Source organism: Sinohyriopsis cumingii, chromosome 3, assembly GCF_028554795.1.
Source record: "Sinohyriopsis cumingii isolate HCF-2022 chromosome 3, ASM2855479v2, whole genome shotgun sequence".
In the NCBI taxonomy this organism is placed as follows: domain Eukaryota; kingdom Metazoa; phylum Mollusca; class Bivalvia; order Unionida; family Unionidae; genus Sinohyriopsis; species Sinohyriopsis cumingii.
Window position 1 is genome coordinate 148006096 of NC_142963.1, and position 140338 is coordinate 148146433.

The 140338-nt window shown below is 35.5% G+C and overlaps 1 protein-coding gene across 1 annotated transcript; it reads left to right on the forward strand.

Moving 5' to 3' along the window:
• Positions 1-1238: 1238 nt before the first annotated feature.
• LOC149804111 (phospholipid-transporting ATPase ABCA3-like) lies at positions 1239-99643 on the forward strand. Its single transcript, XM_089954076.1, has 20 exons — positions 1239-1863; positions 3154-3366; positions 15728-15981; positions 19968-20205; positions 24099-24272; positions 32802-32983; positions 33527-33658; positions 37508-37637; positions 40481-40635; positions 43256-43411; positions 45922-46132; positions 48601-48850; positions 59534-59745; positions 67921-68955; positions 75239-75424; positions 77685-77992; positions 80568-80765; positions 88342-88529; positions 90643-90813; positions 98122-99643. The coding sequence occupies exons 1-20, from the start codon at positions 1569-1571 to the stop codon at positions 98558-98560; spliced, it is 5127 nt and encodes a 1708-aa protein (XP_089810202.1). The 5' UTR covers positions 1239-1568; the 3' UTR covers positions 98561-99643.
• The last annotated feature ends 40695 nt before the right edge of the window (positions 99644-140338 follow it).

A 140338-nucleotide genomic window follows, 5' to 3' on the forward strand; every position in this document is an offset into this window, starting at 1 on the left:
ACTTTCTACTGCCCTGTTCTGCTTTCCAATTATTCTTCTTCCAGGTCCCGCGGGTCCACAGACCGATACAGCTGTCCACATCATAATGGTACTGTTCTTCATATGGGTTTACTGAAGAGCATATCACTTCACATGGGTTCATTGAAGGTGTGGCCATCTTGAAAAATATTCTTCCAGTGGAGTTCTGCGACATGTAATACACTGTTTTCGCGATATGGGGTGCACAATTGGCATTATCTACATACTTGTACGTATGATATATATATATATATATATATATATATATATATATATATATATATATATATATATATTCTTTTATGTTTACAATGTTTTTACTTTATATTTTAATCTAGATGTATGGACTATGTAGTCTGAAATAAAGAATATTTATCTTATTACGCTTTCTTTTCCTTCCATGATTGTTTCCTTCGCTTGATTACTGCAGGTATTTCCCCATTTTTCATTTTGGGCTATATATAGAGAGAGCGCTAGATGTGTCTTGCCCTTACTGTGTGGTGGCGGTCGTAGCCTAAAGCACTTGAGCTTCATTATGTGTGTAAAGTAAAGCTAAGAATGTATGAAGTGTGCATGGAGAAGCTATGCCATTATAGCAGTAACTTGGATATGCATTTGCATACCTTTTGAATTGAATTGTGTTTTATTTCTATATATAATCTATACTGAAGTCACTAAAAGTTGCCTGCAGCAACAATCATGGACCACGTTATTATTTCTTCCCTGATGCTGATCTCTAACAACGCTCACCTTGCAGCGTCTTTCTTGATTCCATTATCTGTCTCCTCAGTCTTGCTGTCCATCAGTCTATAAACAAACACCTAACTATAAAGTACACTATCGTGTCAGTTTATCACCCACTTAAGAAGAACGCATAAGCCTTACTATCTAAAATGCAATCACTCATGTAAACATTATGTAACAAATTGACTTGGGCCGTACGTCATGCTGATGTTCAGAGTTGTGGTTTATCAATTTCCCTATATTGTGTAAGAATATTGATTGGTAACAACACAAATATTTTATATGTAGTGCACCAGGAAGCCGGTGTATAGCTTCAAATTATCTATATTTGCAGACCTGGAACAGTTTATGCTCCATTTATTTATAGATATACATTTTCTGAGTCACATTCTAGTTCCGTTTTGAAGAATAAAAACTAGCATGATGTATTGTATCCGATACCATTGTATAATATGACTCAGGGAACACGTGATGAGGCTGCGCTGTAGACTTACGCTGCAAATTTATTCAAGATTAAACAGGAAGTGGAACAGTGAACTTTAATGTCAGGCAATCAGTGTTGCTAGTTGTATCAACATTTAACAAATTAAGAACTGTATTATGCTGAGTAGATGGGAGCTAAGTGGACACACCTAGGCCCTGGCCAGTAATTAGAAAGGTTGATTCAGATTCATTCAGCGTTAGTGACTAGTCCTACAATGTAAGACATAACACGTGTTGTTTTTGTTTTAGTGCTCCTACAACACAAATATCAGCGTCGAGGTCTTACATGCAGGACTACGTTAGTGACTAAAACATAATATAGCATGGCATCACTTGGAAGACAGTTCATTTTACTTCTGTGGAAGAATTTTGTTTTACAAAAGAAAAAAGTCTGTGTATCTGTGTTTGAAATCCTTATTCCTCTTTTCTTCGCTGCATTGTTGGTTTTGATTCGTCTGGCAGGAGAAAGTACTAACATTACAAACAGTACTACTTACTCTGATACTAGTTTTCAGCCTCCATATGACAGTCATAAAAGACTGGTATTTACGCCGAACACTACTCTGACGAGAAAGCTGTGTCAGTCGGTTATTAATTCCATGAACAGGGAATATACAGGTAAGAATAACTGAATTGTTTAATGTTTAAACGGGAACAACAATGCGTCGAATTAGGTTGTCGGGAAAACAAAACTGTGAGTAAATGAAAGTATTTGTGAGAAAATATGGGAAGCGTGTAAATAGTCAAGAAACAAATAAAACAAAAATTAATTACTTTTGCGTCCTACCAAGGCAAATCCCCGTGAGTTTTATAACAGTGCACCGGGCCGTGTACAAAGTTTAATTGGTCAAGTAATATTAAAAGATGTCATTATATACACGAAACGTATGTGCATTTAATATACGATTCCCTCCTTTAAATCCCAAAGGTAGGTCCCGTCGTAACTACTCTTGCTGATGATCATCGCAAGGGCAACATATGTAAGAAGTTTGGAGAATTTCCGCCAGTGGTTTAAAGGATGTGGCTATGTGTATCTCAATATTATTTGGCCCATTGATTGCATTTAATGAGAACATACGTTAGCGTTTCCACTCTCTACCTAACATCTTGTGGGTGACTATATATAGAGATATATACTTCCTTGCTGTGTGGAATGTTACTGTATATAACTCAAACATTCTATGATTTTTGTCCCTTTTATACGTTCATGTTTATATGAAATGGTTTATCTTCCAAGATATAAAAAAAACACTTTTACTTTTAAAAAGCACCATATAGACAGGATTGTGCTTACCCGCCTTTAAACCTAATACATACATACATACATGCATACATACATACATACGCACGCACGCACACATATACGTACGTACGTAGCAATATATGTATGTACGCACGTACACACAAACATACATACCCACATACATACCCACGCGCATGTACGTACGCACACATACATACATGCATACATACATACATACAGACATACAGACATATATACACACATATAGACATACATACATACATACATACATACAAAACTCATCCCATTCCAGCTAAAAAGACGGGCATACATGACATGATTAGGGGGGATGGGGTTTGGTGTTTGAGAATCGAGACCTGCTATTGTTATTATTTATTATGATTATTATTATTACTATTATCAACATCATCATCAATAATAATAATAATAATAATGATAATAATAATAGCAACAACAAAAACATCAATACTAATGAATATTCACTGCTTTTATCACTTCAAAAAACGAAAAAATATTATGACCATATCCCTGCTTTACACTGATAACATGACTCATGGTAAATCAAGACTTGACAGTCCGAGTTTGTCCTTGGCGCTAGACAAGTAGATTTTTATATTTATAATTATATCATATATTTATTCCAGTGACAGGTTTTAGAACTGAAGATGACCTGTTAGCAGAATATCAGAGAGATAAAAATGTAACAATCGCAGTGGTTTTCTATGGCGACAACTACGACGGCCCTCAGTTACCTCAAAATATACAATACTCGCTTCGGATAGACAGCTACAACGAGTGGAACACTGCAGAAACTTATGGACTATCCCAGGTACCAGGACCCAGACGTGAATCTTATCGTAAGTTTCCTTTACAGGTCTGGATTCACACATGTAAAACACCTGCCCTACTATATGAGAAAGAGTGTGTGTGATGTGATGTGATTTGGATTTGTAACGTAGCTTTAACAATTTTTCAGTCATATCGCTACGATGTCTGCAATGTGGCAGTTTATAGTGATGTCTGGCACTGGGGCATCATGCCGCATACATGTAGCATGATGTCCCACCCAATCACATTATCCTGATACCAGGCCGACCAGTCCTAACACTAACCTCTTAATGATGAGCGCCAAGCGAGATAGCTGTTAGTTCCATTTTTGTAAGTCTTTGGTATGACTCGGCCGGGATCGAACCAACGACCTCCTGCATCCCAGGCGGACGCTCTAACTACTAGGCCACCGGAGCTGTGTGTGTGTGTGTGTGTGTGTGTGTTTGAGAGAGAGAGAGAGAGAGAGGCACAACTAGAGTATGCTTGATAATACTAGCTGGATATTAATAAATAATATTGTCATACAGGTCAGGTAATTTTTAATACGTTCTCCACCGAGATTCTTCTTTACAGGAACAGTGAAAATATAATGTTAAAAGTTTTAGATACTATCGCACACTTGCTTTTTCAGTATTATTCATCATTCACTTTTTGAAAACTACCAAACACGTTTTACCAAATATTGTTGAAATGCCTACTACTTGAATACTGACCAACACACGTTGTTGATTACTATCCAGCACCCCTTATATATATATATATATATATATATATATATATATATATATATATATATATATATATATATATATATATATATATATATATATATATATATATATGTATATATATATATACTATCCAACATACCGTATTTAGTAACTGAAAGCCCCACACCAACTGCCCAACGAAACTGGTAGGATTGCTTGCAGTCTTGATAACTACAAACACAAAAATATAGAATTATATAAGAGAGGTGGAGTAGAATGCTGTAGAAGGGGATGAAATATACAAACGCTATCACACCCAAACAAGTAAGGATATGAGTGTTTATGCCCACAAATGTACTAACACACACGGGAAGGAGACTGTATGACTTAGTGTGGTTGTGAACATAAACATTGAGATCCGTGGTCAGCTTTTTCCTAACGTTGCCGTCTTAGCACTAGAAATTTAAAAATACAGGATCTGTGCTTATGACGGTAGGGTTAGCTTAGTTGAAACGAGAAAAAGGACACATTGAGTATCGGGTCACGCTCAAGACACGCAAATGGAAAACATACTTGTAGTTTGAATATTAACTCTCTTTTCTATAGATCTGGGTAACCCGAAAAATGGCAGTTGGATTTTGTCCTGGATGGCTGATGTATATATATATCCAGAACAATTGCATAGCCAGGGCTGGTACTTGCAACAGGTGCAATGCTTGTCCAGCTCGTCCAAGTACTCTGTCATACAGCTGACGGAAAGAATCGAGGCTAAATTTTGGCTGGTAACTTCGTCTACCAATCATATGCTGTATAGGATGACTTCCATCAATTTTCTATTTCATTCAGAAATGGCTAACGGGACCTTCCTTATGAATTAGTCAACGACGAATGACAGTACTTGTCCTGTTGAATGACAATACTTGTCTTTTTGAATGACAATATGAAACATTATGCTATTCCATGTACTTTATTATGATTTTTTTCCCTAATCGTGAACGGGCATTTATTTGATTTAGGGTGATGAGGGGCATTCATTTGATTTAGGGGGATAAGGGGCATTCATTCGATTTAAGGTGATGAGGGGCATTCATTTGATTTAGGGTGATGAGGGGCATTCATTTGATTTAGGGTGATGAGGGGCATTTATTTGATTTAGGGTGATGAGGGGCATTCATTTGATTCAGGGTGATGAGGGGCATTCATTTGATTTAGGGTGATGAGGAGCATTCATTTGATGTAGGGTGATGAGGGGCATTCATTTGATTTAGTGGGATGAGGGATATTCATTTGGTTTAGTGTAAGGAGGGGTTTTCATTTGATTTAGGGTGATGAGGGGCATTCATTTGATTTAGGGTGAAGAGAGCAATCATTTGAATTAGGGTGATGAGAGAATTCATTTGATTTAGGGTGAGGAGTGGCATTCATTTGATTTAGGATGAGGAGGGGAATTCATTTGATTTAGGGGATGAGGACATTCATTTCATTAGGGCGATTAGGGCATTCATTTGGTTTAGGTTGATGAGGGCTCCTACAGTTATCTCATTTCTGCGCTACTTAGTTGCACTTCCCTACATGTGATCCCCCACATTGATCACATCCGAGTCTTAGGTTTTGTCAGGAGGAAAAGTGCCTCCATCCTTTGTAATTTGTTTGAAACAACCGACTTTGTATTATTTTTTTGTCTTCATATTCTTGGATTCTGTCGCGGACGTTGACTTTTCCAGGTAGGGATAATGTCGGACGGTTTTGCTTAAACTCCAGGAATACTGCAGTTGATTTCCCCACCCCCACCCCTTGTTTTATGAGCCGGTTTACCCTTTGTATCTCTATCCCCATTTCTCCTTAATTATTTATTGAGTGTCCATGTGTGTCCTTATTTTGATAAGATTTTTGTTAATTAGTGTTGTGCGTGTTTATGTTGTTCTAGTTGTGTTTTGAGTGAATGTGGAGTTACGTCGAGAGGAAGTCACTCTATATAGTCTACGTATATTTGGCACACTGTTTGGTGGTAGCACACCTAAAATCAAGAATACTGTTTTTGGTATGGATACGGTGTAAGTCTCCCCCCTGGACTTTGAGAAGCTCGTTATTGATGCTTCTGTCTCCAATTAATTTAATATTAGTTTATTTTCTTGTTTTGCTATGAAAATGAACAATTACTTAGGGCTGAATTTGTTTTGGTTTCGTGGTTTGTGTTTGAACTGGTTGGTCTTTTGACCTATTTGTATCGTTATTGTTTATAATCTCTGGGCTACTACCTTGATATTGTTGGATCTGTTGTTGTGGTTTAAATCATTTTGATCAGGGGTTTCATTGTCACCGTTTGATTGTGGCTAGTTTCATTTACCTTACTGTTTATAGTTGTGTTTTTTTTTTCGCTTTCGGTAGGCTTATTTTACAAGTGTTTTCACCTTAAGTTGATAAACCATCCATTCAACCGTGATGATATTGATGGGCCGTTTTAGGAAATGATATCACCTATTTGTTAAAACATGCACAAATGTGCGGAAAATGTAGGCTGGACACATTGGTGAACATTTTATACACTTACATGTATTACTCGCGGCTGTTAAGCTATCGTCGGTTGAATGGATCTTTTGGTGGCATCTACATTATATTTCCGGAGCAAATCCTTTGTTTGGTGACTTGTAAATCCACGTCGAATAGCACAAACCTCTGGTATGAGGCCATTTTGAATTTCGCGCTAAGTGTGGCTGTTGCCAGTTACCGGTATGTGTCTAAAGTGTACGCAGGTTTGTTCCGGAAAGATTTGCACGCATCAAAATTGTACATTTTAATGAAGAGGCGACATCATGCCAACATATCGTCCATCAGTATCTACACAGATTTGTGGGGTTGATTTATCGGACTAGTTTCACCCTATCTGCTGTGATATGGGATGTTTTAATTGGGGCGGGTGGGTTGTTTTGAGTTGTTCTACATTTTTATTGAATTACTTTGACTGGGTTTGTCTCCTTGTTTTAATGTCCAGGCCTTGGCTGCTGTGCACCTTAGTGCACTAAGTTTTGGGGATACGTTTGTGGGCGGACTTGGGGTTTTCTATCTTATTCGTTTTTAATTTGCTGCACTTTTTTAGTCTGTTCATGGATGGTCCAGGTGTTTTGTTGTCGTACGCCTTAGTGGGCAGAGGTTTCGGGTAATTATTTTTGGGGTGTTATCTTGATACTTCCAGATTTTGTGGGTTGTAAAGGATTATTTTATTGAAATGGTCCTATTTTCATGTCATCTCGGCAACATTGTTTTACTTTCTTAAATTAAAGACGTGTTCGGCCCCTCCGTAATATGTCTAGTTAAAACGTTTTGATTATTTTATCCTTATGGTTGTATTCCTCTGGTGGCAACAGAGGCAAGGAGCCCGGCAAAGGTTGCAAAGCCGTGCAGGGGTCTCCATCAGGTCCAGAATATATAATTTGGTTGGCGTGCCGAAAGGTATGAAATGGTCTTGTAGCTTGGCAAAATATAAAAGGTTGAAATATCACTATATTGACGGCTAAATTTAAGGTCAATGTTGATTATTATGTGGGCATAGCTTTTGGAGCGGTATTTGTCGGTATTGCGAGTTTTCTTTTTGTTTGGCATCAAGTTACTGCACTGTGCAGCTGGCCATGATATTATGACCACTTCTTATGTTTAATCGGGTGTGGGACAGTATTCAGTGTTCATTTCTAATGTTGCGCCTTGTGCGGCCGGCCCTGACAGTCTGGCCTTAGGACCACCTTATATTTCTTAATATTATGGAGGTGAAGTTTTACAGGTCGCCTACAAGGTTTCTAACTCCTTACATCAGCTGCATTGTTAGTAGAGTGACCCATCACGAAAAGGTATTGTAGAGACAATGAAAACAGTTTTTATCAAATGCGAGGATGCTATATAATGTTGTTAGTATGAATTCCGATGAGTGCTTAGTGATGGATTACGATGATTACTTAGTGAAGTGTAGAGCCATGGTATATTTTGTTTTATTTTTAGAGTGTAATTAGTAGATTGTGGTTGTGTTTGGGCATCTTCGCGTGTGTAAATAGTAGATTGGTGTTTAGTTTTTGCTTCTTCCCGTATGTGGATGGTAGATTTGGGTTTGTTGTTTGCTTCTTCCCGTGTGTGGATAGCAGATTGTGGTTATGTTTTTGCTTCTTGGCGTGTGTGGATAGTATAATTAGGGTTTAATTTGGCTTCTTGGCTTGTGGATAGTATATTTTGTGTTTGATTTTGCTTCTTCGCGTGTGTGGATAGTAGAATTTGGGTTTAACTTTGCTTCTTCGCGTGTGCGGATAATAGATTATGGTTATGCTTGTGCTGCTTCGCGTGTGTGGATAGTAGATTTTGTGTTTGATTTTGCTTCTTCGCGTGTGTGGATAGTAGAGTTTGGGTTTAAGTTTGCTTCTTCGCGTGTGTGGATAATAGATTACGGTTATGATTGTGCTGCTTCGCGTGAGTGGATAGTAGAGTTTTGGTCTATGTTTGTTTCTTCGCGTGTATGGATTAGTAGATTATGGTTATGCTTCTTCGTGTATGTGAATGGTAGATTATGGTTATGATTTTGCGTCTCGGCGTGTGTGAATATTATATAATAGGTGAAGTGAATGTAAGGGTCATTCATAGGCCTCGAAAAGAAATGGCTTTCTTGCCTCAAATTTGTTTTCTTTCATGTTGTATCAGTGTTAATAATCCACGATATATTCCCATGTTAATTTTCCCTTGACGCTAGACAGTCCCACGATATGTTCCCATGTTAAATTCCCGTTGACGCTAGACAGTCCCACGATATATTCCCATGTTAAATTCCCCTTGACGCCAGGGTATCCCAATCCTTGTCGATATGTTCCATTCCCCATTCACTCCACGTTAAATTTTCCCATGTTAAATTCCCCTTGACGCCAGGGTACAACCCCCCAGTTTAACATTAAAGTCCCTTTGACGCTAAGGTATCCACATACACTACTATGATTGCTCAGTGATGGATTACGATGATTACTTAGTGATGGATTACGATGATTGCTTAGTGAAGTTTAGATCCGTGATATATTTTTTTTTATTTTGAGAGTGTAATTTATGTTTCTATATATAAATCCTTTTAGGTATACTTCTGCTTGGTTCCTTTTAGGGGGTGGAATTTCTCGCATTGTTGAGTAGACGATTGGCTCTCACCCTGAGTACCACACACCTGAGTGGGGCTGATATAACCTTACCCGCTCTCACTGTAACTGGCCTTTCCTCCCCAGTATGAGGTCTCCCTAATACCTCTTTACTATAGTTTTAATCTATTAATTGTTACGATATGAATTCTTTATCTTATTTGGTTTTCGTCCATATCTGGGTTGTATGTGTTGGGCGTAAGTGGTTTTGGCCCTTGTATTTAGGTTTTCCATTTCTTCCATAGGTTACATCTTATTTCTAAAAGTCAGTGATCACTTCTCTCATTACTGATTTCCACATTATTGTTGAATTTGACACAAAATGATGTCCACTGTGTTCGGTAGAGCTAGTGCAAAGGGAAGTCCCACACGTAGTTTCCTCGATTTTGTAGGGTTGAAATATTTCCTTTTGATGCCTTGGTCTGGAGTGAAATCTCAATCCAGAAAGCATATCCTTTTGCATATTCATCGTACGAAATATCGTGGCAAATGTTAGTTCCTTATTATCTTATGGTTTTAAACAATGTCAATTAAAATTTCAAGTAAACAATCTAGGCAAAATTGGGTTTAAAGGGTATGGTAGAAAACATAAGGCCATCTTAAATGACTTCTCTCTTGGATATGTTGAATCAGTGGAACTAGAAAGGATTTTGATCGATTGTTCTGTTGCGGGCCTCTGACGATGCCGATGAGCAAACGATTTGGTAGATGACCTGCAAAAACATAATCCTTGATTTTAGATCGCAGTCCACAGGCAACGATAAAGGTTTTCATTTCCATTCACCTAAATGAAACCTGACAGTCGTTCTGCTTAGAGTTTTTCGGATGTCCTTTCCCACTTTAGGTAAGACTTCAACGCGTTGCACGTTGAGTCTGACTGCCTTGACAATCTGATATAGTTTTTCCAAGCGTCGACTAATAATATGAGTATCTTGCAAATGCACAATTTTGTCTTGATCTTGTCCTGAGAGTGTCGGTCCTTTCATTTTGTAGTTGCTATGACGATGTCCTTATTTGTCTCAATACTGTAGCCATCAGTTTTAGATCCAGCACTAGCAAAGATTAAAAGCATGCTTTCAAGAGTTTTATCGTTCCAAGCTGTTAAAGGTTTGTCTTAGATGCGTGGATGATAGCTTGCAGTGCGAACAATATATATGCAACTATCCTTATTAAAGTAAATTACTCCATGTGCTAAAGGTTCCAAGACTATTTACAATTTTAAACGGGAATTGGCTGATAGGTAAGCAGAAATGATAACATTACCACGTTCACCGGGTGGTGAAAACTCTGCGTCTTCTGCGCACTTCATAAAGATCAAATCTTAATGCATGATTTTCTTTAACGTTGAGCCAATGCACCGATAAATACTTTAGCTTGTAGTTTGTAAACGATCTTCTTTTTTATTCCGTTCGAATTGTTCTTTTCTCATGCCTTTGGAAGCCTCTTGGTCTCACGAGGTATGACACCAAGAAGAATTTCCGCTAACCTTCTTCTTTGATATCGAAGTTCACTGACGCAGTTTGATAAAAATCCCTTCATTCTAGGGATCGTTATCTTGTTGGTATTCTTCTGTGATAGAAAAGAGCAAATTGTGTATACTTGTAACCATTGGTATCCAGTATCGAATGTATGAAACATTTTGCCGCTCACAAAGGTTTCTATCAAGACTCGTTCTTGCAAATCGTGGTAACATGGTTGACCTAGATTAGACGTTTCAATGCAATGATGTGGATTAAACATGATGGTTCAAGTTGGTTGATTGTAACACTATTTATTTATCAACCCGTTGTATTGGCGAATTTGTTCTACGTCGATGTGTTCTGTCACCATTACAAGATCACCACTGGAAAATAGAGGATATTGACATACACAAGGATACAAGTAACACACATCTATGTATTTTATTTGCTGTCCTTGAGACACGTACACTTAGTATAGCAAGCGTGTACCAATTACCCGTCATGCAACTAAACTATAGTGTGCATTTAAATGTTTGATGGCCATCACGTCATACAGTTTGGCAATAAGTCTAAATTCTGGATCTGTTTTGAAGCGTCGATCGTAGTCTTGTTCCCACAATTCTGTCACTTGATATCATTTACATTTTTAATTCCAGCATGCTTTCACGGTGAGGTCAGAGATAGGATTCTTCCGGTCTGGTTGAGTTCAATAAAAAATTAATCACATAAATATCCCTGAAAATTCGTAAACGATTGGGGTTTACAACGATCTATTCAATTTTCTTTTCTCTACTGTTTCTACCATTGCCATATCCAATTGTCTGAATTTTACACAATATAGTCAGAACAAAGTCTTGGTGAAGTAGGAGAGTCGACGAAATATGATTGACTTGATATGATACCTAGTTTATTCTGAAGTGTGTCATCTATTCTTAAGACTAACTGACACGATTTGGTGAAGCGTGGAGTCGTCGACTAGTGTTTAAGCATGCCTTTCAACCCAGACCTCTTTGGTTAGCAACTATAATTGGTCATCAGGGTCTCTAGAAACGTAGGATACTATTCAAGTACTGTCAAAAATGTATTTCATGTATATAGGTCTTTGTCTATGTTCGCAACCAAATTCAATCGTAAAACTGGTGTGTGAAAATAACATTGGGGGTATAGTGTGTCTATAAACACTCCGACCATCGCTTCCTTGTGTGTGAGATATTTCATCCCAGTTTTACAGTGTATACCCCTCTCTTATGTTTTATTATGATTGTATGTTTGGATGTATAATGTTTGTAAGCATTCCTATCTTGATCATTATATATGGCGTGATGGATAGGATGCATGGGGTTCTGGATAGTCCTCAAAGAATGGATGTTATAGTGTTCTCCAAACGTGGGAGTGGAGTAGTATCTAACAATTTTAACATTACATGTCCAATGGTCCTTTTGATTGCTTTGCTTTTCTTTCGTTTAACATGAAGGCTTAGTGTTAAATTCCTGATTGCCCCTTGATACTTCCAGAATGTAAAATGTATACGGACAAACGGCGGGAAATCTCATGATATATATTAACATTATATTTCACGTTTGGGAACATACCAGCCACCAATGTAAATCTACGACCAAACTTTAACTTTAAGTATGTACCCCAGTTCGAAGTCAACCACTTCTAACAATGTACAAATATAGCCTCAGCGTTAAATTCTAGTTAGGGCATATATGGTAATTCCCGTGTGTCACCCAGACGATAAGCCTCCTCAAAAAGGTATGTGACTTTGAATGTTTTCTACTGCAATTGACAAACAATAACTATTTGAAGTTCGAGATACGTACATTGTGTACTCACAGTTGTGACATTAATCTTGATAGTGAAATGGTAATTTGTTTGCTTCACTGTTATTTTGTCCTAGTTTTATCCCCTGTACAGCATGTGCATGAGTTTTTAACACCCTATCCAATGTTGATTATTTCCTCGAGACCCCACTTTCTCAGAACAGGACAACTAAACTCGCATAGATCCGCTACCTATGAGATCTACTTTCCCACGGGGCTTGTTGATTCTGTGCGAGGGTATATCAGTTCGGCACTGTAAGTAAATCTTAGAATGGGGCAATTCATTCTTGAAATTTAAATGACGTTCCCCTTACGTGTATATGAAACGAAACTGGAGCAGTTTATCTCCGATTTATATTTTGAAATATATTTTCTGTTGCTAGTTTACATAAGTAAATTTTTTTAGCAACTTAATGGATCGCACCTTTGGCACAAGATTTTAAATTCTTAAGAAAGAGTTTAACATTACCTCTGTAAATAAAACTTAAGATTGATTAATTGTTGAAATATTATTTATCCTTATTTGAAGAATAAAACAAATATACCCAGGTGTACAATTTAAAATGAATTTATCTATGTTTCATCTTTTCTGCTGTACCTGAAAGGCACATAAAGACAGAGGTATTCTAAACACACTAATGTAAAATGCTGAATTGATCAGGCATTTGGAAAATGTAATTACTCTGAGGCCTGTTTCTCGAGTTTCCTAAAGGATTTATTGTTGTGTGCGTGTGTGTGTGTGTGTGTGTGTGTGTGTGTGTGTGTGTGTCCAAGACACACGGTTAATAAATAGTTTAGTTGGGCTGAGACCCATTTTATGGTATTTGTTTCCTACAAGGGTTTTTGTCATTTATGTTACTAAAAAAATAACGAAATAATTCATTGCGAAGAGATATCATAAGGATATGCTGCGCATTTGTAGACAATGCTTTGTAACCTGGCAACGCGTCAATGGCTGACTTAAAAAAAAAATCAATGGATATTGTTTGGTCCTAATATGGTTTTCTTTTCATTCCATTGCCTTTTCGCTTTCAGTTTGTAAAGTAGCTATCTCACAATTATTGCTAAAAAATCGAAACATAAGAAATGTTTATTTGTGCACTAATTAAGCCGTGTTAGTATCGTCATTAAGGGACATAACTCTAGACATTGGCTAGTCTACCTTGCAGAGTTGTATGTTTTAATAATCTACATTTAGTCGATATATAAAGTTTTATTTTGCTCAATATTGTAATTTTGTTGCACTGGGTTTCACAATGCTACCAAGACACATTTAAATCACAATAATTGAATTATACACCAAATGAGAAAATATCTGATTTTCAGATAGCTTGAAAAAAATGTGGATATTATTTACAGAAAATGAACATATTATATTTATTATATTAGTGGAGAATAAACTTAATTATCTCGATAACAAAGAGAGAAAAAATATCCATTGTCTAACAAAAATCTGAGCACACTATATATTAAATCATTTGTTATTACATGAGTAGTTTGATCTCTAATACGAAATTTGTTTTCTTTTATAAGTTTGAGTGGGTTTTGGACTAATTATATTATATACAGAGTGTATTATATTATGATGTCTATCCATCAATCTCATACCATTTTGGCTTGTACACAATAACGTTTCCTGTCCAGTTTTACAGTTACCAAACTCTGTAAATGGTTTGTGCTTGGGGTAAAGAAAAATTAATTTGATTGTGGGTTCACAGGCACAAAGGCACGGTCATTGTGACTGTTAGTAGGAGAACGTTTCCTGCATAATAGTTCACGTTTTCTACCATCTTCGGTTACCAAGACCTTGTCAATAACTTGGACTTGAAGAAGGACATTCCATATTGATTTTGGTTTCAAAAGAGCATTGAGCAAGGTTAAGTGACTAAAATAATTACTTTAAAGCACACTAACTTGAGTTCTCCATCATTTAGGTTTACCAAACTTTGCTGATGAGTAGAACTTAGAAGTAAGAAAGGATCATGTTGATTTGGAAGTCAAAGGGTCATAGTTCAAGGTCACTGTGACTTGAAGAATAAACAATAGCTTGTGACTTGAAGAATAAACAATGGTTTCCACACCATAACATTATCCATACATAACATTCCTCAAACTTTGTGCATAGGTTCAGGAAGAAAGCTTTTAAGTCAAAAGTTAAGGTCACTGACGGAGAGAAGAAACATGATTTTTAAACAATAACATTCGATTTTATTGTGTCACAGATTTGGCACACACATTGTAGATGACATTCATTTTGGGGAAGGAAGCAGCCTATTGATTTCGGGTGAAAAGAGCAAATGGTGATGGTCACTCTATTTAAAAGAAGACACAAAACTTTTGCGCAAATATTCTGCTTTCTACATCGGGGGCGTTACATATGGGTCTGTCGTATTTGGTGCCATTCATGGCACTCTTGTTAATATTTCAGAACAAAATGTAATTTGTGCAGTAACTAACTCGAGGTGATTTTGTCATTATTAATGGACGTAACTGTACATAGTGTGTCGTGAATAATTAAAATACATGTTAGTCTTTACGTGCACCATACGTCAGGCATTTGTGATGTAGCACTGGATCTAAATAGAATATGAAGTTTACCAAGTTTTATGACTATGAAAAAGTTATTATATAGAGGTAGCAATTTATTAGTAAATTAAAATGTTTACTAGTTTCTTTTTTCTTTCCACTGGGACATGCGGAAGGTTTGATAATGTTAACAAGACACATTATGATTTCAGTATATAAATGGATGAACAAAATGAGAAGACATAACACTTCATGGAGAGTAAATTAGATAGATTCGTATCAAGTTTAAGGACAGGCACATAATTAAGTTTATGAATCTATAACGACTCGTTTGCATAATTGGGAACCTTCACATAATCCAAGATATGGACCCAGCTTATCAACCTTGATTATTTTAAAGACACATGTTGATATATTGCCAGATTTTGAAACATGGACCCAAGTTAGCAGTTTATCCCCTGTAGGAAACTAGAGAGACTGGCTTAGTTGCACTAAATTTTCATAATGTCTTCTCAGATGAGAATTTTACAATACATTGCTTTCAATACCTCTTACACTAGGTGTATTTCAGACTTAGCAGATAGGATGAAATATATCAGTAAATTCTTTAGAATTCTACACGTGGTAGAAAATACATTTCCTACACCACTAGCAACCTATCACTGCAGTACAGAGTAGCTTGTAATAAAAAACATATTTCAATATTTTATTCCAGAATACACGTATGATGGGTTCCTGTTCATCCAGTACATCCTTGACAAGACCATCATAGAGCAGTTAAATCGTTCGGTGAACTTTACAAAAGACTTTGACATGAAGTTGAAGAGAATGCCCTACCCACCATATATTGAAAATCCACTTGTGTCGATACTACAGTCTAATTTGCCCCTGTTCATTGTCCTTAGCGTCCTGCTGAATGCACTTCAAATATCCAAAAACATTGCCTATGAAAAGGAAAAAATGTTGAAGGTACGAGTATATTGAAAACATTGTGCATCTGAGGTTGTGATGACATTACTGTTGGCTTTACTGTTACTCTGATGTCATTGGGGCCAGTAAAGGAGACATGTTACAATGTTTTAACTATCCTTATCCAATGCAAATGTGTTATCCCCATTATGACACATTTAGACCATTTTATGACGATATTTCAAACAATGCACTCTTGCTATCGTTTAATCTGAAGGAGCATAATTATATATCATGGTTCATGCCATCAAATTTAAAATTCCCTCATATTCGTATACATATTAAATTACTACTTTCCTGTCGGCAGTCAATGGTACACAAAAGTATGCATAGTAGACACAAGGTACATATGTCACACTGTCATGCTGTTGAGCTCATGAGACCATGAATGAGTTTGATTTATAAGTATCCACAACATCATTTACTTTGTACATGATTTACTGTGCATACTTGGCAGTCACTATTTAATAGCATTTCTCATTCAACTTGGAATCCACTACTTAAATTTTGGATGGCTCACTAAACTTGGAATCCACTATTTAAATTTAGTACACTCATTCAATTTGGAATCCACTACTTAAATTTAGTATGCTCATTCAACTTGGAATCCACTACTAAAATTTAGTATGCTCATTCAACTTGGAATCCACTATGTAAACTTGTATGGCTCTTTCAACTTGGAATCCACTATGTAAATTTGTATGGCTCATTCAACTTGGAATGCACTATGTAAATTTGTATGCCTCATTCAATTTGGAATCCACTACTTAAATTTAGCATTGCTCATTCAACCTGGAATCCACTATGTAAATTAGTGTGGTTCATTCAACTTGGAATCCACTATGTAAATTAGTATGGCTCACTCAACTTGGAATCCACTACTTAAATTGAGTACGCTCATTCAACTTGGAATCCACTACTTAAATTTAGTATGGCTCATTCAACTTGCAATCCACTATGTAAATTAGTATGGCTCATTCAGCTTGGAATCCCTATGTAAATTAGTATGACTCATTCAACTTGAAATCCACTACTTAAATTTAGCATGGCTCATCAAACCTGGAATCCACTACTTAAATTTAGTATGCTCATTCAGCTTGGTATCCACTACTTAAATTTAGTACGTTCATTCAACATGGAATCCACTATGTAAACTTATATGGCTCATTCAACTTGGAATCCACTATGCAAATTTAGTATTGCTCATTCAACTTGGAATCCACTACTTAAATTTAGTATGGCTCACTCAACATGGAATCCACTATGCAAATTTGTGTGGCTCATTCAACTTGGAATCTGCTTCTTAAATTTAGTATTGCTCATTCAACTTGGAATCCACTATGTAAATTAGTATGGCTCACTCAACTTGGAATCCACTATGTAAATTAGTTTGGCTCATTAAACTTGGAATCCACTATGTAAATTAGTATGGCTCACTCAACTTGGAATCCACTATGTAAGTTAGTTTGGCTCATACAACTTGGAATCCACTACTTAAATTTAGTATGGCTCATTCAACTTGCAATCCACTATGTAAATTAGTATGGTTCATTCAACTTGGAATCCCTATGTAAATTAGTATGACTCATTCAGCTTGAAATCCACTACTTAAATTTAGTATGCTCATTCAACTTGGAACCCACTATGCAAATTTAGTATTGCTCATTCAACTTGGAATCCACTACTTAAATTTAGTATGGCTCACTCAACATGGAATCCACTATGTAAATTTGTGTGGCTCATTCAACTTGGAATCTGCTTCTTAAATTTAGTATTGCTCATTCAACTTGGAATCCACTATGTAAATTAGTATGGCTCACTCAACTTGGAATCCACTATGTAAATTAGTTTGGCTCATTAAACTTGGAATCCACTATGTAAATTAGTATGGCTCACTCAACTTGGAATCCACTACTTAAATTTAGTATGGCTCATTCAACTTGCAATCCACTATGTAAATTAGTATGGCTCATTCAACTTGGAATCCCTGTGTAAATTAGTATGACTCATTCAACTTGAAATCCACTACTTAAATTTAGTATGCTCATTCAACTTGGAATCCACTACTTAAATTTAGTATGGCTCATTCAACTTGGAATCCACTAATTAAATTTAGTACACTCATTCAACTTGGTATCCACAACTTAAATTTAGTATGCTCATTCAACTTGGAATCCACTACTTAAATTTAGTATGGCTCACTCAACTTGGAATCCACTACTTAAATTTAGTACGCTCATTCAACTTGGAATCCACTATGTAAACTTTAGGGCTTATTCAACTTGGAATCCACTACTTAAATTTAGTATGCTCATTCAGCTTTGAATCCACTACTTAAATTTAGTATGGCTCACTCAATGTGGAATCCACTACTATGTAAATTTGTATGGCCCACTCAACATGGAATTCACTATGTAAATTTGTATGGCTCACTTAACATTGAATCCACTAAGTCAGTTTGTGTGGTTCACTCAACGTGTCTATCTGGATTGCATGTGCTCCATATTCGGATTGAAATGGCACATCACCTCGATTAGCGAGGATTTCGGACAGATTTTGTGTACATTTTTAAATTCTTAGAATCTTGCATAAGTTGATTGTAACTGCTTAAACATTGACATTTTTATAATTCACCTTTATTGCTGAGGATATTCTGTTTTCTTTATACATTGTTTTCCTCTTGTTGGCCATGCTGAGCATAATAAAGCAGCTTAGGAGCAATTGGTGATGCTGCTATTTCTAATAGTTACATTTAAGAATTATTAGGATGTATTGTGAATTGTATTTGTGATCCATCACAGTTATTCAAGTTGTAAAATTGTTGGAGTACAACCTTTATATTCCGATTGTAAGTAATCAAGAAATGTGAACTTGCAGTCCATACTGAAACTATTTACTAAATCTGGTTACTTGGTCAAGCTTGCAGATTATAAACATTTCATCATGCACATCAAGACAGCCACATTTACCAGTATAAATGCCAAACCATAATCAAAAATGTTGATCACACTGCTCCAGTGGCCTAGTGGTTAGAGCATCTGCCACAGAAGTGAGAGGTTGTGGGTTCAAACCCTAGCAGAGGCATATCAAAGACTTTTAAAAATGGTACTAACAGCTGCCTCGATAGGCACTCAGCATTAAGCGGTTAGTGTTAGGACTGGTCAGCCTGGTGTCAGGATAATGTGACTGGGTGGAAATGACATGCTACATGTCTGTGGCATGATGCCCCAGTGCTAGACATCATAATAAACTGCCACACTGCAGACATCATAGCGATATGACTGAAAAGTTGTTCATCCAAATACTGGTACGGTATGATGCTTAAGAAAATCAATTTAAGCATTGCTCTCTTAAAATAAAATAAAAAATACAATTAACAAGTTATACTCTCACATGTCAGTATTTTATCAGACATCATATATGAATCATTGCTTGGAACAGTTAGACAAGTATTATTCATGTAAATGTACTAAAGGTGACTCTTGTTCAGTGAATAAAGGAATAAGTTTTCCACGGATATCGAAAACTCTCTACCTATAATGAATGCTTAGAAATTATTTAATTTATGCAAGTCGTGTTTCTTTTCATTTTTCTCCTTCTCATCATTATGAATTTGTGTCTCTTGACAGAAAATTATGTATGCATATTATACATATTGTGACATTAATTGTTCGTCACTGTATGATGAAAGATAAAACATGTAGAGTTAGAGATAGAGAGTTTTCAGATCGTATCATTTAATCAAGCATAAACTGACATTATATACTACAGTCACATTGTATGCGATAAAGTATATCATTCTATCAAATGTGCATTTGAATTGTAACACAATGTTTTCTTAGTTACTAGTGGAATAATGACTATCACTGTTCCCATATCAACATATGTGTTTCTTATTCATGTTTGATTGCAATATATTTCTACAAATTATAGTGGTTTTTAAGAAAAATTTGTAACACCTCTAATCGTTTGTTTTACAAAAACAGGAATCAATGAAAATGATGGGTCTAAGCAATGCTATCTACTGGCTGTCATGGTTTGTGAAGTGTCTCATCTACCTGGGTGTTGCCATGCTTTTCTATACATTGCTGCTTTCCATCAAGTTCACCGCGAAAGGGAAGGTTCTTTCATTTACAGATCCTACATTGTCCTACGTGTTTCTCTTCTGCTACAGCCTGTCTGTCATTGCCTTCAGTTTTATGGTTAGCACCTTTTTCAAGAAAGGTGAGTCTTATTTATCTTGCATATTGGCTGACAATTTTAATATGTTATTATTACCTTTTGAACACAATGTCCCATTGTCCCGTTCATGTATGTGTGCTCTTTCATTATTTATGGAAATAAACTAATAATGTAGATATGCAGTTGTATCACTATGGATTTATTTCTGCTCTTGCTTTGCCACAGGTTCAATTTATGGTTTATGTATGAAAGGTTGCTGGGATCAAATGTGGGCAACTAACATGTATATATTTTTACTCTTTATTTGGAATCAATATATAAAATGGCAGGTATCAAACATATGAACTTTTTTATTTTGAGCACTAAATTATTACAATATATGGCAAACTATCTCTGGTGGTTTTGAAACTTAGATTTAATAACTAAATTGTAAAATTGAATACATGCAAAAAAGGTGAAAGAGGATTGGCATTATGTGTGTTCCTTGACCTCCCAATATGCCAAACAAATGAACAGATAGACCAAGTGCAGCTAACAGTTTTGAAACTTAGATTTTATAACGAAATTGTAAAATTGAATACATGCAAAACATGTATTTAATAACTAAATTGTAAAATTTAATACATGCAAAAAAGGTGAAAGAGGATTGGCATTTATGTGTGTTCCTTGACCTCCCAATATGCCAAACAAATGAACAGATAGACCAAGTGCAGCTAACAGTTTTGAAACTTAGATTTTATAAAGAAATTGTAAAATTGAATACATGCAAAACATGTGAAAGAGGACTGACATAGCTCGTGTTCCATGAATCCCTAACCTAAATGCCAAGGCTTAAAGAATATCTTGCACAGTTGTAAATCAATATTGATATGATAGCACAGATATGCCGATGTACATTTTATTACATATTATTTCATAATGAGATAATTAATTGTGTCAGTGTGAGAAAAATTTGTCACCATCCAAAATGCCTAAAACATTAAACTCTGAACAATAACAAATAGTTTCAGATATTAACCTGTTCAAATAGTTTTCTACAATGAATTTTGAAAATCACTGTGACTAAAATCAAATGACCTATTTCTATTTTGCAAATCATTGTGACTAAAATTACATTACCTATTTCTATTTTGATGCTCAGTATATCATACATACAGAGCCTTAGTACACTCTACAACAAACAGATAGAGGTTAAAGACAAACCTCTTGATTCAATATAAGGATTGTACATTTTTTCAATAGCAGTTTTATCTCTCATCACATTCATCATCATCTTTGAAAATGGTAGAGAACATGCAGACATACTAGCACTGGTAGAAAACCGAAAGAACGTGGCTTTTGAAGTTTCGGAGTTCAGAAATCAACATAAAATCATGATAGCTAAAGACACAATGATCCATTTGTTTAGAATATTCACATACAATAGTATTCTCTGGAGTTGTTCAGATACGACAAACTAAGTAATGATCTACAATAATCCACAAGAGCCCGGAATTAGATAGTGCATATCTTTTCTGTATTGACTACCATCTGTGTGAAGCCCATGCACAGACTATAACTAACATCAAGTTTATGTGCGCACTCCTACTTCCATGATATTGACTGTATCAATCTCGCCAGTCATGTCACGACTAAGTTTCCACCTAACTCATGAAATAGTCTATATATACACTAAAAGCGCAGATAAGGAAGAAATTGTATGGATACACACATCAGAACACACTACTGTTCTTGGTGTGCTGCGTTTTGGTGGATATGTCATGGTCAGCGGTCCCAGGTACTCCATTATAATAAGGGATAGCTATATTTATAACAGCTGTCTCAGGTACTCCATTATAATGAGGGATAACTATATTTATAATAACAGTCCCAGGTACTCCATTATAATGAGGGATAAATATATTTATAATAGCTGTCCCACTTACTCCATTATAATGAGGGATAACTATATTTATAATAGCAGTCCCAGGTACTCCATTATAATGAGGGATAACTATAATAGACTGTTTCACACTAAAAAATAGTGTGTATCTAAGCTTTGTTGTTGTTGTAGGGTTTAACGCCATTTTTCAGCACACAATAGGGTATACATGGCAGCCAGTATTAATGGTGGAGGAAGAAACCGGGAAAACCCTAGAAAGAACCATTGACCCACGAGAAGCTACTGGCAAGTGTTCTCATGTACCCACATTGGCCGAATCCGAGACTCGAACCCACGCAGAGGTGAGATGACAGTGATCTGCAACGGAAAGCACTTTAGACCACTTGATCACCTGGGGCCCTCAAGCTTCGTATTTAGTAATCAAATACAGATGACAATAGGTACATACTATAAGGACAGCAACTTGAGCAAGAGGAATTTGTTTCCAAACAGTATTATGCAGACTTAGAATAATTATGATTACATCTCACTCTACAAAGGATCACATTAGTTCTTTGTAAAGATCTATTTCCATTACAACATTTTGCAATAAGCCTTGTATTGAGAAAACAAATCCAAATATTAAATAGCACAATTCATAAATATTTTGTCTTAAAAGTCAGTGGCCATCTAATATAAATTTTGCATTGTCAGGAAATAGAATCTTGGAATATTTAATAGTAACAGGTGTATAAGTGAATCATCATTATTATCATCATCATCAATTATAGGTTTGTAAGAATGTATGAAATCTTAATCATCATACATTTGTTTGCTTGTCTTTTTATGACATGGCAATTAAATAGCAAGAAGCAATGGATTAAATGATAAATGGGCTTCATATTCAGGCAGTTCTACCCACTACCTTTGTTTAAATAAATATAAACATTTTGGGAGAATGCATATACATAATTGGCTCATTTATTTGTCTTAATTGAAAATGTTTGGATCGTGTTCACCAATTTTCAATTTTGACTAAATGTAGTTAAGCAAATAATAATATGGGTTTACAAAACTTCTAGATTTGGATTCCAATTTCATTAAATAAATGTATCTGTGACCAAAACTGTAAATACATTGTGTAATACATATGTAATACACATGGAAATTATTTGGAATGCACATGGAATATAAGTGGAATACATGTGGAATACACATGGACTACACATGGAATATATATGAAATACACATGGAATACACATGGAATATGTGTGGAATACACATGGAATACACAGGGAATACATTTGGAACGCACATGGAATACACATGAAATACACAAGGAATACATATGTAATGCACGTGGAATACATATGGAACACAATCATTAAATATTAACTTCATTAACTTTAATATTTCATATCTACTCTTGACTGAAAATGAGAAATCCTATGGAAACTATTCTGTATTCTGTGAAAATGTTATTATTTTGTGAAACATTTGTTCTCAAAATAATGGCAGTAAATATAGATGTGAGACAAAATCGATATAATGATTTGTTATCTAAATTTTTATAGGTCGAAACATGTTCATTACATTATTGTGATGCATTGCTTTTGCCAAACGTAATGCATTACCTTGGAAAAAAGCAGGCATTGTTTGTGTAAAAGAAAGCGTTCAGTACCAGAATGACAATGAAAAACCTTATACTAATTTCAAATGTGGTACCTTTCAAAAGTAATGCATTACTTTTTATAAAATACAGAGAAGATATGCAATTTTTTATTTCTTTCATTTGAATGCCTTGTACTTACCTTATTTTAATTAAAGGCCACTGATAACCTGTGGTTAAGTTTTGAGTTAAATTAGATTAGTTTTCAGTTTTCATGAAAGGCAGAGATGCAGTAGATTCATGATTGGCCTTTCTCTGAGTATTTAGACATTGTGTTATTATCCTTGATTTATGTCACGGAAAAACTTTTGCACTACTTTGATTTTCACAAATAACACAGGTTTATTTTACATTAATATACTACTCACTTGATATAATGCTGAATCATTTATTTTTTTGTTACAGCTAACACTGCTGCCTTCTCTGCTGGTATTTTGTTCTTTTTGACTTTCTGTGTGTTCTACATTCTGGATGAATACTATAGTACAATGACCCAAAGTCAGAAATTAGCTGCTTGCCTGTTGTCCAATATTGCCATGGCATTTGGGGTCAAGGCCATCACCATCTATGAAGGAATAGGTAAATATTGCAGTGTTCTATTTCACATCTTGGTAAATAGATTTTCATTCAAGTTAAGGCATAATGTAAACTAGTTTGTCAGTTTCTATTCCATACCCTGTAGCATGTGACACAAATTATGTTATTTGTCCTCAGTATCGTTTTACTGAAATTGCTTTAAATGAATTCTTACATAAATGGGTGTGTAGAATTGTTGGAGGAACTGCTTGAACTATCCATGTGTCAACATTGGAGTTCATGAATTGTCAGAGTGCACGTCTCATAAAGTTATCATCTTTCATGTTCATATGTTTTATATTTATCCAATGTGCACAAATAAAAATGAATCTGGATATATATCTCGTGCATAATGGCTGAAAGCATGAACTGATATTATATCCAGTACTGTTGCACAGAAAGTGGACAATCTATGAAGGAAAATCAAACAAAGCACTTCTCATTGCATCTTGTTCATCTAAATGCACAAGTATTTTATATCTTTATTTTGTATTAGTCAAATTACTGTTCAGAATCTGAGTAACACCATATAGTTGTCTGAAAAATACTATATAGTTGTTTGAGTAATATCATATAGTTGTCTGAGTAATGCCATATAGTTGTCTGAGTAATACCATATAGTTGTCTGAATGATACCATATAGTTGTCTGAGTAATACCATATAGTTTTCTGAGTAATACCATATAGTTGTCTGAGTAATACCATATTGTTGTCTGAGTAATACCATATAGTTGTCTGAGTAATATCATATAGTTGTCTGAGTAATGCCATATAGTTGTCTGAGTAATACCATATAGTTGTCTGAATGATACCATATAGTTGTCTGAGTAATACCATATAGTTGTCTGAGTAATACCATCTAGTTGTCTGAGTAATACCATATTGTTGTCTGAGTAATACCATATAGTTGTCTGAGTAATATCATATAGTTGTCTGAGTAATGCCATATAGTTGTCTGAGTAATACCATATAGTTGTCTGAATGATACCATATAGTTGTCTGAGTAATACCATATAGTTGTCTGAGTAATACCATATTGTTGTCTGAGTAATATCATATAGTTGTCTGAGTAATACCATATAGTTGTCTGAGTAAAAGCATTAGTTGTCTGAGTAATACCATATAGTTGTCTGAGTAATACCATATAGTTGTCTGAGTAACACCATATTGTTGTCTGATTAATGCCATATAGTTGTCTGAGTAATACCATATAGTTGTCTGAGTAATATCATAGTTGTCTGAGTAATACCTTACTGTTGTCTGAGTAATGCCATATAGTTGTCTGAGTAATATCATAGTTGTCTGAGTAATACCTTACTGTTGTCTGAGTAATGCCATATAGTTGTCTGAGTAATACCATATTGTTGTCTGAGTAATACCATATAGTTGACTGAGTAAAAGCATATAGTTGTCTGAGTAATACTATACAGTTGTCTGAGTAATACCATATAGTTGTCTGAGTAACACCATATTGTTGTCTGAGTAAAACCATATAATTTTCTGAGTAATACCATACAGTTATCTGAGTAATACCATCTAGTTGTCTGAATAATAGCATATAGTTGTGTGAGTAATACCATGTAGTTGTCTCAGTAATACCATATAGTTATCTGAGTAATACCATATAGTTGTCTGAGTAGTATCATATAGTTGTCTGAAAAAAACCATATTGTTGTCTGAGTAATACCATATAGTTTTCTGAGTAATACCATATAGTTGTCTGATTAATGCCATATAGTTGTCTGAATGATACCATATAGTTGTCTGTGTAATACCATATAGTTGTCTGAGTAATAGCATACATTAGTCTGAGTAATAGCATCTAGTTGTCTGAGTAATACCATATAGTTGTCTGAGTAATACCATATAGTTGTCTGAGTAATATCATAAAGTTGTCTGAGTAATACCATATAGTTGTCTGAGTAATACCATTTGGTTGTCTGAGTAATATCATATAGTTGTCTGAGTAATACCATATAGTTGTCTGAGTAATACCATATTGTTGTCTGAGTAATACCATATTGTTGTCTGAGTAAAATCATATAGTTGTCTGAGTAACACCATATTGTTGTCTGAGTAATAACATATTGTTTTCTGAGTAATACCATATTGTTGTCTGAGTAATACCATATAGTTGTCTGAATGATACCATATAGTTGTGTGTAATACCATATAGTTGTCTGAGTAATAGCATGCAGTTGTCTGAGTAATAGCATATAGTTGTCTGACTAATACCATATAGTTGTCTGAGTAATACCATATAGTTGTCTGAGTAACACCATATTGTTGTCTGTGTAATACCATATAGTTGTCTGAATGATACCATATAGTTGTCTCAGTAATACAATATTGTTGTCTGAGTAATACCATATAGTTGTCTGAGTAATACCATATAGTTGTCTGAATGATACCATATAGTTGTCTGTGTAATACCATATAGTTGTCTGAGTAATAGCGTACAGTTGTCTGAGTAATAGGATATAGTTGTCTGAGTAATACAATATAGTTGTCTGAGTAATGCCATATATTTGTCTGAGTAATATCATAAAGTTGTCTGGGTAATACCTTATAGTTGTCTGAGTAATACCATTTAGGTGTCTGAGGAATATCATATAGTTGTCTGAGCAATGCCATATAGTTGTCTGAGTAATACCCTATTGTTGTCTGAGTAATAGCATATAGTTGTCTGAGTAATACCATATAGTTGTCTGAGTAATACCATATACTTGTCTGAGTAACACCATATTGTTGTCTGAGTAATACCATATAGTTGTCTGGGTAATACCATATAGTTGTCTGAATTGATACCATATAGTTGTCTGAGTAATACCATATAGTTGTCTGTGTAATACCATATAGTTGTCTGAGTAATACCATATAGTTGCCTGAGTAATAGCATATAGTTGTCTGAGTAATAGAATATAGTTGTCTGAATAATAGAATATAGTTGTCTGAGTAATAGAATATAGGTGTCTGAGTAATATAATATAGTTGTCTGAGTAATACCATATTGTTGTCTGAGTAATACCATATAGTTGTCTAGGTAATAGCATATAGTTGTCTGAGTAATACCATATAGTTGTCTGAGTAATACCATATACTTGTCTGAGTAACACCATATTGTTGTCTGAGTAATACCATATAGTTGTCTGAGTAATACCATATAGTTGTCTGTGTAATACCATATAGTTGTCTGAGTAATACCATATGGTTGCCTGAGTAATAGCATATAGTTGTCTGAGTAATAGAATATAGTTGTCTGAGTAACACCGTATTGTAGTCTGAGTAATACCATATAGTTGTCTGAGTAATACCATATAGTTGTCTGAGTAATACCAAATAGTTGCCTGAGTAATAGCATATAGTTGTGTGAGTAATGCCATATAGTTGTCTGAGTAATAGAATATAGTTGTCTGAGTAACACTGTATTGTTGTCTGAGTAATACCATATAGTTGTCTGAGTAATACCATATAGTTATCTGAGTAATACCATATAGTTGTCTGAGTAATATCATATAGTTGTCTGAATAACACCATATTGTTGTCTGAGTAATACCATATAGTTTTCTGAGTAATACCATATAGTTGTCTGATTAATGCCATATAGTTGTCTGAATGATACCATATAGTTGTCTGTGTAATACCATATAGTTGTCTGAGTAATAGCATACATTAGTCTGAGTAATAGCATATAGTTGTCTGAGTAATACCATATAGTTGTCTGAGTAATACCATATAGTTGTCTGAGTAATATCATAAAGTTGTCTGAGTAATACCATATAGTTGTCTGAGTAATACCATATTGTTGTCTGAGTAATACCATATAGTTGTCTGAGTAATAGCATATAGTTGTCTGAGTAATACCATATAGTTGTCTGAGTAATACCATATACTTGTCTGAGTAAGACCATATTGTTGTCTGAGTAATACCATATAGTTGTCTGAGTAATACCATATAGTTGTCTGAGTAATACCATATATTTGTCTGTGTAATACCATATAGTTGTCTGAGTAATACCATATAGTTGCCTGATTAATAGCATATAGTTGTCTGAGTAATAGAATATTGTTGTCTGAGTAACACCGTATTGTTGTCTGAGTAATACCATATAGTTGTCTGAGTAATACCATATAGTTGTCTGAGTAATACCAAATAGTTGCCTGAGTAATAGCATATAGTTGTCTGAGTAATACCATATAGTTGTCTGAGTAATAGAATATAGTTGTCTGAGTAACACCGTATTGTTGTCTGAGTAATACCATGTAGTTGTCTGAGTAATACCAAATAGTTGCCTGAGTAATAGCATATAGTTGTCTGAGTAATACCACATATTTGTCCGAGTAATACCATATAGTTGTCTGAGTAACACCATATTGTTGTCTGTGTAATATCATATAGTTTTCTGAGTAATACCATATAGTTGTCTGATTAATGCCATATAGTTGTCTGAATGATACCATATAGTTGTCTGTGTAATACCATATAGTTGTCTGAGTAATACCATCAGTTGTCTGAGTAATACCATCTAGTTGTCTGAATAATTGCATATAGTTGTCTGAGTAATACCATATAGTTGTCTGAATAATACCATATAGTTGCCTGAGTAATACCATATAGTTGCCTGAGTAATACCATATAGTTGTCTGAATAATGCCATATAGTTGCCTGAGTAATACCATATAGTTGTCTGAGTAATACCATATAGTTTTCTGAGTAATGCCATATAGTTGTCTGAGTAATACCTTATAGTTATCCCTCATAGGTAACAAATAAACCGTTTCATGCTAAACATGTTGCTAAAGTGTTCCTCCACTGATCCTTGTATCTGGTTCTTGTGTAACATGCTTTTGTAAATCTAATGTGCTCAGAAACAGAACAAAAAAGTAAAGACGTAATTGCATTCGGTTTCTTTGACTAGACCTCATAAGATAGGACATGATTGTAATCTGAACAGATTTCTTGTTTATTTTGTGTCAGACACAAATGAATTTGAAATATTTTTCAGGCCTTTCTTGTTTCTTCAGCTTCAACCCAAAAGTGACTTGTACATTTGAGTGTGACGAGACGCATGCATTTTCATGAAATGGATCAGTCAGGAAAAAACATTTCCATTCTCATCTTTAAAACCAATCTTGAAAAGGATTGTCTCATCCTCACTAAACACAGATGTATCGACTTGACTGCGTTTAGGTTCATTCGTGAGTAAAGATCAGACGTTTGTTTGGCAGACGGAAACTGAATTAGTATTTCATATATTCTCTCAAACCTGATAGATATTAATAAATTTGCTTTGTTTTTCATCTTCCATTTTCATTTAATTTGTATGTTTTTGTTTTATCATTGAAATTTTCAATTTGGAGACAAATTTATTTATGTTAAACTGTTAAACATCTTATACTATGACGTTTATTCATAATTTTACCTCACGATCATGCCAGTGTCGTAGAAGCCTCGCATGCAACTTGCATGGTATATGGGTCATAAATTGAACCTAGATGACTTTTAGGCTGCACTTTTAAACACTGACTTTAACCCTTTACCTCATAGAGTGTATGGCATTTTAGCCCTACGATACACATGAAGCAAAGTTCCCCAGTGCAGTTTGCTATAAATAGAACACCTGTTACCTATTCGACTCCATACACATAGGCCTGCCTGTTAACTGTTAAGCAGTGTAGTGTATGTTACGTTTAACAGCAATTTTAACCATTTTACATTTTTGGTACACATTTATTATGTGTGAAAAAATTTAAGAGTAAAGTCCAATCGTTATAGCTGTGTAATTATTTTTCACTAAGAATTTTGTATGTGCTTTAAAATCTTGAGAGAACTTGTTCACCATCAAGTCACTGAAGCCGCGTGACCAACCCTAGCTGCCATTTCTCATACTCGAAATTTACAAGTTCTTCATCTGCGTCTACATCACTAAGTCATCTGAATTAGATAATTTATAAAAACTAATTGCTACCTACATCAATATCAGAGCCATTACCTAAGTTATTGAAGCTTTCATAGTTGTGATTCTAATCCTGAAAAGTACTGAACGAAATCTGCCACCTCTGTTTTGGAGAGTGGAGAATGGTACTTGTTCTTAATCTACCTTATGCTAAAAATAGACCATAACATCATTGTGCCCGGCTGCCGCCATACTGTTTTTGGACAAAGCACCGAGAGATGCTTAGTAACACATATTAAATCCCTCACTATGGAATGTTTTCATATATTGAGTGTGTACAGTAATAATTTTGTACATTTTCTTTATTTGTCATCCATTTGTATCGTTTTCCAATGTTCGTTTAGTAAAACTCTCATATGTGCATATTATGTATGTATGTATGTATGTATGTGTGTGTGTGTGTATGATTTAGATTTTTTAACGTAGCTTTTAAACAATGTCAGTCATATTGCTACGATGTCTGCAGTGTGGCAGTTTATATTGATGCCTAGCACTGGATCATCATGCCACGGACATGTAGCATGATGTCCCACCCTATCACATTATCCTGACACTGGGGCCGACCAGTCCTAACACTAACCTCTTAATGCTGAGCGCCTGTTATGTAACATTTTAATAAGTCTTTTGTATGACTCGGCCGGGGATCGAACCCACGACCTCCCGCATCTGACGCGGACGCTCTAACCACTAGGCCACCTGAGCGGTATGTATGTATGTATGTGTCCCAAATGAATGTGTTGAAACCAATAATATTTATTTATATCTACTTTGTTTTCTTTTCAGTTAGTGTTTGTGTGTAAAATATGTATTATTTTAAGTTTAGCTGTTGTCATTAGGGACAGGAGTTTTTGTGTTGTTGTTTCCATGAATACATGCAGAAAATTATACCTCCCGACAAAATTTAATTGTATATATCTTTTGATTAAGGAAATATATTACCCACGTAGTATAAATATAATCAACCAGTCCTGTTCTTTTCTACACCATAACTCTGACGAACATAATGCATTCTTATTTGTTCTAAACTGTCATTCAAAATTAAGATTTGTTTGTAAAACAGTTAACATAAATTTACTCTCTTCTTTTCTTAACTTTGTTACAGATTAACACATCGGAATTAGAAAAGGTTAATAAAATCACTAATGCATAATACAAACCCCCCTCCCCCACAAAACCCAAAGAAAACATCGATACATTGTTTTTAAACTTATAGAATACATATTAAACATTTCTAGATTCTACATGCATAATTCACATCAACTAAGCAGAGTGTAATTTTGTGCGCTAAACAAAATATAAGAAATAGTCACTTTCCTACATACATCCCTCTCTGTGTGTATGTTAAAACATGAATGAAATATAGGAATACTTCATCGGCTTTATTTAATGGGGTGGGGGTGGGGTAAGCAGTTCCCTTGGAATTTTCATCTCAAAATATTCAGGGTATATCTATCTTTGATGAAATGCAAGCAATTTGTGTATTATAGTGTTTTGGAAAGATTCATCAAATTTGATTATATGATTTATACAGTCTGCAGGTTTAAGCACCACTGTAACAAAATATTGAAATGCATGCGCACGCCACATCTGTATTCAGATGAACCAATTTAACGTCAGGTACATGGTTTTCAGTAAGAACAATAATACGAACAATATCACGGAAAAGAACACTGAATGCCATTACACCGGTTTGCCTTGTCCGAATGGCTATTTTTAGAAACTATTTCACTGCGTGTGATGTTTCACAGGGGTGAAAAGTACAAGCACCATACGACCCAGTTACTTTATATAGCAGATTTCGACCAGAGCATAAATAGTGACCACGTGATCTGACGTAATGGTCATTCACAGCAATGAATGAGGTATCTAATAGGGAGTTTTCCCCATGGCTGGCACTATGAAAACCCACTAAAAATGGCCGATGTTTACAGCAGACATCACAAAGCACTTCAATGCAAATGGAGTAAAAGCGTCAAAAGGCGCTTCCATGCGAACGGAGTAGAGGCGTCAAAAGGCGAAGAACTGGACAGCAAGTATTATTTGATAAGGCCTTTAATAATAAAATGACTGCTTGCAGAATAAAACACTTCCCAGAGGAAGCAATATTTTGACCTTAGACCACACATTATTCTTGTGAGTACTGTATGTACTCACTTGTAAATCGGGTCAAACTGCAAACTACACATTATTCTTGTGAGTACTATATGTACTCACTTGTAAATTGGGTCGAACTGCAAAGTACACATTATTCTTGTGAGTACTGTATGTACTCACTTGTAAATCAGGTTGAACTGCAAACTACACATTATTCTTGTGAGTACTATATGTACTCATATGTAAATTGGGTCAAACTGCAAACTGTGTAGACTCAGATCTGCTGTCGCATAATGCTCCGTCTTATATGGATTTGTGCAGTTTGTTAGGAGTAATTGGTTGAACAAACAACATTGACCCTGATCTTATGGTGCAGCTTGCAATAGTATATTAGGGTTGTATTCTTTGCAGTTGGATCTATCTTAGAAGCAAATAATTATAGTAGTTGTAATGGTTGATCTATTAAAGTATTTTTCACCAGGATCAGGAGCGCAATGGAGCAATTTCAGCGAGCCAGGGGTAGTGGACGACAACTTCACCCTACTGTTAGCCATTATCATGTTGCTTGTGGACACATCAATCTACATGACTGTTGCAATGTATGTGGACAATGTCCACCCAGGGGATTTTGGTGTAGCGCAGCCTTTCTATTTCCCTTTCCTGGTAAGACTATATTTGATGTGTTTAATTTATTGGGAGAACGAATGATGAAACACATAAAACCCCATAGCAGCAACAAGAACAACAAACAATCAAAATAAATAAAACAACATTCCATTACATACATATTTTATTCATTAATGCAAATATAATTTCATAAGTATTTTATGTACATGAGTTTAAAACTAAGAAATAAAAAACATCATCAAAATGCACTTATATTGTAATGAGAATAATTCGTTTTTGCTTAAAATTATTAGTCAGGTATGTATTTATTACATGGCAACACATTGTTGGTATAATGTTGTGGTTATTAGGCTCTTCTTTTATTTATTTTATACTTAACATAAATTTATACTAATGAGGCAAACTATAGCATTAGAAATCAATGCATCAGATCGTCCAGAGTTGAAAAGTAAAGAATACAAAAAACTTTTTAATATGTCAGAGCAAAGAAAAAGTCTTCCTTTAACATCTGTCTCCACCACTGGCTGAAATGAACTATCGTAATGAACGTTGGATGAAGAAAAGTGTTTTATTTTGTAGCCATCCTACTGGTGCAGTAGAAAGATAGACCAGAGAGTTTTCAGTAACAATGACATGGGTCATGACCCTGAGTATTTTGAAAGAGAGCGAACAGATATGAAGTGTGGAATATCTATCAAGAACCTCAAAAAGGTCAGTTGCATAAATAATCTTTCATGAGTATATTGAATAACATTATATGCCATGACCCATTTGCAGCAATCTTGTGTATTACTCAACTAGTTGCATAACTTTTATATCACATTAGGAATTCAAATTATGAATGTGCTGATCTGCCAATAAACTGTATCATACTTTTCAAGTGAAAATAAAAAAGACACCTGCTTATAAGCTTTCTATTTCTTAAATATAGAGTTTTGTCTGAGGCTCTTGGTTAAATTATTGTAAATTAGGGAATGGTTTTTGATTAACACGGAGACAGTTGTCATCCACCTAAATATTGCCGTCTCTTTTTGAGGCAATAAAAAAATCAAGCTGGCACTTTATTTCACTTTAAAGTTGAATCATATATCCAGTGTTTCCCTTTACCCTCATTTGTGCTTCAGAGACCCCCAAAGTTTTAATTTGACCCCCAGTTCTGATACCAAAGTTTGGTTTTTACTTAGTCTGACCCCCAGTTTTGACAACAAGGAGAGTTTTGACTCTCAATCTTGCACCCCTAGGGGATACACTGATTATAATACCTCTTACAATTAAAAATTTGATTTATAGCTGGTTATGAAATGTTGTTATGTATATTTAGTTTGTATTTTGTGTTGGCTTTTCTTCCTGAATTTATGTCATATTGTATGATTGACCTTTGTTAGTAACTTAGTTTGGGGCCTATCTGACTAATGTCTTGTTGCTTACAAAATAAGCATATATTACATAGCTAATATTTCTCTATGATTTTCAATTACATATTAAGATCATTATTACTTAGAGGTAAACATGTTTGCAGATGTTGAGTTCAAGGTCTAGTTTTCTTTTTTTTGAAATTAAGAATGTTCTAGAAGCAAGTTGTTTACCAATGCAATAAGAAAATGACCCTTATCCTGGTTCCATTATTGTTGCAAACATTTTTTATTCATTTTGTTTACTTCAAAATTACTTATTCTTATTTCAACATCCAAAGTGGAATCATTCGTATTGATGTGTTTAGTTTTTAATTTGAGAGGATTTACTTATTTAAAGTATTCAGTGGACAAAGTGGTCAATATTTTCGGACTAAAACACTATTTTGGGATTATTGTGAATTCATTCAAGAACATTTTGGATTATATCATTGTGATACATCAAGACTTTTGACTCATTAGCATATGAGGCTGTTAGCATTTTCAAAATTTGAATTCACTCAGAACACCACTGGAAGCCCTTAGGAACTCTGTACATTTGGACTTGTGATTTAACTTTTTTGGACTATGTGATTGAAATTTTTTACTATCAGGGGTTCTAAGTTCTGTTTAAATTTTCACTTTCGATTATGGGAACATATATTATTTATTATATTTACAAATCTTGCATGTTTTCACTAATTTTTGTTTTTTTTAGTTTAAGTCCATAGATTGGTAACAAAAGTGAAAACAATCCAGTTAAAAAGATTTAATGTTTGAATTTAGCAGAAGTTACATAAATATGGGATCTGCCACTAAGCTATGAAACCCTTTCCCATTTAAGATTAAAACTGTTATCATATTTGTACAGGAATTTACCCTTTGCATAGAAATCCAAGAGAAAACAATCCAAATATATTGATAATTCATTGAAACAAAGGTACTTTATCAGATAAAATGGTAATTTCCCATTATTCCTTGAGTATGGTTGCTAACAAAATGTGAGCAGAAAATGTTTGGAACTTTCTCCTGTAAATTTTACTCTTATGGATATTTATTATACAAGTTAGTGCACAGTAAGTCCGTGATTAATTACTGGAGCTAATAAGTCATATGCTGAACTTGAAAATAAGCATTTTGTTAAAGTAATGTAGTGACAATACTTGTTACAGAAACAAATGGAAAACTGTGAAGTGTTTTATATTTTATCGTATGAAACAAGATATATATATATTGTTTTACAAAATGAATGATGTTAGATAGTGTGAATGAGTTGTTTTTAAAGACAAAATACCCTCTGTACCTTTGAAAGCCACCTGCATTCTGGTAACTGCATCGATTTGAACAAAGAATATATTGAATGTTCACAGCAGTGATTTCTGAGAGCATTGGGGTTAGCATGTGTTTAGTGTGAGCAAATATTTTAAAATGTGAGAACTATCATCATAACAGTTTTAAAAAAATTGTATCAATGTTATATCAGAGAAGTTCGTGTATTTAAATAGAATTCTTTATTTCCCTTAGCTATAACATGTTTTCATGTCATACTCATTTGTCCTTGATTTTACATAATAATATCCTTCATTTCTTCAATGTTATTGTTCAAAAAAGGCATTTTGTTCAATTTACTTTCTAAAGGGCATTGGTTCATTGATATGCACCAAGAGCTGTCTTAACACGTGCCATTTTACCTTCACATAGTCACATTTTACACTCACCTGAAAGTGGCCAGTCAAGGTCTGAACCCTGTTAAAAGAAATGAAACCACCAAATGTATAATGTAATACATTCCTATTGCAAACTTACATTGTCTTTCATTCAATGTTGAAACCACCAAATGTATCATGCGATACATTCCTATTGCAAACTTACATTGTCTTTCATTCACTGTTGAAACCACCAAATGTATAATGTAATACATTCCTATTACAAACATACATTGTCTTTCATTCAGTGTTGAAACCACCAAATGTATATGTAATACATTCTTATTGCAAACATACATTGTCTTTCATTCAGTGTTGGGCCATGTCCATTGTTTCACGAGCTCTTTATTTGGGTAAATCATGATATCTTAATTAGAAATCACTGTTTAAGCAACCGATTTCAAATCTTTAGAATCAGTCCAACATCAGGCTAGTAATTTAGGTTATTTCTGAAGGCTGTGCTTTCACAAGAATTAACTTAACTTAAAACATAATATGCATAACCTTTCGATGGAATGAATACCTATTGATCACACACCACCAGCACACTCCAACATCAGTGAGTGATCGCAGACTATGTCAGTGTAAAGAAAGATTCAGAATAAAGGCTGCTTACTTGCAATCTTTTCAGCAAGGAACAAAAGAAAATGGCTAAGAAAATGGCTAAGTGAATGAGTGACTATCCTGGTTTGTCTTAATTAAATATCCAAGAACTGGTGTTATTAGAATTAACAGTCTTTTTATGTAGGTGACATGACATTCATTTAACATATTGATGCTATTTTGATAGCAAGGAACATTAAAGTGTAACGGCACAAGAGGATAGCATTGCGGCAAGTTCTAAATGTTAACTGTCCAATCAGACAGTGTAGCAGTGAGCTCTGAAGCATAACTGCAGAAGCAGATAGCATAGCAATGAGTTATAATGTGTATCAGCACAAAACACCAGTTTTGCAGGACTGTTAAGGGAATAGGCCGTAGGGAGAACACTGGCATGTATAAACATACTGCAATTAATAGAAGATGGTTAATATTTTCTATGAATTTCTTTGCCAACATATTAATATATTTTAGCCACATTATTACAGACACAAAGATGATGGAGGTGTTCCTCAATAAGTCCACACAAATGTACATGTTTTCAATGATGTATTATATCATCTAATCTCAATGGCCAATAAAATAACTATTCAAAATCATAACAACCTTCTTCTGGTTTTTTCCAAGACAAAATTTAGATTAAGTTTATCAGACCCTCATATGGTTGATATTCCACAATGCAATGTTAGAAATCTGTAGAATTTAGACATCTGTGGAATGTTAGACATCTGTGGAATAAGACCTCTGCACCTGCTACCCAGACTTTGCAAGTTTTTATTAATTTAGCCCTCTAATTACTTTACATCACTATTTCATAAAAAGAAGCCATTATGCAAAGATATTTTATGAAACATAATTTGCAGGAATTTGGATCTGTAGAAAACAGGACTGTGGCTGTTAATGATTTGTCCTTGAACATGTATGAAGGTCAAATAACATCACTTTTGGGTCATAATGGAGCTGGAAAAACCACCACTATGAGCATGTTAACAGGTCAGTGCTTAATTTGTGATCTGTGGATAATTGCAGAATGTTTATGTATTCTAATTTAGTTGATCATAACTGTATTTTGAGATGTGATTTCCATCATTAGAATTAGTTAAAGCACATCAAACTTATAATGTTATATCTTTTGTATCAAATCAAGTAAATTGGATAGAATGAAAAAAGTTAAAAGGCATGCATGTCCCACTAATGTGAGCTGGCAGTCACATTAAGGTGTAACTCGACACATTTCAATTGGCCAGTTTTAAATAGCATTACTTGTGTAACATAATTAAATCATTTCACATTAATTAGAGGATTATCCTAATCATTTGGAAACATGACCATGGATAGCAAGGGAACCAAGTGAAGGGCATTCTAGCTGCAAGAATAGGTCAATTTCATAAATAGGACATCATTACAGAGATGCTAAATTAAAAGTTTATAGGGATCTTGTAATTCCCTAATTGGCATTTCAGTTTTTATTTTCAAAGATTATAGGATCCTTCTGGAATTGATTCCACAAATGACTACAAAAATACATTACTACTTGAACAACAAAAGTAAAGTGTCAACCATTTTATTTCTCAAAATAAATGATCATCTTTTGTTGTTAATTGTTTTTAAAAAAAAAGATAATTCTGTTCTGAAACAATGGTAACACTGCAGCATGCTAAAAGCAGTTGCATAATATGTAAAGACTTTGTTGGTAGGCAGGTAACGATCAATTAAACCATATGGGATTTTTATTTTAGCAATTTTTCAAAGATTTGTCATTTTGAAAGTAAATGTAATTCACACAGACAAGGAAACAACTAGGAGGAATCTATTTATTCACAGTTATTCTAACCATGATTATAAGACAAGCATTCAGCCATTTATTCCTGTTCTCTCTCTATCTCACTCTCTTTCTAAACATGATTATAAGACAAGCATTCAGCCATTTATTCCTGTTCTCTCTCTATCTCACTCTCTTTCTAAACATGATTATAAGACAAGCATTCAGCCATTTATTCCTGTTCTCTCTCTATCTCACTCTCTTTCTAAACATGATTATAAGACAAGCATTCAGCCATTTATTCCTGTTCTCTCTCTATCTCACTCTCTTTCTAAACATGATTATAAGACAAGCATTCAGCCATTTATTCCTGTTCTCTCTCTATCTCACTCTCTTTCTAAACATGATTATAAGACAAGCATTCAGCCATTTATTCCTGTTCTCTCTCTATCTCACTCTCTTTCTAAACATGATTATAAGACAAGCATTCAGCCATCTATTCCTGTTCTCTCTCTATCTCACTCTCTTTCTAAACATGATTATAAGACAAGCATTCAGCCATTTATTCCTGTTCTCTCTCTCCCTATCTGTCTCTGAACGTTCCCATTTCACAGCTGGTAAACACCAGATTTTAAATTTTTCAGGAATACTGCAGCAACTTGAGTTCTCTACCTCCTGTATATTTTGACATTGTTGTACACACATTACTGTGAACAGGTGTATTCATCTGTCTTGTGTTATTTTATGTGCAAGACTCGGTTTGGATAATACTGTATCATCAAATGATGTACAAAATTATCAAGCCATCAAAATTTGTGATGATACATTTGCTACTCTTTTTCCATTAGGAAATGCAGGTGCCTTTAGATGCAACAATATAGTAGAGTATGCAGTTAAAGTGGCTTTCAAAAAACTAGTTAGGATTGCTAATTTTGTCCCTCATCTCGTTATATTGTCACAATTTGTTCACAGGGGCATAAGCATTTTTGTATCAGATTCAGTCAAAACATGTGAAATCATGATTTCAGCAACTTATATGTGCACATTTTATTGTTGCTAGTGGTTGCAAATGTAGAAACATTTACCAGCCATGGGTAACAAATGATGGTGAAATCTGTATTTAAAGAAACTTGTTATAAAGGCTAATTACGGTATACAAAGGATACATTCAAACATCCCATGGAACATCATATAGAGGTGACATATATAATAAGAAAGCATGTCAGTGGAGAGCACCTTGCTAGTAGAGTTTCTGACTGAAGCTATTATGAAGACATTCCATATTTAAAATTTGCACTTTGTGAGTAACAGAATCACAGAATAACTATGCAAATATTTACAGTTGTATCAGGAATTTCATTGTTGGCCTACCACTCCGGTGGCCTAGTGGTTAGAGCGTCCATCTCGGATGCGGGAGGTCGTGGGTTCGATTCCCGGTCGAGTCATACCAGAGACTTAAAAAATGGTACTAACAGCTGCCTCGCTTGGCGTTCAGCATTAAGAGGTTAGTGTTAGGACTGGTCGGCCTGGTGTCAGGATAATGTGACTGAGTGGGACATCATGCTACATATCTGTGGCATGATGCCCCAGTGCTAGACATCACTATAAACTGCCACATTGCAGACATCGTAGCAATATGACTGAAAAATTGTTAAAGCTATGTTAAAAATCAAAATCACATCACATCATTGTTGGCCAGAACAACATCACATCACAAGCTGGGTGGGTGCCAAAAGTCTATGATATTTTTTATTCTGCCATTCATTGTATGTAATAACGCAAATGATAAACAGTCACATAATCATAATGTTAATGAAGAAAATATATAATTTTGCAGCTATTGTTTCTACATTGTTTCTATACATTATTGCACCAGTAGAAATGTTGATGTTTTGACTATGTTTCTCTTGCCCAAATTGTTGAAGTTTCGATATAACGGCATCTAACTTCATTATATAGAAACCATTTGTGGTAGTGGGCTTAGAGAGACACATATTTGACAAAAGAGTCTATGCACATCAGCACTCAAAGTGTCATTTAAAAATAAGTATGTTTCTTTGTATTCCCCACCCAGGTTTCATTTCCCCAACAAGTGGCACAGCTATAGTCAACGGTTACGATATAAGAACTAACATTTCCAAGGTTCGTGAAAATCTGGGTATGTGTCCACAGCATAACATCCTTTTTGACTCCATGACAGTTGAGGAACATCTCAAATTCTTTGCTCTGGTAAGATAATAATTATCTGTAAATTTGTTGATGCTATCATTACTTTTATTTTGTGGCAATGTCTGTTTTGCTAGAGTTGTTGTCTACATTTGGACAGTAGTGTTCTGTTTCAGAGGCATATTTCAAGAGAGGCCACCGTTATTAAGAAATTACATAAAGGTATGAATGTCTATTAATTTATTCCTATGAAAGAGGGAATCCCTTTTGAAAAGCCAGTTTTCCATTGCAGAGAAGGTAGCTTCATAATAGGGAGAACTTAATCAGAATTGTATTTAACTCTGTTTAATACAGCAATCCTTCTCTACAGTGTCCCATTTTATACTCTGTTTAACACAGCAGTCCCTCTCTACAGAGTGTCCCAATTTTTAGTCTGTTTAATACAGCAGTCCCTCTCTACAAAGTGTCCCATTTTTTACTCTGTTTAATACAGCAGTCCCTCTCTACAAAGTGTCCTGTTTTTTTTACTCTGTTTAATAGTCAGCAGTCCCTTTCTACAGAGTGTCCCATTTTTTACTATGTTTAATACAGCAGTCCCTCTCTACAGAGTGTTCTTTTTTTAACTCTGTTTAATACAGCAGTCCCTCTCTACAGAGTGTCCTGTTTTTTATGCAGTTCCTCATATAAATATGGGTATAGACATTGATCACCTTTTTGGGATGAATGCAGTTTTGATATTAAAGTGACCTCAGTATACAGTACACTTTCATGGTTCCACACAACATAGCTATAGCAAGGGAATACTATATCTTATGTACACTTGTATGGTTCCGGTCAACATACCTGTAGGACAGAACCAAATATTTTATCTGCCATGTATGCAATATGCAAAATCTTTCATTTATACGTAAACCCACACAAGAATTCAACATAATCATAGGAAGGGACTCTTATATCATGTGTCCACTTTTAAGTTTTATTTGTTAAAGGATCTATCTGACCAGAGCAAAGTCAACGTGACCTGCGTTGCAAAATCCATTAATCATGTTTTTTTTTACTGTAATCTACTTCACTGACACAGTCACATGCATAACCTTGAACCTTTGATAAGTGAATTTATGTTTGGGAGTATTTTGTACAATATCCAAAGCATGTTGCAGTTTTTCATACTACATTTAATGTTGTAAATTTGTGCATTGAACCTTAATTATCAGACTTGCACAATGTGAAAGATCAATAATTAACTCCCTGAATCCATTCATCTTCAGGCAAGATGTCCAAATTGCTGCTAACATTATGTGATGCTGAACTGTTTTTCACATTCAGTGACTTTTTCAGGTTTTTAAAAAATAAAAAGATGGCAAAGCATTTAGATATAACTCTAATGAATACTTGATTTACTGTACTGCATTTTACTAGTAATTGAATTATGGGAAAAGAGGAATAAGTTTCTAACATTTTGTGGGGTATCTGGCTAATGGTGAGTAAAAGTATAGCTATGAATACACAAATTATATGATTTAAAAGTATTTAATAATGGTAAATCTTCATCCTATTATGAATAGATCACACGCTTCTTGTCTGTTTTCTTCCAACTACTAAAGTTTATCAGATGCCACTAGATCACTGACTTGATGTTGAGATATTGTAAAAATCACACAAACAGCATAATGTGATTCAATTTTAATACCTTCAGATCTGTGTAAGGTTTACATGTATAATGGAATTGTACATTTGCAATATTTCCTATAGAACATGGAACCATATTCTACATTTACTGTGCATCTTTATTGGCTCCATCAGTGGGGAAGTTTGATCTTAGTACACATTCATTTCTGGTTATCCTGCTTTTTCAGATCCATAATGGGTACAGTTTCTTTGTGTCAGGTCATTGAATGTCTTATAAATGTGTTTAACAATCAGATTTAGTTAATATATACTTAAAGAAAACTAGTGATGGAATAACATGACTAAACTGCATTAATACTCATGCTGGAAACATGTTATATTGCTCAGATCAGAGAAATGGAGAATCATGTAATTTTCTACATAAATCTTCTATAAAGATTATAATTTTGTTTGACCTGTTATGAATGCAGAACTCAAAGGTTTCCTAGCAAGTCTGTTTGATTATGTTTTGCATTCATAGATGATTGTAAAAGGATTGTTGCATTCCATCAACACATATCTAGTTTCTGTTGTTCTATTTGGCAATAATTTAATCAACATACACAGAAAAGTAAATTGGTTATTACCAGTCAGCTTCCTTAAATGATGCACTGGATGCACTGGTGTTGACAAAGAGATAAAGCACATGTCAACAATTTTTTTTCTTGAGGTTTAGTTGAAATACTTCAATAGGAATTCTAGTCCAAGATGTGATGCAGAAAGTAATTTTCTACTTTAACCCGATGAGTCAAATGGCTACTCATAACGTGATCGTTGATGAAACACATGTAAGCCAGAAATATATTTTCATTTAAAGTTGGAAGGATACCTGTGGATGATTTACACCACCTTTTGTAATTATGTTCTTGCAGCATAGTTGTGGTAATAATAGGCCTTTTCCTCATCAGTAAATTTAAGTGCTGATGAAAATTTAATATTTAAAGCAAAATTACAGAAATTAATTCTAATAGAAATTTAAAAACATATTTGTTATATATGTTTCCTTGAATTTCAGTTGAAGGGCTGTTCATGGGGCGATGTAAACAAAGAGGTGAAAAAGATGCTAAAGATTCTTGGACTCCAGGCTAAGCGAGATGCCCAGTCACATACACTCTCTGGGGGGCAAAAGCGAAAATTGTCGGTGGGGATATCTCTTATTGCTGGTTCAAAGGTGGGATTTTGTTCTATTGTACTTCTCACAAAATTACAGACACTGATATCTACAACAAAAATGTTTATTTACAGTAGAAATTAGAAACAATACTAAGTCATTTCAATTTTGATCCTGTATTTGCAATATGTACCAGACAATCAAACTATTCTTTTATGAATCTAGAGATGAATGTTTGGCAATATTATACATTTTGGATGTAACTGTGATCATTAGTTTCCGTTTAAGAAGGACATTGTTTTTAAAAATTCTCCTAGAAACTTTTTTGTATGCATGCATATGAAGGTTCACAACCATTTAACTGATTTCATAAATTTCATCTGAAATGAGCACTGAATCAAAAATCCTATTTACCTCACCTATGGTCGTCAAAGATGCACGATGCATGTATTTTGGTATGTAGTGTTTATTACACCTAAACAATGATGATTACTTTTTTCTGGGCATTTTAGCAGCTTCCCCACATATGACTGGGATTGTTTTTCTTGACTTCAAGAAAGCCTTTGATCTTGTTGATCATGAAATTCTGCTGCAAAAGTTGAACTGTTACAGGTTTGACAATTCTTCTTTAAACTGGTTTAGATCATACCTAAACCAAAGGTCTCAACAAGTAAGCATTGGCAATATTAGCTCTCAAACTCGCACTATTCATTCAGGAGTCCCTCAAGGCTGTTTTGGGTCCTCTCCTCTTCCTTATCTATGTCAATGATCTACCATTAAATAATGAATCCACAAACACAGATTTGTTTGCAGATGATGCAATCTTGTATACATCTAGTTCTGATACTGAAGTTATCCAAATGAGATTAAACTCAGACCTTATCAGAGTCCAAAACAGGGCACAACAAAATAGGATGGTAATTAATGAAGGTAAAACAAAATGTATGATTTTGGGGGACATCACAAAAGCTACACAAGTCAGGGAACCCAAAACTATCTCTTGCAATAAATAATCATCCATTAGAAAATGTCAAACATGAAAAGCTTGTAGGTGTATCTGTAGATAATAATTTATTATGGAATGACCATATTGATAAGCTTTGTAAAACAATGTCATCCAAAATTGCCATTCTCAGCAGAATCAAGAAATATTTACCCACGGAAACTCGCAATCTATACTACAAGTCATATATTCTTCCAACAATGGATTATTGTTCTAATGTATGAGGAAACTGTGCTAAATCTGAGCTTGACAGGATTTAGAAACTTCAGAAACGAGCAGCACGTGTAATTTTAGATGCATCTGTTGATCATCCCTCAAAAGCATAATATTTACAGAACACAAATGATTCACAATATATGACAGGATAGATTTTCGCAAGGCAGTTCTTTTATATAAATGTCTACATGGAACTGCACTAGAGTATCTTCAGGACTTATTCAGGCCTTTTTCAACACAATACCAGTTGAGATCAATATCACATGGAAACCTTCTAAGACCAAAAACCAAGAACAGAACAATTTAAAAAGAGTTTTAAATACTCTGGTAAACTGTTCTGTGGAATAAGCTTCCACTACATGTAAAATCTGCTGAAAATATTAGAGTATTTAAGTAAAGATATCATGAGCATGTATCTGTTTCTAATTGATAACGGAATTTAGTATTTTAATACTAAACATGTTAAAATAAACAGTAATTATTGCTATTTTCACATGTTACACTCTCCTTAAGAGGGCCTCAAGGGAGAATAGTCCTTGACTAATGTCACCCTCTATAAATAAAGCATTATTATTATTATTATTATTATACTGTTCAGGTTGTATTGTCAATGCATTTACTACTATGGGACACCAGACATACACTGAGGGACCATTCAGGAGATTAACATGTGTCATAAATCAAAACTGGTCATTTTGACCTATTTTCCGGTATTTATTTAACATTGTTAAAGAAAATCATGCTTGGCCCAATTTCTATGCTTTTTGCACCAAGCCATTACTCTGTTTGTGTATGGTGATAAAATGTATTGCTCATCAATGAGAAGTCACTGCGACCTTCGTTCCAGGTTTTATTCAGTATCATTAAAATGTTGTGCAGAGTTCTTATTTTATAGTCAATGTCTGAGAAATAATTGGAATATTATACCCTTTCTCCAAACGCCTCCAAAAATTGCACTGCGTCCATCTTTGGATGCAAATATGTTACAGAAAAGAATAGTCCCTCTGACCAATTTTCTGTAGTTGATTCTGCTTGGCTTTAAATTTAGATAGTACTTTATGCCAGAAAATATCTTAAAGCTTCAGTGTTACTCGAACTTGCAGACCCTTAGAGCAATAATGAATTGAGACAAATAAAGCTGATATTTTATGAAAATGTTTTCTTTATTGCTTGGAAGAAAGTTATGAAACAAATACACAGACTAAATGAGTATGGAAAATTCTTTGGATGGGGATAAGACTCATACTTTTCACTTAAGCTCTAAGAAACATTGGTGAAAAGGAATCCTCATCAAGTCAGCATTTTACAAGCTGTTCATTTATGTTGGGTATTTTGTGATATATCATTTCAGGTGATAATTCTAGATGAACCTACTTCAGGGATGGATCCCTCTGCCAGACGACAGACCTGGGACATACTGCAGCAGTTCCGCCAGGGCAGAACTATTATTTTTACCACACATTCTATGGATGAAGCAGATATCCTGAGTGACAGGATTGCAATTATGGCTGAAGGAGTTGTCAGATGTTGTGGGACATCCATGTTCCTCAAAAAACTATATGGTTAGTAACCGAAAATGTTACCATGGGAATAAAAAATATCGTCTAATCTTTTTCACCAAATGTGGAATGTTTCCATATTTAGAAAACAGTTGCACTAGCAGATTTACACAGCTAATTTCTCATATTTACATCAAACTGTTTTACGAATGTCTTAATAGTTTTATACCCTAGCAAAAATCCTATATTAAAGGTTCCCTTAATTATCTTAAACTTATCGAAGTGTACATGTGAATAGAATAAAATAATTTAATCATTCTATGTGTCTCTTCTTCACAATTTTATTTCTCAAGTGTAAGTCCAAAAATTGTTTATAAAACTTCTTACACAAATTACATTAGTGATCCAGATGTGCCTTTCGATGGTCACAGTTTTTCAATTTAATATATTTAATGTTTAGGTCTGTTTATCAGTGCATTTTAGTTTCCAGAGTAATAATCCACAGTTGTTGGAGGTAACTCAATGAAATCTGGTTTACACATCAGACTGGAGGTGTAAATTATTCCCCATTTTCAGTCATTTTAAACAGTGATATAAGATGAATATATATATATATATATATATATATATATATATATATATATATATATATATATATATATATATATATATGAGGTTGTAATCGATATGTTCACGCAATTGATTCAGCGATAAAATAGGCAACGAATCAATAGAGTCGTATGACAACTTGGTATCTCTTTACAGATACAGAGTACTAACACACATTAGACACGTATTTAAAAATGTTGTCTATGTACATTTAATCCCCTATTTTGGATCTGGTATCATAAAAGAGTCCATGTTTGATACAGAATACAGGACTGAGCATTTCTGGGAGCCATCACAATGTGTCACATGGTCTGCATCTTCTACTTTTCATCAAACTATTTTCAGTTTCTACTTAATGATATGATGTATCTATACAATGGTTACACGTGTCCACCACATATAGCCACAATGGCCTGTATGGAAATGTACATTCCAAAAATTCCAAGATCAGCATAACAGATTATATGCACACTCTTTTGTAAAATGTATAGAGTAAACATATGAGACATTAATGTCTCAGTAGAGATCACATTATATCTGAGTTTTGAAATCATCTCCAAACAGATTTAGGGAAAAATAGAACCCTAAACAAATGTATTTCAGTTACACTGATCTGTAGGTTATTCGCTTTTTTTCTTTTCTTCAGCAGACAGGCAGATTCATCACAACTGTTAGAATAGAAATACCTTTCACTATATTTATTTATATTTGCTAATATCTAGTGATGTCTGATTCTGTATTGAATTGGATGAGATATATCGTATTAAGCAATTTCACAGTTACTACACATCCTCACAGAATTTGCTTTCTGTTACCTTCTACTTCTAATGTAGTATTAGTTATCTTATGCCAAAGAAATGAGAGCTCTATGCCTTTCCCAAGGACAACAATGGAGTCACTCAGGGCCACTCAGATTGGGGTATTTAATATATCCACTGCTCTGCTGAGCTACCATGGTTGCCAAAATGGAATATTTTAAGAAATGGTTTTTGATTCTTTCCTTTATTCTTTTATTATCTATGTTAATGTGTTTTGATTTTTCTTCTTGATTAAAAATATAGAACGTTTTAAACCTCAAGGTATAAACTTGCATTGGACTATCTCCCTCCACCATAGAATAAATCGTTATCCCCGTCTGCACGTTAGACATTTTACATAATTTGTATGCATATAGCATATGGAGAAAAGAGGAAGGTTATCTGAATGTTGGGTATGACTAATAAGTTAGACTGGGATCATGTTGGGTATGAATAATAAATTAGACTGGGATCATGTTGTCTATGACTAATAAGTTAAACTGGGATCATGTTCACATTAAATGTTCATATATAGTTTATGGTTTTCACTGAAAAAACTATTGATAATATCTGGTTTATAGTAAATTTAAATGATGCCGATATGACACCTAAATTTTCGGCCGAAAATGCCATCTTGAAATCCGTATTATCTTTTCTTCCCCTAGATCGCTGGTACTATCAACATTGTGTGCTCAACGAAAGACTTCTGATAATATCATATAGGTACTAAATATGGTATACACCTAGGAGTCGGTGATCTTCAGCAAATAAAAAAAATGATCCACAGTTGCTCATCACATCTATATTTAGATCCTTTGCAAAGAAAGAAATATATTCAATCTAATTCAGACAATTTCCTTTTTCTTCTCACATTTTGTGAATAGCATGAGTTTTGAAGAGTTCTTTGAGGTCATACTTTCCCTGTTTAGTAAAGCGGATACATCTTCTAATCTGCCAGAAATGAAATATCAGTACCTCAGTATATATATATTCAAGAGAGGGTATATAATAGTCATTTTTCAATATTGTCCTTTGAGTTTATAGTGATTATAAAGCTTCTGATATTTGTGGTAAGATTGTATCAAGTATACTTTTACCTACACGTATTTTGCTCTATCTGTACAGGTGCCGGATACCACATGATCATTGAAAAACATCCAGGCTGTGATGTTGAGGAATTGACTCAGCTGATACAGACTCACGTCCCCATGGCAACACTTGAGAGTCAAATCAGCGCAGAACTTTCCTATCTTTTGCCATTTGATGAGAGTCCCAAATTTGCAAAGCTCTTTGAGACTGTGGAGATTTCAATGGAGAAGCTTGGAGTTACCAGTTTTGGTATTTCTCCGACAACAATGGAGGAGGTTTTCCTGAAGTAAGTTGCCTTTTCTTCTTGTCTTGTCTGCATTAGCAGAGAGTGAGTCATGCATATCCAATTTTCAGCAGCATCAGTAATACAGTTTTCAACAGCGTCAGTAATACAGTTTTTAACAGCTTCAGTAATACAGTTTTCAGCAGCGTCAGTAATAATGTCTGCATCATTTAAATTATGATACTTTGGCAACAGGGGCCCCGAGTGGCCTAAAGCGCTGTCCATTATGGATCACTGCCATCTCACCTCTGTCTGCGTGTGTTCGAGTCTCGAATTCGGCCAATGTGGGTATGTGAGAAAGCTTGCCAGTAGTTTCTCGAGGGTTGGTGGTTCTTTCTAGGGATTTCCCGGGTTCTTCCTCCACCATTAATACTGGCCGCCATATATAGACTAACGTGTGGTGAAAAATGGCATTAAACCCTAAAAACAACAATAACTTTGGCAACAAGTTTTGAAAGTTATAAATAGGAAGGGTTCATATGTTCAATTTTCAAGAGAAGTTTTGTTTTTGTGGTTTGGAAAACACTTTTAACACATTAATATTGATATCACGCAGAAGAATCGGGAGCGAAATGACTTTTCCAAGGATACACAGAGGCATCTGACCCAATCTGGCCTAGGTGGAAAGTGAAACCCTCAACTTTTGGATTCAGAGACAAATGCTCTAGCAACGGAGCTATGATGGCTCCCAATTTTTAAGAAAGGTGTTAGAATCTTTTGAATGGGGTGGGGTGGATAGTATTTTTTATGACCACAAAGTTTTGTTCTTATAACTTTTCAAGTGAAGAAGAGAGAATATTAATTCTGATTCCATATATATATATATATATATATATATATATATATATATATATATATATATATATATATATATATATATATGTACATGTATAAAGCAAAATGCCTAAAATCATCATTTTGATGGTATATATTGGTATATATGATTAAAATGGTAATTTCTGTGCCATCGTGGCCAGGAAGAAAACATTCTTCAGCACTGAAGCGATTGCCTGGTAAATGGATCATAGTTTTCACAGTGTGAAAAAGATAATACATCAGACAAGAAATCATCAATTAGACTTTTTACATGTGGAAAACCAGCAGCAGAAACCAGGTGCATAGCTAAGGATATATATATGTATTCTTAGCTATTAATTATAACTGATATCCACCATTTGTTGTAAATCTAATGAAAAGCAATACCAAGGAGATTAAAGTTAGAAATTGACCAATTTAAGCACATCTTGGGACGTATTCTGTAATCACAAGCTATCTTGTTGCCAATTAAGTCCAGGTATTAAAATAAATCTTTCAATGTGTTCAGTATTACTTGGAGAGAATGTTCTTATCCATCCATAATAGCAAAATCATTGTTAGTATATTTCCTGATATCTAAATCAGATTTAGTATCACATATAGATATCAGGTTTAGTATCACATATAGATATCAGGTTTAGTATCATATAGAGATATCAGGTTTAATCCCATTTTGTTTTAAATTTATTGTTAAATCTCAACGTAGAAAATAAACATTATTTACTGGGGGAATCTCATTGACAGTGTCAAAGTGCAAAACAAAATGATCATAAAGATTTTTACAAAAAACTCATTTGAATTTCATGGTTTCTCAAAATTTGTTTGTAATAATTAAGCCATGTCTATAGTCATTTTCTTCTTGATGCATTATATAGTATTTTCTTCAATAATCTAATATTCATAAATCCTTTTGGTTGTCACTGATAAATGGATGAAAGTCTTGTTTTATCGAGCTGCAATAAGTGGTCAAAACAGTCTTATAGTAAATATTTGAAACAAATGTTAAAGGTATTATATATCTTCTGTATGGTTCTTTCTTTTGTAAACATATCATGACATACTGAGTCTGAAAATATGAGTGTCTTTGTATAAAATATTCATAGTTTATTGAGGTCTGCAATGGATGCCGCACCATTCCAAACTATTAATATCTAAAACAAAGTCGTAAGCTGTATTCATTTACTATTAATTATGATACTGTTTTGTATATTTAATCTGCATTGTTAGTTAGTTAGTTCTTTTTAGTTTTTGTGAATTTCAGTATATACTGTTGTAATGTAACATGGTATATTGAACTAAGCCATGTCAAAAATCAAGCTTATTTTCTATTTGGACTGAATTATTGATTGTTTCATTTTATTATGTAAAGACCTAATATATAGCTAAACTAGACTTTATGTGTATGGGTTTATTATCAGGAACATTATTAATAGAAGTAAATATGTTTATTTGGGCCTGAGTCTAGGTTATTGGAATTTCCCCAAGTTTGCATGGTGTACCTGACATTGTCCAGGTTCTATATTATAGTTTTAGCAATAGATTTCTACAACTAACATTTTATCTTGTGAAGATTATGAACCTTCTAGAAGGTTATTTTTCATCAGGTAATGATTTTTTTAGAAAATGCTAATTTTGTGACCTGAGGTCAAGTAGAAAACTGTACAATATTGTTACTAGATAAAAATATTCATTCATGCTTTAAGATCTAGCAGAATCAATTTGTATTATTGTTGTGACCAGTAGTTCCTTTGGGCAGGAATTCATTTCTTGAAATTATTCAATTTATTTATTTTTCTCTGGAAATACAAAAGTGCTCTGATAACATTCTTAGAAATAGACTTGGATTTATAGTGAAATACAAACCAAATGATATACTCTGGGATTATATTATTGTGATCCAACAAAAGACTGTTGGCATATCAACATTTTACAGGTCATCACAGACACATCAACACCTTTAGCATTGGACTTAATATACATTCCCACTAAAGTTTATTCAGAACTTTAAATTATTAGGACTTGTGTCTGTAATTCTAGGATTACTTTGGGATTGAATTTGTAATACCTTAAGTTCTTTGGGTTTTTTTTCACTTTATAACCTAGAGAAACCGCTCCGGTGGCCTAGTAGTTAGAGCGTCCGCCTCGGATGCGGGAGGTCGTGGGTTCGATCCCCGGTCGAGTCATACCAAAGACTTACAAAAATGGTACTAATAGCTGCCTCACTTGGCGCTCAGCATTAAGTGGTTAGTGTTAGGACTGGTCGGCCTGGTGTCAGTATAATGTGACTGGGTGGGATATCATGCTAAATGTCTGCGGCATGATGCCCCAGTGCTAGACATCACTATAAACTGTCACACTGCAGACATCATAGCGATATGACTGAAAAATTGTTAAAGCTACATTAAAAATCCAAATCACACACACACACACACATCTAGAGAAAAATTATTTGCTGAATTTTAAAAATTGTGTTGCTTTTCACTCTTTTCTGTTTCTTTTTGTAAGAGCATGGATTCGTAACAATATGTAAATGAAATTCACATGAGCTATTTTATTGCTAATAACAATGTTATCTAAAAAATAATAATCCTGAATATTGCATCCATTTCTAGTAATTGCAAACTTAAAATTTTCAAAAGAAAATTACATATCAATTTCTCAGTACTATTTATGTTGGGACTCATTTAAGACATCTATATTGAATCATGTTTTGCAATATAAGTTTCTTGACACGTACAGTACATACCTTCTTTTGTTCTACCTCAGTATAAATGTCACCTTTCCAGACCTTTAATGTTCTTACCTGCAGCAAAGAATTTACACCTGCATGTTCTTGTACATGACTTAATTCAGTAATTATCACCTAAAAGTTACAATGCATGCTATGCTCACAGGCATACAAGATGCATATTTGTTTTAGTAAATTAACATTTGTCAATGCTTAATAAATAACACAATCATGAATAAATAAAACCAAAACACAAAACAAAAGAAACATCTATAACAGACTGCCTAAATGGAGAATACTTGACTAGTCATAAAAGTAAAAGTCAATCTGATATATTTTAATATGCTTCTGACGAAGACTTATTTGGAGCTAAATCATGAAAAACCTATATAAACAACAATTGCGAGTGCAAATTTGCAATTGCATTAAAAAAAGAAAGAGAAGTCTGCATGATTTAATTGCCAGAAGATTGAGTTTTTAATCGAATGAGACAAATTAACTTTAAAGATACGGCAGGAGTATTGCAGAAGATAGTTATGAATGAATTAATTAATGAACAAAGAAGCCTGAATGAAGGAATTATTGGTTTGGGTGTTTTATGGTGCAACAATACATGTAGGTTATTTTATTTACTGCTGAGGCATTTGGAATAGTCTCTCTGGTCCAAGGCTAGACCACTATGTCTGACCCGAGGTGATACACTCAGTGATTTGAGAGGATCCAGCTCCTATGAATGAATGAATGAATGAGCAAGTGAAAGAATGAGTGTATTAATTATTGAATAACTTATGAAAGAAGGAAGAAACAAGATGACCAAAGGTGAAAATTCAATCAAATTTAACCATAACGCAAGCAGAAAACTGAATGAATTTAAGATAAAAAAAAATGCGTGTAGAGCTGAATACGTATTCCATTCTTATTTCTTATGTTCTTGTTTTTACATCAATCTTCAGAAAATTATGCTGAAAATTACTACTGAATATAATTTCCACCCCAGTTTTCCACTATACTATTTGGCCTGAATTTTTGAAAACAAAGATTGCATTTTGGGTGATATGCTCTTGATCAAGAAGTGGAGATTTTGAAGTACCAAGTTGATTTATAAAATGCATTTCAAATTGCATCAATAATCAGCATTTTATAAACTCCTGCTCAACTGAGAGATTGAGAAAATATTCAGATTTAAACTATTGAAAGCAACCATGCCATTAATTGTAGTAAAGAGTCGACATTTTTATACCCAAGCAGAAATGCACACAAAAATATTAATGCCAATTCTTTTTTTGCACAGTTTTCTTGAAATTCCATTGGTCATAATATTGGCTAATGTCTTACCCAATATTTAGGTTATTGTCACTCATGTCCTGTTTGTTTCTGTCTTCACAATTTTTTAAGCTCTGAAATATTCAAGACAAATTCTTGTTGATAAAGTGTCTTGGAAATGTACTTGCCATTTCTTTCAAGTTCCAAGTTACTAAACTGCTTTAAATGGATTTTACCCCTATACTTCATGTGGATATCAAGCAGATTGGATAATACTTATACCAAAGAGCCAATCAAATTAAATTACATATGTGGACTTCGGTAAGGCACACCCGATAGAACCCAGAATTATGATATTTTAATTTTCTCTTTTTAAAGAGATAAAAGGAGTTTTCGGACATTTATATGAGAGAAGGAAGAATTAATGATAACAGAATGACTGTCAATACACTCAGAACTATAACATGTGTGCTATTGTAACACTGTCATGCAACAAAAGAAGGTCGCTGTGATCTACATTTCACATTTTAATGTCTGTACATTTCTGCATTTAAGTCATTATAAACTATTAATATCTAAAACAAAGTCATAAGCTGTATTCATTTACTATTAATTATGATACTATTATGTATATTTAATTTGCATTGTTTGTTAGTTAGTTCTTTTTCGTTTTTGTGAATTTCATTATATGCTGTTGTAATGTAACATGGTATATTGAACTTAACCATGTCCAAAATCATATTTATTTTCTATTTGGACTGAATTATTGATTTTCTTTATTTTATTCTGTAATCAACTAATAAATAGCTAAAATAGTTTTTATGTGTATGGGTTTATTATCAGGAACATTATTAATAGAAGTAAATATGTTTATTTGGGTCTGAGTCTAGGTTATTGGAATTTCCCAACAGTTTGCATGGTGTACCTGACATTGTCCAGGCTCTATAGGATAGTTTTAGCAGTAGATTTCTACAACTAAGATTTCATCTTGTAAAAATTATGAACCTTCTAGTAGGTTATTTTTCATCAGGTAATGTTTCTTTTAGAAAATGCTAATTTTGTGACCTGAGGTCAAGTAGAAAACTGTACAATATTGTTACTAGATAAAAATATTCATTCATGCTTTAAGATCTAGCAGAATCAATTTGTATTATTGTTGTGACCAGTAGTTCATTTGGGCAGGAATTCATTTCTTGCAATTATTCAATTTATTTATTTTTCTCTGGAAATACAAAAGTGCTCTGATAAAATTCTTAGAAATAGAGACTTGGATTTATAGTGAAGTACAAACAAAATGATATATTCTGGGATTATATTATTGTGATCCAACAAAAGACTGTTGGCATATCAACATTTTACAGGTCATCACAGACACATCAACACCTTTAGCGTTGGACTTAATATACATTCCCACTAAAGTTTATTCAGAACTTTAAATTATTAGGACTTGTGTCTACGATTATTTTGGGATTGAATTTGTAATGCCTTAAGTTCTTTGGGTTTTTTGCACTTTATAATCTAGGGAAAAATTATTTGCTGAATTTTAAAAAATTGTCTTGCTTTTCAATCTTTTCTGTTATTTATTTTAAGAGCATAGACTCGTAACAGTATGTAAATGAAATTCACATGAGCTATTTTATTGCCAATAACAATGTTATCTAAAAAATAATAATCCTGAATATTGCATCCATTTCTAGTAATTGCAAATTTTAAATTTTCAAAAGAAAATTACATATCAATTTCCCAGTACTATTTATGTTGGGACTCATTTAGGACACCTATATTGAATCATGTTTTGCAATATAAGTTTCTTGACACATACAGTACATACATTCTTTTGTTTTACCTCAGTATAAATGTCACCTTTCCAGACCTTTAATGTTCATACCAGCAGCAAAGAATTTGCCCCTGCATGTTCTTGTACATGAATTCAGTAATTATCACCTAAAAATTACAATGCATGCTATGCTCACAGGCATACAAGATGCATATTTGTTTTAGTAAATTAACATTTGTCAATGCTTAATAAATAACACAATCATGAATAAATAAAACCAAAACACAAAACAAAAGAAACATCTATGACAGACTGCCTAAATGGAGAATACATGACTAGTCATAAAAGTAAAAGAAGAGTCAATCTGATATATTTTAATATGCGTCTGATGAAGACTTATTTGGAGCAAAGCTAAATCATGGAAAACCTATATAAACAACAATTTGTGAGTACAAATTTGCAATTGCATTAAAAAAAGAAAGAGAAATCTGCATGAATTATTGGTGAGTTTGTAATTGAATGAGACAAATTAACTTTAAAGATACTGCAAGAGTATTGCAGAAGATAGTAATGAATGAATTAATTAATGAACAAACAAGACTGAATGAAGGAATTATTGGTTTGGTGTTTTATGGTGCAACAATGCAAGTAGGTTATTTTCTGCTGAGGCATTCGGAATAGATTCTCTGGTCTAAGGCTAGACCATTGTGTCTGACCTGAGGTGATACACTCAGTGATTTGAAAGGATCCAGCTCCTATGAATGAATGCATGAATGAGCAAGCGAAAGAATGAGCATATTAATTATTGAATAAACTTATGAAAGAAGGAAGAGACAAGATGACCAAAGGTGAAAATTCAATCAAATTTAACCATAACGCAAGCAGAAAACTGAATGAATTTAAGATCAAAAATGAGTTATAGGCCATTTGGGTGTAGAGCTGAATAATTATTCAATTCTTATTTCCTGTGTTCTTGATTTTACATCAATCTTCAGAAAATTATGCTGAAAATAACTACCGAATGTAATTTCCATCCCAGTTTTTCACTATACTACTTGACCTAAATTTTTGAAAACAAAGATTGCATTTTTGGTGACATGCTCTTGATTAAGAAGTGGAGATTTTGAAGTACCAAGTTGATTTATAAAATGCATTTCAAATTGCATCGATAATCAGCATTTTATAAACTCCTGCTCAACTGAGAGATTGAGAAAATATTCAGATTTAAACTATTGAAAGCAACCATGCCATATAATAGTAGTAAAGAGTCGACATTTTTAAACCCAAGCAGAAATGCACAAAAAATATCATTGCCGATTCTTTATTTACACAGTTGTTTCAAATGCCATTGGTCATACTATTGGCTAATGTCTTACCCAATTTGTAGGTTCTGGTCACACATGTTCTGTTTGTTTCTGTCTTCACAATTTTTTAAGCTCTGAAATATTCAAGACAAATTCTTGTTGATAAAGTGTCTTGGAAACGTACTTGCCATTTCTTTCAAGTTCCAAGTTACTAAACTGCTTTAAATGGATTTTCCCCCTATACTTCATGTGGGTATCAAACTGATTCGATAATACTTAAACCAAAGAGCAAATCAAATTAAATTACATATGTGGACTTTGGTAAGGCACACCCGATAGAACCCAGAATTATGATATTTTAATTTTCTCTTTTTAAAGAGATAAAAGGAGTTTTCGGACATTTATATGAGGGAAGGATGAATTAATGATAACAGAATGACTGTCAATACACTCAGAACTATCACATGTGTGCTGTTGTAACACTGTCATGCAACAAAAGAAGGTCACTGTGATCTACATTTCACATTTTAATGTCTGTACATTTCTGCATCTAAGTCATTATAAACTGATTTTTGGCATCCTGTATGCATTTATTGTACATAGGGTCATACAACTTGAATGAAATGGGTGCTGTAGATTAGTAATACAGCTGCATTACAAAAGTAGGTCACTGTGACCCCTAATTTACATTTCACTGACTTAGGTTTAATCTCAATCGCTGTTCATGTCAGAATCACCACACACTAAGTGATTGTATGATTGTTATTATTACTCCCTTGCAGGAAAAGAAGATCACTGTGACCCCTATTTTACATTTTCATGGCTTTTCAAACGTTTGTGCTTGGCTGACTGCCACAGAGGATTTTTACCTCCCGTATAACACTGTTAAACCTTGAATCAACAAAGTTGTTAAGATGATTAATCTTGACGAGTATTTCACTATCATTTAGTAGGTCACCATGACACATATTTTATTTTTCATTGACTTTCATAAAATATTGTTTTATAATTGCTGCTTTCATTGCTAAACTAGATAAAAAAATTATCTTTTATAGTACCATACACTTACCAAATAGAGCAACTGTGACCAACATTTCATATATTATTGGCTTAGGCATTTCCCGGCATTACACTCATGATCACAGGATCTGGAAACTTGGTGATGGGATGCATCTTTATGAGTACCATAACTTCATTTCAGCAATAGGTCAATAAGGTCCATAGCTTATATTTCAATGAATTGGGTTAAATCATGTGTTTGATGTTCAGTTCACAAATAATGTTCAGGCTAGAACTATTAAATTGATGTAGACCTGCATCTCTGATGTTACAATAAATGAACTATGTCAAGGCTTGTAATTAATTATCGAATGTCTTTGACCCCTACATAGAATCATGAAACATATTCAATCAATACATCCTTACACATTTTAAATCTCTTTTGTATAAACAGGTCTCTGTATCATGTATTTGAAGCTTTGATGCCTTTGTGTAAACATTGTGTTGAAAGTCATTTTTCAGGTGCCTTTTATGTTCTAGTCATAAAGCATAATAACTGGAGCATTTCTGCTATTGACACCCCATTAAAACCACAGTAGGTCACTGTGACCTACATGCTATGCTTCACTGACAGAGGTAACTATTTTTAGATTATTCCATGCTATTTAGATCCCAGCGTACTAAGAAGTCCATTTAAAACCAGTCTAGTTGAAATTAGGAATAATCTGTTTATTCAGTGACACGTTTTTCATATTAATTACTTAGTGTGATAAGTTGCCTTCAACATGATTATTGTGCATTGTACATGGGGATGAGTATAGCAATTAGATGAGGGGCTTGGATGGTGTATGATTTTTAATATAGCTGTCACTGGTAGTGAATAATCAAGGTAATTATTGATGCCTGAAGTATACTAAATCTTGTATTACTGGCTGTCACTCCATGGTTAGTCGGAGCCTGTGATTTTGACCCACAAAAATCATGGCTTCTAGAGGTGGACAATGATAATAACATCTTAAACAAAATTTAAGAAGAATAATTTAAAAACGGAACACTACAAAATGACAATAATCTCAGGATATTATAAACTCATTACATCTACTTTTATATCATTTATTTCTGTATAATGTTTTATGTTCTGTACGGCATGAATAGCTCATTCTTTTTTGGGCCAATCAACAGTTTAAATTTTAAATTTTCAAAAGATGAAAAATGTAAATGTTATGAGATACAGATAGAAAGAAACATTTAATTGGAATAGGAATGAAAAGTTGTTTTAAGATCATTGTAGTTTTAACTTATTTTCTACAGACTACTAAAATTTTTGCCAAAGTGAGCTACATAATTGTTGCCTTGAATCTTCACTCATTCTCACCATGGTGAAAGAATTAATCTGTGCAAATAAAAAAATCTTTGTGAATTACGGTACTTTATTACCATTGTTGACATAAATTACAGGCACAAAGAACAATAGATGAAATAAACGCTACGGACTTTTAGGTTTTTTTAATTATACCAACGTGCAAAACATTTCATGTCTTCTACATTGTGACAGGCTGGCTTATTATGCATACATTTTTAGATCTTAAGAAAACAGTTTGCATTGTGATGTAGACACCATAGCTTTGGGAACATTTAAGATTCTAGAAAGATTACAAAAGATTTCAATGCGTGTAGATAATTACAATATCTGATTATTTTCCATATACATGTAATACAAATCTGACCTTGTTGCATCTAAATCAGCAACAGTACATAGCTTTAGAGATCATGGACTAATCCTTTACTGTACATTCTAGAGTAGGCAAAGAGGCTGATGAGAAGAAAGCACTCCATAAACTGACATTGAAAGACCTTCCATTTCCCTTTAAAAATGACTCACCAAAACTGGACAGAAGGAATGGCTCTTCATCCAATGAATTAGGTACTTGTGGCTCAGTCGAGGAGGGACTTAGCGGTGGTAACCCAGTTGGAGTCTCTCCTAGAGATATCAATAGATTGGTCTCTATAAGTAAGTTTGAATTTGATTTATATTATGTAATATGTATGCTAAGTTTTAACAAGTGATAAATCAGGATGGTTCATGAAATAGAATTATACAGCCAAAGTAGGTTGGGCAATCACTTTAAGGGACATCTTCTGCTTAGAGATTTGTATAAATTTGCATGTAAATTTGAAAAATATCCGTAGGAGCATTTGTGTCAATATAACATGTTAGACACACATGTTTAGCTATTAATGTATTTGTAATACTCTCTATCTCATTTTATGTGAACAATATTTTAGTGCATATAGGTACTACTAAATTGAATATATCTATTACTAAATTGAATATAGCAGTAAATTGAATACAGCTATTACTAAATTGAATAGAGCTATTACTAAATTGATTATAGCTATTACTAAATTGAATATAGCTATTACTAAATTGCCAGAATTTGATGTTGACTAAAAAAAATTGAACCATACGATTTATTTTGGGAGGTTTGAACCGGGGGGATTTGTTCCTGATGGTAATGGTACCTTGTGAGGCTGTGTCAAACTTCTCTTGATGTATAATGAAGGTCCAAAACAGTACAAGTTCTGACTAGAAAACTGCAGTAAAGAACTATTTTATCCATACTCTTCAGAGCTATTTCTACCCTTTTTATACTACATACACACAACAATGTTTCCACCCCACACAGCTCTGTCCTGAGGATGACCATCAAAATTCTGAATCCAGTGTGTACATATACACACTAACACCAAAGTGTTTGACTTGTCTTGAGCCACACTGACTGATTGGAGGAGTTGAGTGTCATTATACAAGCCCTGAAATCACCACATATTTTAGAAATAATTAGAAATGTGTCTACCTGTTGTTTTCCCATGTTATATATATATAATAATAATAATAATAATAATAATAATAATAATAATGAGGACTTTGTATAGCGTCTAATCTTTAGAAGCTCTAAGCGCTTTACAACATTAGACATCACCTATAAAATAAAAACATATAATGATATGATTACAGAAACAAACACCACGAAATTAGAAAACATTAATAAACATGCTGAGAATATTCGGGTGGAATGAAATTATGAAAGCACTGTGCACATCTGTAGACAATCCCTTGTCTGTTCCAACAGTTAGAATTCTCAAACTTGAATGATGCAAGAGCAGTGCACAACTCTGCGCATGCAGCAAGGAATGGACAGAATTACATAATTTCCATTTATTGTCGAAAATATTAGGGACAACAATTAATACAATTTAACATTAGTGGGTAAGGTGTTGACTTGTGTCCATTACTTAATGTTGAGGTACGGAAGATTCTGGAGAAAACAACCAACCTCAGAAGGGCAAGCACATATATACAAATTCAATGCTGGAAACAGGGATCAAATCATTGACTGTAGAGGTGCAAATAAAACCATTGTGATGGCACAAAAAATACATGTTTTCTTTAAATGCGTCACTTAGAAGCAGATTTCTAATGGTCAATAGTCAATCAATCAATATTCCTTGTGTGTCATTTTATGAGTATTTTTATGTGAGATTTTTCTAGCCTTAAAATCAGATGGCACCACATTGAAGTATTGAATCAATGAACTTAAATTGGAACACTAAATTATAAAACTAAGACTTTTAATACGTTCTGTAATAACTAGGAGCTATAAGATTTTTTTAAAGATATATCATTTAATAACATTGACCTTTGCCTTCAAAATACATCTTTATGAAGTGCAGAGCATGGTCATTCAACATTGCCAGTGTACCTACATAATGCTATTCATGACAATTATATTATCTTATGAGTCCAGTTCAACTGCAAAACAACCCTGACCTGTAGGCATGTTATGCGATGGTATATCCGAGTCAATGTTGTTTGTTTCATTTTTCTGTGAATTACTTCTCCCAAAGTGCACAGACTCACATCTGAGTATGTAATATTGTAGAGCAGATCTGGGTCTATCTTCAGCATAAGAAATTTGGTACTGTATTTTCCGTACTTCTTTTTCTATTGGTCAAAAATGAGATGAGCTTAAGCCATGGCCAGAGTTCGTTGTCCATAGTTTTGTATCTGGTTTCAATAGGCAGTTATTTGTTATTGCTACTCATCCTGAACTACTTTTAGAAAAGTGATAAAGCTTGACATACATTTTTATCATGAATTCCAATTAGTACTAAATAAAAATGATGTCCCTCAAGCATTTAGTCTTGCTGCCATTATTGTAGGTGTTTTGCAAATCTTGTTAATTCAGCCTCTAAATGGATAGTCCTGTTGATATGGGGTTTTCATTAAAAGACTTCTTATGGCATGTGTCTGGTCTGAAACTGATCTGGCTGTCATCAGGACCATCCTTAATATCTTGTTATCACTGTGATATTGAGATGCAGTTTGCACTACTTTTCATGCACATATGGCAATATTAACATGGGGTTTGCACTACTTATCCTGCACAGATGGTGATATTGACATGGGGTTTGCACTACCTATTCTGCACAGATGGTGATATTGACATGGGGTTTGCACTACTGATCATGCACAGATGGTGATATTGACATGGGGTTTGCACTACTGATCATGCACAGATGTTGATATTGACATGGTGTTTGCACTACTTATCCTGCACATATGGTGATATTGACATGGGGTTTGCACTACTGATCATGCACAGATGGTGATATTGACATGGGGTTTGCACTACTTATCCTGCACATATGGTGATATTGACATGGGGTTTGCACTACTGATCATGCACAGATGGTGATATTGACATGGGGTTTGCACTACATATCATGCACAGATGTTGATATTGACATGGTGTTTGCACTACTTATCCTGCATAGATGGTGATATTGACATGGGATCTTCACAACAATTTATGCCATGTAGCTGGTCTTGAATAAAAATTGTACATATGTTTGCTACAGTGTTACCATCAAAATCGTGATACTGACTGTTATATTGGCTTTTTTTAATTGAACCAGTTAATCTCATATGCAGTTAGTTATGTATTAAAATGTAGCTGATCTAATTACCAAAATGTATGACTTGGTGGATATCTTTAAAAGTTTCATACAGGTGCTTCCACTGAATAAATGGTTGTATATATATATATATATATATATATATATATATATATATATATATATATATATATATATACAGTCGAACCCACTTATCTCGACCTCGGTTAACTCGCCAACCCTATTAAGTCGACGTTTTTGAAGTGGAACCGCCAAATTCTCTCTTTGTCTTAGCATTTTCTCATCGGTTATGTCGATTCTTTTATGTCGCCGAACCCTAATATCTCGAGCACAAAAGAAGGCCAAATTTGCCACTTAACGTCGGTTATCTCGATCCCCATGACCAATCGCTTTGTTTGTATCGACAACCCCATCTTAGCAGTGCATTGTTACATCATAATCTGCTTATGCTGACATCTGGGCCGAGTACTATATGCTGTGACAGTCAATCATGCTACCGTACTATACCTACAACTGGCCGACTTCTGAAGACGCGAATAGAACAGATAAAAGTTACGGTTACAGAGACTTAAACTCCGCAAGAAGAAATAGCAAACAACAAATAAACAAGTTTTGCATAATTAAAAATAATTATTTATTTCTCAAAATACAGGAGTGAAAGAATCCCTATATTGGGTGTTAACTTATGCTACAGTAATATATACGGTCCAATATTGCCAGGTGTTGACTCGTGTAAGTTTTTTTCGTGGGAATGGAGATTCTATTTTGCAAGAACATGGTCTTTTGATAGTAACCGCGTGTACGATACTTTTCAGAGCTGTGTCAGAGTGAAATGACTCGCGAATTTAATTTTGACACTGGTTAGCTTTTTGTAAAAACGAACTACACCCCGCACGTTTTTTGTGATTTTGTGAGCGATCTTTGTGTTTGCAATGTTGGAGAATATAATAAAGGTTTGTATCGAGAATCGACGGTGGTTTGTATTGTATACTGGTAAATCTCTGCTGTTAGTTGGTGCACATATGCCATTTGTTGTTAGCAAACATGTATGTACATTTTTATAGCATGCCGATCGCTTCATCAAACAAATCGCGGCAACGCTGTTGTGTAAAAAAACCTCCAAAAACACGTGCATGTACATTCTCATTTATTAACGCACATCATGTACGTAAAGAAATTTCAAGCACATGTTAATATATTGCCGCCATATTGGTTTTTGTTTATCTCGATCATCGGTTATCTCGACGCTTTTTGGCAAACCCATAGGCCGGCGACATAACCCGGTTCAACTGTATATATATATATATATATATATATATATATATATATATATATATATATATATATATATATACTGCTATTGGTCCCTGTACAGATTTGACAATATGCTATTGGTCCCTGTACAGATCTGACAATATACTATTGGTCCCTGTACAGATTTGACAATATGCTATTGGTCCCTGTACAGATTTGACAATATACTATTGGTCCCTGTACAGATCAGACAATATACTATTGGTCCCTGTACAGATCTCACAATATACTATTGGTCCCTGTACAGATTTGACAATTTGCTATTGGTCCCTGTACAGATCTGACAATATACTATTGGTCCCGGTACAGAGTTGACAATATGCTATTGGTCTCTGTACAGATTTGACAATATACTATTGGTCCATCAGTACAGATTTGACAACTGACATGTCTCTGCTATTGTGAAAATGGTTTGAAAATGAAACATACATGACACTGGGTTTAGGTCACTGGTCACTGTTTGCAGTTTTGGTGCTTCATTGAGCTGATGAACACAAACATACATACATATACAAATGTATTTCATCGTTTTTAAAATAAACAAACTGATCATCAAGGCTCTGATAATTGGCACTCTGACATTGATTTTATGGTGGAAGGTCTAATGTTTTTAATCTGCAATGGCTAATGTTTTTAATCTGCAATGGCTTATTTGCTTGATGTAAATGAATTGAGTTTTATCAAACCCAGTTCATGGATATATTTTAATTTTAGTTAATGGGTATTTCCCTGACAGCATCTGGGATGAGTTATGTAATGTATTCAGGGTTGAAGGACAAAGTCTGTTTGTACTGAACATACCTTGTGAGCATATAAGCAAATATTTTTCATCAGACTTGATAGGCTTAATTTTGTTTATATGCTTGCCTTTGTATTTATTAGAATATCTTAATGTATTTTAATAATCAGCAATCGAAAAAGTTAGTTGAAAAGATGGAATTCCAACAAATTATTTTTGGCCAGTAGAAAATAAGCCCATTCAAGAGACTTGAATATGCTCAAATGATTCATGCTCAGCTGATTCATACTCAATTAATTCATGCTCAACTAATTCATGCTCAACTGATTCATACTCAACTGATTCATGCTTAACTGCTCAACTAATTCATGCTCAACTAAGTCATGCTCAACTGATTCATGCTCAACTGATTCATACTCAACTAATTCATACTCAACTGATTCATGCTCAACTAATTCATGCTCAACTGATTCATATTCAACTAATTCATGCTCAAATGATTCATGCTCAACTAACTCATGCTCAACTGATTCATGCTCAACTGATTCATGCTCAGCTGATTCATGCTCAACTAATTCATGTTCAGCTAATTCATTCTCAACTAATTCATGCTCAACTGATTCAATCACCAAAATTCCTTGGCAATCACACATATTATTTCTCCTTTTATTTTCAACACAGAAAGTTATTTTTTATCAGAATGATGAAGTCGTATGCAAATAAAGAAATGTAAAATATAAATTTGTGACCTTTACTTTACTACATTCACGAAAACACATTAAAATGTTTTCAAAACTGATATACAATGCACAGAATGCTTGTGTTTTAAAGATTGATTAACCGTTAAATACATTAACTGATCATATTAACATTAGTAACATGCTCTCTGCTACCTAAAACGTCAGCTCTCCTAGCAGAAGAAAAAAAGTCTCTCCAGTTATATATCATATAGACGAAGGTTAGTAGCTTGTGCAAGTTAACTTGATTTGTTCCATTAGGTGGCCACCCATACACCCAGAAACCTTGTTTTATCTTCCCTCATGCATCATGCCTAGGTCATTGACTTTCTGTCCATCCCGCCTGCTGCTGATGTTCCATTGTGGTGTCATACTTCTTATGTTCTGTCAGACTTAAATGAATGAGCCTAATTCTGACAAATTATTAGACCATCCAAGTTATTTCAGAGGGGTTCCAGATCTTGTTTAGTGAGCCCCTCCACATTCATGATAGGGATCATAAGTGAGCCCATGAAGGCAGAACATTTACAGAAACAGGTAGTGGTGGTAATCCAAACACCAGACTTGTCGGTTTTATATTACAGAACGTTTCTGGCTTCAAAACCCAACAGAAAATTGAGTCATGTCATGGACTTTAACTGACAAGTTTATTACTGTCCTCAGTCTCGAAATATATGGCATGTATTGTCATGTGTCTATTCACAGTTTCATGCAGATATCTTCCCTTTGACTATCGCAGGGAATTATAATAATTCTCAATCCTTCTATTCAATCTCATTCTCATCCATTGGACCATCAGCGAACGTCAGACTGAGCCACAGTAGCACAGTGGAACAACACTAACTAAATGTTTGGTCAGTTCGATTCTGGTGCATAATATCAGCAAAATCATCTCTACTTTATTCGCAGTTTCGAGTCAATAGTCAATGTGAAGAAGTCGGCAATCGTTCCTTCTCAGCTTTTTGTTTATCTAGGTATGGAGGTTAAACTCATATCAGCCTGGTTGGACTTCGTCCTGAATGTGTGACTGGTTTGACTTCCTCCTGAATGTGTGACTGGTTTGACTTCCTCCTGAATGTTTGACTGGTTAGACTTCCTCCTAGATGTGTGTTTCATGGGTCAGGACATTCCTTTGGTGAAGGAGTTTCTTATGGCTTGGCGGCCTTTACAGTCACGATCTGCTGATGACCCGTCTGGCACAGTAGCATTCGTTATTGGGTCCTTTAGATCACTAGATTACGATCTCAACCACAACCAAACTTCCTGCTTAAATGATTAATGGCTAATGACCTAACCTGGTTTCACTTCTAAAATCAAGTTTCCATTGATGAACGTTTTATAAATTGTCTGCTCTTTCTCTTCAATTGATTCTTCGAGAAATGCAAAGAACAGAAGATTATAAGCTTTCTGTGGAACACGGACTATATCAGCAGTGTCAGTAAAGAAAGAAATAACCTCATAAGTGGTAGCTGCTTGAATAAAGCTGTTTATTAAATTGCCATACTCTGAATTCTCACATTATCAGGTATGATGCATGCCAATTTCAAGATACAAGCGATTTTCATAAATTTGGACTTTTAATGTAATGTCTAAATTCGAAACCTAGTGGAGTTAGTTAGGTGACACACTCAGTCTATTTTCTGCAGTTTATTTGTGTGACATGGTCTTGCAAAGTAAAATTTTGTCATACCATTGTTATCTGCCCAGACGGTTATCATGAACTGTTCATGACAGCATAACCGTAGTACCTGTTCTGAACTTGCAAATTTCACTGTATTTTTCTGGTATACATTTGAATCTAAAGCTGTATCCAGGTGTGGGATCACAGAGGTAGCCTTCGCACATGTATGAATGCATTCTCTTTGGTTGTGCAAACATCTTATTAGGATACATTTCTCCTTGAAGTTTAGCATCCATCGTGCTTCCATAGGATGAGGTAGGTAAACGCTGACTGCTCAAGCAATATCACCCTTACCTATTCTGAAAAAGCTTATGTGAACGTGTAAGATATTTGCCAGAAAAGGGAATTGTATTTAGTTTTCTCTGAAATATATTTACACAATCACATTAATATCAATATCCCCACAAATGTGAGAATCCTGTTATATTATACTGGCCATATCTGCTATATCGTTGGTCAATAGGGGAGTTAATCTGTGAGAGTTACCTCCCTTGGACTATATTATATTCAGACGCAGAGTGTTTTCGTAATTCACGGAGGGCTGGATTCTAAGGTAGCAGTGAGCAATTTTCTAATGTAAATGGTAAGTATAAAAGTCTAATGACTGGAATGAATTTTTATGTTACCTCTGGTTTATCTGCTCAGCATAATAATTACAGATGTCATTAATGGCATCCACACCAAATATAGTAGACATATACACTCCATTATTCTGTTCATCTTCATCTTTTGCAGATTTCAACAAGGACCTTGCAAAGAACACAGGAGTATGGCTATTTCTTCAGCAACTAAGAGCAATAGTAGTCAAGAAGATGGTTCACACCTTAAGGAATAAAATTGTCATATTCTTTCAGCTTCTTTTGCCTATCGTGTTCACAGCCCTAGCTCTTGTAATTGAAAAGTTCCTGCCATCATCTAGAGATGAACCCCCTCTGAAACTTGACCTCAGTCCTTTTGGAAGAACCGTGGTGACTTATGGAGATGGAAACAATGGCAGTGCCTTTGAAAACTCTTTAATAATGACATACAAGAACAATCTACAAGGGCAGGATGTTACATACTGGGACTACACTAAATTTGATAACATTGACAACTTTTTCCTGTCAGAAATCAAGAGAATAGGGATTGGAACATTTAATAAGAAATACATCATTGGTGCAAATTTTTTATCCCAGTCTTCTGCGGTGGATGGAATGACAAAGACTATTTCGCAAGTCCTATACAATGGACAGCCACTACATGCAGTAGCAGTTGCTTTGGCTATGACCATGGACAGTCTCCTGAAATACTACACAGATGAAAAGCACTCTATCTCAACAATCAATCATCCATTTCCTAAGAGAATTTCACAAGAAAGCAATAATTACAATGAAAGCATATTCATTGTGGACTTGACTGGGTTTTTAGTTGGACTTCTCCTTATATTGGGAATGGCCTTCACTTTGTCTACCTTTATCATCTCTTTAATCAAGGAGAGAGCTAATGGATCAAAGCATCTTCAGATTGTTAGTGGAGTTGGTTACCTGCCATTCTGGTTTGGAAATTTTATCTGGGATTTTGTCAACTATCTGGTGACAGTGATTGCCATTTTGATTGTATTTGCAGCATTTCAGACAACAGCTTATATTACCAACAACAACCTTGGAATCGTGTTCTTGGTACTTGTACTCTTTGGATGGAGTCAATTACCATTTGTCTACATGTTCAACTTTGCATTTAAAACTGCTGCCACTGGTATGGTAGTTGTTAGCATGGTCAACATTCTTTTAGGTAGGTACATAACTCTTCTAATTCCAAGAAAATTAATGAAATTATTGACATTAAGATGAATTTACAAGATTGTTTCCAGTCAAAGTCATGTCTCCATTGAAGGCGCAAGATTGCAGAATTCATCACAACTTCTCAAAGAATATCAAACAATCCTAAATTCTGAAATAATATGCATCATATCTGCAAGCCCTATTTTGTTTATTTCATTAACTTTCCCCTATTTTTACAAACTTCTATAGTTTTCAAATTTAAGTGGAATATCCTATCCGTCCTCCATAAATGGTCTCTTCTCAAGCAATACCATACATGATATCTTGTAACTTGAGTCCAACTGCAAACAGTATAGACCCTGATCTGCTATCACACAATGTGGCAGTAGATCATTGTCTATGTTAGTTGTTCTGTTGATTACTTCTAACAAATAGCATAGACCCTGATCTGCTATCACACAATGTGGCAATAGATCATTGTCTAGGTTGGTTGTTCTATTAATTACTTATAATAAACTGTATAGATCCAGATCTGCTGGCAGATTATGTGATAGCAGATCTGATTCTGTGTAGTATGCAGTTGTGCTTGACTTTTAAGCGTGTATATATGGCACAGGAATGTTTAATTATATTTTAACAATGAAAGTGTAATTAATCCCTCCTTTTTCCATGTCATGTTAAAATTTATTCAGATCAATATGATATATTGATATCACATCCTGGAAACATTTTAGACTGATACTATATTTGCTTATGTATAAAAGATATTGACCTAGATCTGCTGATGCATTAGCGTTTCACATTTCGTACTCATTTTTACAACACACAAAGATTGTATCAATTAGCTCTGCTTCAAATCAATTATCTAAACATAAGAACTTAGGAGAACTACAACTACCTCGCAAATCCAGTTCTTCCGGAGTAAAACATATTAGTCATGAGCTAAAAGTTATCTACCCACTTAGGTGGCAGATAGATAGAGTGATCTCCTCCTGCTACTGGCATCGGTGGCAAATCAGTGAAAACGCCAGTTACTACTTCTTCTCCGAGTAACATGCTCTCCGGAAAGATAGAGGTCTCACAAAATCCATACAAGCAGTTTGGAAGCTTTCTATTTGAAAATGAGTTGCATCTTTACTATAATTATGGATTTGACTGGCTTTTAAGTTTTTTTCTTCCTTATAATGAGAATGTTCTTCACGTTGTTAGTGGAGTTGATTACCTTTCATTCTGGATTTTAAATTTCATCTGAGATTTTGTCAACAACCTGATGTCAGTTTTTGTTTTCTTTATAATGCATGCATAGAATGGCCTTCATGTTGTCTACCTTTATCATCTCTCTAATCAAGGAGAAATCTAATGGATCAAAGCAACTTCAGATTGTAGGTGGAGTTGGTTACCTGTCATTCTGGTTTGGAAATTTTATCTGGGATTTTGTCAACTACCTCATGCCAGTGATTGCCATTATAATTATATTTGCTGCATTCCAGACAACAGCTTATATTACCAATAATAACTTTGTTGTGTTGTTCTTGGTACTTATTACTCCTTGGATAGAGGCAATTACCATTTGTCCACAGGTTCAACTTTGCATTTAATGCTACTGGTATGGTAGTTGTTAGCATGATAATGTTATTCTAGGTAGGCAAATATTGGCATTAAGGTGAATTTACCAGATTATGTACAGTTAAATTCGAGGGTCAAATGAAAGCGCCTGAGCTCATCAGTCATGCTAATTTAAAAAACTTACATAAAGTAATGAAATCTGAAACAATATACATTATATTTGCAAGCCCTTGTTTTGTTTACATCATAAATATTCCCTATATTAAAAGAAAATACTTCTGTCAAGGTATGCAACCCCAGTCCAGTAAGCAATTCTAATTTAAGCATCTCTGTCACCTATTTGTAACTAGATGCAGCTACTGCAGATATTCACAGAGGAAGTTAACAGGCACACAACTCTTCACAGACAATAATAGGTGGTAGCCCTTAGGAACTGCTCCCTTTTCCAAGGATTTCCATGGTTGCCTGACTAGTCTTCTTTTCAGAGACATGTTCAAATATTTCAGCAAATATATAACAGATATATATTATGCCCAGCTCTGTAACAAAGCAATGATGCCGATGTTAGTTAGTGATACATCCTTCTCGAGGAAAATCCCATATTGTTTACCATCAGTAAAATATAGAGCAGATGGAGAGGATACTAAACGACCAGTCTACGAACGTCTACTTCTGGATTTATCTGTTACCCAAAATGTGTGGGACATTTTGGTTGATCATAGATCTCACCACCTAAAACACGTTTCTTTGGGAGGAGCCATTCATTATAGAGACTACACCTTAAGTCCAGTAGATCATCAGGCCAATCGAATGGGCAGTTTCCATTGATTCTCAGTATGCATACTTTGACATGACATGTTTTGTTGTTGTATCTACCCTGAATCATTACAAGTGTGATATGAGCAGATGCTGCCCACTTGAGGTCACAATTGATCTCTATCCTCCAGCATTTTGATGTGTTTTTGAGCCTCATTGGCCTCTTCGAGTCCCTCAAACTTACCAGCCCAGCTGCTGTCTGTAGCTACGCACTGGGACTCATTCCAATCCTAGATCAATCAGATCTGGCTCCATCTCAGGATTTTATGTAAACAAAGATTAATTAACTCATCAACAGGAGATTAGGCCATGTTCTCAAGATTGAATAGACATAATCTTTACATTTTTAGAGGTGCTGGAAAGCAATTCTTCATGGTCTGCTTGCTTTTTTCTATCCGTACTGTGGACCTTGAATTTGAATTTCATGGTGGACCTGGTTCCCCTGGGCAGACCTATTTCTCCTGGCACACTGACAACATGGAACTCTGGACAGCTCAGATTTGTTTGTGATTAGAATTTTATCAGCACATGAGTTGTTGGGTCAGTTGGGAAGTCCATATGACCCTATGCACAGACACTAACCCTACTCATATATTCACAGTAACAAACCTGTCATTGCGTACATCAAGGCAACAGGGAGACAAACATGCTTGTTTCTGTGTGTAGAGAGTTTGAACTTCCTATGTCAGCAACTTGGAGGGAATCACCTTCATGGGTCATCAATAAATTCTAAGCATGAGAAATATTATGATTGACAGTCAGTTTAGATTTGCAAGGTAATCATCATGGCATGGTCTCTATGCCAATTCACAGAAGAGCTCCTGTTCGGACTGAAGGGGAAACCTTTGGTAGCCTTGTTCACAGCAAGATTCAACCACAAGATAAACCGGTAAGCTTCCCCAATCTCAGATCAGTGTCCTTGGCACTGGACGCTTTTTTCTCATTTTCTTAGGCCATCGGTGATTCAACAATAGTGATTCAATGACCTTTTCGACATGGAACACCAGCTCAGGCCATTGCATCAAAGGAAAGACCTGGTGTTGCAGAAAGTTCTCAACCTTCATGCTTACTTGATCTCATGCAATCTATTCACTGGGCCATGTTCTGAGCTAAGGTTGCCAATTCCTCCTTTCAGGTCAGGAAATGACCCACATCCAAAGTCTTTGGTGCAAAATTGAAATTCTTCTGTGATTGAAATAGTAGGAAATGCTTTATTCCATATGAGGGCTGTGACAAACATTCTTCCTTTTCTCTTCGAAGAGAGAGAGAGAGAGAATGCCAAGTTTCTGCTGATAGGGGATATAATGCAAGCCTTTCTAACATGCTCAAGTTCTCTAAAGGCCAAGCCATTGATTCAGGTCCTTATGTTTTTGATCGTATTAGGTACTTTGAGTTGCAGACATCTGTTACTAACTCACTAATGCCTAGATGTAAACTTGCATGTGTCTTGTGGTCTTTGTCAAGCTTCTTTTAAGTGACCCTTACCCTTACAACTCTTTTCGTGCTCTCCTTATAATCTCTGAGACAATGGCGTGAGCTTTATGCCTGGTCTGTAGAACAGGTTGCTTACGGCAATTGTGAGTCGGTTTCTTTTTTTGTCAACCTGCTTTTAGTAAAATATTCCTTCTTTTGTGTAGCGATAAACCCTATCAAGTTATCCTGTCTGAGTCATATTTGCACTAAGTGTGATCACGATAGACTCGTATGCCCAGATATGGCATTGCAGTTTTATTTGACCAATTCAAAGAATCGAAAGAAGGATAAGTCTCTTTCCCTCCATATTGAGGGCTCTGCTAATATTTTGGCATACACTGTTTGTAGTGTATTATCCTCACAAACATGAAGGCTTTATCTGTTCTTTTCATTGAATTATTGCTACCCCATGGACTAATTTAACTCGTTTGTAATTAAATGATCTTATGGAAGGTGCGTTTTAGGAGTCACATTCTACATGGTCTACATAGCGACTGGTTTGCATTATTGATGCTAAAATGTCAGTTATGAAAAACATACCTGTAGCTATTGCCATATTTCCACCTCTCACCCCATTCTGATATCCCACAAGTGGTCATTGACCCTAACAATGAATGCGAGGGGAACTTTCCTGGTCTGTGTTCTTTCTCCAGCTAGACTTTCAGAACTTCCATATAAAAGGAGGGTGGAAAGGTAAGTAACACAATAGAAATAAGTATGTGCTACATCACTGGAATAAATAAATAAATAAATAAATAAATAAACTACAATTTTGCAACATAAAACATAAATGGTTATAAAACATAGTGACACCAACAGATGAATAAGTTACACAATTTCCTTCATCAATATTAGTAATATACTGATAGTAATTGAGATGCAAATTGTATATTTATATCAGATTCAGGACATTTTTAAAATTAATATTACATTGGCTTAGGTATGACTTAGATCAGCTGGTACATTAAGTTTAACATTTTATTCTGCTTTTCACTAACAAGCAAATAGTATGCGCATTATTTCTGCTAAGTTAAGACCAGGGGGACAGTCTACAATGATGCTGCCAGACCACATGAAATTTACCATCTATCATACGATTTGAAATTTATCTATGGCAATAAAGCATGAACTCCCACAAATAAAACCATATAATGCACAAATAATCTCAGGGAAGTTTGGCTATGCCTTGCACTGTGTAAAGCTGTGTTTCAGTAGTGATTACCAAGATGTTGTGAATGGGACGCATTTCCATGTTTCTTCAACACAGCAAGACTGCAAACAAGTTTTAAAATCATACATTCATGGTCAAGATAATGGTTGGTCATAAGTTGTTGCTGTTGTTGTTGTTTTAGTGTTTAACACCATTTTTCAGCAGAAGATAGGCTATACATGGCGGCCAGTATAAATGGTGGAGGAAGAACCAGGGAAAACCCCGAAAGGTTCACTGACCCACGAGAAGCTACTGGCCAGCTTTCTCACATACAAACATGGCTAATAAGGGATTGTGTAAATGTTCTTCTGACAGAACATCTGACTAGGATCAGTATGATAAACATGTCCATGATACTCTAAATACTCAGGACACCTCTGTCAGTGAATTATAACAATTTTGTTTCTAAGAATCGGAGTCAGCAAGGGCTTGGACTACATGTGACTGACCACCTACCCCCCCCGAAAAAAATAAATAATTAAAAAGTTCAAAAAAATTCATAGAAATCAAAGCCGCACACATGCCTCTCAGAATCGCAGATTTTGAATTGGTTTCTATGCGCACATGAACATTTACATGACAATCAGAAACATACGAACTGCTAAAATAAATTCACAGAATAATGTTAATGCAGATATAGCATGGTTTATATGACAATTTAATCTGCAACAGTGCATTGGATAGATGGAAAGGGAAAAGGAAAGACACATGTTCATATGTTAAGGGAACAATATATACCACCCTGTTAATTTTCCTGACTCTCCGTTTTGCGGAAGTCATTGGGGAGCTAACTCTCTCCAGCTAATTCATGGCGGCATCACTGAGTCTTAAGAATTTGTCAAAATGTAGGAGATATGCTTGTTTTCATACAAAATTATCATTAGTAAATGCTTGTACAAATTGTGTAAATGAGGAGATTTGGTGTGCTTATTGTCAAGAATGGGCTTATGATAAGATAGATATGGCAATCTCATCAGACGTACTCATATCTTCATGGTAGATCTGGGTCTGTGCAGTTTATAGTATTGTGCATATAAAATATGAGGGTCAATATGGTATATTAGTGTATTTTGTTCCAGATGCTATGGTTTTATATCTTTCAACATAATTTTCGTTGAGTCAGACCTAACGTTGATTCAGACCTAACATCTCACTGCAACTTTTCTTTTTCTGTTCCTAAAAGTGGCAGTCACTGAGAAATAATTTATATTATTTTAAAAATTTACAGGTGTTGCTGCTTTGGTGTCAACATATATTCTTAAATTCCTCAACAGAGATGTCAATGACATTGTAGAGTGGTGTTGCCTAGCCTTTCTTCCACTCTATAATGTAGGAGAGGCCATCAAAAACATACATGTCAACTATGATTATAGAGAATACTGTGCGCAGAAATCGTATGAGTCTGTGTGTCAAGGTATTTTAATTCTTGTCTGCTTCTGGTGTGCTGTTGGGTTTTAATGGTTATCTCCCTTTTTTATTGTACAGAGGCATTTGGGGAATGGAAAATTAACTAGAAATTCAGCAGTTGGGGTTGTCTTCCATTACCTTTCTTTGAATATCAGTATACATGTCTACAGTAAATCTGAAGCATAAAACGTATTACTGGTAAATTAATTGTATTGAATCACCTGGTATTGACCCTAATTGTATTGATTCACCTGGTATTGACCCCTATTGTATTGAATCACCTGAAATGGAGCCATATTGTATTGAATCACCTGGTATTGACCCCAATTGTATTGAATCAACTGGCATTGACCCCAACTGTATTGAATCACGTGGTATTGACCCCTATTGTATTGAATCACCTAGTATGGAGCCATATTGTATTGAATCACCTGGTATTGACCCCTTTTATATTTAATAACCTTGTTTTGACCCCTATTGTATTGAATAACCTGTAATTGCCCTTTGTTATATTGAATCACCTGGCATTGACCCCTATTGTATTGAATCACCTTGATCTGACCAATATTATATTGAATAACCTTTTATTAACCCCTCAGAAGCAAAAAACTTCCACTTAAATACCAATTTTCACATTCATGATAAGATGAAAAGCAGATTAAATGGCATTAAATAACTAATGTAAATCGCATCATATTTTGATGTCCTCACTGTGTCCGTGAGAAGGGGAATACTCATTTCATGTTCAAAACATCTAGGGGTTAAAACTTATGTGAAAAGGACATCAACCCAACAAACATTAGTTTCCAAAAAATGCATTTAATCAAATAAAATAAAAAATCCTAATGAAAGAATAAAAATTAACTTACACTATATGAATTCCTAGAATGTAATCTTAATAATCTTAATTGTAATATCAATTTCTCAATTATCTGGAAACCGTTCTGAGGTATTCCTAACGATGCTTTTATCGTGCTTATTTGGTTCTTATGTGCTGCTGTGATAAGCCATCTGAATTTAATTGATCAGTTATTAATTGAAATATTTTAAGTTCAATGTAAACTTGCAAATGAGGAATATCAGTGAAGTCCTTAACATTTTCACATTATCCCAAAAATAAGTTAGATGTTCAGATCTTTGAATATATTCACTTACTCCACGAAGTAAGAGATGTTTAAATCAATTTTTTTCTGCTGTGCTATATCCAACATCATGTAAATCCCAAATTACTCGCTCTGACTATCAGTCATGTTCTGATCTATAAGTCTATACATTTATAATAATAGATTTATAAATCTATAAATTTATAATGCCTGAGCTTGCGTGTCAGGGCAATTGCACATCACATTCCCTCACTTGTTTACCCATCCCACATTCATTACTCATGAGTAATCTTGACCTGCTTAGTCATTGATTTCACCTTAAATCAGCTGTCTCATGAATGGAATTACTATAACAAAATATACATGTACATTTACGATATTACTATTGACTTAATGGATATAAAATAGAATTTCTTAGTCTCAAATGATTAAAGTAAAAATTAGGTTTGAAATTCAAAATATGATAAATAAGTACATATGTACACACACACACACACACACACACACACATATTGTGGTGAAAATTGAAATCTTGTACATGTTTGGTTTTATGTGAGGAGAGGGTTTTCCATGATTACTTTACCTGTGATGGATTAAATTCTTTTGGTTTTTGTTACCCAAGTATACAAAGAATGGTATGAAGAAGAAGCAACATCCAACAATTTAAGCTTGTCTTTGTATTCCTATCCCCAAGTACCTGTTATTACACGACTGTCTACCTTATTTTCTGAAATTTAAATGCCTTTTTAACTGAACTATTCAAGGGACAGTACCAAACAGAACACCAAATGCCATCACGCTACACGTCAATGATTATATAAATCCAGAAAGATACGCAGGCTTAGTTTCTTCAGATTAATGTTATTTCGTATTTGATATTAGTTTCAATATGCAACATAAAGGGGATTACAAAACATAATGGGGATTACGAAATTAAATGTTGCATAAAAGGATATTTATCCACCCCCAGACTGTACTAATATAATAATGTGTAAACAAAATGTTTTTAATCGTGACTCATTATTCTGTGGTTGTTTAAGTCATGGAACAGTTGCTTACTTAATTTAAAGGCATTTTCAATGGATTTTCCCAGCAGATAAGCACTGTATAAGAAATACATTTTGAGTTCTTTTGTAATCAACGTGGCTTTTTTATCATTTACAGACTCGTGTAAAGGCGTAGCTTGTTTTAAGTATCAGGACAGTTACCTGGGTTGGGAATCACCAGGAATTGGCAGATTACTAATCTTCATGTTCCTTCAAGGATTCTTCTATTTTTCATTGGTATTCCTCATTGAATATGGTATGAATGTCAGAATTACTTGCCTTGTCAGGAACTCTATTCCAACAAGAGCTGGTTATCAGAGTGTCAGCAATTTTGATGCCACAGATGATGATGTGGAGGCAGAGAAGGATAGAATTAATGAGACAACCCTTGCATCACTAATGGAGACAGACTCGTTAGTAATAAAGGTAAGGTATCAATTAAATGGCCAGTTATTTACATCATGAATAAAGTACAGTACCTGCAAAGTCTTTTGATCATCCAACAATGTTGCAGATGCTAAATGAAACTAAGTGTTAGTCAGTGACCATGCTGTGTGAGTGTTATTCATGCACTGACTCCATATACTCACCAGGTGAGGTTATGCTGATTAATTACACACCTGTGTCACATACATGGAAAACAGTGCAGTAAGTACCCATCACTAGTAACTACACATACATAAGTGTAGCACTTTGAAATAACAGGAATGTGATATTTAATAATTAAAATATGAAAGAGTTTAATACATTCTGCAAGATTGTATTTTGTCTTCTTCCATCTGCACTGATACAAAATGCAAACAAATTGAATTTTGATCTACTTTGACAATATTTTAGTAAGTTGCAGACATGCGGAATATATGCACAATCATGACTGGTTTTCTGAAGCATGCAACTTTTTATGAAAATTGTAAAGATCTCTCTTTTGGTTCAGTATATCACAAGAAAGAAAAATCATCTGATAACAAATATCTTACAGTGTATGTTCGATTCCAACTACAAACATCATATACTCATATACCCTGATCAACCCTTGCCTAAAGTGCCTGTAGGGCATGGTCTATTTTAATAATTTTTGTATATTATTCCTAACAAACTTCACAGACCTATATCTGCCAATTGGCTGTTCTGGATCTGTACAGTTTGAAATTTACTTTGACTTTTAAGCAAGTAAAGATGTTATTCTGTGAGAAATTGATATCAAGAGTGGGGATGTAATATGGTAAAATATTCTGTGAGATTTAAAGTGGTCAAACTATATTTAGTTTAAATAGAACCATTTTTTAGTGATCTTTTGTTTGTCATAGCAATTGATGAATGATTCGATCCTCCCACCTGTTTGTCAAATGTTAGCCAATTGTCATTACTGATGTGGCTCTGACAGGTGCTATCTAATCATGTGTGTTATGTTGACTACTTTATCATAGCTTACCATAACGTTTGTGATTGTCACTTTATAATATATAGAAATTATAATAGCCTCCCATGTGGCTTTAACATTTCCAATCCAAATTGTATAAAAATATCAGGATATATTGACAGTTCGTTGTACTTTTATAATGTTTTGCTTTTGTAACATGCTTGATTTTTTCATGAATATGATTGCTATTAATTGGTCAGGCAGGGCTATCTTGGTGATTCATCATTTGACATGCATATATTGACTTAGAACCAGCTGGACAACTCCATTATGTGTTCACACTTACACCCATATCAGTTACATATTCGTGTTCAATTGGAAAGATATATATATATATATATATATATATATATATATATATATATATATATATATATATATATATATATATATATATATATATATAGAATGTTGTATCTGATTAGATGATTCAGTGACCTTTACAGAGGGTTTATTTCTGTTGGATTTTCCTCTTACTTGTCTATCATAGTTTTTGGTAGGTAGTATAGCAAATGAGAGATGTGGATATATATATTAATATGATGTGTTTGCATCTGATTGGTCAAACTTGTTTTTTTCAGTAGAGACTATATGTTTTTGATGAGTTGAACTTGTTTCCTTAATAAAGACTATATGTTTTTGATTGATTGAACTTGTTTCCTCAATAGAGACCATATGTTTTTGATTGGTTGAACTTGTTCCCTCAATAGAGATTAAACGTTTTTGATTGGTTGAAATTGTTTCCTCAATAGAGACTATATGTTTTTAATTGGTCGAACTTGTTTCCTCAATAGAGACTATATGTTTTTGATTGGCTGAACTTGTTCCCTCAATAGAGACTATATGTGTTTGATTGGTTGAACTTGTTCCCTCAATATAGACTATATGTTTTCATCTAATGTACTTTCTAAATACATTTATATCATCAAGACATAATATTATTAGTTTGAACATGAATGATATCGCTGTGTCTATGTTATGGCTTTATCCTTGGAAAGAGTTCTTATCAGAGTAAAGTAAAACTGACATGTTGTGTTCTTATAATAATAGATAAGTTTGCCTAGTGAAATGGTCATTTGTTAAGTTACAACAAACATGCGAACGATATAAGGCCCCTATATTTTGCCCTCTTAGAATTTGTTTGATTTGATGGTAAATAGGTGTCCTTAACTTTTGTGTGTACCATTGGTATTGAAAGATTTTGTTCTGTCCAAAGTATTTGTGCAGGGTTTATTTATAGAATGTATGCAATCAAACAGATTGTATGAGTGCATTTATTGATGCCAATTTGTCCTATACACCAAATCTGATAAATGTAGCCAACAGTATTTTCAGTTTCTTAAACATTGCGTTAAGATTACACTGAGACTGTCTGCACTGAGAATTGAATGTACAATTTAATTTTGTATTGGTTCATTTTCGTTAAGCAGAAGTACAAGTCTGAACAATATATATGGTAGCAACATACATACAACAGTGTTTTCACATGAAGAAACGTTTACTAAAAAGCTGTTGTTATATCATGAAACATGCCATCTAAAGGATAAAGTCTTTTTCCTATACCTTATCTATCTAATTTAGAATTTGACGAAGTGCTATGGGGACTTCCGAGCTGTGAATAACATAAGCGTGGGTATCCCAGCAAATGAATGCTTTGGTTTGCTTGGGCAAAATGGAGCAGGAAAAACTACAACCTTTAAAATTTTGACCGGATATGAGAAGACAACAGTTGGAGAGGCCTATCTGCAGGGCTGTTCCATCAATGACAACATTAGAGAGGTATGGGTGTGATACTCCATGTGTTCATATATAATGTGTATCTATCAGGAAACAGTTCTATCCCATGTCTGAACGGACATGTTAAACTGTCAGATCAGGGTTGCTACTGTCATTTTGAAATTTTAAGTTTAAAAAATAACAGCATAGACTTATACTACTGTTGCATGAAATACTGGCAGATCACGATCTCTGTTGTTTGCTTGAAGCGTAAGTATATCCAAGAGGATAGACCAGGACCTGAGCTATTATTATGTCATGACATTTAGCATCAAACCATGTGAATATGGTCTTTGTTCCACTTGTATTGAATGTACAGAACTCTAGTATACTGGCAGTGGCACCAAAGTTCAGGTTTTATTGTAGATTTTTGGCAAGTCAGATGGAGGGATACATTAACACATGAAATGGATGAGACACAAATGTTTGGTTTTTGGATGGTGGATATTCTTATATTTAATTCTGAAAGTGACACACAAAAAAGTAACCATCTTCTAGTTATGGTTTAAGCAAAACTGATGACAAATGATAGGGTCTTAAATATTAGTCCCAGTAGGTACATACATGTAAATAATTGGAGGTTGGGTCAGTCTGTTCAGTGTCTATTTTTCTTCAGATTACAGTTGTTTGGTTTGCATTTCAGTCATGCCACAGATAATTAACAGTTATGGAAGTATTTTTGACCAATGAAAAAGAGGAGCAACCTATTTATTTTTTCTGTTCATGATATGACTGTTCTTTACTCTGACACTTTCCAAGTGCACTATACTACATATCAGCAGCATGGTCCTGTGGACGACTTCTGAATATCTGCAGATAGTATTACTAATACCAGAAATGAAAAGACTTATTGGAAGTTAAATGGATGCTAATATGGAAAGAAAGAGAGGCAGACCCAAAGAGACCTGGCGCCGAACCGTGGAGCAAGAACTCAAGACCAGAGGCCTCACCCTGCAGACCGCCCCCATAACAGCAGCCGACAGACCAAAATGGTGCTTCCTTGCTGTTGCCTCAAGCACCAGATGGAGCAGAGAGGATTGATTGATTTAATATGGAAAGAAAAATTCGAATGTAGTCATTAATATCTCTGCAGTAAATATACAATAGTCACTTTTGTATAATATATACTGAATGGAAGAGATTTACATTTTGGAATTATAAATAAATGCATTAGAGGGAGAGATCAAACATAACACATAATCTAAGTAAAATTTCAAATGTTCTGTACCCAAATACTTATTCTGAAATTATTTATATGTCTCTGTTTATCATGCAAACAAACTGAGTGTGATCTTCATGGAAATATTTTTTCTATGTTCAATAGATTTGGGAAAATTCTGACATCTGATGAACCCTTTCAGATAAATTCATACAAAAGAGTTATATTAAATGCAGATATCATAATTAGATGTTGAAGCTTTGAAATTTGGTTAGTTATTTTCACAAATGTTCATGTGTATATTTTTAAATCAAATACAATCCAAAATATAGGTCATAAGAACTATTTTGAATTTTGAAACAAAATGTGGTAAATTACATTTAGCAGGATTACGTCAAAAATCTCATCAGTCAAAGACAAGGTAATTTATGTTGGATCAGTCAGCAAATAAAGTTACCAGTTGTAATGTCCGGCTAATATTTGAGCTGCATTACATGAGGACCCCTTTCAAACTACTTAAAAATCTTTTCCAAGCATTTTGTTGTTGTTGTTGTTGGAAGGTTAAATTTGTTCCACATCATTATACCTAATCATGTGAATCGAGTACATTAACATAAACCATCATTCCCAGTTTCATTATGTAGCACTTGAATGGACATCTGAAAAAGAGTTAACCACTTGGTATCATTTTTACATGCCATGTTCAGCGTGATTCTTTATTGTATGACTTCTGGTCATCTTCATATCAGTAGATGCCATTATTGGGTGGATAAATGTTCTCTTGTTTACAAAGAATATTTAGTCAAATGTATATATATATGTTGTATATATATATATGTGTTTTTGTCTGCTAACAAGTAAAATCATGTATTTTGATGTGAATGTTTACCTTATCACATTTGAACTTGATGTAGGTTTAATGGCTTTGTCAAATGGTTTGCCTGAGACCAGTCAGTCATCTAAGAAGCATGCACATTATATAGCATGTGCAAAATCAAATCTTGATACCACCAACATGTCTCATTGAGTTTTACACGAAAACTTCACAAGATATTTGAAAGTCAAATTAAACTTAGATGACAAGTATATGTTGATGTATAAATGTTATATATATATATTATATATCTACAAGACATCCATGTACAGAAATATTTAAATCACCAGCATGAAAGAACTAAATTGTCTGCAACTCAAACTGGGGGTCTTATCCAAAATAGAGATATCGATGCACAAGGGATCATGATAATCAACGTTTAAATCACAAGAACTAATCTCACTAGGAAAGTCTATCACTCTGAATCAAATAGAACCAGTGTTTGTAATACGTTAGGATGATTGCAAAATGTAAAGTAATTGAAAGAAAAAAATTAGTTTGATGCAGTTTGTTAGCAAGTGTGTACTTTTACTTAGTTACATTTGGGATGAGGCACTATTCTCAAAGGGTCACAAAGAAAACTGTCACATGCTTTTGTAACTTCAATTGATTGGATGAATTATAATACGTTGAAAATGGCCCTATAAATCATGGAGAGAGTGAACAGCATGATTAAAGTTACTGGACATGCTAGAAAATAGACAGAATTTGGTATGTTTACACACGGGTAACATCACTGTCTTTCTCATAGTTGTAAATGTAGATGCACAGTTTAAATATTAGCAATACAACCTATCACACTTGCCTCAAATTCCTCTTCCTGGATGAATATAACCATTGTCGAATTCATAATTTCATCCTCCCATTATATGGACATTTCCAGAACATAAAAAACACTGACTCAGCATGACTCTCATGTCATGGGCCCATGCAGTATAAACTTCATCTTTCTTAGAGCACTGTTCAACTCAGACATGTGCAATTCATTACTGGAAAAAATTCATTGTGTCCCAAATAAATATTTATGCCTTGTAATCTATCTTACATGCTAATTAAATGATAACAACCTTGGTCCTTTTAAATCTGAGTGTGTGTACAAACTTTCGTGTTTGGTTTGGGGCATTATTTGTGCTGTTTTATCGAGTTAGGCTCTACCCACCTATCTTCTTATGTGTAGAGTTAGTAATGCTTCCTTTCCTCAGTATAATAGATATTTCTGGACTTTTATGGTTGATATTGACTACACTAACACAATGGTAATTTTGCTGCCTCCTATCATTATCAGTATGTGTACTGACTAATATAATATGATATATTAGCATGACACCCTTTGGATGTCTGAAATCATCTATGGTCTTTGATATGTTTGTCTCATAATTCAGGGAGATGTTTTCCATTGCAGGGAAACTAATGACTCGGAGTATGACGTTTCGATCCCGAAGGGAATGGGCTCTCTATCTCTTTTTGCTGGTGCATTCCACTATGGTGTATGTGCTTTCACAGTGTTTTATTGTTTCTCCATCTACCTTGTGACTATTGGATTCAGCCTCAAACTACAGGGATCACTCTTTGACCGGGTCTCTTAAGCCGCCCCCACCCCCAGGATGCTGGAGCAAGTGGGGACTTTGATATGTACCTGGACTTACTCAAGCATTCAAGATACTTTAGGCATTGGAACGAAAGCTGTTGTTCTTGTCATCATATTATTGCATGTTGATCATATTGCAGCAGCCTCCTTCAGTCTTCCAAATGATTAACCCTTGTCTCCAGCTATGCTGCAGCACTTCCTGGAAGCAGAATATCATGTTATGCTTTGTCAATGTCCATAGTGCTATCGGCATCACTGCTCCACATCCACAGATATGTTGCTCGGGACACATCAAAGGTAATACTAGACCGAAGTATAAAGCTTCTAAGGACTGTTCTTTTGGAGGCAGACACTCATCTTGGATGCGTCGAAAGGCATGATTGACCAACAACAAAGGCCATCATAGCCAAACCAGAGCCATTGAAACCTGCCAGGAAAACTGCAAAAAGGCTAGCTCATCCTGTAAAACCCTAGAGACCTTCAAGTTTTTAACAGGATGTAGCATTAACAGTCCAGAAGTATCACAGATTCTAGTCTTCTTCTTGCCCATATTTGGTAAGACAATGCAGCCAGAAGAGTCTCTGAGTGCAGACTCATACCTCTTCCATAAGGAAAGGTGGATAACCAATGAGAATGACACCCAATCCTGCAATTAATCCCTCTTCCAAATTTTGCCATGGGTGCTAAGCTAGCCCTCTTTTTGGAGATATGTTCGGGCATAATGGAAGATATGTGGGCCCTTTCTGTACTAAACAAAGCTTACCAACTTCGTTTCAGGGAGCATCTTCCCCTTTTAAGGGCCCCCATTCTTTCTCACCAGTCAAAACTGGCTCATTAAAGTAAAGAATTGCACACCTTCTGCAGAAGGGTGCAGTAGAGAAGGTGATAAGCGACCAGTCTCCGGCTTTCTACTCTCCAATGCATTAAGGCCTGGCAATTGGGCAATCTCCTTCAATCTTCAGGATGCATAAAGAAATATTTATGTTTCCTCCATACAGTAAATACCTTCTGAGTTGGGAGATCTTGTTAAACTTTGAGCTCTGTCATTCATCTAGACCTCTCTTGAAGAATTTTTTTAAAGGCTATACAATCGTCTTATGCCAACCTGCGAGCTCGATGGATACCCATCCTTCGTGCAAGGCCTGTCCTGCTGATGATTTATGGTGAACAGGTCTGGACTTGGTCAAAACCTTGAGAATTCATATCTTATCACTTCTCAGGATTTGTTTATGTGAGGATGAACATCCCTGTTAACTGATGGTCAGTTTCTATTCCACTGGACAAGATAGACAAAATCATATCTCATTTGGCAACATTTATTATCATGTCTTGATTGGCTCACATACACCTATTATTTGAACTCTGCAGAAGACCTGTTTCCACTAGGGAGGCTGTACTTGTGCCCTTTAATCATTCTTTATCAGAGGATGTTATAAGAGCCACTTTTTGGCAGGCGCACACTCTTCTCCTTTTTTGCATCCTGTCTTTGATGCATCAGAATGAAGGCATCTTTTTTTTAGCCCTATTACTTACAGCAAACTATTGGCACAATCGGCTGCCAAGTTATAGTAGTGAGCACTTTTTACCATAGGAGTGAGGATATCCATTTATTAGTTCCATGATGGGGGTGTAAGCTTAATTTTGTGTAATACATACTATTACAAGATTCTATCCTCTCAGCTTATTCTGATGTAATAATATGTGTGGTCTAGGCCCCAAAACTGGAGTATATCTCTCATGGGCCTGTGGCACAGGAGCCATGTTGGGTCTGTGTTCTTTATGTTCTAGATTTTCTGTATCTTGCCATCTAATGGGAGAATGAGGATTCTTTTGTCCTGGAGATTAAGTAAGTCAAACGTGATGGGTAGGTATTACATAATTAAACTTAATTTCGCACCACATCTACATCTCCACCACAATTCGCACGAAAAGTCTTCATTTTGCACACAGAATTTGGTTATTTGATAAAACATTGTCCTTGTCACATGATGTATGAGAAATTAGTATGATGATAAGCATGTCTGAATATTTCATAACGATTAATTATAAGAGAGGGAGAGAGAAACATAATTTGTTGGTATACTTTAAGTTAACACTAGCAATACTTACTGAAGTTTGACCTTCATCCTGATTCGTTAAAGCCATGAAATACACAATTGGTCTATATTGCGATATTTTGATGACTAAATCATTTTTGTATTTAATGCCATTCCTCAATTGAAGACATGCTATACACAGCAGCTAGCATAAATGGTAGACTAAGGACACCCACCCCCAAAAGAAAGAAAACCTGTGAGAACAACTGACTAGCTGGAAGCTACTAGCAACTTTCTCACATACCCACATGGGCCAATCATGAGAATCGAACAAGGAGAGATGGCAGTGATCTGTCAAGGTGAGCACTTTAGACCACACAGCCAACCGGGTGTTAATTCTGACATTACCAGTTAAAAAGGGAAAATGAACATACCAGAAATATTAGCTGATAAGCTGTGTTCAACTGAAAACAACATAAACCCTAATCTGCCATCACATAAAATGTCAGCAGATTAGGGTCAGTGTTTTTGTTCTGCTGATTGCGCCAAACAAACTGCATTAACCAAGATATACTGGTGCACTATGGAATCGTAAATCAGGAACTATGTAGTGTGCAGTTCTACTCAACTTACAAGCACTAATATGTGCCACTTAAGTTTTCTTGGACACATGTTTTTCAAATATGAGTTTATTTTACTTATGGAAAATGTGTAAATAGTTTTATTAGTATTAAATTATTGGTTTCATTCAGTTGAAATATGTTTCTTACATGCACGAAAATATTTTCCTGTTTGTGAGAAAATTTATATTTGAAATCAATTGATTGCTTTACTTATATACAATATAATTAATATCTATTAACAAGAATTTTATAATTATAAGAAAGTATATCACTGATGTAAAATAAACATTTATTTTGCACATGTAACATTACAGTTTACATTTATTAAATCGATTTTAGCTCTTCTGGGTCATGCCTGAAATTCTCTTGAATGAATGTTCATATGTACGTGAGATTTTTGCCAAAAGTATTCTATCCAGTGGCTGGCACAGCAGCTAATTTGAAACTCAGCTCAAGAATATCAAAGATGGTTTCAGCTTTCTTTGGTTAGAAAGCAAAATAAGCTTAGCTTGAGTTCCTGGACATTCTTTTCTGACAGACAATATACATTCTGACATTCTTTTCTGAGAGACAACATACATTCTGACATTCTTTTCTGACAGACAATATACATTCTGACATTCTTTTCTGAGAGACAACATACATTCTGACATTCTTTTCTGACAGACAATATACATTCTGTCATTCTTTCCTGACCAACAGTAGAACTTCAGTCCCTTCCAAACACCCTTGTTAGCTATGAGGTTACAAAATTACACATTGCAGCACATGCTCTTTATTTTCGCCTGTCCTGTTTAAGAAACTAGGTTAATAAATATAACTTTTGGAAACAAAATGAATTCATGATTCTGTTGTTCACATGAAGAAATTTTTTACTATATTCAATGGCTTTCAAAATCATGTGATAATCATTTATGTTGATTCAGTGTACTGACAATTCCACTAGTTGCCAGTATATTGTCGGCAATGTCATAAGCTGATGGTATCCAATATACTGTTGAAAAATATGATAATTCTGTTATGAAAAATCGTATCAATGAGGTAATATGATAAACTATGATATAGTGCTTACATAAAGTGATTCTTGTTATCGGAAAATATGAAGCTGGTTTATGACATATCATATACATGACATCTTATGACATACTATTTTTATCTGTGGTTCAAAAGTTGGTAACATTAGGTATTGTGCAAATAATTTAAGACTTTTGATGAGAAATCTTTCCATGGACATTATGTGATAAGCTGTTACTTACAACCCTAAATTAGAACCAAAGTCATTGCATTAATTCATTCCAGGTTCACAAGAAACTTGGTTACTGTCCCCAGTTTGACGGTCTGATAGATCAGATGACTGGCCGCGAAACTCTTACGATGTTTGGCCGCCTGAGAGGAATCTCTGAAGGTCAAATCAGTGATGTTGTGGTGGAACTAATTGATATCATGATGCTTAGAGAACATGCAGACAAGCAGACTGCCTTTTATAGGTAAATATAACTGTGCAAGGAATAAAAAGCTATGTAAATTAAATGATTATATTTCTAGTTAAAACATGTTTATAAGTTTTGAGTAGCTTTTTTATGTACTGTTAAATTCCCAGTTATGTTACACATTTTGTTGCCTTATATACCATTCATACCTGCCATGCAACCAGACATGGTGTTGGTGGGTTCTGATGCTCAAACAATGTTTTGGGGTCCCAAATGGACATAGGTGGTGGTGGAAGTTGGAGTAGACTGAAGTGTCAGTGCAAGTGACCAAAGTAAGCAATCTAATACAATTGGGAATAATTGTTAAGTATTGATGTAAAATAGCTGGCAAAATACTGATATTCACAAAAATATGAACATCCACTCACATAATCACAACCACACCAATATTAATAACAAACTACACAATGTTTATGGGGTCCCATAAGGCTGAGTGGTTTAAAGCCCTCGCCTTTTCTGATCACTGCAAAATCAGCTCTGTCCTCATGGGTTCAAGTCTCCAGCTTAGCCAATGTGTGTATGTAAGAAAGCTGCCAGTAACTTTCAGTGGATCAGTGGTTCATATTGAGATTTCCCTGGTTTCTTCCTCCACAATTATAATAAACCACCATGTGTAGCTATTGTGTGCTAAAAATGGCGCTAATCCCAAAATAAGAACAGCAAAAAGGAATCTTCTGTTGTAACCATCCATTGGACTATTGGATACAGTATTAACTTATAGTTGCATACTTTCTTGTTCTCAGCAGTTCATTGGAGGGTGTGAAGGTCATGCAAGTGTCATTTGTATTCATCACTGCACTCTTTAGATAATGGATAATAGTGTTGTTTAGATTTCACTGAAGATCTCGTTGATAATATCTAAATATTCAAAAACGCTCTTTCTGCGTCTACTCTGATACATGGTGGTGTTGCTATGTAAATGGGAGTCACATCCTATATAAGGACTAGTTGATATGGTTTTTGTATGGTGTAGAAATTAAGAAATGGTCCCTTTCTTGCTGAACTTCATAAAGTCAAACTCCAACAAATGAGAGTTCTGAAATTTAGTGTTTTCTGGGCTTGCTCAATTCACAGCTTGCACATCCTTCCTTGATCACATTTTGTGTTTTGACATTTTGACTTTAAAATTCATAAAGAATACTTCCACACTGCTCCTGGCAGTAAGATAACAACTATTGAACTCAAAATGTTTGTGCATTTTATGTAATTAGTAAAACCAGGCTTAAAAGCATTGCTTCTGATCTCAAACTAATTAATACATTTTTCTAAAGATTGCTTAAATATTAAAATTCAAGTCAATGAAACTTGTGTTTTGTCAAAACTCATTTTCTATTTACTTAATGTCCAGTGAATGTACTTATACAAATTAGCCAAATAAACTATGTGACAGTGATGCATAAAGGTATAGCAAATCACTTAAGCTATTGTCAGTCAGTTTAGTAGTTGGTGGAATGTTATTTGTTTATTGCCTTAACCTTTATATAATTGTCTATTAACGACATAAACTGTACAATGGTGATAGTATTCCATAGCATTAAGTGTGAATCTACGTAAATCACATCTGTTTACTCTTGACAGAGATTACAGGTTATGGGCATGTATCATTGTGCCATCAATAGTCTATCGTTGTTTCATAATATTCCCTGGAATAAACGCTTTTATGGTTAAAGACCTTAAATGCTTATGGAATGTTCCTGCAAAATACAGTTTGGAAGTATTTTTCATGATCTGACAGGTATGGCCGTTGTATTCTGTGATTATGATTTTATAATAATAATGTTGCCTTCTCCTGAAGGAGCTTTTCTCCAACAATGTTGTGTGATGGCTATGGTTCCCATGACCAAGGACAGAGCACTATATGTCGCTAGACTCTTCTTTAGGTGAACAGTTTCCAAGAGTAAAGGCAATGATATATATTTTAGTGTCTCACATGATGTAATATGACATTAGCTAATATTGGCACATGACGATAGCGCTCAAAGAAACAGATGCAATGAACAAAGAAAGGTATAATATCTTGTAGTCAAAAAGAAAAAGCTTACATATTCATTGGTCTACTGCATTAATGGGATGTTACCATTTATGAGACAAGAAAAATTTCCATTTTCAGTGGTGGAAACAAGAGGAAGTTGAGTACTGCTATCGCTCTTATTGGAGACCCACAATTTATATTCCTGGATGAACCCACTACCGGAGTAGATCCTAGTGCCAGGAGACAGATATGGAATGTCCTATCTCAAATCCGGGCTAGCGGGCGCACCATTATTCTCACCTCTCACAGGTATGATTTAAATGGAACAATTTTGAAGGAAATGATCGACAGTAGTTGGACATGGGGACAGGACTAATTTTATTCATGTTGTTTACATTAAATGGGATACCACTGGAATAGATATTTGCATGATATTAAAATATGAAATTTTGCTACTAAGGTCACATAGAATGACTTATTAAAAATATGTCTTTGATTTTAGGACACTGATTGAAGACAATAAGTGCATAGGCAATGATTCTACATTTTTTGTCCAGTCCCAGGCATCCATAACAAAAGTATTTGTTGTTGCAGTTGTTGTTTTTGTTGTGGGGTTATGTGGGTTATTGAGCGAACACGAAAGTGGGACAGTCTGATAATCAGGGGCCATAACTCTCCTGAATTATGACAGTTGTTGTTGTTGTCGTTGTAGGTTTTAACGCCATTTGTTAGCACAATATAGGCTATACATGGTGGCCAGTATTAATGGTGGAGGAAGAACCTGGGAAAACCCCAGGAAGACCCACCAACCCATGAGAAGCTACTGGCAAGCTTTTCTCACGTACCCACATTGGCCGAATCCTAGATTTGAACCCACGCAGACAGAGGTGAGATGGCAGTGATCCGTAATGGAGAGCACTTTAGACCACTTTGCCACTCAGGGACACAAAAGTATTTGATGTTGAGTTTGTAGAAGACGAAAATTGTGCCCATCAAACATTACTGCCATAATATTTGCCACTTTGAAAATCATGTCATTGTTACATGGAGGTTTCAATCAAATAATTCTTGCAACATGTAATTTTCTTAAATGAAAATTGTGCCAAATGATCTCTAACATGTAGATCATGGCATAGATCTTGTAAAAAACTGGATGGCTTTTTATTTTCACAGGATAGTCTCACTGAAATGGAATTTTCATTAAGTTGTAGTTGGTCCTAATTTAAATTAATTGTTTGACCTCCAACATGCTGTGCACGTCAGGCATCTTGAACATCATGCTATCTCTTCAGCTCAATAATGGATAATAGTATTAATACACTTATGATCTTACGTGGGTCTTAAATTAAAATGATGCCAGTCTGACATTTAACGTAGCTGCAACAGCAGCCATTTTGAAATTTTCATCATTGCCACTCCTCATGATTAAATTTACATTGGATTTTCACTTAAAAACTTTTTGCATTGTGTAGCTGATCCTAAATGTATGCTGATCTCAGCTCAAACATTACTGCCATGGCAACGACATTGAAATGACTATACATTTCCTCATCAGAGGATATCATTTACATGAGATTTTTACTACAACATTTATTTTAGTATTTTGTTGGTCTTAAATGAAGATGATGGCTGCCACCTATAACATAAGCACCATGCCAGCCATTTTAAAATTTTTCACTACTTCTCCTATTGAGTTGATGACCATATTGTTATGAGGGTTTTCACTAATACACTCATTCCAATATGTAGCTGGTCCTAAATAAAAGTCGATTCTTATTGTCAGGATGGTTGCCAAGGCTGCCATCTTAAAATTCTTGATATGCCTAGTCCACTTGAATGAATAGTAATAGCATTGCTAGGTTATTACTGAAATAGTTCATGCTGTAGAATCTTAAAGAAAAAAAAGGTCTATCTGAACATGGAATCGGCAGGAGCCATTTTGAAGATCTTATTATTATGGTCACATTTTAGACTGGATTCTTCATAGACCTGATGATAAGATTCTATGGTCCTCCCTGGTATCCCATGAACTTGCATCAGATCATCTCTGTATTATATGCCATCTTGACGTATCAGTCCCTAACCCTCCACCTTTATCTGTTACTAAGAGAAACCTCCGTATGATAAATAGAACCATATTAATGCACGACATACAAGCTAACCTAACAACTTGCTTACCTCCTACCGCAGAACAACTCGATAAATGTCGGCGTTCATTACCTGACAAACATGCCCCAGCTACCAAGTGCAGAGTATCAATTAAAAAGTGTTCTCCATGGTATATCAATGGTAGGGACCAGCTTTGCACTGCTAAAAAAGACCTCCGTAAAGCTGAGAGGCTCTGGCTTTCCACCAGACTCACTATTCATAAGCAAGTCTATGAAGTCTCTAAGAAGAATGTCACAAATATAGTCCATGGAGCTAAATCAGCCCACTACACTACTAAGATCATGGAAAGTTCCAGCTGCAAAGAGCTCTTCGAGGTTACTAACAAGCTAATGTCAAGGAACAAATCAACACCACTTCCAACTACCTTCTCTCCAGTTGACCTTCCGGACATATTTGCAATTTTTTTCCGTGACAAAGTACAAACCATTAGAGATAAACGTGACACCACAATTTCAATTGACTCGTCATCACATACAGTTGGGATACAAAATTTGAGCGACAACCATTAGCAGCATTTGAACCTGCCTTTATGGATTTTGTACGTACAGTCGTCATGAAGAGTGCACCAAAGTCATGTGAAATTGATCCAATTCCAACATCACTGCTGCTTGAGTGCTTAGATCCAGTATTGTCTTCACTAATTGATGTTATTAATACCTCTCTTTCATCTGGGGAATTCCCATCATTTTTCAAAACTGCCATTGTAAAGCCTCTGCTGAAGAAACCAACACTAGGCCATAACGATTTAAAGAACTACCGCCCAGTTTCTAATCTCCCATTCATTTCAAAAATCTTTAAAAAGGTTGTTCTATCCCAGCTTGTATCTCATCAAAATTCAAACAGTCTTTTTAGCAATGTACAATCTGCATATCACCCTTGCCATAGTACTGAAACTACTCTTCTAAAAGAAGTTAATGACATTCTCTCTGCATTGGATAGCGGAAGGATTACAGTCTTCACCCTCCTTGATTTGTCTGCAGCATTTGACACAATAGACCATGATATATTACTTCACCGTCTCCAGCATGTATTTGACATTTATGATACAGCCTTCCTGTGGTTCAAGTCCTACTTGGTCAACAGGACACAAATTGTGTCTGCAAATGGAATACTACAGCCCAGTTCATCTATGTTGTGGTGTTCCACAGGGGTCTGTTCTTGGACCTGTTCTCTTCATTCTGTACACTCAGTCACTCTCAAGTGTCATGCATCATCATCCAGTGTCTCACCAGTTGTGTGACCGCTCCGGTGGCCTAGTGGTTAGAGCGTCCGCCTCGGATGCGGGAGGTCATGGGTTCGATCCCCGGCCGAGTCATACCAGAGACTTAAAAAATGGTACTAACAGCCACCTCGCTTGGCGTTCAGCATTAAGAGGTTAGTGTTAGGACTGGCCGGCCTGGTGTCAGGATAATGTGACTGGATGGGACATCATGCTACATGTCTGCGGCATGATGCCCCAGTGCTAGACATCACTATAAACTGCCACATTGCAGACATCGAGCGATATGACTGAAAAATTGTTAAAGCTATGTTAAAAATCAAAATCACATCACATCACATCACTCACCAATTGTACGTTGTTGACACGCAAATATACAAATCTAGCCACCCAACTGAAGTTGATGCTACCATCCAAGGTGTAGAGAGGTGCATCTCTGATGTGAAATCATGGATGACTTGTAACAAGCTGCAGGTGAATGATGATAAAACTGACGCTGTTCTGATCACAACACAAAGACTTTCTCATTCACATCCTTTATCTAAAACAATAAATATCAGTAACGCCAACATTAAATTCACACAATCAGCATGAAACCTAGGTGTTACTCTGGACAGTACTCTCACATTGCACCAACATGTTATGAACATATGCAAGGCTACATATCTTGAGCTGAGACGCATCAGCTCAATTTGCAGATATCTTTCAGTTGATGCCCCTAGAACACTTGTGTGTTCATTAGTACTTTCAAGACTGGACTATTGTAACTCAGTTCTGTCTGGTTCATCTCAATATCTACTCCAGAAATTTCAAAAAGTTCAAAACACAGCTGCTCGGATCATACTTAGAGTACCACGATCAGAGCACACCTCCACGCTGCTCTGTACCCTACACTGGCTATCCATTCCATCCAGAATCAAACACAAAATGTGTTCTCTGTGCTACATTTCACTGTCGGACTCTAGTCCAACATACCTATCTAACCTCACCAATGTGTACACACCAGCAAGATACTTACGCTCCTCTTCTGACAATAGTATACTCATTATTCCAAGTATGAAAACAAAGTCATATGGACGGCGTTCTTTTGCATACCAGGGCCCAGCAACGTGGAATGAATTGCCCACTGAACTTAGACACAAAGACACAGTGATCACATTCAAGAGGGCTCTCAAAACTCACTTATTTCGACTGCAAGAACAAACTTAAGGACCTGATAATGTTTCCTACCTTAAATATTCTCAGCATGTTTTTTATTTTATTTTTTAATGTTTTTCTAATTTCATGTTGTTTTTGTTTTTGTAATAATATTATTATGTTTCTTATCTTATAGGTGTTGTTTTAAAGTTGTAAAGCGCTTAGAGCTTCTAAAGATTAGGCGCTATACAAAGTCCTCATTATTATTATTATTATTATTATTATTATTATTATTATTATTATTATCACTACTCCTCTTGATAATTACTTCAGCTTTGTAGATGGTCTTTGATGAAAATGGTTTGAATCTGATATGTTGGACACTTTGAAAAACATGTTATTACCTCTGCAGATATTCAGAAGAGTTTGTGATTTGATCACAGACTTTTCAGTGACTGATATTTAAGAAAGTGGTGTGGGTCCCATACACACATGAAAATCTCACCTCCAGTACATCTGCTATGATATATTCTCTGGATTTTACATTTAATTGCAATTCATTAAACTCATCACTTAGACATTGAATTCAAACTTAAATGTTGTTACTTATTACAAAAAATATAATGACTTATACACATGTCCCACCCAGTCACATTATCCTGACACCAGGTCGACCAGTTCTAACACTAACCTCTTAATGCTGAGCACCGCATGAAGCAACTGTTAGCACCAATTGTATAAGTCTTTGGTATGACTCGGCCAGGGTTCAAACCCGCAACATCACACATCTGAGGCAGATGCTGTAACTACCAGGTCACTGGAGCGGTCTTGATAATTAAGTATGACAGAGTTTCTTAGGCACAAGGCATGGCTTTATTATTCAGCAATAACAAAAGAAGGAAAAAATGCACATCTTACTAAGGCCGACAAGTTCATTTTAGCCAGTACAGTGTCAGTTCCTTTAAGGGACCCTTGTTCTTCATGGTATATATCTGACATTGAATCTACTGAAGCTTTTCCATAATAATATCACTCCAGAGTGACTAAAACATTTACAATGTTCAAACCATTTTTCTCGCTATCAGTACAAATAGAGTGAACGCAAACGTTTTGAGTCAGATATAAAATCTCATTTCCATCTCCTCATAGCATCATCACTGATGTCACGTGTCATGCTGCCAAACATTTGAAGAAAGCATACAAGTAGTTTTTATTCTGATCTATCTATGTTGATAAATCAAAATTATGGCAATGTGCAAACCTAAAACCGTTGGGGAACTCTTTTGCAAATATGAGGACAGATCAATTAAAGATAGTAAGCTTACATCATTTCATGTCTATGATCTTAGGAAAAACAACACTGGTACTTTACAGTAAAATATAGCTATTCAAGACTAAATGTGACTGCTGAATATTTTTCTTTATGGGCAGCAGTGTTACATACAGAGGGTGAATATAACAAAATCAAAACAACGTAGCTAATGTTGATTTTATTTCCAAGCGACATTGTTTTGGTGGGCTATGCTAAGACATGTTTAATTACATGATGTTTAACAAAACTAAGTCTTATTTGCCACCTTCTAAAAATGTTGCAAAAAGATTCTGTCAACAGTAGCCATGTTGAGTCAGTTTTAATCACAGCGGACAAACAACCTAAAGGGTGCGGGTTCAAATGTCCTTGTACGAAGCACTTTACTTGTCACAGCACAGAATAAATGACTGGTGTTGCTATACTTTAAAAAAATACCAAACTAAACCTGAATACCTGACTGGTGTTGCTATACTTTAGAAAAACACCAAACCAAACCTGAATACCGGACTGGTGTTGCCATGCTTTATAAATACCAATCTAAACCTAGTTAACAGCATATTATCAGAATTATCCTTCAGCAAAAAATGAGAGATAAACTTTGTATCTAATGTAATTAAATGCAAATAATCATGTAATTCTTTTTTAAGGTCAAAATAATTTGGTATTTTATATTCTAATGTTAACTTGTCTCAAACTAAAACATTAAATGACAACAAATATGACAACACGAATAACATCAGTGTCTTGCCAATTAAATCCACATACTTTCCTGCAATTACTTTATTTAAAACTGATGAGTTTAAGCCCCCTACACTTTTTCCTCTGGCTTGACACTGCTATGACAGTACAAATATTAAATTTTTTCGAACATTACTCAGAAATGTCACTGTATTTGAAGTTTAGTAAAACAAGGTTGTAAAATTCTTGCACATGATCATTTCATACAAGTAAACCAACACTTTTAGTAAATTTCTTCATTGCATCTAAGAATGAGACAGTTACACTCACGTGTACATGGAGGTATACATAATAATATATTAACAATATAGTTACATGGAGGTGTACAGAATGATGGATTAACATGTGAAGAATATTACGAGATCCCCAGCCCTTTTGAACACAGTGCTGAAATAATGAATTGTCCAAAAGAGACCATTAAGTATGTAAATAAAAGCAATTAACTGAATTTAACACAGTTCTTGTATTTTCTTTTTGCTTTACAGTGCTATCTCGCAACGTGGGGAAAATTCTAACAGTCTTGCTCCCCAAGTTATATTTATCTCTGATATATTAAATGTCTCTGACTTAGATTTTGCTGGCGATATTTTGAACAAGAAGAACATGCCAAAGAAGTGATTTGTAAATTGCATGTTTGAGCTAACACGAAGATGGAATGTAACAGTCATAATTTAGGTCATGCTGATCTGCATAATCTGCACAGGAATGTGTACCTATTCTAAATACGGTTGTTTTCAAATGTCACACTTTGTTTTCTGCTTATTCCATCTGTGACTAATTGGATATTTTACAAATGATTGTGCAAATAGTCTACACATGATTGTGTGCATATTCTACACATGTTTCTGTGTTGATTCCAAACATGATTGTGCGCATTTTCCACACCAGTCAACATCATTTTAACATATGCTTTGGTAAACTGTTCAGTCTCTATAATGTACATATTACAGATTGTTATTAACCTGAACCATGTTTTGAGTAGAAACTAATCTTAATTTCTATGATATGAACATGTCACCAAAATGTTTTGCACATTTTTCAGTATGGAGGAATGTGAGGCCCTTTGCACTAGGATAGTCATCATGGTCAATGCAGAGTTTGTCTGCTTTGGTAGTACCCAGCATCTGAAGACAAAATTTGGTCAGGGATTCTCTCTTCTCTGTCGAACGAAGATGACTACAGAAGGTGAACCAGCTCCCGTGGAGCCCTTCATCAGTTTCATACAGCAAAATTTCCCATCAGCCCATGTCTTTGATGACAAGCAAGGTTACATCCATTTCCAGATTCCAGATCAGAATACTCGACTGGGACACATCTTTGCTCGTATGGAAGAATCTAAGGAATCATTTGGTGTAGATGATTACTCAGTGCATCAAACCAGTCTGGAACAGATATTCCTGGCCTTCACACGGAATCAAGTCCCTCCAGTCAAAGAAAACCCAGGGTTCTGGACGTGCTTCAAATGCCAATGCTGTACATGAGTTGAAATCACCACTGGAAAGAAAATCTCCTGTTGATTTTATAACTTTGGCCAACAAGCATTGCATTGTATACACAATTTAAATATTATACAAGCTTTTATGTTTGATCCTTTGCATTATCAGAGTCAGAAAAAATGAAGACAAAAGCTTGTATATGCATGTCTATCATGTGCTTTAAACATTAGGTTATCCAAGTATATAACTAAATAAATGACCTATACACATTAGGTTATCCAAATATATAACTAAATAAATGACCTATAAACATTAGGTTATCCAAGTATATAACTAAATAAATGACCTTGAAACATTAGGTTATCCAAGTATATAACTACATAAATGACCTTTTAAACATTAGGGTATCATATGTTCCAGGTATATAACTAAATAAATGACCTATACACATTAGGTTATCACATGTTCCAAGTCTATAACTAAATAAATGACCTATATATAACTAAATAAATGACCTATAAACATTAGGTTACCACATGTTCCAAGTATATAACTAAATAAATGACCTATAAACATTAGGTTATCACATGTTCCAAGTATATAACTAAAAATGACCTATAAACATTAGGTTATCACATGTTCCATGTATATAACTAAATAAATGACCTTGTAAACATTAGGTTATCATATGTTCCAAGTATATAACTACATAAATGACCTATTATTCCTTACTGGTATGGATGGAGGTATGAAATTAGTAGTTTAAAATTATAATATATTGGAAAATCTAAATGGAAATACTAACATTGAAATAATCACACACACACACACATACATGCATACACACACACACACACACACACACACACATATATATATATATAGTCACCCCTGTATATTATGTAGCAAAATAAGCACATATATGTGTACCTTAAAAATGAGGGATGTAAGTTTAATCCTGCTTGTGTGGTAATTGTTGTATGTTTAATTGTGTAATAAGTCCAATTACTTACATGCATCGACATGCAATGTTCTCATTCAACCTTCTACTTATTATTGCTCCATTTTATTCCATCATAAGCAAGGTACTGTTCAATATATTTAATAAATCTGGACATGTAAACCTCATAGATAGTTAAGGAGACTTTTTTTCTTCCAACATGTGCATAACATAAATAAGGGCATACAACCTACAACTTACAAGAAAGTATTATATGATCACTGTCTACATTTTATCGTTTACAAAAAAAATGGAAATGATTTACATTTTAATTCTAAACATTCTAAGGAAAGACAATTTTATACATGCACTTAATTGTCATGAAAATAATGTGAGGTCCAACCATTAATGGTCACTGTTGATAAATTGACAAGATTTGTATAGACTATCCATTGATGGTCAATGTTGACAAATTTAAAAGATTTGTATCAGCTCAACCATGAATGGTGACTGTTGACAAACTGACGAGATTGTATAGGCTCAACCATTAATGGTCCATGTTGACAAATTGATAAGATTTGTATAGGTTAACCATTGATGGTCAATGTTGACAAATTTAAAAGATTTGTATTGGCTCAACCATTAATGGTCACTGTAGACAAATCGACAAGGTCAGTATAGACCCAACCATTAATGGTTACTGTTGACAAATGGACAAGATATGTCTAGGCTCAACCATTAATGGTTACTGTTGATAACTTGACAAGATTTGTATAGGCTCAACCATTAATGGTTACTGTTGACAAATGGACAAGATTTGTATAGGTCAACCATTAATGGTTACTGTTGACAAATTTCAATATTTGTATAGTCTCAACCATTAATGGTCACTGTTCAAAAATTGAAAAGATTTGTATGGGCTCAACCATTAATGATCACTGTTAAAAAATTCACATGATTGCGACCGCAGGTTGAACTCTCTCATTAGGGAGGTAGAACACCGTGATGGCAGGTTTTGACCTCCCATCGGGGAGGTAGAGCACTACCTTAAAGGAGGCCGAGCACCAAAGCCATTGGTACCACCCTCCCTTTAGAGAGGTTGGCATAACTTTAGTGTGTTGATTCCTCCCATCAAAGAGTTTGAGCAGTGCAATACATTTTGTGCCTTTTGCAAGGTGTTGGCCCCTTCAGTTTTAGAGATACCACAGCACACCCATGATGCACAGAGTGAGGATAAGGTCTTCTCCGTGTATCACTCATCGACCTCTCGGTATGGGGACAGGGTCAGGACCAGGAGCGATCTTTTTCCTCTCATCCTCCACCACCCAATGTGTGAAGGATTTACAATCCATACACAGGACTGAAGCTAGGAATGGAGACTGCTTCGGTGTCCCCTCCCTTTCCCCAATTATATATATGAACTCTTATGGGATGTGGGGACATCCACCTCAGGGACCTTGGTCCATTTTGCCCCCATGGACTACTAGACCTTCCCATACCAATCCAAGTGATGCTGCGGCTCATGACCCACCATCACCTCACTAAGTAGTTTCCTTTTGGAAGGTTAAGATGTTACATCATCGAGGATAGATAGACGTTCTCATCTACCCTCCTCGCCTCCTGATCAATCAGGGACTGCGACACATAGTGCTACTATGCCCCCTTCCATCAAGGAACATAGTGATGCCCAGTCACTCTCCAACTCAGAGTGTCCTTGACTATGAGTATGACGATGCTCTCTCCATCATCGTTGACTCCAGCGAGTTTGAGACAGAAGCTGTGGCAATGACAACTTATCTCAGGCCAACTCCTTCATCTCAGGTGCACGAGGGAGAAGAAGAGGTCTGGTCCTTTGATAAGTTTGTAAACGAGGTTTACAATTTCTAGAGGAAATTTCAGAGAAGTTTTACAAGACCAAAACATTGCTGGACATCGTAGAGGGTCCTCCCTCTACATTGAGATTCCTTATCTCTTCTTCAAGCTACCAGGTACATTCCCCGAAGTGGCCTATTAAAATCATACTTTGGAAGTTGATGCGGCCAAAGTGGGTATTTCCTGGGCACACCTTCCCTGGGCACGCCTTCCCATCACAACAATTGATGCCATCTAACAGAAAACCCGGTTGCTTGTAACTATAGCCTTGCATGCTGACCTATTCTCAGCTCCTTCCTTTAGTATGCGGAGGTAGGCCTCCTTGAATCTAGCCGCTTTACAACGTGTGCTGGAGTCTGTCCAAAACATCCTGGCATGCGCTATCTGCCATGGTATTATCAGCGACATGTCTGCACATCCGCCATGAAGCTGCATTAAACTGGTCGAAGGTCTTGTTTAAACAGAATAGAGACCTTCTAAGGACTGCTCCTCTAGAAGCCAAGACCCTTTTGTGGGCCTTATTCCTTCCGTGGCTTCTCAAGACTTGCTTGATCATCTGCATTGATCTTATACCTCTTCTCCTGGTCCGTCGCAATCGACCAAGAAACTAGATCAGGCAAATCATCCTCATGGACTATTTGCCAAATTTTGAAGAAGGTGCAACCCCAGTCTAATCCATAGATTCTAGCTAGACCACCTCCTCCTTCATCAGGTCCGCGGCGCCAAGGTCTCCGCAGACCGCAGATCCAAGCGGAATTTGTATAACCCACCTTCCTTTTCTATTAGAGCAGGAAAGGGGGTGGGCAGCCCTAACAAATTACCCCCTATCCTGCTGTGAATCCTGTCCCAAATTTTCCAGTAGGTGTTCGCCTAGACCTTTTCTTAGAGGATTGGTCAAGCATCAAGGACGATGGTTGGTTCCTCTCCATTGTAAATGAGGGTTATCGACTACAGTTTTGGCAAGAGCTCTCACTATCAAGGACCCATGATTTCTTTCCCCAGTTCAGTCTGGTGGAATTAAGGGAAGAGGTGCACACCCTTTTGCAGAAAGATGCAGTCGAGAGGTTTTAAACGATCAGTCTCCCGCCTTCCACTCCGAATCTGCATGGTCACCAAGTAAAGCGGGAAATTTCGAATCATTATCGATCTATCCCCACTCAACCAGTTTCTGTCGGAGGAAACCTTTAAGATGGAGACGACCTCCTCAGTCCGGGACATTCTTCGTCCATCCGATTGTCAGCCTTTATCCAGTTTCAGGATGCTTATTTGCACATCCTCATATTTCCTCCGCATCGCAAATATCTTCGTTTTAGTCAAGACCAGGAATTTTTCAATTTCAGGTTCTGACGTTCGGAATCCCTACCGTACCCAGAGTATTCACCCGGATTATGGGAGTTGTACTTTTGAATACAGGGAACATTGATTCTTCAGTATTTTGACGACTGGCTGATTCACCATGTCCATGCTGAGTCCCTTCATCGGGATCTGCTCAAATGGGTCTCCTATCCAACCTTGAGAAGTTGGAACTCGTTTTATCTGGTCGTCTTTATCTTTCCCTACTATGAATCCTGAACGCCTCTGCCACATTGGTTCCTTTAGGACGTCTTCACATCCGTCCTCTACAGTTCCTCCTTGTGGCAAGGTGAAAACCTCACACATATTCTCTGTCAACCCCGATCCACCTAGGACCAGTTTTTTTACCATCATTTGCGCTGGTGAATGAATGGAGATATATTCCTGATGGAGGTTCTCATGCATGCACCTGCTCACTATTCCTATCTGTTCGCAGATGTGTCAGATTCAGGCTGGGGAGCCCAAGTAGAACCGGATTGCATAATTCTCCACGGTTCCTGGACTCGGGCCAGATTGTCCCTCCACATTTACAACTTAGCAATGAAAGCAGTATTTCTAGCATTGCAAGGGTGCATTGACCTAATAAGGGGCAGATGTGTCATGGTCTCTTCAGACAACCCATATGTAACAATCCGAGTTCGCCACATTCCGGGCAAGATGAACGTATTAGCGGACAGTCTCTAAAGAACAGACTGAGCCGTCCTCACAGAATGGTCTCTTCATCACTCAGTAACAGAGATCCAGTTCTTACTTCAGGGAAAACCTTTAGTGGGCCTGTTTGCGACCAAGCTCGACAACAAACTTCCCATTTACCTGTCTCATGTCCCGTATCAGAAAGCATGGGCAGTCCATACATTCAGCTTCCAGTGAGATCGCCAATTCGCATACGCCTTCCCACCTTCCCGACTGCTACCACAAGTTCTGCAAAGAGTCCGAACTTCCACTTCACGGATCATTCTCATTACCCCATTGTGGCCTTAGCGACCATGGTTCAACGATCTCCTAGGCCTCTTGACAGATTGACCCAGATCTCTACAACACAGGAGTTATCTTCTGTCACAACACCGGGGATCCCTTCTCCAGAACAGCCGACAGTCTCCACCTTCACGCATTGCTCATCTCAATGCCAGAATAAGTTTTCAGACAGAGTCACCATTGCATCATTCAAGCCAGGAGAGCTTCTACATTCAAAGTTTATGATGCAGATAAAGAATCTTCTCTGATTGGTGCAGTAGTAAACATGTTGATCCTATCCGCCCATCTGGAACATCCATGTATGATTTCTTTTTGTTCCTCTTTGAGACCAAAAGATGTTTAGTATCCACTCTCAAAGGCTATCGAGTTACCATCTCCAACACACTTAATTCTCGCAGGGCACAGAAATCGGTTCAGATCCGCATCTTGCCGATTTTATAAAGGTTTTAGAGATTCAGAAATTTGTCTCCCGCTCGCTTGTGTCCAGATGGAATCTTGCCTGTGTTATTTGGCTATCAACCAAAGCACCTTATGTATCATTGAGTGAAGCTTCCTTGTCCATTGACTCTGCCTGTCTTGGGTTAATGGGAACTATAACTCCATTTCCCTTCTCTGCCAACCTGGTTTTCTTGCAAAAAATCAGTTACCTTCAGTAACACCCTTACCCATAGAGATTCCCAGTCTCAGGAAAATATGTGCAGGGGATGATCAAGATAGACTTTTATGCCCCATGCTTGCTCTTCGCTTCGATCTTAATGTCTCCAAAGCAAAAAGAAAGAGTAGGAAACGGCTCTCTCTCCTTACTAAGGGCTCCGTCGACAATTCAGCTGACACTATCTCCCAGTAATTGTCAAGACGATCAAAAGAGCATACGAGTCTCTCACCGATCGAGACCTCACCTTTCTAAAACTTAAAACCCATGAGTTTTGAGCTGTTCTTAGCTCATGGGCCTACTTTAATCATTCCTCTCTGGAGGACATCATGAAAGCAGCTTTCTGGCACTCGCATATTACCTTTTCCTCCTTTTACCTCCACTCATTAGCATAACAGAGTGCAGGCATTTTCTGTCTGGGTCCCATTATTACGGCACAGCGTGTTACTCAGAGACATGAACATTCTATAGAAATGGACCTCTCCCGCTGCGGTGAGTACAATTAATTTCTGTTTTTCATCAGTTTGACATCAGCCTACCCATCTTACTGACAAATTCAGCTAAGCATTAGCGAAAAGATAAATAATTGCTGCTATTAAAATGTAGTTCTTTTGGGAGGGTAAAATTAATTGTAATTATGCAATACTTACCTGTCGCTATTGCCACTCTGCTCTTGCGTAATTATCGTCTATGAAAAGATTATATAGATAAAAAGGGATGCAGCAAAACTAATATAAATTAATCGCAAACTTCTAGACACAATAGTGCAAAGCACTAACCCATTCTTACATGGATATAACAAAAATGAAATGAAATAGCATAGTATGCATTAACTGGACAGGATTCTAGGGTGTTAATTTGTAGACAGACACTAAAAGATTAATTTGGGCTACCACAATGACAAAATGAACAGTGTCGAGGGAGTCATACATTGTATTGTATGGAATATATCTGGATAAAGAACTAAGTTTAGTGGATGTGAAGACTGTCTTGATAAAGAGAAGAGTTCGTTTGCAAGTATGGCATTAATGGTTTCGTACAAACATGGGCTGATAAATACCTCCTAATTTGTCATAGATGGTTCTAAATAGATTTGCTGTAGTGATGGATAATCCCATTCTAAGATAGCCTTGACCTTAACTTGTATAGGTTTAACTTCACAGTGTCCCACAATATGTACTAAAGATGTAACACAAACACGACAAATTTAAAACAATCACTATTAATTTTTTTCCAAATTTGCATCCTTGAGTCGATAAAAGAATTTCCGAATGGTTTCCAAGTAATCTTTCCAGATGTCACAGTTGTCTAGATGAGATTTAATCTTGTTCATTCAATGCTGGAAAGTTGAAAGCAAACCTTTAATGCAAAGTGACATCACTTTATCCCTATAAAGTACATATGGAGCCATAAATCCCGAAATTTTCGTTACTCTTTCTGTGAGAGAAGTTTGAAAAAATCATTTTAAAAGGTCAAATTTTGACACATAGTTTGCACTTCCAATTTAGTCAATGCAGTCATCAATTGTTGGCATTGGAAGTGAATCTGTTCACACTTGTAAAATTGGTATACATACGGAATGTATTATCTGGCTTCAGCACAAGAATACGTGGCTATTTACAATAACTTTTACTTCGTTATGTGAATTATTCTCCAGCTAATATTGAAATTTGTTTTTAGAACTTTCTGCTTTAGACGATTCATCCCATCAGGCTGCTATTTTACAGGTCTAGAATCCACAATGCCATTTTCATGGTAGATTTATTTGTGTTGAACACAAGTGCTTATGATCATATAATAATAAAATCCTTCGTTTCTCGTGGATGTAGATGTGAAAATTTCTGGTACCAAAATCTTTACAGTCTGAATGCATGCCATCGTTTAATCCTACAAGTACAGCTAAAGTGACTAAATGATTAACAGGGATACCGACATACCACTCTAGCAGATTTATATGGCAAAGTTGTTTTGTTTTCACCTCCCATGAGTATTAATGATATAATTAAGTCACTTACTTTCTTTTCAACGATATACAGACCATAACAATTAGCCTAACAAAGATTTTGAGGTATGGCAAGAGAGCTAGAATTATATCACCAGGTTGAAAACTCCTTTCTTTTGTATTCCTGTCACACCTAAATTTTATTTTTGACTGAGTATAGTGGAGATCATTTCTTACAAGTTCATAAACCTTTGACAACTAGCATTTGAAATTCAAAAGAAGAAGATTAATCTCTGAATCTTTGGTTGAAATATCACTGCAGTAGTCTACGAACAATATGTCCAATATTTAGTTCAAAAGGACTAAAACCTAGATTTGTCACACTTGTCAAATGGTAGGAAACCCATTCTGAAGATACCTAAGGCTCATTGCAACCTATTCCTGCATTTGACGAGCCATTTGGCAGAATAATGGTATACTGTTTGTGTTACATCTTTAGGAGATTGTGTTTTGTTGTATTCCTATTTACTTATAACTCACCTCGGCTATGCAAATACTTTTCTACTTGTCTAGTTAAAAGAAAGGAAACAGGAGACAGCTGGGTAATACGAAACTCAACACTGTTTAATAGACCATGTTTTCTATTCACTGTGCACGTAATTTAAAAATGTAACAACATACAAACTATATTTGCTTAAAAAGTGATTCTGAAGAAGAAAAAGAAAACACAACAAAGCCGGTTTAAATTCACGATTATACAACAAACAGTAACACCATTTAGCCATTAAATCAACTTATAAAGGTACTGCAAAATGTTTTTAAAATGTCTTGATGCAATTAAAAAAGAATTTCATTAGGATCAGACTAGTTTTATTAAAGGCAGGTATAATGGAAGGCTTTTTCACTCCGCCAGATCACTGGGCTGATCGCATCGCAGAGTGGGCATACGAGCCGAAACACTGGCCTGAATTGCAGGATCTCATATTTTTTGAAAAATATTTTGAGTAAAACATAAGTCAAGTATACAAATTCTAGAGCCCAAATGAATAGAAGTTACCTTATAGAGGCGTTAAGTTGGAAATGAGGCAGCAGTTATACCGATATTTGCTCAAGATTCTGTAGAAAAAGTGTCCAGGGGTATTTGAGCTCTTTCCAGATGTCACCATGACCAACCTACACGTTTTCTAAAACTACATGGTGATCCTTTACCATAATTATATTTCACTACATGTAATTTTTCTTCGCACTGAAAGTACTTACTTCCGCATGAGGCCTTTATTCATTTGTTTTCATTGAAAGATTCTGGTTTGATACATAACAGTTCAATTCATAGCTTTCACTTTTTTCTTTCTTGTCTCCAAGATAAAAAATGCTGATACCTTACTTGCTCGACTTCTTTATTTTTTAATTGATGTTATCGGCTACATATTGAGACAGTGAATTTGTTTTTTGTTAAATACAGACAAATAACTTAAGTTACTAAAATATTCTATTAAGGCTGATACTTCGGAACAATGGAATCAGAAGCATTTGTTTTAAGGTTTATATTAGAAAAACTCCTGATAGGAGTATATCTACAGCATAAGCAATATTTTCGAAAAAAAGCAACACTAAAACAATTTGTGTTTTTTAATACAAATTTAAATGTTTTTCGTTTTCTTCAAAAATATTTGTTTAAACGGTTTAGCTTGTTTTATTACTGGTTACTCTGGCAGTTACTTCTCCAACATAATAATACAATGTAGACATCCTTTTTGTTCAATGAAAACTGCGTATTTTAGATTCCATACGAAAGTTGTATAACGACATCGCAATCAAATTTTCTTTGAGGATGTACATTGATAAATATTAACCACATATGGACTTTCTTATATGGAAGATGCAATATTGTTATGAAAAGGGATGCAAAAACAGAATGTCTCCGTCTGGGATAGAATTCGGTTCATCTATATCGCTGTCGTGTTCATACACCACTAGACTAAAAAATATGGATCAGAGAAGCTGGTCAGTAAGTGGCCTCATGTACTTCTATCATTACACTACTTCGCCCACCTCTTTCTTTGACATTTGTCGTCAAATGTAATGTACGATAAACTCTAAGAACGGCAGTTTCCTATGTTCTACCTGCTCACTAGCTACTCAGCCCCGTTCCCAGACCACTACAATGTAAAGTGAGTAATAAATTATGCTTCTACTGATCATCACATAGGAACAAAATCTATCAATTCGAGAAACATTTTTTCAACTTAAAATAAAACGCACAAATATTTCAATTATACGTTTTAGGTATGTTTCAGAAATTTCCCTAAACCAGTGAGGAAAATAGATCAGTTATAAAAATGTGAATTCATACATGTTCTATAGAAAATCACCCAGATAACAAAATACCTTAATACAGTTCGTATAATAAGTTCTAAAGCATGGAAACGTGTTAATGGATGGACAATTTATTTTTGTGAGTAAAACTATGCTCTTTTATGGAGTATATACTGTTCTAGTCTAAAAAACCAAAGCTTTACTTGTTATATAAAATCAACTTTAAGTGATAGGCATTCCGTTTGTTATTAAGGGTATATACAATAAGTAAGTAGATTATGTTAGTACAAAATGATTAAATATGAAATAGTAAGCAGATATTTCACATATTAGTTTTGGTTTTACATAAAAACAAAATTTAAATATAACAGTTTCTTGAATCGTTTAATCAAATAATGATTTTCACTTTTCAAATAATTGAATTATGTGTGCTATTCTATTATTTATTGTTTGGCTAAGCTACTTTGTTGGCAGGCTCAGATACTTTCAGGTGTTTTCATGTGGAATTTTGAATGTTATCTTCAATTCTTTTTCGAGGAAAAGGATATTTATATGCCGAAAGATATTGTACAAACTATACAAATCGAACTTATTAAACCAGTGATCAAAAAGAGACCTCACACAATTTATTGGAATGATTACAGTTATAAAATGTTAATATTGTCTAACACGAGCTATCAACTTTTATCCTAATGATAGCCAACCAAAAGGAATTCTGATCGAAATTAACTATATATTTTATAAATTTATCTGGAATAATTCATTTGATAAAATTAAAAGAAAAGTTATTGGAAATGATTATAATTTTGGAAGTTTGAGAATGATAGATGTATTTGCATTCATAGAAGCATCAATTATAGCTTGAATAAGACGAAGTACAACTACATAAAAAGATGAAAACACATCTTAGTGGCATCTTGCCAAAATGTCAATAACTTTGACCTGTTTGGGGTAGACTATCTAATGACAAAAATTAGAATACATGTTTTTTGTAGGGATGCTTTTGCTTGAAAATGATTTGTCCAGTTGATACACCTGTTTATATATTATATAGTCATATCACACAGTTACAATATTAGAATACGAGGTATATCAATTTTTTTCTTAATATGAATTGGTTTGAAAATGGAATTAGAAGAATTAATGACTTAGCGGATGCAAGTGATCATTGGTTAAGTATGAATCAGTTTCAGCTTTTTCCGATTCAAACAAATATTCTAACACAAAAAGGCTTATTAAGAGAAATAACGGAATATCAGACAACTGATGGAATTAGACGAAGTGAAAAACTAGCAGATACGAGTGTCAGCAGCAACAGAGAGAGAGCGAACAACCTCTAATTGGTTCACTCGTATTTCGCCAAAATAAGCCTTCCTGGAAAATCGCAACAAAAAATTCGCTATATCCAGCGTAAGACAACCCTGTCAACGACGAATTGGCTTACCCATCCTATCGCGGATAGGTTTTTCTAATCGCGATACATCGAAGGAAAATACGCGACTGTGTCGGTGCCAAGTTGAGAGTTCGTCCTCTCTGCTGCTATAAATTAAATCATCATTATATCAATAATGGAAAATATCTGAGAAGTATATAACACTAGATTAACCTGAGGGCGACTAGAAGCAATCATAAAATGTCTTCCTGTTCGTGATCCTGTAAGATAAAAACTTCAAGAACGTCAGCATGCACAAGTTGAATTTGCTACGGGTACAGAAGAGTTATTTAAACCCATTACAACAGCTACTGAAAAAGTTGCAGCGACAATTGAAAGAACTATATGGGGAGATATTAAGGATGAGGAGGAGAGGAAGAAGGGTATTTTTCCAGTATTAAACAAACCGATGAGCAGACTGAAAAAAAAACAGCAGCGAGAACTAAAATAACAAAAATGATTTTACGAGAACTTCCAACTGATATAGCTGCAGCTCAATCTCCACCCATCGATTAAGAAATACTTGAAGGTATTGGTAAAATTCGTACTGAAATCGGTGATATAAAAGATCCCATACCAGAAACAGAAACAGAACGAGCCAGGGCTAAAGTTGATATAAAGAATAGATTTACCGAAAAAAGTATTAACACCATTAAGGGATTTAAATACATAATAAATCAGTTGAGTTTGCCGTGCGAAGTTATGATCGACGAGGCGGAGTTTTAAAACCCTACCATGCCAATGATGTTATAGGTCGTGAAAATTGGTACAAGTGGATATTTCGTACACACTATGATGCTGATCAAGCTAGAAACAGCGATACTAGATATATTGCATTTTCTAACGCAATAGATCATTATTTTGCACGAATACAACAACTACAACCTCCTCTCCAGCAACAGAAAAACCACAACCTCCTCCCCAGCATCAGGAGAAACAACGACCACAATCTGCAGAAGAAGAATTGTACGATATACCTGACACCTGTGCTACTGGTAGCGGTTTGGGAAGTGGTCTTATTGCCTGTCCTAACAATATCCTCAATGACGTGCAACGGTTAGATGTTCTCATAGGAGGAAAACGAGCTGGAAATAACTCACCATAAATAATTAATGAAGCAGCTGATATCTGTCGGCGATTATTTCAAGGCGGTATCATGGATACTGATATTTACCGAGAACTTATTGATGAGCTCGTTGATGACTATCATAGTGACTAGTTGTTAGATAAATGAATAACAAATAAGATGATTATACATAATGAATAACAAATAAGATGATTATACATAATGCTCACCGTGGATCCGTAGCGGTCAGGGTGATAAACTCGCGATTACCAACCTATAAAGCAACTTACGGACATGGACTTGGTGATGTTGTTCAGGGTTTATTCAGAAGTATAGCTCCCAAAGCAGTACCGATCGCAAAACAGTTATCAGTGAAAGCTATTGACGTTGTTCGTGATAGAGCTCCTGGTGCTATTGGTAACGTTGCCAGTAAAGCGTTCGTGGCAATCAAAGATAGACTAGCACCATTACTACGCAGAGCAGCAGGGAAGTTCTACAGACCAGGTGGCTCAGATAAATTTAACCCTCCCACCAAACATTTCTCCGTAGAAGCCTCAGATTTCAAAAATAACGCCTCCTACGAAAATTAATCCGCAAAATTTCGACCCGAAGTGCATTTTCAGGCATAAAAAAAAACAGCATTTTTTTGGGGGGGGTGGTAAAATTTGTTTGTTATTGCAAATTCCGACTGCGGATACTAATTTTATTTCACAATAAAACAATATAGTTGAAAATAAGATGAGTCGAAAAACTAGTACAGTTGGAGAGCCTCAATCTGCTAGATTAGCGCGAGATCAATTAGCGGCATTAAAGAAGCTAATTCCGACAAAACGATTATTTAAGAGAAATGTTCGTGGTTACGAAGATATGCAACATGGAATTTCAGAAACTTCGGCAAAATGGTTGAAGCCAGTGACCGGAACAATTGAGCAGGTTGTATATGGCGACGAAAAAGATCCAGATGCTAGAAAACGTGGAATCTTTCCTATGTTGAAAGGTATTGAGGATCAATCACGAACATTACCCGAGCGATTAGCAATAGCAGCAGCGGCGCAACAACTTGCAATTGCTGATGGAGGACAACCTGGAGGAAAAAAACCTGGAGGAGGAAAACCTTTAATGATAAAAGGGAAGTTTAATATCGATAATTTAAGAGAAAATTTCACCGATGAGGGATGGGAAATAATATCGCAGCCCCTCTCGACATTGTATAATATAGATGAGATTGGCCAATTTGCGGAGGAATATTTTAGTAGTCGAACTGAATTTTTGACTGCAGTGGGAAAAAAAAGATATGCAACTCGCGATAGTTGGTATGATATGGTATATAAAATTTACACACAAACAACATCAATAAGTAAGACAGCGGATCCGCGTTACAGAAGATTTTTAGAAACGGCAAGAGATACACAAAGATTTAATAAGCAAGAGGCGGAAGAAAGAAAACAACTGGAGAAAGAAAGAAAACAACTGGAAAAAGAAAGAAAACAACAGGAAAAAGAAGAAAGAAAACAACTGGAAAAAGAAAGAAAACAACAGGAGAAGAAGGAAAAAACTAAAACACGAGGAAGAAAAGCAGCACCACAGGAAGATATTCAACCACAGGAGCCAATATTTCAACCAGAGGAATTAGGAGCTAGACCAAAGGAAGATATTCCACCACAGAAAAAAGAAAGAAAATCAAGAAAGAAAAAAGATCAGAGTGATAAACCAATAATTGTTCCCGAATATGTACCATCACCGGCTAGTAGTTCGTTTGTTCTTAGTCCTAGAATATCTGCTGAAAATTATTTGGATAAAAACATGTTGCATTTAACTCGCAACTATGATTCAACAGTTCAAATGGCTGCGGATAATTCTCTGGAAAATAAAAAATTACTTTTGCGAAAAGATATTGATGTTGATAAAATTGAGGAAATTGATTGGCTAGCAATGATGTATTTTGGTAGTATAGAAAAACCAGTAAAATATGATGATGAAAATTTTAGAAAATTTTCATCAGATGTTATTAAATACAGACTTACGGGTGCGAGAAAGACAATTTCGCCACCTAAAAGTAAAAGTTCGTCACCTAAAGATAAAGGTTCGCCACCTAAAAGTGATAGTCCTGAATCATTTTCCTTTGATCCTCACCACTCTCCTCTTTTCTCTCCTACATTATATCCAAGGGAACCTTCTGCATTCCCCTCTTGGCGACCCCCACCTGTGGAACCAACAGCGTCAAACTACAGGGGTCCCACTGAGAAATATTTATTATACGATCCTGAGGGTAAAAAACTAGAAAGACACCCGGCTGGGACTCCCCCATCTCCACCAGAAATATATTCACCACTGACGTCGTCAGGGACATCACCAGGATCAGCAGAGGAGAAGAAATCTTCATCGCCGTCAGATGAAGTATTCTACGTAACCCCATTGGAATCTCCAGAACAAAAAAAAACAGGAAGCGGATATTCAGTTTGTCCCGATAGTGTTGTCAACGATGTATCTCGCCTCGAAGTATTAATCGGAGGAAAACGAGCCGGAAATAACTCTCGTGAGATAGTCAACGAAGCATCAGATATTTGTCAGCGATTATTCCGTGGTGGTATCATCGATTCTCACATTTATAAAGAGTTTGTCGATGAACTCATCGATTAAATCAACACAATTGAAATAATATGATTGTTCATAAACATCAACGCAGACCTAATCAGGTCCGCATAGTAAACTCTCGATTGCCAGTATACAAATATATTCACGGTAATGGATTTGGCGATATCATTGGAAGTCTTGTCACGCGAGTAATACCTAAAATTGGACCAATGGTAAAACAACTAGGATTAAAAGCAATAGGAAAGATAGGTGAGACTGCTGTTTCTGGTATCGGTAATTTGGCCAGTAAAGGCTTCAACGCTATCAAAGATAAAATATTAAGTTTAGTACGTAAAAAGCAACCCGTCAAATTACCCATTACCAGCGAAATGCCACCCGAAGTCAGTAAGGCCATAAATGATGCGGCAAATAAAAAAATAAATGATCTAGCACAGGAAGCTGCTATAACAAATCTAGCACAGGAAGTTGCTAAGACAAATCTAGCGCAGGATGTTGCTAGGACAAATCTAGCAAATACAAGTTTTGTTTCAGGCGATGGTCTTCGTTTTAGACGATATTATTAATAATAAATGTTCTCACAAGTGTCAAATGAAGTATTTGACATGGATGAACCAGTAGGTAGGGATACATCAGTGCGAGATTTCCAGTATTTCTCGTACGACACAGTTACACCAAATACTGATAATCGCCTGGAAATTCAAGTTCACGATACAACAAGATATTTTCTTCCATCTGAGGCATATATCGAAGTTACCGGTGAAATTACTAGAGACGACGGCGTTACTCTCTATGGAGCAGATTTTAGAGTCGGATTTGTTAATAACGGTATTATGGCATTATTCAAGAGCGCCACTTACATGATTGATGGAAAAGAGATTGAGTCAATTACCAATGATGTTGATTTAGCAACAACGATAATAGGTCTAGCGAGATACTCGGATGATTTTACCAGATCAGCTGGTCCGGGTATGATGTTTGCCAAAGATAATTCTGATCGTCCCGATAGTAGACCGCTTGATATTAGACAACCCAACGATCGCGCCGCTCCCAATCCAGGTCTCAGTAATGCTATTCAGGATCTTCCTGTTGGCACTAATCCTGATTATAATCTTGGATTTGCCACGAGAAAATCCATGTTGTGGGATCTACGTAGAAAATTCTCTTGTGCTATTCCGTTATCTCATATATTTGGATTTTGCAGGCATTTTAGAAAAGTTATTTACGGAGCAAAGCATACCGTAACATTTATTAGAAAAGCAGATAGTAATGATGCTATTTGGCGAGAAGGTGATATCAATTACCAAACGAACGTGGTAGGTGCAAATGATCACACGAATCATGGAGGTAGGGTAAGATTACTAAAATTTACCTTGTGGATGCCAGCGATGACTCCATCATTAATCGTGGAAGAAAAATTATTATCATTTATGAATCAAGGTGGTAAATCTATCATGTCATGGCTAACAACAACAACAGATTCCACAACTACTGATATTGATGGTGATTTTACTTGGCGCATTGCATCGCAGCAAGGTACCTCTGCGCCACGTCATATTTTTGTCGCTTTTTTGCATACACGAAGATATCATCAATTATATAGCCACATGATATTCGATAATATCAGCGCAACAAACGTGTCACTGAGAGTAAATGGCCAACAGGAGCCATCCGAGGAAATATCCATCAATTTTGAAAATTATTCGACAGCTCGCGCATATCATCGATTGTTAAGTTTCATGGGTCGCGATCAAAATATCGATACTGGATTGCAAATATCACAACTAGATTTTAATAAACTTTATCCTATTTATTACTTTTCCTTGGAACATCTCGATTTGATAAAGCAATCCGTCGTCGATATTCATTTCAAAGCTAGAATTCGAACAGGAAATAATTTATATAAGGTATTCGCAGTAATTCTCAGTGATAGAACAATGTTCCTGGAAGGCATCAGCGGTAGAATGAGAGTTATCGATGCACCCGTAGAAAACATGTAATAAATTCTAAATTTAGATTAAGTGATTATTAATATGCCATACGATCACGTCAGCGTAACTCTGACCCCCGGTCAGGTGAAAAAACTTCATGCAGCAACAACAGCGCGACGAGGTTTAAGTTTAACCTTAAAAAGTAATCAACTTCACGGTGGACCTAACAAACTATCGTTAACTAAAAATCAACACGGACATTTCACCAGAGCCAGATCAGCAAATACTGGTATTCGCCTAAATCTCTCAATAGGAGCAATCAGAGATATGATCAAAGTAGGTGGTATTTTTCCATTGGCTGCGCTTATACCCGCGTTAATAGCAGGCGCAAAGGCAGTAGGATTAGGTGCACTTGGTGGGATAGGTTCCGCAATAGCAGGAAAAGTTGTTGGAAGAGGATATCGTAAAAAAAAGGGAGGGTTTATCTCCCCCTTCTCTCTTCTAGCAAAAGTGCTGCAGACGCAACAAGGATCCGGCCTTTACCTAAGACGACCCCCGTACGGATCCGGTCTAAGTCGAGCCTACCAGCCTCAAATTTAGATTTAATAAGTGAAGCAAAAAAAAAGAAAATAAAATTTTTCAGAGGCGTATTTATGCGAGATCAACTACCAGATAAACCAAATCCCACTGAGACAGGAATAATAAATCTCGATAAAAATTCCGGTCCTGGCACTCACTGGGTTGCTTACGCGATTAATCCTCGCGAAGTTATTTACTTCGACTCATACGGATTAGCACCGCCAAATGAATTTATCAAATATGTGTCAAAACTAAAACTTCCGGTTTGGTATTCAACACTTCCAACACAAACATTAGCAGATCCACCAATATGCGGCCGGGAGACAATTAACGTCCTTGATGCAATTTCAAAATCATCTCGTCCTTTTCGCAAAATTTTATTTGAATATACCGTAGATAAATATCATGGTTGACATTTACGGTAGGTCTCTCTTTAGGAAAGAAAAAAAAGATGCAGTCGACATCGATACATCAAAGTTTGCAACCAAGAGTGATATTAACAATCTTTTATCGCTGTCAGAAGTTGATCCTGGCGAAGTTGCTGTATTTCAAAATGCAGAAGGGCGATTACAAACTAGTAACGTTAAAATAACTGATATAATCAAGCGAGACGAATACCGCGATCACATTAGTCAATTTACTCGCCAATCGGAGATGGTATTAAAATCTATTGCTGATATCGCCGATATTATAGCAAAATTATCCCTGAAGGCCGATAAAGCATTACACGACGAACTTCAAGATAGAATGACAAAAAGACTTAATAGGCTAAATAACGACCTTAAAAAACTTGACGATGCTTTAGATAAATTTAGCAAAAAATTTGACGAGAATATAAAAACATCAACTGATACTTCCTCCGCCGCAAACGAACTAGCAAATAAGAAAGCCGATGACGATCTCAGCGAGAAAATAAAAAAAATCAACGAGGAAATTACTGGTATTCTTGCCGAAATTAACGAAGTAAATATCTTGATGAGCCAGAAACCATCGATCGACGATCTCAACAAAAAAATCAACGAGGAAATTATTAAACTCGGTAATGTTGTTGTTCCTGAATTTACCAGGGGGATTAACGTGATGCAAGGACAAATAAAATCCATCAACGATGAAATTAACGCGGTACGTGAATTGGCGCGTCAAAAGTTAGATACATCAATGTACGACGAAAAAATTCGAGATTTAAACACAAAACTTCTCGCTACAATAGCAAAGATTGACCAATCCGACGATAAAACTGGTCACGCCACTGACGTAAAGCAATTAGGTAAGGAAATTATCGAAATAACCACAAAAATATCGTCAATGAACCTTGGAAGATTATCGCGAATTTCGATACCAAAGGAAGTAGAAACAAAAAATCTTACCTGTAGTGTGCCACTTGTGGTAGAGGTACGAAAAGAGGCATGGTGGACACCCGTGAATAACAAATTTAAATTTAAACCGCCAATTAGTGGATATTATCGAATATTTATTCAATCTCCGATAGGTTTTAAAATAATAGCCGCAGGTGGTAAAATTTTTGGTGAATTTTTTAATTATATTATGTACACAGGTTACGAGAATACATTTGTGCTGGAACCACCAGATAGAACCAATATGGGACCAATTGGTTATAGTATAGTTTTCGAATATTTAGCCGAAGATATTTCGGATTATGAAAGGTTATTTTTCCCTGTTGATTTGGAATGATAAATAACTAATAAATGAACGCATCTGATTACCGTTACAATCAGGCGCGATCATGGCAGGATTCGTTGCGAAAACAACTTGACGATTATCAAACAAAAATAAATAAATACCAGCGCAAATTGGTTATCATTGATGTTGCAGTGTACGCAGTATCTGCTGTGGTCGCTGGTGCAGGAATAATATTATCCGCGGTAACAATGATAGCGCCAATCGTAGCAACAATAATAATCTCGTCAACAACAGCAATCGCGGGTGTTCTTAATATCATCGCGAAAAAAATATCATCGTGCACAAGTGAAAAGTTATCTTCGTACAAAAGTAAACTAACTAAAGTTAGTGACGCGTACTCGAAGTTATCATTGTTACTTTCTGAAAGTCTCAACGATGGTATTATATCCGATCTAGAATTTTCTTCAATGATTAGTATTTACTCGGAGATTGAACAAATGAATATTAATAATGTCCGAGTTAGCCCAGATCGTGACAAACACGACACCGCCGACAACAACGTTAATATCGCTAAGTTCAACGAAACCCGAGTTTAGTATTAATTTTTCAACACCAATTAGCGTTAATGAAATTGCGTTAACACAATTGCGCGTCTACAATAGCTGGCCTAATGTTAGATCAAAATCATTCGGTAATTTGATGCCAAATAATTCACTTGTTTTTGCAAATAAAAATAAACCCGATGGAACACCCGATTGGATCGTCGTTGGTATACCAACGGGCAGTTATGAAATTGATCAGCTGAATAATGAGTTTACCACTAGAATATCAAATTTAACCGGCGATGCTACTCCGGGAATAAAGATATCTTCACATGATCCAACACTATCGTCAATGATAGAAGTGAAATCACCGTACGTGGTAGATATTTACCAATCATCGATCAGGAATATATTAGGTTGGCCCGAGGTCGCACCTCTGATAAAACCAAAGAAATCGGATGTTATTATTCCAGGTTGGTATGAGGAGGCAATTCCAGAACTACCGGAACCAAAAAAGGAAGATTTTACAACCGACGAAGGATGGTATGGAGATATCAAACACAAACCTTTGATCCACAGCGCCATCAATCTCATGAATAACCACAAATTTAACCTGGTAATGTTCGCTTTCACTTTTATTAACGAAAGAATTCTCTCATGGCTGCCTCTTCCTAAAATCCCCCCAGATGTGAAAATCTTCGACGCTACCCACATTAACAGGATAATAGCCCCCATAGACGGTATCTTGGTAAGAAGAACACTAGACGAGTTTATTCAAGAACACGAATTACAATTAAATTTATTGCGAGGATCATTTCATGAATGCATCCTAAATAAATCTGGTTCATGTAGCGAAATTATAAAACACGTGAAAATTTTAAATCAACTTGCAAATGATATTGAATATTATCATGATATGTTTATTCGGGCGATAGTCGACGATATATCAATTGCCGAATATGTTCTTCCTATCAGCAAATTCGAGTTGATCAAGAACTCGGGTGAGAAACAAAAATTCATGAGAGTATTTGAATTAACCGAGGAAACACTGCCAAATTTCAAATTTCCCAATTCTGATTTTGATGCGATGAGAAAATCCGTCACTGATACCATCGATGATTTATTTCCGAAATTACATGCCGCATGGACCAAAAAAATACATTCAGAATTGATTCTTAAACACAATAACGATCCTGACAAAGGTGGACGACATATATCGCCGGGTATCGTTAATATAACGGAAGTTATCGCGATTTATCTTCACGCGGATGTTGTCGAGGGTAGCTACAACGTGGATTCGTCAGAATCAAATCAAGTTCATCAGGGTTTTATATTGTATTCATTTTCACCTAGCGCATCTCCCGGTTATTTGATAATCAAGGAACCAATGAATCCGTTTTACCTGCGATGTCATAATCGATTTTTGTCAAGAATAAATTTCAAACTAACGGATCAGAAAGGAAATTTACTTGATATACGAGGAGAAACTGTGAGTATCAATCTTTTGGTGAAATCGTGAGAATCTCTGATTTTTAAATCGCAAGTGAGATTTTCCAAATCTGTATCCCAGAAATATTTCTGGGGGAAAAATGGGCGAAAAAAATAAATAAAACCCAGGAGAATTTTCAAAAAATTAATCTTTTTTTTTTGTTTTGCGGAGATATTCAATTATTCTTCGTCACTCTCCGAATCAAATATTATTGGTACATAGGAGAATTTGATCCATGAATCAGCATCATAAGAAAATGTTGCGTTGTATTTTCCTTCTGCCACTCGTTTTACTGAATGCGAGTCAATAAAGAAATGTTTTGCTGCTGCAGACATCGATGTAAACGCGATTTCCTCACCTGTTGCTTGATTCACTGATTTAACAGTCTTCGAATAATTAGGAAATCCACGGTTATTACCAAATCTTGAATTTTCACTCTGGGTTACCGCGCGCAGATTGGAAAGTTTATTGTTAAGTTTATTACCGTCAATGTGGTCGATAACAAGTCCGATCTCTATTGGTCCTTTGTAGCATTCGAACACAAATCTATGATTCGAATAACATTCTGTTCTTTCATTTCTTTTATGGACTGTAAATTTGAGATATCCCGAATTACAAATACTACCAACACGTTTCTTTGTTTTGATGTTTCTGACATTACCATCCTCAGATGCTTCGTAACCTTCGATGATGGGATGCGATTTATATTCACTCATGGGAATCGTTGATTTCATTTCCATATATGATATTCTCTTTGTTTAAATCGAAATTTGCTTTGAAACGATTAATATAATCTTCTTCGCATTTTATTACCGAGGAGGATCTTTTTTCATAATATCTCCGTAACTCACGATATTTTTTCCCTCCACAGGAGAAACATAATCGAGTCCTTCCTCGAATGCCAACTTGGCAAACTAAACATCGCTGTGGTCCTTTGTTACCTCGTCGAATTTCGTATATATGAGCGCCACAATATTCACCTCTGCAGGATTTGTTACATGATTTTGTTGATCCAACTGTTATCCATTTGCATTGCATATTATAATTTAGATATTTGTCTAAAATATAATAATGGATTTATTTGATCTCGATGAGGCAGAATATATCATTCCTGAAGTTGATAGTGCGAAGAAGGAATTTTTTGATGATGGAGCGATTCATACCTGGTCAACTTGGAAAACTAATTTCGTTGATGCTACGATGAATCTGGAGCGAGCGAAGAAGATAATCGAACATATAAAAAACTCACACAAAGAAGAGAGATTTATTTTCGGAATAAAATTTATTGCACAAATGCCCGATGACATTTGGATTATTCGTGATAAACGAGATCCAGTACGTGGCGGTAAGAAAAATGTTGTTCTTGATAAAAATTCGAAACCAGGATTGTTATTAGGGATTGATGGTCCTTATTATGCTAGGGCGTATCCTTCTAGTGCTGTTGTCTATGGAATTTATCGGCTGAATAATAATCCTGATGTGAAAAACCTACCTACGATGAGGGAATCGCCGATAATAAATTGTGTAGCTGAACGAGTTATCGAACACATGAGGAATGCTCGTCGCGGATCTGGTCTGACTCAATTGAGATTGGATAAAATTAATTCATGGGCAAAGACAGTTACTGATGGCGCATCAATCGATGATGTTGCTGCGTTAAGTAAGAAACTTAAATTTCCTATTACGGTTAAAACACTATCGGGTGAAATATTATATTCATCGCCGTATAATTCTCGAGGAACACCAATCGAAATTGTTGATCATAATTCACATGCGTGGAGTCAGTCGGTAATGATATTCCCGCGAGATCGTGTTGTTAAGTTTTATCCCGTGGAATCTGGGAAAGATAGTTCCGATGCAATGTTTAGATATATCAAACTATTAGCCAAGTCCGATCCAATATCGATTTGGTTATTTTCTAGCGAAGAAAGATACGATCAATTTATCTTACCACGCGGAGATATTTACCGAGATGAAATATTACATGAATCGATGAAAAATATCGCGGAGAAGTATTCGTCAAATCCAGATCAGTTACTGACAAATTGCTTTACTGTTCCGTCTGTTGCTGCTCACGCTGCTAGAGAAAGAAATTCGTGGAAACCTACAAGAAATGAATTTCTCAATGATATTCAACTTAGCTGTATCGAATACGGCCATGGAGGATTATGGAATACCAAATACTATTTCGAAGATATGATTTCCGTTGATATGAGCGCATGCTATCCTGGAAGTTTCCTTGGGTATGGTGATTGTGCAAATTACTTTGCTAAATTTGGCCATCCTACCAACGAGATGACGAGAGTGGCAATTAACGGACCGTTACCCGATTTTGTAATGACAGGATTCGCTCATGTTACTTCATTCGAACTTGCTGAAAATTTGCATAAAATTTGTTATATTTGGTTTGGTCGGCATTTATCTCAGCGAAGATGGGTCCCTACGGTATTGTTGAGATATATGCTGGATTCGTCGATGTTAATATCACTGACGGTAAGTGAAGCAATTATATCGTATAGAAAGCAGACCGAGGTGTGGTTGCCGACAGATTGTGAGAACGCGAAAGATATTGGAAGAAAAATAATTGGTAAATTTACTCAAGGAGGATCAGTTGATCATAAACACAGACACGCTAGGTTATTTATCAATGATGCTGAGATGGATTTTATTATTGCTGATACAGTGTCGCGTGGAATATTTTGCAACAGAGAAAATATTATTATTGATGGAGAAAAATTAGGAACAGTGATAACTTATCTCGATGGAGAATCAGCGCAGTATACTCATTTAAGATCATCGATGCTCGCTTATGTGAGTATTAATTTGCTGTCGATGATAAATAAATTTTCTGATATCGCGGTAAGGGTTGCAACGGATTCATTTTATATCAATAAGAAATTTCAATGTAGATTGGAAAATTTAATCACCGATGGTTCCTGGGGAACTTGGAGAATAAAAAACGAGGATATTCTAGATTATTGTGAGGACGCGGATGTAGAAGATTGCGATAAGTTTCATAAAGATAAATGTGATGAAATATCAACAGCATCATCTGCGTTTGATCCAATTTCACGAAACAAATTCGTTTACCTAAATGGTCCTGGCGGTAGTGGTAAAACAACAAGAGCAATAAATTTATTTTCAAATTCTGATATGATCGTGTTGACTCCAACTCATAGATTAGCGCGAGAAATAAAACAACGTGGCGTTAATTCTTGTACTTATCACAGTTATTTCAAATATAGTGGTGGATTGTGGGATCCGGCTCGAATGGGAAACAAGTACGTTAATAAGATTATAATATTTGATGAAATTTGCACAGTAAATTTAGTTATACTAAAATCATTCCTAAGTTGGTTGGAAGAGAAAAACACCGCAGTAATAATGTGCGGCGATCACGGCCAACCTGATCCTATTGATGGCGAATCTCCTCATAGATGGCTTAGAAATTTTGTGGATTATTATGAAGAGATTGATGCTGATTATAGATCTAATGATATTTTACTGACCGAGTTTAAAAAAATGATTCGGTTGCAACCTAATAAGTTTCAATGTGATGTGATGAGAAAAATAATTGATGAGACTCCGATGGATAATTTTCTAACTTTGTGGCGTCCAGATCATTTGATTGTTGCTAGCAGAAAAATTATTCGCGATACTATTCAGGAAATACTATTCAAACTTCATTGTGAGAAATTTCCAACATTGCAGGTTCCGTTGTGCTATAGGCCAGCTGATACTAGGAAACAAAATATTAATGTTACTTTGCCATGTGGAGAAGAAAAAATAATGGTTTTAAATGATATTATTTTCGTTGATATTAATCTTGTCAATGATGCGATAAATGCCGAAAAATCACCATGGAAACTCGGATACGCAGCAACGATACATTCATCACAAGGATTAACAGTAGATGGTCAAGTCTGGATTGTCGATGATAGAATTTCCTGGTCAAATTTAGTTTATCTGGCCGTGTCTCGAGTAAGAAAATTATCTCAGTTAGGTAGAATTAAATTTCACATTAACGACGATGGTGGTAATTGAGTATCCTTTGGTATTATTTGTAATTCTTCTTTGGTAAATCCGCGTTGTGGCGCTAGTGAATCTAGAAAATAAATCGCTGGCCTTCCTGATGATCTTGTTACAGCTGATATTTTATGTGTCGTAACACTCCAGTTTGGATCAGTTGCTCTTTTTCTGCCACCCTCGGCTTCTCCCTCTTTATACAAATATCTGACCGTGACGCTACCTAACACAGGTGGAATAGTAGAATTTCGCTTTAGTGGTATTTTTGTCTTTGTAATTGCAATTGCGGGTTTCATTGATATTGTTCGTGTTACTTCGTTATTTAGCGCATTAATCACGTGAGGTAATCTTGTTACCCAATCGCGAGATCGTTTATCTTGAATAAATTCTCTCGCGTACTGATATCCGAATAATCGTTCTGCAAGAGTTTTATTGAATCTCTCAACGATAGCTTGATTGTGATGAACACCTACAATACCGCGACGGATTTTAACATTATTCTTTTTCATCAGTGAAGTAACCGCGCCAAGAAATTCTCGACCTGGATCAACCTGGAGAAGCTTCGGCCATGTTAATGGAGATCGTGAATAAATTTCGCTAAACGCCTTAGCAATCTCTGTTGCTGTTTTATTCGATAACGGTTCCGCTTCCTTGTACCTACTTGCAATATCAACAACCGTCAACACGTATTTATATGTGACTCCGTCGACGGTATCGTAAGGAAGAAACATAAGATCAGCCTGATGGACTTCATTAGGGACGCTGACAGAGAAACTCGCATATGATATTTTCTTAGGCGGAGGAAGATAAATTTGCCAGACTGCTTGCCTCGATAGCCACGATTCAGCGACAGATTGCTTTACTTTTGCTGCCTTAGCAAGTTTGTCTATTGCTGATTTTCCTCGCCAAAATCCTCGCGGAGAATAATATATTTGCTCCATTATAAATTACCAGCACCTAGTACTAATTTACCTTTCATTGCTCCTTTTATTAACCAAGTTGCCAATTTCTCTTTGAAATTTTTATCAGGAATAGCATCTATTGCGTGAATTAATTTAATATCAGCGAGATGTCTTTGTTGTAAATCTCCGCTGCGATATGCAAGATCGTGATAGTAGCATGCGTTATCGATGGCGTTTACTGGATCCTCGCCAGGATTTGGTTGATTATTATCGTTAAGTCTTATATCTAGCCTTGTACCAGGTCCGCAGTAATTATATCCTGGTAAATGTTTCTCTCCGGGATATTTTGCCCAGGGCAATCCTGGTAGATTTTTAATGGAGGCGGTGATGTCTCCTCCGGTTCTATCTTTTTTTTAACGAATCTAAATTTACTTGTTCCACAAACAGCACATTCACCTCTGATAGCATTCCTGTTGTTGCGCGTGACAACTTCGATTGGATTTAGCGTAGCAGTTCGAGTGCGACACTTAATACAATATGAATCCATAATATTCTAATAACATGAATGTAATTGATTTTTCAGCCACGAAAAAACGCGAACAAGTAAAACACGTCGACGCACTACCGAATTCGATTAGAATGATAATTATTGGACCATCCGGTTCTGGAAAAACTCAGTTATTGCTAAATTTGATAATGAGATGGTTGAAATGGGACAAATTATATTTAGTTGCGCCGTCCGTAGATGATCAGCGATGTTATAAGGTACTAAAAGAATTTAGCGATAATACTGAGGATGGCACAATAGAATTTATAACGGATATCAATGAAACTCCATCAGTAGAAATTTTAGATGGTGATGCTAATAATCTTGTTGTTTTCGACGATGTGATGCTGGATAAGCAAACTAATCCGGCCAGGATATTCTCGCGCGGCCGACACAAGAACACCGATGTGATTTACGTGACGCAGCGATATACGCAAATTCCGAAGGTTATTAGAGATAATTGTAATATTTTATCGGTATTTAATGGCGTTGATACTCACACGCTAAGGAATATTCATCAAACTTGGTGCAACGGCGATATGGACATAAATAAGTTCAAAATTTTCTTTAGTCACGCTCAAGCGACACCACACGGTTTTGTCACGATTAATCTTCACGATCCGCGTAGTAGGTATCGAATCGGTCTTGATCAGATTTACTCATAAAATTGCAACCCCCATAATGAAATTATGGTCAATTACAGCAAATAAATTTTACAATACCCCCCCAAAAAAGCTGCCATTTTTTTTGTGTCCAAAAATGCAAATTTGGGGGGAATTTTGCGGATTATTTCGCGTAGGAGGGTTTATTTTTGAATTCTGAGGCTTCTACGGAAATTATTTGTCTAGAAGGGTTAATTTCGTCTGTGCCACCTGGTCTGTAGAACTTCCCTGCTGCTTACGCAGACCGCCACAGCGAGTCAAATTGCGAAGCACTGAGGTAATGCCTGCAAATGTTAGTAAAGTAATAAATCAAGCCGCAAATAAAAACTAGCATCGGTGATAAATCAAGGGGCTGAACAAATAAATACAAGCCTGATATCAGGAAGTGATCTTCGTTTTAGAAGATAACAAATTATAATAAAATGCTTAAACGAATATCTGACCCAGCGTTTGACATGGATGCTCCAGTACTCAAGGATGAGTCCGTGCGTGATTATCAATATTATTCTGAAGCAGTATCGCCAAATCAACGTGGACGAATTGAATTACGAGTTCAGGATATGAGCAGATATTTCTTGCCCGCTGAAGCATTTATTGAAGTCGAAGGTGAACTTGTAACAAACGTTATCGCTAATACAGAATACGGAGCTAATGTCAGAGTTGGATTTGTTAATAATGGTATCATGCCGTTATTCAAAAGTGCTATACATATGATTGATGGAAAGGAAATTGAGACAATCCAAGATAATGTTGACGTTGCTACAACGATTATAGGCCTAGCAAGATATTCAGATGATTATACCAGATCAGCTGGTCCGACTATGATGTTCGCTAAGGATAATTCTAACCATCCCGATGGGAGGCTTGATTTTGTAAGACGGCCAAGCAACTTTGCCGACAATGCTGACGCTGATGTATGGCCGGTGGTTCATAGCAATCCAGATTACAACTTAGGATTTAGAGCACGTCAATGAATGCTGAAAACTAATCGTATAAGATTTTCATGTGCAATTCCACTGTCCCACATCTTTGGATTTTGCAGAGGTGTCAAAAAGGTTATTTTTGGAGCTAAACTCACAGTTGTACTTGTGAGAAAAGGTGATGATAATAATGCTATCTGGCGAGAAGCTGGCGCTGATGATGGTAAAGTAAAATTATGTAAACTCTCATTGTGGATGCCAGTAATGAATCCATCGCTCGCTGAAGAAAAGGGACTACTTTCTTTTATGGATCAAGGCGGTGAATCAATATTATCGTGGTTAACAACAACTACCGATAGTGTTCAAAGAGCCATACTACATCACAGCAGGGTGTTTCTGCACCAAGACATATCTTTGTTGCTCTTCAAAATACTGCACGATTAAACAATCTAGAAGGAAATCCAATGGTATTTGACCAACTTGGTGTCTCTAATGTATCTTTAAGAATAAACGGACATCAAGAACCATCAGAGGATATATTACTGAATTTTGATCAAAATTATGTAGCACGTGCATATCATCGTTTGATGACATTCATTGGACGCGATCAAAATATTGATATTGGTTTACAAATATCGCAGTTAGATTTTACATCGTTGTATCCGATGTATTACTTTTCGCTGGAACATCTTGATTTAGTTAAGCAATCTGTCGTTGATATACATTTTCGAGCTAGCGAAAATTCAGGAGGTGGTGTTAATCTCAGATCAGTTGCTGTTATACTCAGTGATAAAACAATGTTACTTGAAGGTGTTGGTGGACGAATGAGAGTCGTTCATGCACCAGTGGAAAACATGTAGACAATTAGACCAACCTTGTTAATTATAAATGTCTTACAGTCACGTTAATGTCATTCTGACTCCTGGTTAGGCGAAACAATTACAATCGAAAAACGCGAGCGCATGTGGGGCAACGATAACACTAAAGTAAAACCAAATTGCTAATGGTGGCCCAAACAAGTCATCGTTGACTAAAACTAAACTAAAACATTTCAATAAAGCGAAGCAGGCAAAAACCGGAGTTCAACTTGATTTCGCTCCAAAAGCCATCAGCGACATGATTAAAACCCGAGGTATATTTCCACTTCTCGAGTAATACCAGCGCTGATAGCTGCTGATGCTCCAGCTGTTGCAAAAGCAGCCGCGTTAGATGCTGTTGGAACCGCTGCTGGAATGGCATTAAAGAAAGAAACGGGGCGAGGATACAAAAAAAGATAGCAATATAGATATGATCAAGTACGCGAATGGCAATCAGAGTTAAAAACCATCATCGACAAATGCACAACAAAAGTAGAAAAATATAAGCGACGAGCAGTCATTCTTGACGTTGCAGTATACTCAGTATCCGCGTTAGTTGCGTCCACCGGAGTAGTATTATCAGCACTGATCCCGGTAACAACTGCAATCACAGTAACAATATGTGTTTCATCGTCAGCGGCCCTTGCAGGTGTTTTTAATATTATCGCGAAAAAGATGTCAACCTACACGAGCACAAAATACCATGACGCGGTAACACGATTAAACACAGCAGCAGCAGCATACTCAAAATTATCGTAGCTGATATCATCAAGCCTCAACGATGAAAAAATATCAGAATCCGAATTCGCGTCAATGGTTAAGACATACTCAGACTGCAAGCAGTTCGAGTCCCACCATTTGAAAACAACGAAAATGAATACTGACAGAATTACTTCAGCAGATAGCCGCAAATGCAACTCCAGTAAGGACAGCAATGAGAACAGTGAGCTCAAGCAAACCTGAATTCAGTATTAATTTTCCGACTGCGATTCCGGTAAGCGAGATCGCGCTAGCACAGTTGCGAGTATATCACAGCTGGCCCAATATCAGATCAAAATCATTTGGCGGATTACCAGCAAATAATTCGTTTATGTTTGCAAATAAAAATAAACAAGATGTTACACCCGACTGGAATGTTGTTGGAATACCAACCGGAAGCTATCAAATCGAAGAAATCAACGAGGAATTACAGCGTCGAATAAAAAATATCACAGGAAAAGAATCCAAAATAACAATAACAGCTCACGAACCAACGCTGTCTTCCGCAATTGAGATAAACTCACCCGATTAGGCCGTGGATATATATCAGAGTTCGATCAGAACAGTGTTAGGTTGGCCTGACATTCCACCGCCGACACTACCCATACCACCAGAACCCAAAAATTCTGACTATGTCACTGATAAAACATCCTATCATAGTTATATTCCAAGTTATGAAAATAATCCGTTATGGAAAGGCATAAGTACTAAACCGGATAATAGCAGATATGTTGCTTCATCAGATACCCCGGAAATGTGGTGGTATTATGGATAATTTTTACGACCGTATATCGAGCAAGATATCAAAATTACTCTTGAAGATATTAGTCGCAAGTATGAAACGCAACAAAAAAAAATTACGTCAATTATTGACCGAGTATGAAATTATTAAGCAAATTGAAATATTAAATCAGATTATATCCGGTATGGAAACGGTTCATCAAGCTATTATAAAAACAGTAATGAAACTTCCTGTCAAACAGAGATTTCTTGACAAATACAAGGTAACAGAAGCAGATCTACCAAATTTTATATTTCCCGGGTATAACGCAGATGAACTAAAAAACTCCACTACCAAAATCATCAACGAAAACTTCCCTGATATACTTGCATGGTACAAAGAAACACTACCACCGGCAACCATTATCCGGCACAATAATGACCCTGAGGGGCAAGGACGACATATATCTCCGGAAATCACAAATATAACTAATGTGGTCGCAGTCAATCTTGTGTGTGATGTAATCGATAACAGCTACAGCACGGACACATCAATGTCAAATCAAGCGCAGCAAGGATTAATTCTTTATTCATTCACGCCTAAATATACACCTGGATTTTTTATAGTGCAAGAGCCGATCAATCCGGTCTACCTGTGATGTCATAATCGTCTGTTATCAAGAATAAATTTCAAACTAACAGACCAATCAGGCCACTTGTTGTTTTTTGAGAAATAAAACGGTAAATATTAATTTGCTTGTGAAATCGTGAAACTTAACAGTTTTAAATCTACGATTCAAGAAAACAGTAAAAAGAAAATAATAATAATTCTCCTGACAGTCAAGGTGGATATTTTTTTACTGACTGTCGCTCAGAATTAAAAGAAGTTTATTTTTTACTGAAAATCTGTCGAATTTCTCAATTCTGTAGGGTATTTAGGTAGTCAATGTCATGTAAATCGACTGATTTGTTAATTCTGAAGGGTATTTAGGTAGTCAAAATCGTGTAAATCGACTGATTTATTAATTCTGAAGGGTATTTAGGTAGTCAAAGTCGTGTAAATCGACTGATTTGTTAATTCTGAAGGGTATTTAGGTAGTCAAAATCGTGCAAATCGACTGATTTGTTAATTCTCAAGGGTATTTAGGTAGTCAAAGTCGTGCAAATCGACTGATTTGTTAATTCTGAAAAGTATTTAGGTAGTCAAAATTGTATAAATCGACTGATTTAGCACCAATGGAACATAATAGAACGAAATCCAGTTTCCAAACCGGTATGAAAATGATGATTTGATTATTTCATCTGCAATACGTTGGACCGAACGTGAGTGAATACCAAAATATTTGCCAGCCGCCGTCATTGATTGAAATATTATCTCTTCTCCGGTCTCTACATTGAAAGATTTAATCGCTCTAGGAATCTTTATGAATTTTCCAGTTTTCCCACGTGCAGAATTCTCACTTTTTATAATAGCTTGTAAATTTTGAAGAGATTTATCAAGTTTGTCGTTTTTGATATGATCGATCACAATACCGTCTTTAATCTCTCCAAAGAAACATTCGAATACAAACCTGTGATTGTGATAAGCTTTCTTCCCAGCGGTAAATCTAAGATAACCAGAATTATTAACTACACCAACTGGTTTTTTGACCTACGATTTCTATCTACACCATCACGAGACGCTTCATAATCCTTGATGATAGGATGTCTGACAAATTCTTTTCGCTCCATTTTATATATAATATTATTTGTCTAAATCATAATTTGTCTGAGAACTTATTTAAATAATCCTCTTCACGTTTTATAACTATGTCACTGTCATTATTTTTTATCATAATATCTTTTGAGTTCCCTGTATCGCTTACCACCACAACGAGCACATAACTGTGTCTTTCTCTGGACTCCGACACCACATCGCAGACATGGTATTGGTCCTAAGCTTCCATTGCGAACACATTGTGAATGTTGTCCGCAGAATTCTTTTATACAGGATTTTGTTACAAGGTATCAATGAACCCGCCATAAGCCATTTACAACGATTTCGAACTTGATTCATTATATATAATATTTTTTATTTAAATATTTGTCTTAATTATATATGGTTGAGTTTGAGAGATTATCTGAAATCAAGCCTTGGAAAGCTTCTAGATTTGATCTTGACAGACTAACCCCTGACTCGCGGAGGCGAGCTCCGACTGATCTGATTGATATTATCAGGGATGCCAAAAAAGAATTTCGTGATGATGGAGCATCTCACGTGTGGTCTACATTCAAAATTATACGCAACACCGACGGTGTCGACGATGTCATTGATGCTACAATGAACGATACACGTGCTAAGGCGATTATCGATTACCTTAATCAGAAAGATCTTCTCAGAATACAATTTATTGTGCAAGCAGATTCCGATACGTGGATTATCCGTGACAAACGTCATACTGTCCTTGCTAATGGATAAACCGCTGTGTTAAGTAAAGATTACAAACCAGGAATGTTAGCTGGGATTGACAGATCATATTACGCTCGATCGTATCCTGTGACTGCGATTAGTTATGGAATTTATCAACTAAATGATAGACCTGTCATTAATGATCTTGTCCCGATGAGATTTTCATCACTGAATTGTGTAGCCGAGCGAATAATGGAATATTTTAGAAATGTGAAGCGTGGAAACGGTTTCACTGATCTGCGACGTGAACAAATAGTGAAGTGGGCTGAAGATACCGGAGCGTCAATAAACGATGTCGCTGAGTTATCAAGTAAATTAAAATTTCCAGTGGTAGCAAAAATATTAACCGGAGAGGTTTTATATTTATCAGCGAATAAAGGAAAGGGAACACCAATTGAAATTATTGATCATAACGCTCACGACTGGACCTCCGCGGTAACAATATTTCCACGAGATCCTGTCGTGAGATTTTACTCCCCAGAATTTTCTGGGGATGGAATGTTTGATTTTATTAACCAGATAAGTAAAAACGATCCCGTGTCAGTATAGTTGTTTAAAAGTTCCGAAGATGAAAAATATGATCAATTTGTAAGACCTAATGGCGATTTATATTGTAAGGAATCTCTACACGAAGAAATAATAAAACTCGCACAGAGATATTCAGAAAATACTGAGCAATTATTAAAAAATTGTTTTACAGTCCCGTCAATTGCTGCCCACGCCGCGAGAGAGAGAAATTCATGGAGACCAACACGCGCTGAGTTCTTCGAAGATGTTCAGTTAAGTTGTATCGAATATGGACATGGCGGTTTGTGGAATACCGAATATAACCACAAGGATGTCATTTCGGTGGATATGGTAGAGTGTTATCCGGGAAGTTTTCTCGGGATGGGTGAGTGTGCTAGATATTTTAAAAGATTCGGACATCCTACAAACGAGATGACACGAGTGACGATTAATGGTCCATTACCCGATTTGACCTGACAGGATTAGCTCTTGTATTGTCGTTTGATTTCGGTAAGAATCTTTATCCGTGTTGTTATGCTTGGTTTGGTAGACACTTCTCGGAGCGACGCTTGGCGCCAATAGTGTTATTACGATATATGCTTGACAATAACGTATTAATATCGTTGATGGTCAGTGAAGCAAGTATATCATATCGGACGCAGACTTCGGTTTTGTTACCAGCACCGGAGCGTATCAGTGTAGATGAGGTCATCGAAGAATAGAAGCAGGAATGTCCAAATTCTCCTGTTGATGTCATCGTCGATAATGCTCCTAATATTCTCAGGATTAAACTCAGCAACAGTGAAAAAACCGCCAAAAGATCCCGGTAGAAAAATAATTATTAAATTTACTCAGGGTGGTGCATATGATGATAAACGGCATCACGCACGATTGATATGGATGATGTTGAATTAGATTTTATGCCGCTGCGAGAAATATATTTTGCAATCGGGAAGACGCTTACTTGTCTGACGGACCACGGTTGGGCACATTTTTTAGTTACACTGATGGAGAATCTCCTCAGTCTACACATTTAAGATCTTATATGTTCGCTTATGTTTCTATAAATTTGCTATTGATGATAAATAGATTTCCTGACACTGCAGTTAGAGTTGCAACGGATTCATTTTACTTGAATAAAAAATATTCAGAATTACTGGCTCGTTTCACAAGCACTGATGAATCATGGGGTTCGTGAAGAATAAAAAAGGAAGTGTTACATTGCTATCGTAAATCCGCGGGTGTTGCGGTTAAAGATAGTTATCGCAGCGATCAGATATCAGAATTATCGTCGGAGCCATCCGTGTATGATCCAGTATCCAGACACAAAAAGGTTTATTTGAACGGACTGGGAGGTTCTGGTAAGACAACTCGGGTAATCGAATTATTTCGACAGAAACACGATGATATGATTGTGCTAACACCAACACACAGACTTGCCAAGGAGATGAAACAATGAGGAGTTAATTCTTGTACTTATCACGGATTTTTCAAATACAGCGGTGGCACATGGACTCCAGATCGAATGGGAGAGAAATATATTCCAAAGATCATCATTTGGGATGTAGTGTGCACAGTGCCGTTGGAAATATTAAAAACATTTCTCGATTGGTTGTTATTGAAAAATACAGCTGTGATAATGTGCGGCGATCACGATCAACCACCTACGTTTGTTGGACCATCTCCACAAAATTGGTTGAACAATTTTGTTGATTATTACTCGGAGATAACTGATGATAACAGATCTCTTGATGCAGAATTAAAGGAATTAAAAAAATTAATCAGATTACAACCGAACAAAATTCAATGTGAAATAGCGCGTAAAATAATTTCAGAAACTTTCTTGAAAGAATTTCTACAAACGTGGAGACCAAACGATTTGATAGTGGCAAGTAGAAAGATAGTTAGAGACACACTTCAAAAGCGGTTGTTTCAGTTACATAAAGAAAAATTTCCAACGTTGCCAGTGCCGCTGTGTTATCGACCAGCTGATACTCGACGGCAAAATATCGACTTTGTTATACCAGGACAGACCGAATCAAGGAAACAGAATCTTGTATTAAATGATATTGTCGCAGTTGATGTCAGTGTGGTTGAGAATGCTTTACACGTTGACCAATCTCCGTGGACACTAGGATATGCAATGACGATTCACTCATCTCAAGGATTAACTATTACTGATACAGTTGTTTCGATCGTTGATGATTGTATCGAATGGTCGAACTTAGTTTATCTTGCAGTGTTTCGAGTTAGAAAAATATCTCAACTGCGGAGAATCGTCATGGACTGGTCAGAAACCATTAATGATGATATTGACAAGGATATAATAAGAAACAAATTGGCTGGTTATAAACAAAGTGACAAAAAAACGCGACTTTGATCTCGACATTGAATTTATTAACGCGCTGAAACAACGGCAGAATAATTACTGTGCGATCTGTAAATGTATAATGTTATGGCAGAGCTCGAGTAATAATCCAAGAATATTTACCGTAAATAGAAAAGATAACAGCCTCGGTCATACACGAGAAAATACAATGTTGACCTGTCTTGAGTGTAATCGGCTTAGGGGTGCTTGCACCCTTGGCGCTAGTTAAGTGATCGCGGTGGTAATTGTGTGTCTTCGGGAATTACTTGTAATTGTTCACGTGTAAATCCACGTTGAGGAGCAGTTGAATCCAGTCTGTAGATTGCGGGTCTACCCGAGGATCTTATGTTAGATATCTTGTGTGTCGTGATGCTCCAGAAATGATCAGTCGCTCTTTTTTTATCACCTTCAAGTTCACCGGGCTCACATTAATATCTTACAGTGCCATTGCTCAGCACTGGCTGTGTTGAAAATCACCTCGTTGTACGAGTATATGTTTTGTTATGACTGGGCTAACGGGTTTCATGTTGGTTGTTCGGGAAATCTCATTATTTAACGCGGTTATCACATTTGGTAATCTTGCAACCCATTCATGAGATCTCTTGTCTTGAATAAATTCCTTCACGTATTGATATCTAAATAACGGCTCAGCAAGTGTTCGATTAAATCGTTCAACAATTGCGTGATCACGGTGAATTGCAGTATGTCCTCATCTGATGGTGACGTTATGTTGCTTTATCAGCGATGATACTGCACCCTGAAATTCTTTCCCAGGATCAACTTGTAACAGCTGTGGCCATTGCAAGGGTCCACGTTAATAAATTCGTTTAAATGCAGAAGCAACTTCAGTTGCTGTCTTTGTTGACAACGGCTCTGCTCCTTTATATCTACTTGCAACATCAACGATAGTTAACGCGTATTTATATGTTATTTGACGTTTTTGGATTATAACGGTATCTTGTGGTAGAAATAATATATCAGCTTGATGAACTTCCTTAAGAACTCCAGGATCAGAATGTGCAAGTGAATTTGTTTAGGTGGTGGTAGCTAAATTTGCCATATTGCCTGTCGGGATAACCATCTTTCACTTTTGCTGCTTCAGCGAGTTTATTATTTTTCTGAGTTACCCTTCCAATATCGTCTTGGGGAATAAGAAACCGATTCCATTTATAATTAATTACCAGCACCTAGCGCTAATTTACCTTTCATCGCGGATCTTACTAACCAATTAGCCAATGATTCCTTGAAAGATTTATTCGTAATGGAATTTAGCGCGTGAATTAATTCTACATCTGCTATGTGTCTGTTCTGCAGATCTTGACTTTTATAAGCTACATCCTGAGCATGACATGCTTTATCAATAGCGTTTATTGGATACTCAACTGGTTTTGGTTGGTCTTGGTTGTCAAGTCTGATATCAAGTCGGGTCACAGGGCCACATTAATTATATCCTGGGAGATGTTTTTCTCCGGGGTATTTAGCCCACGGAGCTCCCGGTAATTTTGCTAATTTTGCTGCAAAATCACCTCCTTGTTTTTTTATTTACAAAACCTGACTGAACTGTCTTGTCAGCGGGAATAAATTTAAATTTCTTTGTACCACATCGTTCACAATTACCCATAACCGCAGACCTGTTATTTTTAGTTGTAATGGTTGTTAGATCACTTGTTGGGGTACGTGTCCTGCATTTCACACAATATAAATCCATATTCTTTTTATATATATCATGAATGTAATTGATTTTTCTGCAATACGAAAACAAGAACCAGTCAAGCATCATGCTGCGCTACAAAATTCTGTTAGTATGATTATTATAGGAACATCTGGAAGTGGCAAAACGCAACTGTTACTTAAATTGATAATGAGATGGCATTGATGGGATAAGTTGTATTTGGTAGGTCCGTCTGTAGATGATCAGCGTTGTTATGAAGTTTTAAAGTATTTTAATGAAAATGCAAAATCGTTAAATGAAAATGGCGATGATGTTATCGAGTTTATCACTGATATCGATGAAGCGCCAAGTATTGATGATATTGATGTGTTTATTAACAATTTAGTCGTGTACGATGATGTAATGCTTGATAAACAATTAAATCCAGCTAGGATATTTTCCAGAGGCAGGCACAAAAACACCGATGTGATTTATGTAACCCAGCGATATACACACATTCCTAAAGTGATCAGGGATAATTGTAATATTCTTGCTGTGTTTAACGGAGTTGATACTCACACGTTACGAAATATTCATCAGACCTGGTGTAGCAGTGATATGGACATACTTAAGTTTAGAAATTTATTTAGTCAGGCTCAGTTATCCCCGCATGGATTTATAACAATAAACTTACACGATCCTCGAGCACGTTACCGAATCGGTCTTGATATGATTTTTGGATAATAGCAGCAGAGAGGGTTCGCCTCCAAATTGGCACCGACACAATTGCTTATTTTCCTTTGATGTATCGCGATTAGAAAAACCTATCAGCGATATGATGGGTAAGCCAATTCGTCGTTGACAGGGTTGTCTTACGCTGGATATCGCGATTTTTATTTTTGTTGCGATTTTCCAGTAAGGCTTATTTCGGCAAAATACGAGTGAACCAATTAGAGGTTGTTAGCCTTCTCTGCTGCTTCAACTAAGGCAGACAAAAGTGGCTGCAGAAGCATTTTAAAATACCGATCAAAAATGGGAACGTTTCTACATCAAGAGGCAAGTGGCACAGAAAATTAACTCAAAACTAACATGACAAGCGGCATCAAACATTTCTCTATTTCGTCCATATTAACAAAGTCCACAAATACTGTGGTTTCGGATAAAGCTTCTACGCAGAACTATTGCTACAAATACTTTGAATTTAAAATTCGTATACTTGATATTTATTTGTATATTTTTATGTGCAATTTCATGAACTAATATGCCATCTGTTTCGAGAACGTTCTGAAATTCAGAGGTTTTGGGCAGACTTTGTGTTAGTGATTGAAACTAAATGTGTGCAAGCAATAGCATTATATATTACCCAAAGGAAAAATCTTGTTTGGTAATTAGAATAGGCAAGAGGCAGATGATGTTTTCAATTGTATCCAGTGTTGCACAAAGTACTACATTTATAAGTACAAGTAATGTAATATCCATCCACATATATCAGATTTTAAATTGCTTTTATTTAGTACAAAAATGCATTGATTTTAAGTGTTGTGAAGCTGAAACATTTCGGAAGCAGTGAACAAATAATATTAATCTGCTTCGGTAGTGCAAGTTCTCTCACTCTCTCATGATAATCGTATGCATAATAAATATACATTTTGTTCGCTTCAATTTGTCACATATTCCGGTGGGAGGAAGGCTTAGTCACTTAGCTATGGAATGGAAAAGACTTTCTCTCAAGCAAAATGAGAAGTGTAATGTAAATGTAACGTCATATCTCTACTGCTCTGCCAGTGCATGATCCTACAAAAGGTCACCTATCTAACATCTATCTAGAAACACTAAAGTTCGTGCCAGACTTTCTGTTTATGCAACTGCAGCCATATGTGATTACAGATCGGCATCATTTATACAAACTTTAAAGGCATGCATGGCGGAGCTTTATTGACATTTATCAATTGTTTTCAACAGGATTTTATGTCTTTTAAAGACATTTTTTACTGTTTAGTAATGGTGGCTAGATTTGATGGTGGATTGGAATGATATAAAGATTGGCTGGTCTGTGTAATTTCCTTCTATGGCTGTGACATTTGAAGACATGCTAAGAGGCAACTGATTGGTTGATTGTTTTAAAAAGGGCACATGTATAATCTTATACTCTGTAAGCAGTATACCAGATGATTATATCTGAAGATAGGCACATGTCAGGGATTTATGAATTTACCAGATGATTAGATCTGAAGATAGGCACATGTCTGGGTCATGATCATAGTCTCTACAAAGTTTAAACACAATCCATCAAATACTGCAAAGTCATTATACACTCTTCTCCCGCCATATATTTAGAGGATTGGATTTATTTATTATTCGATGTAGACTAACAGCACAGGCCATGGGACTGTGTATACCTAGTTTAAGTGTGATGATATAAAACAAAATAAAAATATTTGTGGTCATCTTAAGCTTTTTAAAAACAATTATTGTATCAAATGATATATGTATGATGACATAACTCTGAAAAGCTCATGGGAAAACATAGGAATAATGACATGTACATCTTTACACCTAATATAAATGTTTGCAAAATTTTGATTCAGTCCTTCTTGAGAGAGCATTTGAAAACTCTTGATTTTAGGAGAGAGAGACCGAGGGACAACTAGCATCATATTCATTTAACGATACTCATGCCAAGTGTGTAATGTCTTCAAACCACACATAATTTAAGTAATAGGAAACCAGGCTTAATATATCATATCAGAATAAGTATTGTACAACGTTGTCAACATGTCACATTTCTAAGTAAACCATTAAACGCCTGAAATCTTAAGCAATAACAAAATACATACTTCAGCATATATCTTCTTAAGTTGTGACCATTAATGGTTCAGCCTATACAAATCTTGTCAATTTGTCAACAGTGATCATTAATGACTAAGTCTTTAAAAATCTTTTCAATTTGTCAATAGTGACCCTTAATGGTTGAGAGTATACAAATCTTGTCAATTTGTCAACAGTGATCATTAATGGATAAGTCTTTAAAAATCTTGTCTATTTGTCAACAGTGACCATTAATGGTTGAGACAATACAAATCTTGTCAATTGGTCAACAGTGACCATAAACGGTTCAGCCTAATCAAATCTTGCCAGTTTGTCGATAGTAAACATTATTGGTTATGCCTACAAAAGAAACCCATGTAAGAATAAGCATATCGCAGTTTGTAGAAATGTCTGTGTCATATCTCCGTATGGTAAACGTTCTGTCCATCTTTTATGACAATCCTGTTTTACTGTTAAACTGAACTCATTTTCTGAATGAAAGAGACTGCATTTACTCAAACCCTTGTTTTATATTCTTGGCGGCCAAAATTCAGATTTCGATTAAAGAATAATTATATACCATAAGATAGTGATATTGCATCACATTATATGAGATATGTTTAATCATACCTAATTGGAAATGTTCTGTCTGTATAATATAATGTCAATTAGTCTAAGGGAACATTCAGTCTAGTTCATCTTCTGGAATCTGTATTTCTAGACTGCTGAAGCTGAGATCAAGTTTAAGGACATGAGGTGAAGCACAATTGCCGTTACTTGGGATTGATGGAAGTGACGTTTCATGTTGATTGGTCACCAAACTTGTATTGTTTTCAGATGAACTGTGTGTAGTCAGAGTACCCTGGCATATATATTTTAAACAGTTTCAATTTAAATGCAAAACAATTCCAAATTTTAAACTATAGCATTTGAAAATGATCATATAATACTCTCTTGTAATCTGTCTATTGTATGCCCTTATTTATGTTATGCACATTTCGAAAGACAAAAGTCTCCGTAACTATGTAGGAGGTTTGCGTGTGCAGATTTATTAAATATATGAAACAGTATGTTGCTTATGGTGGATGAAACTAGAGCAACAATAAATAGAACGCTGAATGAGAACATTGCTAATCAATACATGTAAGTAGTTGGACTTAATATACAACTATAAGCACTACAATTGCCACACAGGCATGATTAAACAAGCATCACTAAATTTTTATGGTACACATACGTGTGCTTATTTCACTACATAATATACGGGACTGACTATATATATATATATATATATATATATATATATATATATATATATATATATA

Coding starts and splice junctions, on each gene's coding strand:
- LOC149804111 (XM_089954076.1), top strand. CDS start 1,569: ATGGCATCACTTGGAAGACAGTTCATTTTACTTCTGTGGAAGAATTTT. Junction 48,851..59,533: donor ATGGAGGAGGTTTTCCTGAA/GTAAGTTGCCTT, acceptor TGTACATTCTAG/AGTAGGCAAAGAGGCTGATG. Junction 68,956..75,238: donor CATGGTCAACATTCTTTTAG/GTAGGTACATAA, acceptor AAAAATTTACAG/GTGTTGCTGCTTTGGTGTCA.